Source organism: Stegostoma tigrinum, chromosome 1 (assembly GCF_030684315.1).
Source record: "Stegostoma tigrinum isolate sSteTig4 chromosome 1, sSteTig4.hap1, whole genome shotgun sequence".
Taxonomy (NCBI): Eukaryota; Metazoa; Chordata; class Chondrichthyes; order Orectolobiformes; family Stegostomatidae; genus Stegostoma; species Stegostoma tigrinum.
In genome coordinates this window covers 115,191,184-115,335,362 of record NC_081354.1, presented here as the reverse complement: position 1 = coordinate 115,335,362, position 144,179 = coordinate 115,191,184, and the positions used below count along the sequence as shown (strand labels likewise).

General features: G+C 41.3%; 3 protein-coding genes and 1 pseudogene across 3 annotated transcripts in view; all 4 read left to right on the top strand.

The window, feature by feature from the left end:
* The first annotated feature begins 18,971 nt into the window (after window positions 1-18,971).
* On the top strand, window positions 18,972-25,400 carry LOC132210911 (high mobility group protein B3-like; annotated as a pseudogene).
* A 34,623-nt stretch (window positions 25,401-60,023) lies between these two features.
* On the top strand, window positions 60,024-83,602 carry frg1 (FSHD region gene 1). Its single transcript, XM_059648048.1, has 9 exons — window positions 60,024-60,133; window positions 64,572-64,639; window positions 67,633-67,755; window positions 68,980-69,040; window positions 71,170-71,284; window positions 74,512-74,616; window positions 79,531-79,622; window positions 81,321-81,431; window positions 83,045-83,602. The coding sequence occupies exons 1-9, from the start codon at window positions 60,078-60,080 to the stop codon at window positions 83,079-83,081; spliced, it is 768 nt and encodes a 255-aa protein (XP_059504031.1). The 5' UTR covers window positions 60,024-60,077; the 3' UTR covers window positions 83,082-83,602.
* Window positions 83,603-88,322: 4,720 nt separating this feature from the next.
* asah1b (N-acylsphingosine amidohydrolase (acid ceramidase) 1b) lies at window positions 88,323-117,364 on the top strand. The gene is made up of 14 exons (XM_048545122.2): window positions 88,323-88,520; window positions 95,041-95,087; window positions 95,947-96,037; window positions 99,005-99,091; window positions 100,123-100,201; window positions 102,342-102,416; window positions 102,772-102,817; window positions 106,612-106,756; window positions 109,078-109,132; window positions 109,829-109,910; window positions 110,234-110,365; window positions 110,477-110,600; window positions 115,877-115,933; window positions 116,667-117,364. The coding sequence occupies exons 1-14, from the start codon at window positions 88,323-88,325 to the stop codon at window positions 116,754-116,756; spliced, it is 1,308 nt and encodes a 435-aa protein (XP_048401079.2). The 3' UTR covers window positions 116,757-117,364.
* A 26,207-nt stretch (window positions 117,365-143,571) lies between these two features.
* Window positions 143,572-144,179, top strand: part of LOC125452079 (general transcription factor IIE subunit 1-like) — a 42,387-nt gene continuing 41,779 nt past the window's right edge. The window contains exon 1 of the mRNA XM_059653505.1: window positions 143,572-143,592. The gene's annotated coding sequence lies outside the window, so the exon portion shown is untranslated. The remainder of the gene's footprint in view (window positions 143,593-144,179) is intronic.

Below are 144,179 nucleotides of genomic sequence, written 5' to 3'. Positions count from 1 at the left end.
ATACATTTGTAACAGAAGTGTCAGAAGTCTATGGCCTCCAAGGGCATTTTATGCCTAACAAATGCCTGACTGTCAGATTTTGAAGTTGCACAATTATGAAGGAAGTGTGGCTTTGACTCTGGAGAAATCAGTGAATGTTAGCAATAGCATTAGATCTGCAAGCCCACATGGAACAGATGACCTGGGAGAATTTAAATGTCGGTGAAGGCAGATAGATCCCAGTACGTTGTCGCTTTCTAGCTGGCTAGCTGCTGACAAAAATAACTAAAATTAGTGATGTCCCAGAGATGCCATTTTAAATGCAATCTTTGATTGAAAGATATTGTATCTCTTCAAGGGTGTAGAAGTCAGGTCTTCTGAGGCTGCATCAGCAGCATCATTTTAGCTAGTAGTGTCTACTCTACTAAATGGAATATAACTCACTGACAAGAGTACACAGCTAAGTGACCTAATGACATGCTTTTACAGCCAGGGGAGGAGGGATGAGGAAGAGTTCCTCTGTTATTTACCCTATTACACCACAATTACAGTACAGTGTCTCAGTGGTTAGCACTGCTACCTCACACCACCAGGGACCTGGGTTCAATCCCAACCTTGGATGACTGTCCATGTGGAGTTTGCATGTTCCCTTCATGTCTGTGTCAATTTCTTTCCACAATCCAAAGGTATGCCGGTTAAGTGGCCTGGCTGTACTGAAATTGTGTCGGATAGGTGAATTATAGAGTTATGGGAAATGGTAGGGGTCTGGGTGGGATGCTCTTCAAAGGGTTGGCAGTGCAGACCTGATGGGCAAAGTGGCCTCCTTCCAAATTATAGGGATTCCCTGATTTTATGAAAATGAAGGAGACAATTAATTACAAGTTTTTTTTAGAATTAGGACTTTTTATCTACAAAAATCAGAGCAGCATGGTGGCTCAGTGGTTAGCACAGCACCAGGGACCTGGGTTTGATTCCACCTTTGGCCGACTGTCTGTGTGGAGTTGGCACATTTTCCCTGTGTCTGCGAAGCTTTTCTCTGAGTATTCCAGTTACCTTCCACGGTCCAAAGATGTGCAGGCTGGGTAGATTGGCCATGCTATATTAGCCCATGGTGTTCAGGAATGTATAGATTAGGGAGATGGGTCTGGGTGGAATGCTCTCTGGGTCAGTGTGGACTTGTTGGACCTGTTTCCGCACTGTAGGGATTCTATAAAATAAATCAGAATAATATGTACCTGACATCAAACAAATACAAGTAATAAACTGAAAAAGAAGAGGTGTGGGGAGAGGATGACGACACAAAGAGGACGATAAAGATATCTGCAATTTAAATTTCCTAGAAAGTGGCGAAAATGACCGGAGTCCAAACTGTTTGATGATTTGCAAGTATCCCTGGTTTCTTGGTGAATGGTTATTATTTCAAAGGTGCTTTTTAGTTTGATGAGAAAAAGACAGGCAAAGAGAGTGCCTTCTAATTCTTGCTTACCAATAAATGTTTCCTTGTTGCCCTTTGGCTCAAAGCAGCTATTCATGAAGTTTCACTTTCACATAGGAATATACAGACTGTTTAGTGTTTGTTTCCAAGCTGAATACTCTGCAAACAACATTACATGCCAATGAGTAACTTCCAGAAAGAGGTGAATGAACCAGGAAATACTGATCTGAGTTTCAGTGCCATTTTAGACCATTCATTTCAGCTCAGAGAGATCCTTGTTTACTGACAGTTCCATGAGCTTGTTTCAATCAAGTCAGGTGATCATTGCAGCCATTATAAGATAGCATTTGTCTTTTTGAAACCATTTTTCACACATGAAAAATCATAGGCAAAAGAATCAGATAACGGGTATTGCATATCAATATCCATATTTACCATGATCACAATAATATTCACAAAGTCAAAAGCAAAAACAGCAGTTTACTTCAGACATCAGCTGAGCAAACAGACAAAGGACACAACCTACAAAATAGTATTTCAATTCTATCCAGAATAATATGCATGATTAATCATTTTAGCTCATGAGAATATTATGTTTAAGTGATAGAAACGTGGGAACTTGGGAAATTAAACAGTTATGCCTTGAAAAAAGTTCACATGACAGAAGAGGAGGTGCTGGAAGTGTTAAAGCATGTAATTGCAGATAAGTCCCTGGGACCTGATCAGGTATATATCAGGACATTGTGGGAAGCTAGGGAAGAAATTGCAGGACCCCCTAGCAGACATATTCGTATCACCTACAGCCACGGGTGAGGTGCCAGAAGACTGACAGTAGCTAATGTTGTGCCTTTGTTTAAGGAAAACTGCAAGAAAAAGCCTGGGAACAATAGACTGGTGAGTCTGACGTCAATGGTAAGTTTTTGGAGGAGATGCAGAGGGATAGGATTTACATGCATTTTGAAAGGCAAGGAATGATTAGGGATAATCACTCTGGCTTGAGCATGGGAAATTGTGCCCCACAAGCTTGATTGAATTTTTTGAGCACATGACCAATGGATGGATGAGGGCAGAATGATTGACGTTGACTACTTGGACTTTAGCAAGGATTTTGACAAGGTTCCACATCGTAGATTGGTTAGTAAAGTTAGATCATGTGGGATTCAGAGAGAACTAGCCAAATGGAGACAAAATTGGCTTGAAGGTAGGAAACTGAATGTTGTAGTAGGGGGTAACACAGTGTGGAGCTGGAAGAACACAGCAGGCCAGGCCAGAAGGACGGGTCCTAACCCGAAACATCAACTTTCCTGTTTTTCTAATGCTGCATGGCCTGCTGTGTTCCTCCAGCTCCACACTGTGTTATCTCCAACTCCAGCATCATTAGTTCTTATTATGTCCGTTGTGGTAGGAGGGGGTTGTTTTGTCGGACTGGTGGCCTATGACCAGCAGTGTTCCACAGGGATTGGTACTGAGTCTACTTTTGTTTGTAATTTGTATAAACAATATGAATGAGAATATAGGAAACTTGTGCAGGAGGGTTCCCTGACTCAGTATGTTGAAGGGCTGACAAGAGGGGAGGCCACACTGGATCTGGTACTTGGTAATGAACCAGGCCAGGTGTTTGATTTAGTGGTAGGTGAGCACTTTGGACAGAGTGACCATAATTCGGTTATGTTTACTTTAGCGATGGAAAGGGATAGGAACATGCCACAGGGCAAGAGTTATAGATTGGGGAAGGGCAATTATAATGTGATTAGGCAAAACTTAGGAGGCATAGAATGGGTTAGCAAAATGCAGGGGTTGGGGACAATCGAAATGTGGAGCTGGTTTAAGGAACAGATATTGCATGCCCTTGATAGGTATGTCCCTGTCAGGCAGGGTTTAAGTGATAAGGTAAGGGAACCGTGGTTTACTGAAGAAATTGTATCTCTTGTTAAGTGGAAGAGGGAGGCTTATGTGACGATGAGACGAGATGGTTAAGATGAGGCGATGGAGAGTTACGGATTAGCTGGGAAGGATTTAAAGAGAGAGTTAAGAAGAGCAAGGAGGGAACATGAGCAGACGTTAGCAGGTAGAATAAAGGAGAACCCTAAAGCTTTCTATAGGTATGTGAGGAATAAGAGGGTGACTAGGGTAGGAATAGGGCCAGTCAAAGACAGAAGTAGGAAGTTGTATGTGGACCCTGTGGAGATCGGAGAAGTGCTAACTGATTATTTCTCATCTGTTTTCACTGAGGAACAGGAGAATATTGTACAGGAGATGGCTGAGTTACGGGCTACTAGAATTGAAAGGATTGAGGTTAGTAAGGAGGAGGTGTTATCAATTCTAGAAGGTGTGAAGGTAGATAAACCCCCAAGGGCCGAAGGACCTGTTCTGCGCTGTATTGTTCTATGTTCTATGTTAATAAGTTTGCTGATTGCACCAAAAATAGTGGTATAGTGGATAATGAAGAAGGTTATCTAAGAATACAACAGGACCTAAAAGGATTCGGTAAGTGATCGACACAGAGTGGATTTCTAGCCCCAAAAATAGGAGATATCACCAAGTGCCCAGAGTCAGAGCGCCATCCTCTTTAGGAGGCATTGCTCATCAGGGAGCTGTCTTATTCAAATGGAATATGGACTGGAAGATCAGGGAAGAGCTTTCTCACTCTTCAGCTAAACATCAGGATGCTACCTTCACAATTTTAACAACATTAACATACTCCGTTAATCCTCTTGTATCTGTGATACAGAGGTCTATGTTGTTTATCTATTTTTGCATAATTAATTAATGTATCATATCTATCACTGTTCCTTCTTAATAATTTTATCAAACTGAAAATCTTTTCCGAAGGTCAACTGTCTACTTAAGGTAACTGTGGTCCCAAACTCCCATAATCTAACATATGAATGCAACTTTGTTATAGCACAAACATTAACTCAAAATGATGCTGTCCACAAAGTGTTGATTGGGGTAGTCAGCATAGATTTATTAAAAAGAGATCCTGTCTAAATAAATCAACTGATTTCTTTTTCAAAAGATGGCTAAATATATTGATGAGAATAGTGCAATTGATGTGGTTTACATGGACTTGAGTAAGACCTTTGACAAGATCCCACATGGAAGGTTGGCACAAAAGGTAAGAACCCAAGGGATCCAAGGCAATTTGGCAAACTGCTTCCAAAGCTGGCTTACAAAGAGGAGGCAAAGAGTGATGGTGGAGGGTTTATTTTTCAATTAGAAACATGAAACCAATGGTGCACAACAGGGATTAGTCCTTGCACCTTTGCTGTTTGTTATTTACATTAATGACTTGGAAGTGAATGTGGAAAGTAAAGATGGTAAGTCTGCAGATGACACAAAAAATTAGGGTGTTGTTGATAGTGAGGAGAATGGTCTCAGGCTAGTCTGATATTGATCAACTGGTAAATTGGGCCAATGAAACTTAATCCCTGTAAGTGTGAGGTGATGCATTTTGGGAGGTCTAATAAGGGAAGTGTATACAAAATGAATGGGAGTATGGAGGAACAAATGGACTTCATTGTACAAGTCCATAGATCCCTGAAGGTGTCAGCACATATATACAGGAAGGCATATGGGATGTTTGCCTTCATTAGGTGCTGCATAGAAAATAAGAGCAAGGAAATCTTGTCATAACTTTGTAGAAATTTGAGTAGGCCACAGATGGAATAGTGTGTGCAGTTCTGTTCACTACACTATCGGAAGGATATGATTGCAATGTAGAGTGTGCAGAGGAGATTCACCAGAATGTTGCCTGGGATGAAAGGTCTCAGTTATGAGGAGAGACTGAATAGGCTGGGTTTGTTTTCCTTGGAGCAGAGGAGGATGACAGAGGATTAGATTGAGGTTTATAAAATTGTGAGCAGCATAGCCAGAGAAGATTGTGAGAATCTCTTCCCCCATGGCAGACATATCTAAATCCAGAGGGCATAAGTTGAAGGTGAGGAGCAAGTAGTTTAGAGGAGATATGAGAAAAAAGGGAGGTAGAAATATAAATGTGCAGCCTGAAAGGGTAGTGAAGGCAGTATTTAATAAGCACCTGGATAAGTGCTTAAAATGCCAAGTCAAAATAGCCTAGGGTCAAGCGTAGGCAAATGGCAGTCGTGCAGTTTGTTGTCTGTTCGTCAGTGTGGACATGATGGGCCAAATGGCCTGTTTCTATGCTGTGTGACTTTATGACTCTCCACATTACCACAATGATAGAGCAACCCCAAACTCGTCGAGATCCAAAAGGACATATATGCTCCAAGTCTCAGAATGGTTTCACACAGACATGGATTTCCAGTCAACCAATCCATTACTGCCCTCTCCCTACATTGTCTTCTGCCAAAACAGTCAGAACAATCCTTCTTTTCAAACAACAAAAAAAGTGTAAATATCTGAAGGGAAAACAGCATCCACTTAAAGCATTGTTGGGTTATAATATCATTTGGAAAAGGGCCAAAATCCATGGCTTGAAAACACTGCTACCAAATACAGAATTGCTTAATTTTATCTTAATAAAAGCACAATCACTTTTGGGATTAAATGTAAGTTTAGAAAGAAAGAATTCAGTTATGGTTTACTGAAAGTTCAAAAACAAAGCAGAAATGTGATACCTAAAAAAGCAAAAATAAAAGTGATTTGTCGTTGTGAACCTATAGACTTGATATAAGATGGCTTACACAAGGCAGAACCTAACTAGCTTTGCCTTCCGTATTTGGGAGCTCCTGGAGCTAACTACAGCAGACCCTGATTAACAACAGTTAGCAGCAATAGCAGAACCTCTGATGTGCCATGGTCTTTTGGACTTAGTTGCAAACTGCGTTGCCAGAAATCACTCAAAAAGAGAACACCATAAGTTGCAGCAAAAAAAGCTATAATTACAGTACAAATTCGGTATCTTATGCAAAAGATAAGTAAAAACACCATTTCTCTAAGGGCTTCTGATGGATTTTTTTTAAAGGAAATTGGACAATTCTTGCTAAAAAAAATACATTCTGACCCACAGAAATGTTAGCAATTCTATTGCTAAGAAAGCAATTGTAGCACTAAAATGTCTGAGCTGCAGGGATCTCTCAGGTGTGAACAGAAGATATGTATCAGGTTGTTTTCCATGTTCTGGTACAGCATGGAAATGAGAGCTAATTAAGTCAAATTGTCAGATAAACATATTAGATTTTTTATGATTTCCAGCAGCAACAGTAGGAAATGTAAGCTGACATTTAAGGAGCTGAATTCCAAGAGCCTAAGTCCCAAGGTCACAATGAAAGTTCTTCAAAGGCATCTTCAAATCAGCAGCTCAGAAATAATAGCATGAATAATCTTGTGAATTTGTCTCCAACAACATCTTTTACCTGATGTAACAGTATTTATGCTACCTCCCATTATGTAACAAACATGACATGGATACCATGGTATTATAGATGACAAAACACAACAATTTTATACCAACATTAAATTCCCTCTTGGACTTAATCGTCAAAAACATCAACAAAAAAAACATCATGAGAAATATCTAGGCCTCTATGCATTCAGGCACACAAAATAAGGCTTTGACCAGGAGGGAGGACCCAGACAGTATGAAAGAGTAATGCATCATTGATCCTGAGGAGCCCTAAGGAAGTTAAATTGAAACCCACTTTCAGGATGAATGAGCCAGATTTGGAGTTCCTTTAACTGTCTAACAATTTGTTTTTAATATGGCAAGAATTCACCGCTTTGTGCAACGATCCCTGGGAGCTTGCTACTTTTGCAGTCCTTGACATTTTATATTGCTGACTAAGTGCCTCGTTATCCATCCCCTTGTACTCTTGGTATCTTCAGATGATGCCATTTTCAAGTACCTACACATCACATTCCTTCTGACCATGAGCAAAAAAGTGTCAGTGGTAAAGTGCACTAAGGTAGAAACATAGTAACAAGAGTAAGCTGTTAATTCATGAAGCTTGTCCCACCATTTAATAAATTCACGGCTAATTGAACACTTCAATTCCTTTTACCACCCTATCCCCATAACATAGCACACTGTTAGTCATCAGAAGTCTATCAATCTCTTTTCTTAAACATACTCAAAGACTTAGCTTCCACACCCGTCTGTGGTAGAGAATTCCAAAGATTCACAATCGTCTAAATAAAAAAAAACCTTCTCAACTTGGACCAAAATGGCTTCCCCTTATTTTTAATTTTTGCCCCCAGATCCAAACTCCCCATTCACAAGAAGTATCTTATTTGTCTGCCCCTTTAAATATTTTGTAAGTCTCAATGAGACCGCCTTTCATTCTTCACAGCTCTAGAGGGTACAGGTCCAGTTTGTCCAACATAATAAAGCCCCTTACTACAGACAACAGAGGCATCCTAAGGAATCTCACATTGATCCCTCTATCTTTGGCAACACTTCAATGTTTCTGAGTACATGTGGCCTGTTAAGTTGCACCAAAGTGCGTGACCTTCTCTAAGACATCATTGAACAAGTGAGTCGCAGCACTTTGTGCAGGGGACAACTACACAATGAGGGAGAGTGGACATGTGAGCTGCCCATTTCTCATCTCCCACCCTTGAGTGTCAGTGTGTTCCCCTGACTCGCTGACAGATAGAATGAACCTTTCTCTGCAGAAATGGGCAGGATAAACACTGTTCAGTGTTCAGACTTCAGTGTTCTGAAAAAGGGTGACTGGATCTGAAGCATTAACTTGAATTTCTCTCCACAGATGCTGTCAGGCCTGCTGAGTTTTTCTTGCAATTTCTGTTTTTTTTAAGGTTGCCAGCTTCTGCAGTTCTTCAGGTTTTTTTTTAAAAGTCCAACACCTTGGTTGTAAACTTCAATTTGACATTTTAAGGATCCTTGATTCCTAAGGTTATCTTCAGTCAGGTAGTAAGCTTGGTGAGAGAGATGGGCAATATTTCGCCTTCACAACTTCCATCGTCCTTAGAATGTATCAAGGAGCTGTTCATTTCTCAAATGGGTGTGAGTTAACCAAGGCTGACAACAAAATTTAACCACCAGCAGACATTTTATTAAAGCAAGTGAATATTTATTTACAAAAGGGAAAGGTTATTTATAATTCCTGCTTTCTGTCTTCCTCCCTTCTTAAACAGGAGTGTCACATTAGCATTTGTAATCTGCAGGAACCCTGCTTCAATCCAGCAAGTTGTGAAATATTTTGATCAATGCCCTAACTGGCACTGAAGTCAGTTCTTTTAGAAATCTTGGATGCAGGCCATTAAGGGCTCGTGACTTCTCTTCCCTTTGTCCCGTTAGTTTCTCAAATGCTTTGTACCTAGTGATAAAGACTGTTGCAAGATCTTAGTTCCCATTAATTAATTACTTTACTGGACATCAACACCCATATTAATAATAATAAACCTGCTCCTGTTCCCATTTCTTGGGGCCTTATGGTCTCATGTTTTGTTGTACATCCACTTATGACTCCTGATGTCTGCACTTGCTGGATCCTGGGTGAGCAGCCATGGCGATGGCAGGGACGGAATGGTGAACCAATGGGAGTGAGTTGGCATTGAATGGATAATAGCTGCATATGTTTAAGGGGTAAGGGTTAAAGGTCTAACAGCTTCTGTTACAATTGAGATATAGTCTGAGAAAGCAAGGTGAGCCTTCTAACTAGTTCACCTGCCCTGTGGCCCCCTCCTAACTGCTTCCAGATTTGAGAGACATGGAGTAAAGGGTTAACTGTATTAATACTCTAATAACATCTACTGAGCATGCTCAAAAGGAGCTGCTTTGTACTGATGTCAGATCACGTGGGATTAAGACCCAATGGAAGGAGGGTCTATTAAAGCACAGCTCCACCATCTGTATGTACGCAGTCATTAGGCAATAAATGATAACTGTTTGCATTGGCTTTGGGATGTGCCTTAGTATGTCCTGACCTCCTTGAAGCTCCTTATTCAGGTTGATCCTACAAGTTGAGAAAAATACAAACTCGTCTCACTCAGTTCGGTTGTGAAAATTCAGCCCTTAATTTGTGAGCAGCTGAACATACTAGTAACCAAGTTCCACCACAACAAGCTACCAAATGGTTTACTTCTTCAGTAGTCTTGCAGATTCCAGACATTCTGGTGCCATCAATAATAGACCTTTAACTCGTTTATTAGCTCCTTTGTGGATTTCAGGAATTCTGTTTTGACTGAGCAACGTGCATAATATGCTTCCTCAAAACCTAATCTTTAAAATTTCTTTTAGTAAATGATTTAATAAGCTTCAATATTTGAAGGTTTAAAAGATGCCAGAAGCCAACTTATTGTGCACAATATACCACAAATTACAGTACCACAAATAAATTGGCTAATTTTTCACCTCTCGATCAGCCAGCAGGAGTCAGGAGATGGAGATGGGGATAAGACTGGTGTTAGACTGCATAATAGGGTTAAAACAGAGCAGAATCACACCTCTCACAGTTTGTGCTGGGAATTGTTGTTCCACTCCACACCCTCGAGCACCGTTTGTTATGCCCTATTTCATATTGGCGGACCAGCAGGGTACAACAATTGACAACAACAGCTCTCCTGTAGTTATATTTAAATTGCAAGTCTACACTTCAAAATCAGCACGAGTCTGGACTAAAGCTGGGAGACAGGAAGACAGAGTGAGATTTAACCATTACAGCACCACAGAGTGGAATATGACAATATATCTCCAAAGTACGGTAAATGCCACTAATCTGAAATGAAAACTGGTAAACCTGAAATTAATCTGGTACCTGTAAGAAGACAAAGCAAGTTTGTGAGCAGAATCATTTGCCACATCAGGTGTCTTCTCTTAGAGAGGCATTGAAAAGCCTACACTCTGTCATCATGTGGGTGGTTCTCCAGCTGGAAGAGGGGGGCAGGGCAGCCTTTAGAAAAAACAGGAGGTTTAGGTTCATGTGGGTCTTCCCTGCTGGTGTCCAATCAGGTATTGATTGCCTTTGATTGAGAGAACTCCCCCACCAAACCCACCCACTCCCCGAACTCCCGCAACTGCCTCATCCATCCTGAGTTAAAAGCTACCCAGGACAGCAGCTGTCAGGAATACTGCATGACAACAGGCCTGTATGTAGCTGGGTAAATCCTAATGATGGCAGGTCATAAACTGGCCATTAAGTGGGCCTGAGTGATAATGGGAACTGCAGATGCTGGAGAATCCAAGATAATAAAGTGTGAAGCTGGATGAACACAGCAGGCCAAGCAGCATCTCAGGAGCACAAAAGCTGACGTTTCGGGCCTAGACCCTTCATCGGAGAGGGGGATGGGGTGAGGGTTCTGGAATAAATAGCGAGAGAGGGGGAGGCGGACCGAAGATGGAGAGAAAAGAAGATAGGTGGAGAGGAGAGTATAAGTGGGGAGGTGGGGAGGTGGGGAGGTGGGGAGGGGATAGGTCAGTCCAGGGAAGACGGACAGGTCTAGGAGGTGAGATGAGGTTAGTAGGTAGGCGATGGAGATGCGGCTTGGGGTAGGAGGAAGAGATGGGTGAGAGGAAGAACAGGTTAGGGAGGCAGAGACAGGCTGGACTGGTTTTGGGATGCAGTGGGTGGAGGGGAAGAGCTGGGCTGGTTGTGTGGTGCAGTGGGGGGAGGGGACGAACTGGGCAGGTTTTGGGATGCGGTGGGGGAAGGGGAGATTTTGAAGCTGGTGAAGTCCACATTGATACCATTGGGCTGCAGGGTTCCCAAGCGGAATATGAGTTGCTGTTCCTGCAACCTTCGGGTGGCATCATTGTGGCACTGCAGGAGGCCCATGATGGACATGTCATCTAAAGAATGGGAAGGGTAGTGGAAATGGTTTGCGACTGGGAGGTGCAGTTGTTTATTGCGAACCGAGTGGAGGTGTTCTGCAAAGCAGTCCCCAAGCCTCCGCTTGGTTTCTCCAATGTAGACGAAGCCACACCGGGTACAATGGATGCAGTATACCACATTGGCAATGTGCAGGTGAACCTCTGCTTAATATGGAAAGTCATCTTGGGGCCTGGGATAGGGGTGAGGGAGGAGGTGTGGGGGCAAGTGTAGCATTTCCTGCGGTTGCAGGGGAAGGTGCCGGGTGTGGTGGGGTTGGAGGGGAGTGTGGAGCGGACAAAGGAGTCATGGAGAGAGTGGTCTCTCCAGAAGGCAGACAAGGGTGGGGATGGAAAAATGCCTTGGGTGGTGGGGTCGGATTGTAGATGGCGGAAGTGTCAGAGGATGATGCATTGTATCCGGAGGTTGGTGGGGTGGTGTGTGAGAACGAGGGGGATCCTCTTTGGGCAGTTGTGGCGGGGGTGGGGTGTGAGGATTGTGTTGCGGGAAATGCGGGAGACGCAGTCAAGGGCGTTTCCAACCACTGTGGGGGGAAAGTTGCGGTCCTTGAAGAACTTGGACATCTGGGATGTGTGGGAGTGGATTGCCTCATCCTGGGAGCAGATGCAGCGGAGGTGGAGGAATTGGGAATAGGGGATGGAATTTTTGCAGGAGGGTGGGTGGGAGGAGGTGTATTCTAGGTAGCTGTGGGAGTCGGTGGGCTTGAAATGGACATCAGTTACAAGCTGGTTGCCTGAGATGGAGACTGAGAGGTCCAGGAAGGTGAGGGATGTACTGGAGATGGCCCAGGTGAACTGAAGGTTGGGGTGGAAGTTATTGGTGAAGTGGCTGAACTGTTCAAGCTCCTCTGGGGAGCAAGAGGCGGCGCCGATACAGTCATCAATGTAACGGAGGAAGAGGTGGGGTTTGGGGCCTGTGTAGGTGCGGAAGAGGGACTGTTCCACGTAACCTGCAAAGAGGCAGGCATAGCTGGGGCCCATGCGGGTGCCCATGGCCACCCCCTTTGTCTGTAGGAAGTGGGAGGAATTGAAAGAGAAGTTGTTGAGGGTGAGGACGAGTTCGGCTAGGCGGACGAGGGTGTCGGTGGAGGGGGACTGGTCGGTCCTGCGGGACAGGAAGAAGCGGAGTGCCTTGAGGCCATCTGCATGCGGAATACAGGTGTAGAGGGACTGGACGTCCATGGTGAAAATGAGGTGTTGGGGGCCAGGGAATTGGAAGTCCTGGAGGAGGTGGAGGGCGTGGGTGGTGTCACGGACCTAGGTAGGCAGTTCCTGGACCAAAGGGGAGAAAATGGAGTCCAGATAGGTGGAGATGAGTTCGGTGGGGCAGGAACACGCTGAGACAATGGGTCGACCAGGGCAGGCAGGTTTGTGGATTTTGGGAAGGAGATAGAAAGGGGCCGTGCGGGTTTGGGGAACAATGAGGTTGGAGGCTGTGGGCGGGAGGTCCCCTGAGGTGATGAGATCATGAAGTGGGCTTCATGTGGCAGTGGGGCAGCAAGGTTAACCATGGACCCTCACTCTCAAAACTTAATTCAAGCAAAGACAAGAAGGTGGTAGGGTTTGGGTACCCTACCACCTGACCTGACTAAGTGCCCTTCCCACCTCCAAGACAAGATTCGACCTACTATTTAAATTTGATGGTTTTCATCAGGACTGGAGAGTTAGCAATGTAACTGTTTGAAGGACAGAAGCATAGAAGGAGAGTGGGAAGGAACAAAAAGGACAGTCTATGATTAAAGGTATTGCACAACAAAAGGTGAGATGCAAAGATGGTAAATGGACAATTAAGGCAACAGGGGTTTGGAAATGATAGAAATGGGAAAAATAGAACACTTTTCGATCCTTTTGAAAATCAAGAAGGTCACTATATCATATGATTGAGATAAAAATGCCAAGCCATCTTCAAAATAAGGTAGGGAGAAATCTAATAATAATCTGAAATCTAAACCCATCTGCTGTTATAGCTTTTCATTCGTAGAAACAATCCTTAATATGCCAACCAGTGATGAGGGAGCTAAAGATGGTTGGACCTGGGACACTATCCTGAAGAACTCCTGCAAAGATTTCCTACAGCTGAAATGACTGACCTCCAACAACAACAACCATCCTCCTATGTGTCAGGTATGACTCCAAACACCAGACAGTTGCCCCCTGATTCTCACTGATTTCAATTTTGTCAGGGTACCTTGATGCAACAATCAGTTAGTACAGATTTGATATCAAGGGCTATCACTCTCACCACTTGGCTGAAATTCAGCTCTTTTGTCCATGTTTGAGCCAAAGCTATAATGAGGGCATGAGCTGAGTAGCCCTGGTGGCACCTATACTGGGCACCACTGAACTCAATAGCACCATTGAAGACACCTTCCATCACTTTACTGATGATCAAGGATAGACTGATGGAGCGGTAATTGGCTGGGTTGGATCGGTCCACTGATTTGTGTACAGCACATACTTGGGCAGTTTTCCACATTGTTGGGTGGATGCCAGCATGGTAACTGTACTGGTAAAGCTTGGCAATTGGAGCAGCAAGTTCTGGAGTACAGTCTTAAGTTCTACTCATTGAGCTGTAGACTCATACAGCATATCTTTTGCATTGTATTGGGCTCTTCCAGCATTGAGGATGGGGGTATTTTTGCAGTCTGATCCTCTGGTGAATTGTTTAATCATCCACCACCATACAAGACTAGATGTGGCAGGACTGCAGGGCTTGGATCTGATCTGTTGGCTGTGGGATTGCTTAGATCTCTCGTAACTTGTTTCTTATGCTGTTTGGCATGCGAACAGTCTGTTTGGTGGCTTTATCTCATTTTTAGGTATAGCTGGTCCTGTTCCTATCATGTCCTCCTGCACTCTCCATTGAACTAGAGTTGATCACTTGGCTTGAAAATAATGGTTGAGTGGCCGAAAGGCTGGATCATGAGTAAATAGCTTGTGCTAGAGTACAATTTTGCTGTCAACACTGTGGAGCTAGAGGAACAAAGCAGGTCAAGCAGCTGCTATTAATGGCCACAGTGCCTCATGAATGCTAGTTTTGAGTTGCTATATTTGTTCAAAATCTGTCCCTTTCACCACTGTTCCCAATATGATGGAAGTTTATTCTCAATTTGAAGGAGGGAATTCATCTCCACAAGCACTGTGCAATGGTCACACTTACTGATACTATCATGGACAGATGCATTTACAGCCGGCAGATTGTTAAGGTCAGGTATGCTTACCTTCTTGTTGGTTCTGTCACTGCCTGTCCTTTAGGATCCAAACAGCTCAATCAGTAGTGCTGATGTCAAGTCACTCTTGGTGGTAGGCATTGAAAGACCCCATCAAAAGTACATTTAGCACCCTTGCCATCCTCAGTGTTTCCTCCATCTGCAGTTCATCATGGAGGAGCACTGATTCATCAGCTGAGGGAGGACGGTATGTGGTAAACAGCATGAGGTTTCCTTGCCCATGCTTAACCTAAAACCTCGAGATTTCATGGAGTCCAGAGTCAATGTTGAGGACTCCCAAGGCAACTCCCTCCTGACTGTATACCACTGTGCTGCCACCTCTGCCAGGTCTGAACTGCCAGTGAGACAGGACTTATCAGGGATGGTGATGGTGGTGTCTGGGATATTGTCAGTAAGGTAGGGTTCTGTGAGTATGACTATGTCGGGCTGTTGCATGTCTAGCCCGTGAGACAGCTGCCCAAATTTGGCACTAACCTCCAGATGTTGATACAGAGGACTTTGCGCCGTTACTATGGCTGTTTCTACCTTTTATCTTTTCCGGTGCCTAGGTCGGTGCCAACAGATCTGTCCAGTTTTATTTCTTATTTGAGACTTCACGGTGATTGATACTACTGAATGGCTTGCTAGGCCATTTCAGAAGGCAGTAGAGAGTCAACCACATTGCTGTGGATCTGGAGTCACATGTAGTCCAGACCAAAAGAAGATGGCAGATTTCCTTCCATGAAGAAAAGGACTTTAGTGGTGGCTTTTTCTCCTTCAACAATTGGCAATACTTTCATGGTCACCAGTAGATTCCAGATATCATGTACTAAATTGAACTTTTACTATTTGCCATGATGGGATTCGAACCCATGTCCCAGAACATCAGCTGAGTTTCTTGATTAATAAACTAGCAAGATGACCACTAGCCCATCGCCTCCCCACAAATAAAGTATCTAACAAAATCAGTCAAAATATTTCACGCTGAAAAATTAGAAAATCGGGCGCTTGTCAAAATTATGTCACCAAAATTGCAATTAAATAATATAAAACACCATTTGTTTTTGAAAGAGCCTCCTGAACTTGTTTTTGTTCAACTCATATGTGTTATACAAAGTTGGAAAAGATCCAGCATTAAAGATCACCCAAGTGTTTCAACATGTTTGCTGATTTATGCTCATTCCTAATTCTGTGTATTACTTGAAGGTACACTTTGCTTGTCTGGCATGCCAAAAGCACTACAAAGGGAGTGAGTTGTCTTTATCTAGGTGCACTGTTTAACAATTACAAGTTACCAAATTCACAGTGGTGTTAAAAACAGATACGATTGATAACTTAGCTTCAAAAAATGGGCTGGAGTTAATCATTTGCCAGTGGGGGAGGAGGCTCGGCTTACGTTTTGAAGATTTGCTTCCCTTTATTGTTTTTCCTGTTATAATAATCAGACTTTCCTGTCATACTATTCTGAAATGGACAGCATGCATACACAGTTGAGTGTAAAAATCCAGCAGTCGCTGTCAGTCATTCTCCACACATTGCATTGTTGAAACACTATAAATAATGCAAATGTTGCCTTTTTATACAAAAACTCTTTAAAAGCCAATCGTTGTTGAATGAGGTGTGAGTGAATTCTAAAACCACACCAAGTTCATAATTACAACTGAAATTCCTAATGTCCTGCATGGCCTCTACATCTCCTATCACTCACTCAGGACAAATCACCACCTCTTCCCAGCTGTGCCAGCACTAATAGCTATACCAGACACTTTCATCTCTCCCAGCTCCACACTTCCCTTTTGTTCCAGAAGAAAATGGCCCATATCAAAGCAGGAAGAGGCAAGTCATGTGGTGGGTTGCCTGACATTCAGCTTTCCTCACCCCCTAAGAGGACAGGATGCTAACCATGGCAATGCCCTGGATTGATAGGGTCCTGACTGTGCTAGGACCCTGTAACTCATATGAGCCATGGTCAAATGGCAAAGCAGATTCAATGGCTGAATAGCTTAATTCTTATCATCATATGTTCTTATGGTCAGATATCTGGATCTGACTAAGGACCACTATCCTTCAATTTTTAGAGATGGCCACTTGGTTGATGCATATGCAGTGTGTTTGCTTCCTAGGCTGCTGATACATGCTATAAATGTGACACTAAGACAAGACAGCTCCATGCAGCAAACTTTCCACCCCTTGGCTGATGACAGACTGCCTGGCTTGCTGTCTGTACTGAATGGTAAGGCAGGACAAGAATACTGTTACCCTGTAAGGTCTGACTGAGAGGGAAAAGTGCAAAAAAGGCAAGGCAGCCATGCCATATGCATCCAGATAGGCACAAAGCGAGTGGATGCTGAGAGAGCAAGTGAACAGCCCTGAGTCTAGGCCCAAAACAACAGCTTTTGTGATCCTAAGGTGCTGCTTGGCCCGCTGTGTTCTTCCAGCTCTACACCTTGTTATCTTAGCCCTGAGATGCTATCTGGTCCAAGTGATGAGCTGGGTGCCTATGTTTGCTTGCAATGTGTCTGCAGCAGCATTGCAATGGAGGATGTTGTACATTTCAATGTGCAACTGCTTAGTCTCAGTAGTGAGAGTGGCCTCCCTCAATATTTCATGTGACTCTCCCAAATGTCTCACCATTGTCCCCCATCATTCAACACCCATTAAGATTCTGCCAGAAAAGTTCACTTTTATGATTTTCCAATTAATGTGTAAACCAATTGACAAAAATAAAGCTTCAACAAGGTTATCTTCTGTGAAATGATGTAATTCATTGCTAAAGTACGGGTGAGTAATCAAATGTTTTTATCATAAACCAATGAAATTTTCTATGTTTTTCTTGCTCTTGATAAATGGTGCATTTCTATTAAGGCTGATTGGAATTTTTGTTATTTATCAAACTCTGTCAAGGGTTTGGATTTGGTAAACGGTGAATGGTTCAGCATTGTAGCAACCCTCCTGCCTTACCAGCAAACTCCTTGGTAGCTCAGTTTCTAAGTGCACCGTGTACCTGTCGTGTGTTTTTAAAGTTTTGATTATCATTAAGGCCAGACAAAAGTTGGCCTTGGCTACTTTATCATTGAAAGCACAGTTGAACCATAATTACAGTCTAGCATCTGGTGCCCGTTTTATTAAGTTCTGATTAAAAAGCAATTGGCAGCAGTTGGGGAAAGGTCTGCGAATTGATAAGTTGGCAGTAATACCAATCTGCTGAATGATTTTGCTTCTCCTCCTCCAGTCGTGCAGCCCTTTGATTGTGTGAATAGCAACAGAGATTAGATTAGTGGAGCCGGTCTGATCGCCAGCACGTCATTTTGGCTCCCAATTAAAGCACCTCTCGCATTTTATACAATCTCCATATCAGAGCAGAACAGCCACCTTGTCTTTAGATAATGGCATGTGCTATAAAAATTAAAAAAAGAGAAAGATAGTCAATGCCCTCATTTTTGCTCCTGTGACTCCTGTTGGATTTGCAAAGAGTTTATAAGAGGAGTGGAGAAGAAATTATTGACTAAGAAAATTGCAATATTGTTGTGTATTTGTGGAAGAATATTGGACTGTACCTTTAAGAGTCCAATCACATGACATCATTGGCTGTTTTGGAGGGAAACAGATTATTCCACCTTACTGCCTTGGAGGGTGAACACGTACTATAATAAAAAACAAATCATGCTGGAAATCTAAGCAAGTCAGGCAGCATCCGTGGAGAGACAGCAAGCGAACATTTTGAGATAACAAAGTGTGGAGCTGGATGAACACAGCAGGCCAAGCAGCATCCTAGGAGCACAAAAGCTGACGTTTTGGGCCCAGACCCTTTATCTCTGATACAAGCTAACATTTTGAGTTTAGATGACTCTTCCTCATAGTTGAGCCATCCAGACTTGAAATGTTCGTTTGCTTTCTCTCCATTTTTTGTTTCCACTACAGATTCCAGCATCTGCAGTAATTTGCTCCTAACTACTATAACAAATTTTGTTGTTTTAAATGCTGTGGCCTCCTAGTCCTTCTTGAAATGTAACAAGAGAAAAAAACTGGCGACGAGGATAAAATTCTATCTTGAAGTCCAATGTGGCAATCCATTGATTCACCAGAGGAAAAAAAAACATTGTCCTCACTACGGACTTTGGAGGCTCCTTGATTTAAAAAAAAGAGGAAATAAATAAAAAAATGCCATGGCTGCACTGAAGCAAGTACAGCCAGTAAAAAAAAAGGAATTCACCCCAGGGGAGAGGTGGACAGTACAGAAAAAGATCATCATTTGCCCCTCGTTGAAGGCACACTGTGTGTAATACACAGGGGGAGTCCTGGGGAAGAGTCGCCAGACCCGAACATCTTGTTTAAAACATGAAGAAGTGAAATAGTGTTAAAATTATTGAGGTACATCATGCTATTGCAGGTCTTTCCATTTTAAAAAGTAAATAAAAAAGGAAGGGGACATTTTGGCACAGTAGGGCCATATTTTGAAAATACAGGGAACTGGAGAGAGAATTTCCATGGAATAGTTAGGCTGTGTCATTGATGCTAAGACACTGAGGTACCAGCAGTCAATTGCTAGAAAAACATGACTGCAAGATGCCAAGGCAAGATGTCTTCTTATGTTTATTTTGTTCCGGCTTGTTATGAAGAAAGAAATCTCTGATATTTAGGAGGACTGCAGTGGTTCAAGAAGGCAGCTCACCACCACCTTCTCAAGGATAACTAAAGAAGGGCAAGAAATGCTGGCCAGCCAGCGATACCCACATCCCACAAATGAATAGGAAAAAAAATGCAGACGTCTCTGAGTTCTCTAAAAGATGCTCTGAAAGATGAAAAACAATGTCTAGCAAAGAGATGGTCAAATTTGAAGTGGCTAAAGTAGATAACGCACACTATGACCGAAAAATGAAAAATGATGTGTCAGCTGTGGGTAGCAAAACGAAGTAGGAGCCAAATGTGCCAAAAAGACCTCACACTGGGCTTTTCATGTTTTTTTTTCTTGGAACATCAATGAAAAATCAAAGCTGTAAGTCATGGCTTGTGTATCAGTGATGTAGCAGGCAAGTTTGATGAGCTGCAGAATGTGTGCAGTGACAAAGGGAAGAAGTTTTTCATCAGCATAGCTTAGAAATTGAAGGAAAAGCATCAGGATGTTGCTGGTTATTGTGCCAAAGGCAAGGTGGATATTGAAAGGAAGCCCCCTGCCAAGAAGGGGACATATTGTGTGAGTAAAGCGTGGTTAATACAAGCGGTCTAGTAAAACGGTAGTCACCTCCGGGTAGTGATCAGTTAATTTAGACATGTTGGATTGAAAAGAAGGTAAACATCATTCAATGCTGACTTCCACTGCCTGAGTACATCATCCTATCATGCTCCAAGAAATATCGGAAAGCAGGAATCAAATCCGAAGGACTATAAAATGGTAAATTATTCCCTCTGTTCCTGTGAACTGTTGCATACAGTTGTAAACACTTTCATTGCAGGAACCTCCGATGTAAAGGGGGGAGGAATGTTGTGACTTTGTGTCTTTGGGCTGTCACTTGAAGAGTCTGCTCACATGTTGTCACAATGACATAATTGGCCATTTTGGAGGAAACAGCTCAGTGTAACTTGTTGCCTTGTAGAATGAGCACCTTATATAATAAAAAAAAAACAAAAGAACTGGGGTTCTAGAAATCTGAAACAAAAACAGAATTTGGGGGAAATTCTTAACAGGTCTTGCTAGGCCTGCTGAGATTTTCAAGCAATTTCTATTTTGCCTCGTATAATGAAACTCTTGTTGTTTTATGTGCTGTGGCCTCCTAGTCCCTCTTGAAATGTAACAAGTCTAACTATTTTTTACAAACGGTATAAATTCTTCATGTGATTCAAGGGAAAACACAAAAGGATGGAAATGGGGAGTCATGTGTGCAAGATTAGCCCTTTAGTTAAACCCAGGTCTATTCGGTTTCTGCTATACCTGCTCTATGATGAGTATCCAAAGTCACTAATTTTTCATCTATCCCTCCCCCCACAATCCAGCAGTGGTTTCTGATAAGGCCCTTTGTCATGTCCTCCTTACAGTAAATGGGTGCTATTCCAATGTTCCATCAGCTCTAGGGAAGTTGGCGCAAATGTTGGATCACTGCTGACATAAGCACCCACTGGAATGTGTGAATGTTAACCCCACTCTCAGGGCTTGGATGATCTCCTTTCTTACAGGTAGTGCCAGTCAGCAGGAAAGTCAATACCAAGTAGCCATTAAGTAGTGCATTTCTTGCTTCCCAACACATACGCCCTTTCCCAACACACAAAATTAAACCCCACTTTTGTCTGAACTATCACAGGCAGTGACTAAATAAAAGTAAACATCTGACCATGAGTTGATTCTGAATACTTTACATTTAATGTTGACTATTTTAAAATGGCAAACCGACTTATGTCCACTTCTGGATTTGACGGAGGCAAGCTTAGAAACAGTAAATTAGCCTATTCTCTAGAAGCAGTTTCATCCTTAAATATAACAAATGCAGATGACATGAAGATTGGTGGAGTTGCTGATTGTGCCAATGATATTGATAGAATGGCGACTTGGGCACGGAAATGGCAGATGGAATTTAATGCAGACAGATGCAAGGTGATGGATTTTGAATAATCAAATTTAGGTGTGAATTATACTGGAAATGACAGAACCCTTAGGAACATTAACATTCATTCGGATCTGGGCTTGCAGGTCCACAGTTCCTTTAAGGTGGCAACATAAGTGGCCAAGGTGATTAAGAAGTCATATGGTCTGCTTGCCTTCATCAGACAGGGCACGGAGTTCAAGAGTTGGCGAACCATGTTGCAGCAATATAAAACCCTTGTTAGGCTGCATTTGAAGTACTGTGTGCAGTTTTAGTCACCACATTACCAGAAGGAAGCTTTGGAGACAGTACAGAGGAGGTTCACCGGGATGTTGCATGGTCTCAAGGGTGTTGGCTATACAGAAAGGTTAAAAAAACTTTCACTGGAAAGATGGTGGCTGAGAGGAGATCGGATAGAGGTGTACAAAATTATGAGAGGCATAGATAGGATGGATAGTCAGAGGCTTTTTCTCAGGGTTGAAGTTTCAAATACAAGGGCGCACAGGCTCAAGGTGAGAGGGTGAAAGTTTAGGGAAGATGTGTGCGGGAAGTGAGAGTGGTAGGAGCCTGGAACATACTACCAGAAGAGGTAATGGAAGCAGGCACACTGGTGACATTTAAGAGGCAACTAGCTGGTTCATGAATAGGGAGGGAATAGAAGGATATGGACCAAATAAGGGCAGAAGATTTGTTTTTTAGTTTAGTCAGGGCATGATGATTGGCACAGGCTTGGAGGGCCGGAGGGCCTGTTCCTGTGTTATACTTCCCTTTTATTCATTTTGGTTCTATGTTTTAATAAGGTTACTTGACTTAAATATTTCACATTTAATTTGAAGAGAGCCGAAAGCATCTGGGGGTAACAAGTAAGTTGTTTTTAAGCACTGCTTGAGGGCCAGGAGATGCACAAATGTTTATCTTCCTATTCACAAGGTATGACACCATCAAATGACTCCATCACACAGCCAACCCTCTTTTCATCGCTACATTATTTGACCCTATTTGTCTGATTTATCTGCTATCAATGTTCGGCCCTGCACTCTCCACCTGACTCTCCAACCTCCAATGTCCAATTTCCCTCTCTCCCATATCACATGTGTTTCTTGCTCCTGACTGCTTTCCTGCTCAATAACCAGCTAATTTGTAAATCTGAAACAAAAATAAACTGCTGGAGAAACTCAACAGGTGTTGGAAGGAAGCAGAGTTAATGTTTTCAGCCTGGTGACTCTTCATCAGAACTTTAGCAGCTAGAGGTATTTATGCTGAAGTCAAAATATGGGGGAGGTGGGCGTTAGGAAGGGGTGATGTGACGAACAGGTGGACATGGAGCCCAGATACAAAGAGATATGAAAGGAGTAGGTAAATGAGGAGATGATGGATAACAGGCCAGGACAGAGAAAAAGTTGAATAAATGGTAATTAGTGCTAAGAGGAGGAGAAAATGGCTGAGCTGTACTGAATACAACTCACATAACATCATCATGGGCCTAGGAGTGCAGGACTGGCTGTGGGGTGGGTGAAAAATATGGAAGGAAGGACGGATTCAGGTTCCAAAGTTATCGAAGTCAATGTTGTGTCCTGGAGGCTGCAGCATCCCCAAGTGGAAAACGAGATGTTGTTCTTCAAGCTTGTGCTGAGGTTCGCTGGAATACTATACCAGGCTTGTGATAGAAATGTTGGTGCGGGAACACTGGAATATATCGAAGTGGCAGGCAACACAAAGCTCAGGGTCATTTTTGTGGACAGAACATAGGTGTTCTGCAGAGTGGTCACCCAGACTGCATTTCATCTCCCCACTGTAGAGGAGACCATATTGTGAGCTATGAGTGCAGCAGATTAGATTGACTGAAGTGCAGGTAAATCGTTGCTTCACCTGGAGGGTGTGGCTGGGGCCTTGGATAGTGAGGAGGGAGGAAGTAAACAGGTCGATATTGTACCTTCTGCAATTATGTGGCAAGGTGTTGATCAATTCAATTCAACCGAAAAGTTAATCTCAGCCCTACCTGCTCAATCCCTTAGTACACACACACACACACACACACACACACACACACACACACACACACACACACACACACACACACACACACACACACACACACACACACACACACACACACACAGCGTTAGCTGGATGGTCACCTACGTCTAGCTGTTTTACATTTCACCTCCTCAGCCAGAAGTTAAAAGTTCTCAGTATTTCTGTCTTGCCTAGCTGTTTACGCACATACAAAGCCTGGCAGCTTGTCAGCACTGATCACTCAAAGGGGTGGACACGTTACTGTACAGCACCATATTATGTCAATCTCACAACGACAATGTCTGTCAGCAGCCTACACAGCAAACACACAGCATGTATCGTGCGAAGCATTGCTTTGTGGCTGTTGTGACACGGCTTTGACAGTGAAAGTTACTTCAGGGCTGCCAGTGCTTGACAGGTTGCAGAGATGGCAACTGGATGCCAGGAAATCATTGAGATAACATGGCAGGGCAAATATTTCCACCTGCAGCAAGTGGGAAATCGAGGTAGCATCTTAACCAATTTCCGGTAAAATAAAACTCATTTTTTTATTCACTCATGGGACATGGGCATCGCCGGCTGGTCCAGGATTTATTACTCATTCTTAGTTGCCCTTGAGAGGGTGGTAGTGAACTGTCTTTTTGAACTGCTGCATTCCACCTGCTGTAGGTGGACCCCAAAACTCTTAGGAGGGAATTCCAGATTTTCACTTATCCCCTCTCTACTCACTAGCCTCCATATGCTTTTCGTCGCTCAGAGTATCAAATTTCATTCTCTCATTCCTCTGTTTAAATCTTTCCTTGGTTCCCTCCATAGTTCCATAACATCTGACAGCCCTCCCCTATCCCAAACTGTCTGCTTTGAATGCAGTTAGGTGAAGTGATTGTGTATTGCTGATGAAAGTCTACATTTTAATGAAGCGCTTCAAAAACTCACTTCATCTCCACAGTTAAACAACAATATAATTATATTCAGAGATGGCATGAATGCAGATGCTGGAGTCCAAGATAACAAAGTGTGGAGCTGGAGGAACACAGCAGGCCAGGCAGCATCAGAGAAGCAGGAAAGTTGATGTTTTGGGTCGGGATGCTAAGTCCATTATATGACTGCAGTGTTAACAATAATGTCCAACTGTGGCAGTAACAGCTGGCAAAATCTATGTCCCTTTTATCAGGTTAACTGTTTGTAGAAAGTGAGTTTGCACACAGTTGACAAGTAAACAGAACAGACATCTAATAATACAGCAAAAGCATGCATTTGTTTTTATCTATATGGCTGTACCAAAGATTTTCGAGTTCTTTTATCTGGGTCGGCTGCTTCTTTGAGGCCAAGCGGGGCCTAGCATAAAGAGGCCGCTTGTGACAAAACTGTCCTGGGAGCACAGGAATTTCAAGACATCCAAATGCAAGCTGCTGCGTAGGGGATAAAAACAACCACATAAATCTTTTGCTTTCGTGCTATTTTCTGCTGAAACATGTTTATTAAAAGACTGAGATAATGGGAACTGCAGATGCTGGAGATTCCAAGATAATAAAATGTGAGGCTGGATGAACACAGCAGGCCAAGCAGCATCTTAAAAGACTGCTTGCCATAGGCACATCACTGAATGAGTTAGTCTTTAATTGAAAATCAGGTGGAACAAACACAACACCACTCCTGCCTCATTAGCACAGGGTTTCCTTGCATGTGGATGCTGTTGGCAAGGGCCCATGTGATCAGTATACAACACAACAGGAATGAAGAAATTATTGTTCCCTTGGCACACAGAAAAGAAAAATCAGCCTCCTTTTCTTCTTGGCAGCTTCATTCTGCTTTTTTGGTAATAAACTAGAGCGTTCATCTCCATTCATAATACATCAGAAAATGTGCTCCCGAGATGCTGCTTGGCCTGCTGAGTTCATCCAGCTCCACACTTTGTTATCTCGGATTCTCCAGCATCTGCAGTTCCCATTATCTCAGATAATGAAGCAGTTTGTGTTACGTCCAGCCTTTGTAGCTACCGGGGAGAAATTTTTACCATAGTGCGCAGAAAGTCATGGGGTATTGTGCTCAAGTTTAATGTTCAAACAGCTGGCATGTGGATCTCTGTGCCAAAGTGCTGACAGTGAAACTCTAGCTCCTGCTGAGTAGTACAAACAAAGAGCATGACGATATGTTATGGAATAAAATCTATAATTGACACTTGTTCCCCGAGTATTCAGGTTGTTGTTTTTCAGAAGAAAATAAAGAGCATTTTCACCTCAGTATGAATTTTCAAAGAAGTTTAAGCATGGAAATATATGTCTTGCATCATGTTATCCTTCTCTTTTTGACCCATTCTCCATTGCGCTATTGTGTTTCAGATACATCCGCTTTACAACCATTTTGAGAACAAACGTTTGAATGGCCACCTTGGATTTTATGCAAGTGAAGCTTAAACAATAAGTGTATGATATGCTCTGAAGAAAGGTCAATGGACTCGAAACATTAGCTCTGATTTCTCTCCACAGTCCTGCTGAGCTTTTCCAGGTATTTCTGTTTTTGTTTTTGATTTTCACCACACTATTTTTCTCTGTGCAAGTGCATTAAAAGACAAAATGAGGAGCTTTATGAAGATTGGTTACTTGCATTTTTCACTCTCAATAGATCAATGACAGCACAACAAAGTCACTAGGGGACCACACCTGGGATAACGTGCATGTTGCAGAATAATTCAAGTAATAGTGTTATCTTTGTATAACAACATAGATCACATGGTTCAATATTATAAAAGTTAATCTTCAAACTGTATTACGCTTCCCACATTGGAGAAATAGGAATTCAGTTCTCTGTTTTATATGCTGATTTAGCCTTTACATGAAAACGTGCACCTAATTAACATTCAAATGATGCACAAGTGGCTCAATGCTCTCTACCATTTTCATTATTAAGAATTTTCAAAATGTATGTCACAGTTTATTGACCAAAAAACTCGTCATGACTCAGACATGCTCAGTGAACACCTGAAATGAAGACATTTAAAAGTCTTAATTCCGTCTGAATTATTCTTAAAAGCTTGTCTGTAAGTTTGTAACTGACTGACTGAAACTGAGCATGAAGTAGAAAAGAAGGGTCGCAAAGATGTTATAGCTTTCAGCAAATTTAAAGGCCAGACATCATCTCAGTTATTACCTGCAGAAAATAAAAAACTCCAGAAATGTTCAGGAGATCTATTACTCCCCAACACTATTCTATCCCTCTACCCTGCCAACCCACGCAACTATCCCAACTCAATAAGTTCTACTGAGGAAAAAATGTTATAAGAAATTAGTTGCAAGAGGGAGAGCATCATTAGAACAGCAACAAAAACAGAAATAGCTGGAAAGACTCAGCATGTTTTCAGCATCTGTGAAGTAATTGCAGGGCTAACAATCTGGGTCCAGTGTATCTTCTCCAGACCCGATTGTAGATTAGGAAAAGTTTGGTATAAATACTGAAGCTAGGGTGGTGGAGGGGTGGAGGTGGGAACGATTGGTGGAGATGGAGCCCAGAGAGAGGACTCTGATGAAGGGTCTAGGCCTGAAATGTCAGCTTTTGTGCTCCTGAGATGCTGCTTGGCCTGCTGTGTTCATCCAGCCTCACATTTTATTATCTTGGATCCTCCAGCATCTGCAGTTCCCATTATCTCTGATACAATGGTGGGACAGTTGGGAAGACGAAGGAATGGGTTAAGGTTAGCCTTGGAGAATCAATATCTGTTATTGGTGACTGTTAATGGCTGAAAATATGTTGTTTGTGATGTCAATACACATGATGACAAGGCCTGGTGTGTGGGAGGTCAGAGTAAGGATATGGAAGAAGTTGCACAGGTCCTAAAATTATTCAATACAATATTGACTCCTGAGTGATACGATGTTCTCCCCCTTGCAACTAATTAGATCTTAGAAAACTAATTTTTGTAGATTGAATATATGAAAGATAATGAAGTATGGCAGTTTAAATATCTGAGTTACATGAGGAAATATCAGAATGATTTTATAAGAACAAAGTGACATTTATACAAATGACAATTTAATAAAGATGAATCTTTAACCAAACTGTGGCTGTTTTTATATGTATGAAGTAAACTGTTGGTTCAACAACCAGGAACATGGCTGACAGGCTCCTCATTAATAATCTTACCAAAGAGTGTAAGTCAACATCATCACAAAATTAATCAATCATTGTTGCTGATTCCTTATATTTTGTCAGGAAAGGATTTTTTGTAACTGCATTGATACTTGTCCAAGTAGCTAGGCTGAAATATTTGAAAAATATCTTAATTTTATCTTAATGTGCTCCCTCCGTGTTTTTTTCAATTGAATTGGAGCTGTTTGCCAACAACCTCTGATGAATTTATTCTACATCATAATAACAGTGAACTAACATTGAATCAATTTTATGTCTGTGCCAGCTTTCCAGTTTCATGAAGCCTTTAAGACGCCTAGGAGTTACAGTGCTCTCAGCTGATCTTATACTCACTGGTTTTGTTAGTTTACATGAATATTATATGTCTGTTTCACAGATATTTTATTAAAAATCTGAAGCTAATTTCTCTGCTGGGCTTCATTGCCATGGGTGCCAACCCACTGCTGGTGACAAAAATTGAGATGATAACACCAATCGTTGGTGCAGATGAAAACTGTCAATTCATCAGCAACAAACAGGGATGAAAGGTCACTGTCCGTGCCCAAATTGATTTTAGGAGACTGGAAGGAGAATTTTTATTTTGCACCAATCCCTGCAAGTTAAGGCCAACTTTGTAGTTATTTTATTGAGAGTATAGGTTGGCACTCGGCGCAGTCCTACAGGCCACCTCACATCAATAAGTGAGCAGGAGCATGCAAGTGAATGATTTTCTTTCCATCTCGGTCCACAGTAGCATCATTAACCATAGGCTCGCAAGGCAGTCACCCAGGAAGCGTCCATCATGTCCGCTTCATCATTAAAATAATGATGAAGATCATAGCAAAATGAAAATATAATGTCTGCTTCCTGGCACCACCTGCATGATTCTGTGCCAATGGCAACAAATTACTCACAAGCTATTCTTTAAGACCTCAGAATTGCTGGTAAGTATCTAAAAAGCCTCATGGGATTGACTGATGCAGCCAACTATTCTTTGGAAGCATAACTCCCCTGAAGAAGTGTAGTGAAATCTCCTGCTGTTGATGACCTTACAAAAGGAATAGTATCATTTGGCCTGATGAATGCTGCGGTGCACTGCAGGCTGGCTGATGTGACACTTTACCAGAGGCATGTTGAAATTAGCCCATTAAAGAGTGCACTGCTGTAGCCACTTTTATCACCACACCTTAACTTGACAGGTAGAATCTGGCAGAAGGATTTTTCAAATATTCTGTTCTGAATGAAACACCAGCAGAAATGACAAATCCTCTGTGACATTTCTATCTAGTTTTGAAAATGTCGGTAAAACCATACATTGGTTTAACAGTGGTCCGCTCAATCCATCTTGAAATTTGCTCTGCTTGTCACATGAAAGTTTGTCTTTCTTCCCAAGCTTACTAATAATGAGGAATTTTCTATGCATCCAAAGAATTGCAAATGTCGTCAGCCAGGCTGTTGAGTCTATTTAGATATGTACAAGCATCTCCGTGCTCTTCATGAACATCTTCCAAATGATTTAATCTAATAACGAAACAAAACCTCACAAATTTAAGAAGAAATGTCAATTTCACAATTTGTTGCCCCAAAAGTGAATTTTAATTGCCCTGACAAAATGGGGTGAGCCAACAAGTAAACTAAAATGTTTGTTTTTAATTTTAGAACGCGAGCAAAAAAAGCAAAATAAACTCCAAAGTATCAAACTCTACCACAGACTAATTTTTCAGGTTTCCTTGCAAAGGCCACTATAAGACAGAATTTCAAATGGATCACTCAGACCTCTGTGCTGCCATTTCTAACTTGTGTCCACATGTGTGAAGTTCTTCCCAGGGTTACAAATTAATTAACCATACAATAACTGCTGAAGTTCAGGAAATCAAAGAATTCATTTTACAGAGAGCAAAAGTGATACCCGTACACTTCAAAAATACTCCTCAGGAAATCACATGCAACATCTAAACCATAGATAATGGGAACTGCAGATGCTGGAGAATTCCAAGATAATAAAATGTGAGGCTGGATGAACACAGCAGGCCAAGCAGCATCTCAGGAGCACAAAAGCTGACGTTTCGGGCCTAGACCCTTCATCAGAGAGCTCTCTGATGAAGGGTCTAGGCCCGAAACGTCAGCTTTTGTGCTCCTGAGATGCTGCTTGGCCTGCTGTGTTCATCCAGCCTCACATTTTAACATCTAAACCATATTTTCTTTTCACTGAACCTTCATTAACGCCTACAATTTTTGAGGGTTTTGATAGCAAATTGCCAGCATCCCCCTTAGTTGAAGGATCATAATGAGGGGGCATAGTTTTTGGGTGAAAAGCAGCAGGGTTTAAGACGATTTGAAGAAAACATTTTTGATGGAGAGCGTGGTGGGAATCTGGACTGCACTACCTGGAAGGGTAGCTGAGGCAGTTCAAGAAGGCAGCCCATTACCATGTTCTCAAGAGCAACTAGGGACGTGCAATAAATGCTGGCCAGCCAAAGGTGTCCACATCCCTTGAGTGAATAAAAAAAACTCACAACTTTTGAAAAGAACTTGGATGAACATTTAAAATGTCATAACATTTACAAACATGGGGTAAGTGCTGGCACGTGGGAGTGGTGTAGATTTAAAGTTGTTTTGCCAGTGCAGACTCAATAGGCTGAAGGGCCACTTCTGTACTATGATTGTACGCTTCACCATCAATACCCTTCTGATTTTGACCATAAAGTGAGGATTTAGCTCAAGTGAAGATTCGCATGTCTGATGTTGCTGCCTGCCATTCATTGTTTCACCGCAGGTTATACTATGTAACATCCCTATCTCACCCTGTCGGCCATCAGCAAGATCAATTTGTTTCTGTGAGCAACAGTTCCACTAAATAAATTTAAAACTTGTATGATTGAGTTTTTAACAGAGGTCTAAAGAATCGTCATTGTTTCAAATGGATCTCATCCTGAAAAATGGCTTATACTGGCAGAGTTAGATTTCTCAATTATTATTTCTGACTAGATTTATGTCTCAAATGCAAGAATAATATTAAGCCAAATTTTCCAGTATCTGGATCACTGGAGACTAGAATTAAGACCAGAGATGTATGGCGGTGCCCTGAGGCAGGCCTTCATGGAAATTGCCCAGAAAGTTTACAATTTCAATGGGCAATTCCCCTGTGCCCAGGACTCACAGTGAACATCTCCAACTCTGAACTACAATCGGACATTTTGGACAATTCCATGGTACTTAGCTAGATCATTACACAGGAAGTATTCTTAGACAGAATTCAACCTCATCTAATACCTAGTACATACTGATCACCCAGTTATCCCCAAGACTACCCTACTATCCACCTCAGAGCAGCCCCCAAACCACTTGACTGCCTCCAACAACCCGACCGCCCAACCAATTTAGTCAAGCTTAAATAGAAACACCAAATTTATTTTTGCATACATGAATAAGTGAAGATGCAATGAATAATGAATGATCTAACAAAAACATACGTTTTGCAAAATGCCTGTATTCATTATTGAACACTTTCAAATGAAAATACTTTATGATTTCTTAATTAGCATATGTGGTATAATTAACATATTTCCTAATTTTCATACACTTCTCATCAACAGGAACAGAAGAGCAGTGACACTAATCAGACTTCTAAATAGAAGCAGCCTGAATGAACACAACCTGCATCAAACTGAAAACATTTACTTTCGTGATGTTTGGAGAAAACGTTCACTGATGACATCAGCAATGGAATGATTCACTTCAGAAATTGTAACAGTATTCAAAATCCAAATGAAATATTGCTAAAGATTCTCGGATTTAGAGCTGGAAAAAGATACAAAAAAGGAGCAAGAGTACTAGAAGTAATTGTTTGAATGTGTTATTGTGTTTGTGTACACAAGAGCAGAAAGTGCACCAGCTTTTGCAGGAGAAAATAACAAATTAGCTTGCTATATAACTGGATCAATCTTAGCTTAATAAAACCTATTTCCTGCCAATCACATAAAAAATATACAGCATTGTGTTGGTAAGCAGCACTGAAGCTGCACTTACATACTATATTATTGACCTGAATGAGGAAATTGCATTAATGGCTAACTTTGCGAATGACAAAATATAGGTGGGAAGGTAAGTAGTGAGGATGGCACAAAGACTCTGCAGGGGGATATAAATGGGTTATGTGAGTGGGCAAAAACATAGTAGATGGAATATAATGTGGAGAAATGTGAGGTTATGCATTTGGCAGAAAGAAAAGAGGGCGTAAATATTATTTAATAAAGAAAGACTGTAGAAAGCTACCAAAGCAGGATTTGGGAGTTGTCACCTATGAATCACAAAAGGTAACACTAACATCCTAGTTCAGCAAGTCATAGGGAAGGCATTGTAGAAAGTTATGGCTGCTCATCTTCCCACTGAAGACAGTCAAATGAATGAAACAAGGATAGAAACAAGCACTCTTCAGGAGAAAATGGAAGAATTAGAGTTTGGGTTCATGTGAGAATTGTTGAAATGTTTGTTAGATAATTTCCACTAAACCAGCCAGGATCAACAGATGCATAGATATCCTTTTAGGTTACATCACTGTCTTGTTTCTTGAAAGAAGCCCAAAAATTTTACTTAAGGAAGATTCAAAATGAAAGGAAACACACCTGATAGACTGCAGTTGTGTGAAGAAAAAGGAAAAAAAAGTTCAAAAAGTAAATGATGGTGATGCATCCAATACTGATGAAATATTTCATCTGAGAGACAAGTTTTGAATAAAATACTTTATTCCTCTGATGTTTGCATTTGAAACTAACTTGATGACCAGAGCGAACATACACAAATATATTGCAAACTTTTCCTTTTCGTTTTGGTCAATTTCAATGTCTCAGTAAAACAGTTGTGCGAAAGTATAAAGTTTCTGATGAAAGACTATGTTGACAATGCTAATGTTAACATTGCTTGAGGAATAGAGTACTTCCAAGCTTCTACCAAAGAAAATGCTTCAGATAAAGAACATATAGGCCATCAGGATGTGTAATAAGTCATCATCCAAGATAAGATTTAATTGTCTATCCCTAATGTAGAAGCAGTTTTTTTTTATTCAACTATTTTTCTAATCACCCCGTTCAGAATTGCTATTATACACGTCTGGAGCAAGTGGGACTTAAACCTGGGCCCTTGGTTTGGGATAGGGATACTATCACCACACCACCCCCTTTATTTCAGTCTAATGGTAACAAACTGCTCAGGATAGAGGTTAATTTTGCAGATGGAAGGCATTAAGAATGAACAATGGGCAACAATCCAGCAAACAAAAAAACCACCTGCAAAAGAAAAGCTTCTACACTAAGCATTATGTACATTGTAAGTACTAAACTTTGTAGTTTATCATTTGAGTGACTCCTCTGTCCAAAAATCACAACAGAAAATGGTTTACATTTTATGCAAGTTTTATTATTGCTTCCATATGGTAAGTGCTGATCTGTGTAACTACTCGTGTTGCTGTAGATTATATGCTTGTTAAGAAATTGCGAAGTATTTTCATTTGAAAACATTTCATAATGAAAATGGATTTATTTCAAGACATATGTGCAGCTCTGTCCCCTTGCTCTGCAGTTCTGCTCCCCTTGTCTTATTAATGATATTATTGCCACAAAGGGAGCAGACGTTGGGACAGCATCATGGCTCAGTGGTTAGCCCTGCTAACTCACAGCACCAGGGATTTGGGTTCAATTTCACCCTCAGGCAACTGTTTGTGTGGAGTTTGCATGTCCTCCCCGTGTCTGCGTGGGTTTCCTTCGGGTGCTCTGGTTTCCTCCCACAGTCCAAAGATGTGCAGGTGGATTGGCTGTACTAAATTGCCTGTAGTGTCCACGGATGTTTAGGTTAGGTTAGGTGGGTTAGACCTGGGGAAATGCAGGGGTAGGGGGATGAGTCACGGTGGGATGCTCTTCAGAGTGGCAGTGTGGAGTTGTTGGACCAAATGGCCTGTTTCCACACTGTCAGGCTTGTATGATTCTGTTCTATGAATTTCACCAGACTGAATCCTGGGATGGTGGGATTGTGCTACGCAATGTCATTAAAGAGACTAGACCTACATTCTCTGGAGTTCGGAAGAATGAAAGCCAACCTCATAGATACTCATGAAGTTCACAGAGTGATGGACAGAGTAGATGTTGAGGGGACCTTTCCCCTGGCTGTGGAGTCAAGAATACATAGTCTTAGATTAAAACGAAACTCATTTAGGGCCCAGATGAAGAGGAACTTCTTCAGTCAGTCAATAATATTTCTTCCAAATTCTGTACTGTGATATAAATTAAATGATATATACATTAATATCACTTATTTTAGAGTCTGGAATTTGAACAAGAGCCATGTGGACTTTGGTCTGTGTATATGAGAGAATTTAATACCCATCTCTTGTCAGTTTTTCTGGAACCATAATTTTTTGTTTAAAACAGTTTGGGAGAGAGAGAGCTCCTGGAGTAACAAGAGGAATTTGACTGTATGTAGAATGCTTTATTATTAGACAGACCAAACATTGAAAAGGATTAACGTCTTTCAGTTCAGAGAAATCAGGGGGTTTTTTTTTGTATGTTTAGGTGGAGAGCCACTAGGTTGGCATTGCAGTTGGTTTCAGAGGCCCTGGCTGAAGTTAAGTGCAGGAACATTTTCTCCTCGATAAAGGAGTTCATTCTGAACAGTTGGGGTTTTACTTTGAAACTTCCAGACCAAAGTATTTGGTTAGAATCTCAAAAGTTCACTAATGTCTTTTAGACAAGGAAACTGCCAGCCTTACCTGATCTGGCCTACATGTGACTCCAGACCAATAGGATTGACTCTTAATTTAGCAATCGGCAATAAATCCAGGCCTAAACAGTGATGCCTTCATCTTTTGAATGAATATTAAAAAAAAGGGCATATTTGAAGGGATTTGTGAAGTTATTGTATTGAAGCAGATGGGAATGCATTTTTAACATGTATTTCAGCATCTTTCAAGTTGTGTTATATGCATAGAGTGATTTATTCTATTTTATCTTCATTTCTTCTGCATAATAAATTTCTTGTAGTGTGTTGGTTGGCTCGCTGAGCTGGTTCATTGCCGTGCCGCAGACGTTTCATTACCCTGCTGGGTAACGTCATCAGTGCAGCCTCCGATGAAGCGCTGTTGGGTTTTCCCACCTGTTGCTTAAACTCTGGAGTCCGTTGAGCTGGATTACCTCACTTCCAGTTTTCCTTCGCAGTGGACTGTATATGGGGCTGAGTTCTTTGTGTCTGTTGATGGCTTTCTTCGTGGAGCACCACACTTCTAGGAACTCCTGTACCTGTCTCTGCTTTGCTTCTCCCAGGGCCTTGGTGTTATCCCAGTTGAATTGGTGGCTCTCCTTAGCCATGTGGATAGGATAAAGAGAACCACAAATTCAACTGGGACAACCCCATGATCCTGGGAGAAGCAAAGCAGAAACAGGCACGGGAGATCCTAGAAGTGTGGTGCTCCACGAAGACAGTCATCAACAGACACATTGAACTCGACCCCATACACACTTCACTGCGAAGGAAAACCGGAAGTGAGGTAATCCAGCTTAATGGATTCCAGAGTTTAAAAACCAGGCGGGAAAACACAACAGTGCTTCATCGGAGGCTGCACTGATGATGTTACCCAGCAGGGTAATGAAACGTCTGCGGCACAGCAATAAACCAGCTCAGCGAGCCAACCAACCACAATACCCACAACCCAAGCTACAAATCTACTGCAAAACCTTCGAAATTTCTTTTACTGTTAAAACCAAATCTGCAGCATTACATGCTTATGTTTCAGCAAAAGAAAATCTTGCCAAATAAAAAACAAGATATGATCTATCAAGCCGGATTTCAGTCTGGAATCTGACATGTCCAGGAATATTATCAGCTAGGTTCATAACAGTATGCCAAAGGGCTATGGAAGTTTTGTTATTAAAGAAGTCATGGTGGCCTTGTACAACAGGAAAATTCCCATTTGCCTACAGAAAATTGAATGCAAAACTGAAAAGCACCAGCAAAACCAAACTGAAAATCCTCAATTAGAAGTGAATAAATAATAAATTTATCTCTAATTATTTGTGAAAATACCACCAAAATGTATAGAGCATCAGGAGATTAGGAGTAGGAATAATTAAGAAGCATTAGCTTTCCCTAGGTACTGAAGGAATTAGTGATACAATCTTTAAGCAGCACAATTTACTAACTACTTACAGTGTTGACATTTGAATTGGTAAATTATTTTATAACTGAAACTTAGCCTTGATAATTTTATGCAAACAAGCATTTCCAAATATTTGTGATTCCCATGTGCTAAACTGATCATGATGGAAAACTCTTCTTTCAGAATCCCGTTGTGCAGCTTCAAATAGGAAATGGAATTAGGAGGAAGATAAGGATTATCTGAATTGTGAGAAACTGCAGAGTTGGAAAACTCTGAGATTCAAAGGGATGAGTGCCCTTGTGATGGATTGCAATGGTTAGTATACAAGCACTGCAAATAATTAGAAAGCTAATACGGTACTATTGTTTATTATTGGGAGAGTTGAATACAAAAGTGAGAGGATCTGTTTCAGTTATATAGGCCACCAGTGAGATCACAACTGGAGTATCGCTCACAGTAATGATAACCTTATTCATGGAAGGATGCAAATACAGTGGAGGCAGTTCAGAGAATTTTATTAGGCCACAGCATGGCATGGCCAGGTAGATTATGAAGAAAGATTGGATAGGCTTGTTTTCTTAGATTCTTGGTAATTCTTGTGACAAAGAACAAAGAACAAAGAAAATTGCAGCATAGGAACAGGCCCTTCAGCCCTCCAAGCCTGCACCGATCCAGATCTTCTATCTAAACCCATCACCTATTTTCCAAGGCTCTGTATCTCTCTGCTCCCTGCTCATTCATGTATCTGTCTAGGTACATATTAAATTATGCTATCGTGCCCACCTCCACCACCTCCGCTGGCAACACGTTCCAGGCACCCACCACCCTCTGTGTAAAGAACTTTCCACGCATAGCTCCCTTAAACTTTCCTCCTCTCACTTTGAACTCATGACCCCTAGTAATTGAGTCCCCCACTCTGGAAAAAGCTTTTTGTTATCCACCCTGTCTATACCCCTCATGATTTTGTAGACCTCAATCAGGTCCAACCTCAACCTCCGTCTTTATAATGTAAATAATCCTAATCTACTCAACCTCTCTTCATAGCTAGCACCCTCCATACCAGGCAACATCCTGGTGAACCTCCTCTGCACCCTCTCCAAAGCTTCCACGTCCTTTTGGTAATGTTGCGACCAGAGCTGTACACAGTATTCCAAATGTGGTCGAACCAAAGTCTTTTACAACTGTAACATGACCTGCTATCTCTTGTGCTCAATACCCCGTCCGATGAATGAAAGCATGCCATATGCCTTCTTGGCCACTCTATCGACCTGCTTTGCCACCTGCAGGGTATAATGGACCTGAACACCCAGACCTCTCTGTGCATCAGTTTTCCCCAGGGCTTTTCCATTTACTGTATCGTTTGCTCATTTCTTGTTTTTTTTTGTCTTTATTTACCAGAAATTTGGAAAGCTCATTACTGTTGTAGCAGAAAACACTAGAAAAATTCAGTTTTAAAGGGATCCCAATTTCCAACAATTGAGTCTAAAGCACTTTCAGAGAGAGAGAGATCACATAACCTAGTTTGGGTTTGAACAATGTTAGTTTGGAACACAGTCGGAGAGAATTTAACATGGGATGGGAGGGAAACAGTCTTTGCTCTCTTTCCTCTCTGAAAGAGCACCTGATGCCTTGACACTTTAGATAGTGTGGGCCTTCAGTTTGAAAGATGCTGCCTAAGAAGCATGGACTGAAGAAGACCTTGGTGACTAAATGCTAATTGTGTTAGAGAGATAGTAGGAACTGCCGGTGCTGGAGAATCTGAGATAACACAGTGTGAAACTGGATGAATACAGCAGGCCAAGCAGCATCAGAGGAGCAGTAAAGCTGACATTTCGGGTCGGGACCCTTTTTCAGAAAAATTTGCTAATTGTGTTGTCTGGTTACCACCCTCAACAACATTTATTGCTCAGCACAAAAAGGATTAGAGTCAAATCTGTATCAACTAACAATCAACTTTATTAGTTTAGTTAAAACAGCCATACAATTTAAACCATTTGGTTAAGAAAGGGTTAACAGTGGGCATGCAATTCGTATAAGGCTAAAATCTATGTGCACACCTATTAGGTTCCTCTGACATTCTTTGAACAGTCACAGAAAATATCAGCTAATACCCGAGAACAGGACCTCACACTGACCAGGCGATCCCCCAGATTCTTGGTGTAAACTCCTCAACTTCCAAGCATGGGGTTCTCAACTTCGATGAAGGTTGATCTCCAAAGTTTTCGCACCTCAAATCCTTCATTTTTATCCTTTTTCCTTATCTTCCCAAATTGTGGTGTCGTACGGCTCATTGGTTCTGGCTCATCTGGCAAATCTGTGTCTTTCCACTGCAGGCTTGCCCCAAGAATACCACTAGGCCATTGCCTCCCCATATTATCATTTATCATCAGGAGAATTGAATACAAAAGTAAAAGGATATGTTTCAGTTATACAGGGCACTAGTGAGATCACAACTGGAGTGTCACTCACAGATAACAAAGTGTGAAGCTGGATGAACACAGCAGGCCAAGCAGCATCTTAGGAGCACAAAAGCTGATGTTTCGAGCCTAGACCATTATCTCTGATACCACTCACAGAATTGCCTCATTACTCTTCCAGCATATTTTCTGACGAAGGGTCTTGGCCCAAAACATCAGTTTTTGTGCTCCTGAGATGCTGCTTGGCCTGCTGTGTCCATCCCCACACTTTATTATCTTGGATTCTCCAGCATCTGCAGTTCCCATTATCCCTTCTCCAGCAGTTTCTGTTTTCTGTTTTTGTTTCGGATTTTCAGCATCCTTTAGTTCTTTGAGGCTTTTTTGTGTCTATCTGTATCTGTGTGTGGGTGAGTTCTATAAGCAGGTTAGAGTTTTGACTAGTAGAGTCATATGACAATGATTCATGAATGTCTGTGGCTAGAATGAAATAAGTAGTCATTCCTGTTAAGTACAGATACTTGGTACGTGTTTTCTATCAAGTCGGGTCAAAAAGTCACGTAAATTGGAAAACATTGGGGGCTTTTAAAAATTTTTAACTTATATGACAACATGTTCCTTAAGCTAATTTATAAAAAGTTAGTTTTCTTTCTAAAATGCAGAAATTACTAAAACATTTAAATATAAAAATCAAGTACAACTACACATTAATGCAAACAAAACTATCCAAGCATACAAAATAAATGATATTGAGATTCTGCAGAGTATCGAATCTAAATATTCAATCAAGTAACAAGTCAGAAAGAAAAGTATTCATGGATTGACCAGAGGCTAGCTGACTGCTGAAAATCTATTTTCCATCTTAGTTGCTGGTTCTGCAGGTTTCTCACTAAAGCAGTCACTCTGCAGCCACAGCTTGTTCTTTTGGAGACATTGGTGTTGATTCAGAATTTTCCCTTAAGGTGCCTCGGAGATATATAGATTAAATAAATCTTCCAGTAGGCCTTAAAATCCCAAATAGCTCAGCTTTGATCCAAACGACTTTTAGTAAAAAGAGAGGAGTAAATTTTGAGCCCCTTCTCTCCTGGGGCAGTTTATTTCTTTGTTAGTACAAATCTAGTGTATTCTGTCTCTGAGAACTTCATGCACTCTGCATTTCCTAAAAAACAGTTTGTGTCCTTTACAAATACAACATTTTAGCTGCTATAGCCCACTGACTTTTGTTTTGAAAGGAATCCTTTCCAAAAATTTCAAGATATGCATCTATAATACACAAATACATCAAGCTGATTACATTATAAATTGATATTTTTCAACTAATGGGCTAACAAATTAATATTTTAGATGATGCATGTTTAGAACAAAATTAAAATAGGTACCTACCGCTAGCTGTCTCAGGTACTTAATCTGCCATCAACCTCAACCTTAATCCCACCACCAGGAACTTGGCATTTCAGTTCCTAACACAATTAAATATGCTTACTCACCACATTTCCCACTATTGGCAGCAGGACAAGATTCTGGTTAATATTTCGGGTTAATGCTCTTCCATCAGATTAAATGGCAAAAATCTAAATAATGCAGGGACCAAAGGACCTGGGAAGTGCATGTGCATAAACTTTTGAAAGTGCTAGGACCAATTGAATGAGTAGCTTGAAAACAATTTGGCTTCTTGGGCTTCATTATCAGAGATAGTGAATGCAAAAACAGGACGGTTAAGCCGAACATTTAATGAAACTCAGGTTAAGCCACGGCTAAAGTTTTGCATCCGATTCTGGCCAGCGCACTACGGGAGGGATGTGAATGTCCTTGAGAAGGTACAGGGGGAATTTGCCGGAATTAGTCCACATATGAGGATAGATAACCATAATGTTTGGTTGGCAGAGCTAGACTTGTTCTTGGAGCAAAGGAGATTGAAAGGAGATGTTATAGAGGTGTAGGAGGCTATGACAGATTTCGATAAGATAGACAAAAAGAGGGACTGTTCCAGTAGCTGAAAACTAGTGTAACTTAGGAAATATGGTCAGCATGGATACTATGACTCTATGACGAAGGAATTCAGATTTAAGTTTTAGGCAGAATACTCAAAGGGGAATATGAGAGGTTTATGCTGCTTATGAGGGGGGAGAAAACAGAGGCATTTAATGATTTCAAAAGGAAACTGAATGGACGCATGAGGAAAATAAATTTTCAGAACTATGGGATAGAGGTGGGGAATGAGATGGACTGGATATTCTACAAAGGGCCCATGTAAACATGATGGGCAAAATGACCTCCATTGCGCCATTATAACCCTGATTCCTTTCTGATTGGTTATGGAAGGACTAAAAAAAATGCCTCTGGTCTATGGGAAGTTTAGTTCCACCTCTAGACTGCTGTTTTTCATGCTTTTTTATAGAACCATGGATCATAGGCAGGATACAGTTGCAAGTGAGTAAGTAGGATGGAAATTAGATTATACTCTTTTATTTTATCTGAATACCTTTCAGAATCAGGGAGAAATTTCACAGCAACTAATCTTCTTGAGAATTTACCTACCTGTATGGCTTGTGTCTCTTGAGAGATTACACAGTTTGTCTAGGATCTATGATTCGTTTTATGAGGAAAATGGGTTGACAGTCCAAAAACTGCTTTTCACTCCATATGTTTGTACATTCTAATTGAATGTGAATGCCTACAAATTAGCTCAATTCACCTTTGAACTATTCATTTTATTACCATACAATTCAATCACAGCCTTGGCAAACAGCAAGTAAAATATAAAAATTTCACATACTACATGTGTACTGAATATGACTCTCAGCATCACGCAAAGCTTTGTTTGGTGTTCAATTAATATGTTCCAGTTGATGATTGGCTATCTCAAAGCTTCTTTACATATCAATAGCTTTCAAGAGAGTATATTCCTCCTCTTTCAGCAGGTGTGCTTCCACTGAAAGATCTCCTGTACCACAGACATTCAGTTCTTCAAATTCACAGTATCCAGCTTGATGTATCAGTGTCGTCACATATTTATCAAGTCTCCACCTCCCCTTGAGCACTGATGTTGAATGTATACCATTCTTAAGTAACAATAATTATGGGCTTCAAAGCATGTCTTCAAATTCTGGCTTTCCTGTTCCCTTCAGAGAGATAAAGGCTACAATACAGCTTGTAACGCCCGTATACAAACTCTGATGGCTGTTTGCAACTCTCAGCGTAAGGCCTATCATATGGTAAGTTATGAATGTAGCTCAATCATGAGTTCATATTGCATTCCCAAGGAAGAGATCAGAATTGCAATGATTTACAAATGTAATCTGAGCCCAGTTATTGAATTGCAGTTGTTTGCTTGCTCACTTTCTATGATTAAGAATGACTATGAAATAATCGTGGTCAGTTACTGATGCTAATTTTATTATGTAACTTCAACCTAGAAATTCGTGTGAACTCTCTTATCATACAACTACTGACAAATCTTACTTCCAAGTTCCTCTGGCCTCTATTCAGACTCTTTATCAAGTATTTTTTTCTTCCTAACTTATTTCATCTCTTCTTCCTCAATGTGAAAATATTCAGTAACAAGGACATTGGATGTTCATTTTGGTTTCAGGCTGGTTTAGTTTGATCAGCTGAATGGTTCATTTGCAAAGCAGTATGATGCCAACAGTGTTCAATCCTCTCACTAGCTAAGGTTACAATGAAGGACTCTCCTTCCTAACTTCTCCCCTCACCCCACTGAGGTATGGTGGCCCTCAGGATAACCAGATGGGTTTTTCCTGACAGTCAACAATGGTTTCATGGTCATCATTGGACTCTTCTTTCCATATTATTATTGAGTTCACATTCCACAATCTGCTCTGCTGGGATTTGAACCCAGGGCCCCAGAACATTACCTGGATTAATAGTCTAGCAATAATACCACAGCACCATCACTTTCCTCTTCTTCTGAAGATGAGGAAAAATAGAAATTAAATAGAGCAGGAGTATGACAAATAGTGTTAGGCAAAACCAGGCTAGAGCAACCACCAGCCAGTTCTCTCTAATTAGATAGCAGCCCCATGGTCTGTTAAGACTATAGTGACATACATGTGAATCCTCCGTTTCACATTTTACTAGCTATTGGATGGAATACAGGAAAATTTGGCTGCACCACTTTTTGGTCAAGCATTAGAAGTTCAGAAAAGCTTCAGAAGAGAAGAGAATCAAAACTGCTTTAAAAATAATAGCTGTTTTGGAGTCATTTGGGTTAATTAGGCATTCTAGCTGCTCGGTTCATTTTAGAGATGCTACCTGGTTATACTGAAATCTTGTAAAATACTCAGTACCCCCAGTCCTAAGGCATTGCATCTACGTATTTTGTTATATTCCTGATTAGTTTCTTTAACAGAGATGGCCACCCTGCAGGGATGGCTTCCACTTTCTCCTGATTTATTTCTCAATGTGCCAATCATCTCTTTCTTTATGACAAATTCTCCCTCTTCTCTCACTAACATCGTAAATCTTGCAAAGCTAATGTGGCACAGCAGATTAATGTTTGAGACCACGTAGGTGTTTCCCCTGGGTGAATTAATATCGTCACAGATGTCTAACTGATTCATCCAAGTAGTCTCCAAAATGTATCAATCTCTTTTAGTGAAAAGAAACACTGGAACAAGTTAACTAAAGTCACTTTCAAAAGACCATACTTGGTTTTATTTTCTTCTCGAAAAGAATTAAACATCATTTTACCAAGAATCAAATCCTATCACCATACTAAGTTAACAAAATGCCATTGCAAGATACAGCAAATAAATAGATGCTATAGATATATCACAGCAAAATGATAAAACCTCAAAACATACGCAAAACTAATTTACACAGACGTGTTGTACACTTTAAGCTATGAAACTAAAATGGTTTAAAACACAGCTGTGCCTTGGGTTTTATCTCAAAATAAGTTCACATTTGTTAGCCTAAGTTTACGTTATCTTGAGCCATAAAACCATCCATAAAATCATAACCCCATGATCATTCTTTTGACCTGGTCCATGTGGCTATTCTTCCCTAAATAAAGCATTTTACAACTAACTGCAATTAAATGGAATATAACTTAATCATTCCCTTCTAACAAATAAAAGCAGAATGTGTGAAGAAACTCAGCAAGTCTGGCAGTAACTGTGGAGAGAGAAACAAGTTAACATTTCAAACCTGACATTACTTCTTCCAAAGACGAGGGATAAATTAATAAATTTGGGGTGGCACGGTGGCTCGATGGTTAGCACTGCTGCCTCACAGCGCCAGGGACCCAGGTTCAATTTCACCCTTGGGCTGCTGTCTGTGTGGGGTCTGCACATTCTCCATGCATCTGCGTGGGTTTCCTCCAGGTGCTCCGGTTTTCTCCCACAGTCCAAAGATGTGCAGTTTAGGTGGATTGGCCATGCTATAATTGCCCATAAGGATGCGTAGATTAGGTGGGTTATAAGGGAATGAGTCTGGGTGGGATGCTCTGAGGTTCAGTGTGGACTTGTAGGGCCAAAGGGCCTGTTTCCACACTGTAGGGATTCTATGACACTTGATCAAATAGAAATTAAACCAATCAGGAGAACAACAAATAGTGTTAGGCAGAACCAGGCTAGAGTAAGATTAAGCAGCCCCTTGCTTGGGTGATGAAGATGTGCATTTAGGACGGGAGACATTTGTTTATTGCATGATCATGTACTGAGAAGACTGAAATCTGAATAATAGAATGTGTGTACATGAAAAGGTGTATAAAGGAGATTAATTTCAGTAAGGGTTCTAACCCTAACTGGTTAGGACTAATGCTCTCTGAGTAAAGTTGAATAAACTATTATAAACCCATCTTCAAGCCTCCTGTGACTGATCATTCGGAATAACCACAGTATTATCTCATAGTACAAATCCACCATATGCTCCACATAAAAATGTTATTGCACAAGACGGTAGTCACATGGTATTGGGGTTAATGTAATAGCATGGATTCAGGACTGTTTGACACACAGAAGATACAGAGTCAGGATTAATGGGTCATTGAAAGATGTAACAAGTGGAGTAACACAAATATCAGTCTGAGTCTACAAAAGGGACTTGGAGGAGAGTCAGACTGTAATGTATCCAAATTTGCTGCTGATACAAGAATAGGCAGGAGGGAATGCTGCCCTGCCATGAGGATACAAGAGATCTGCAAGGGAATATAGAGATAACAAGGTGTAGAGCTGGAGGAACACAGTAGGCCAAGCAGCATCAGAGGAGCAGGAAAGCTGATGTTTTGGGTTTGGAACCTTTTTCAGAAAAAGAAGGGCCCAAACCCGAGACGTCAGCTTTCCTACTCCTCTGATGCTACCTGGCCCTGCTGTGTTTATCCAGCCCTACACCTTGTTATCTCAGATTCTCCATCAACAGCAGTTCTTGCCGTCTCTGCAAGGGAATATATAGATAGTTTGTGTGAGTGGGCAAAAACTTGATGGTGGAATTTATCATAACTATGTGTGAAGTGATGCACATTGGAAGGAAGAATCAAATGACAGACTATTATTAGATAGAAAGAGAGTCCAAAAAAAAACAAAAACAGATAGGGATAAGGGTGTTTTTATGTATGAAACAAAAAAGGCTAATATGTTGGTACAGAAAGTAATTGAGAAGGCAAATGGAATTTTGACCTTTTTAAGAATTTTTTTTAAAGAATCCCTACAGTGTAGAAACAAGCCCTTTGGCCCAACAAGTCCACAGTGATACTCAGAGCATCCCACCCAGACCCATCCCCCTCATCTACACATTCCTGAACACTACGGGCGAATTAGCATGGTCAATCCACCTAACCTGCACATCTTTGGATCATGGGAGGAAACCGGAGTATGTGTAGGAAACCCACACAGATGTGATGAGAATGTGCAAACTCCACACAGACAGTTGCCTGAAGCTGGAATTGAACCCAGGTCCCTGGTGCTGTGAGGCTGCAGTGCTAACCACTGAGCCACCGTGCCACCCTTTTTTGCTTGAGGATTGAGTTTAAAAATAGGGTAGTCTTGTTCCAATGGTACATGATGTCAGTGTGCCAGTCTGAGACCTACGTTGCCTTCTCTAGGGAGATCTGCCAGCATTACACAGCAATCAGGCAGGGGACAGGTCATTAGTGGGCCTTCTCCACGTACGGGGCCGTAGGGGCGGAAGATCCACCATTCTGGCTTCTGATCAGAAGCCACGAACTCTTTTAAATACTGGAGGAGGAAGGGTCACTAGACCCGAAAAGTTAACGCTGATTTTTTTTTTTCCCCACAGTTGCTGCCAGGCTTGCTGAGCTTTACTAACGACTTCTGTTTTTGTCTCACCAGCTCTTTTATTTCACAACTCTACCAGTAGCTGCTGCTGTACCACAAAGGCTCAGTATCACAGAATGACCTGGGCAGGCTGTGTGTGTGTGTGTGTGTGGTGTGTGGTGTGTGGTGTGTGGTGTGTGGTGTGTGGTGTGTGGTGTGTGGTGTGTGGTGTGTGTGTGTGTGTGTGTGTGTGTGTACGTGTACGTGTGTTGTGTGGTGTGTGGTGTGTGGTGTGTGGTGTGTGTGTGTGTGTGTGGTGTGTGTGGGTGTACGTGTACGTGTGTGTGTGTGCGTGGGTGTGTGTGTGGTGTGTGTATGCGTATGCGTATACGTGTGTGTGTGTGTGTGTGTGTTGGTGTGTGTACGTGTGTGTGTATACGTGTGTGTGTGTGTGTGTACGTGTACGTGTGTGTGTGTGTGTGTGTATGCGTATACGTGTGTGTGTGTGTGTATATGTGTATACATGTGTGTGTGTGTGTGTGTGTGTGTGTATATGTGTATACGTGTGTGTGTGTGTGTTGGTGTGTGTACATGTGTGTGTGTGCGCACGTGTGTGTGTACGTGTGTGTGTGTATACGTGTGTGTGTGTATACGTGTGTGTGTATACGTGTGTGTGTGTGTGTGTGTGTGTCAGAGGGTGGCAGGTTCCCCAGCCCAATTAAATGTCCTCCCTGCCCTCAAATTCACACTGGGGCCAAGCAGCAGTCCAGAAAATGGTGTGCAATATTTCCTGCTGCTGAGAGGAAGAAATTAATCTGAAGTACCCAAAGACTGGTGAGAATTTTTATTCATTAAAAGGATGAGGGTGTGGCTGACTGGGCAGCATTTATTGCCCATCCCTAATTGCCCTGAGCGCAATTAAGTGTCAACCACATTGGCTATGGGTCTGGAGTCACATTTAGGCCAGATGGCAGCTTCCTTCCTTAAAGGACATTAGTGACCAGAGGGGTTTTTCCCTAACAATTGACAGTGGATTTTTATGGTCATCATTAGACTCTTAATTCCGGATATCTAGAGAATTCAATTTCCACCATCTGCCATAGCTGGATTTGAACCCAAGTCCCCAAAACCTTATCTGGGTCTCTGAATTAACAGTCCAGTGATAATACCACTAGGCTATCGCCTCCAAGCTTGCAACCAAAGGGACTGAATATTAAGCATGAAGACGTACGTCAGAAGTCACATGACACCAGGTTATAGTCCAATAGATTAATTTCGAAACACAAGCTTTCGGAGTACTGCTCCTTTATTAAGTGAATTGAAGGAAAGCACAGAAGTGCAGAATTTGTAGGTGGAGAGATCATGGTGAGATAATTCCAGATTATTAAGACTGTCAAAAGATAGTACAAATGGTATGAGTACAGTGTCAACAGGCTGAATAACAAGACTTACTGTTCTGTTTTGACACCATCACTCATTATGAGCTCTCTACATTAATTAGTTTGTACAGTTTTGGATTACTTGTGGCTTTGGTTATACCCTTGTCACGTGACTCTTATACATATCATGTTATTCCAGTCATTTGATTTGTCTCTAGCACCATCTTATTTTGGATATTTTGTAATTATCTTTCTGTCTTGGTTAATCTAATCATAGGTCATCCCGTCACTTGCTATTCAGCTATTGACACTTTACTCACACTGCCCGACATTTTTGATCACCTGCAATGGCTTGTTACTCAGCCTGTCAACTCACCACTCACACCAATTATACTATCTTTTGACTTCTAATTACCTGGAAGTATCTTGCAATGATCTCTCCACCTATAAATTCTATGCCTGTGCACATCCCTCCACTTCACCTGATGAAGAAGCAGTGCTCTAAAAGCTTGTGTTTTCAAATAAATCTGTTGGACTATAGCCTGGTGTTGTGTGAGTTCTGACATTGTCCACCCCAGTCCAACGCCGACACCTCCAAGTCATGAAGAAGAATGGAATAGAGGGTTAAGATGGTGGATTTAGATGAGAAAATAAAGGGCAATAGAGACTGGCATTGTGTGATTAGACTCAATGGCCTGTTTCTGTGTCGTTTTCCTGTGTAATTCTATGAATCTAACTTTTAATTTAGATTTATTATTGATTATTGAAATACTTTTGATAAATGTTACAACATCTCAAAGTCTCATAATAACGGTAATGTTAAGTTGATTATATAATTCTAGCAATGGGATGTTTTCATCAGCCTTTGAACGTAAGAACATGAGAACATAAGAGCTAGGAGCAGGAGTAGGCCATCTGGCCCATCGAGCCTGTTCTGCCATTTAATAAGATCATGGCTGATCTTTTCGTGGCCTCAGATCCACTTACCCACCCCGTCACCATAACCCTTACTTCCTTTACTGTTCAAAAATTATCTTAGCTTTAAAAACATTCAATGAGGAAGCCTCAACTACTTCATGGGCAGGGAATTTCACAGATTAACAACCCTTTGGGTGAAGACGTTTCTCCTTCAATTCAGTCCTAAATCTGGGCCTTTAATTTTGAGGCTATGCCCCCTTGTTCTAGTTTCATCCACCAGTAGAAACAACCTCCCTGCTTCTATCTTATCTGTTCCCTTCATAATTTTCTATGTTTCTATAAGATTCTGTATAAATTCCAATGAATATAATCCCAGTCTATTCAGCCTCTCCTCATAAGCCAACCCTCTTAACTCTGGAATCAAACTAATGAATCTCCTCTGCTCCCGCTCAAATGCCAGTACACCCTTTCTCAAGACCAAAACTGCAAGCAGTACTTCAGGTGTGGCCTCCCCAGTACCCTATACAGCTACAACTTAACCTCCCTGCTTTTAAACTCAGTCTCTCGAGCAATGAGAGACTAAATTCCATTTGCCTTCTTAACTACCTGTCATACCTGCGATTCAAGCACAAGGACACCCAGGTCCCTCTGCACAACAATGTGCTGCAATTTTTTACTATTCAAGCAACAGTCCATTTTGCTGTTATTCCCACAAAAATGGATAATTTCACATTTATCAACACTGAATTCCATCTGCCAGTGTTTTGCTCACTCACTGGCCTCAATGCATCATCTGCAAACCTTAACACACTACATGGAGTCCCCAATTCCAAATCATCTGTGTAAATTATAAACAATTGCGGCCCCAGAACTGATCCCAGAGGCACACCACTGGTCACGGTTTTCAACCAGGAAAACACTTATATGTCCCCACTCTTTGCGTCCAGTTAGTTAACCAGTTCTCAATAGATGCCAATACATTGCCTGTAGCACCATGCCCCTTTATCTTACGCAGCAGCCTTTTACGCAGCACCTTGTCGAATGCCTTTTGGAAATCCAGGTACACCACATCTACTGGGTCGCTGTTGTCCCTCATAATGTCTTCATAGAATTCCAGCGAATCAGTCAAGCATGACCTGCCTTTCCTGAACCTGTGCTGCGTGCACCCGAAGGGACAATTTCTCTCCACGTGTCTTGCTATTTCTTCCTTGATGATAGATTCAAGCATTTTCCCCACTACAGACGGTAAGCTAACTGGCCTACAATAACCCTTTTTTTGTCTACCTCCTTCTTTGAACAGTGGCATCACATTGGCTGTTTTCCAATCTGCTGGAACTGCCCCAAAGCCCAGCAAAGTTTGGAAAATTGAATAAAATATCATGTAAATTATATAGCTCAGACACACATAACCACATTTATAGAAAACATTGGACAAGTTTCAATTGCGCTTTTGATTATAAAGCCACAATATGCAGTATCTCAACCCTAGCAAACATTTAATTTTTGCTACATTTCTCCTTTAAAATTCTCCTCAAAAACATGTCCTGTCTCCACTTCCACTGTTATAGTAAAAGCATAGTACCATGGAAGCTGGAAATATGAAATAAAACTAGAAAGTGCCAGAGATGCTCAGCAGATCTGACAGTATCTATGGAGAGAGATGAAAAGATAAAATTCCGAGTTCAATTTGACTTCTTCAGACTCAAAATGTAATTCCATTTCTCTCTTCTCAGATGGTACCAGGTCTGTTGAGTTTCTCCAGCATGTTCTGTTTTTCTATTCCTTCTCAGCTGTTGCTTGATACGTAGTTACTTGGTCTCTTTGAGGCACTTTGGGATTTTTTTTCTATTAACGGCATTATATAAGTTGTTGGTGTCAACTTCAAAGTAATGTCACTGGGTTTTCCAGCCTCTCATTCTCACTAACACAGTAACTGGTAACACCTACACTTCACCGACAGTTGGCAAATTGGAAATCAATTCTTTGTTTCAACAGGCACACTGCAGTTGAGAAGAATGAGGGTGACCTTCTGAACTTTACTAGATTCTTGGGAGATTTGACAGGATAGACGCAGAACGGTTTGCTCTCCTTGTGGGAGAGTCCAGAACCAGAGGACCAAAATTACTCCATAATCTCATAATAAGGGGTCACCCATTTAAATCAGTGACGAGGACAATTTTCTTTGCTCAGAGAGTAGCAAATCTGTGAAATTCTTCACTGCAGAGAGCTATAGATGCTGGTTCATTAAGTATATTTAAGGTTGAGGTAGATAGAATCAAAGGTTACAGGGAAAAGGCAGGAAAGTGATCTTGAGGACTATCAGATCAGCCATGATTTCATTGACTGGGGGAGCAAACTCGATGGGCTGAACAGCCAACTGCTGGTCTTATCGTTTGTTTATTTTTGTCTGAAGGTTAAAGGAAGCAATAACTTTGTTTATATTTCGGTTGAATTGTATGGGGCGTTTTTCTGGTCTCCCTGACCTCACCTCTCTCCAGTAATTCAGTGAGAAACCAATGGGGAGATATAACGAGAAGTAACGATGAGACACGTGAACATTCAGTAAAACTGTGATTTTTTTTAGATTTTTGAGGAGGCAAATTAACTTGGAATTACTTTGCATTTATAGTGCGCATTCCCTTTCAGACAGAATTGGAAGGCTGCAGAATTTGTACAATGAGAGACATAAAGCATCACACATTTACGCTAGAAATCGCTGAGGATTCTGTTATCTAATATTTGTTAACTTGTACAATGTGTACATCAATTTAATTTCCTGTTCGAAAATGCATTACTGTACATTTATCTGCACTCACATCCATCTGCTTAATTAGTCTGAATATTTCTGAATGCTACTTATCTGTTTTGTATTCATTACATGGCAACACATATTTGTGTCACATTTGATGTGACAGTGTTCCTGTCAAGAGCCTTGGGACATTTAATTACATGACGGGCAATATGTAAATGTGATCTTTTATTTTCATTATCATCAAATTATTTGATATTATTACAAATAATATTCCTCCAAATCGTTTATGAACACTTTGGCCTCTTAGGAGCACATCTTTGTATATCTCCTTTTAATTGCATGCTGGTGGCTGGGCTTCATTTCTTATTATCATTGTCTATTTTTCATTGCTAGGACAGTTTTCAATATATAACATGTCAATTAAATTTTCAGTTTAACTTTGCCATTAATTCCAAGAGCCTTAAGCTACTTTTAGAAACCTAACAAGCAAAACTTTAACAAGTGCCTTCAGCATGTACAATCTATAATCTACTAGTTTAACCAAACCTGATATAATTGCAGTATATTAGTGAGACATATTAGTGACTATATATTATGGTCTATTTGTTGATATTTTGAATGACGTTTCCATTCCCACCAGGAGCCTGTGTTTGGGGAAGGGAAGGCAGGTAACTTATACATGAACCTCAAAATGAGTGATGCACCCAGGGAGGTGGAGGTTGGAGAATGTGTTGACTAGGCCTCGTTTCTATCAAGTCTTTCACTCAATGTTTGAAACCAGTTGGATCCACGACCTGGCCAGCAGGCAAGAGCAGGAATTCAATGGTAGCTGTGACAATGGGAACTGCAGATGCTGGAGAATCCAAGATAATGAAATGTGAGGCTGGATGAACACAGCAGGCCCAGCAGCATCTCAGGAGCACAAAAGCTGATGTTTCGGGCCTAGACCCTTCATCAGAGAGCAGATGACTTGTGAGGATGACCCCAAAAAGATAAGTGCAGGTCTGAAAGTAACTGGAGAACATGGAGTAAGAAAGATTCAAAGCTTCCTTGTGAGGTATGGAATCACACTCCTGCTAATCTCACTTACACTTACTATAAGGAAGTTAATTACCCTAAACCTATGTCTCCATCACTTTAACACAGAGACACCACAGTTCCTAAGCAACTACTTAATCGTATGAGAAAGAGTAGCACAGCACAGCACTTCAGAGCCCACCATTCAGTGCCATGTGTTAAACGTGATCTAATAATTTACATGGCCAGAAATTTTAACAATGAACAAACAGTGAAAAAGATAGATGTTTCTCAACCACTTCTGCAAAAGATCAGAGAAGAGGTTATTTTTGAAATGAAATGTTACTGCTGCCCTCTCTGGGCCAACATGGGAATGAACAGTTAATTCATTCACTCCACGGAGGTGACTAAGATTTGTGCTTTGGTTTCCTCTTGATCACTAACTCACGGAGCAGAGAAGACAATGTGTTTTGTTGACAGCATCTGCTGTCAGGTATCATATTGAAGTGCGGCCTTCTCAATATTCAGTGGAAACTGTGTTTCAGAAGAACAACAGTAATGGTTTTATTTCTTTTTGATTGCAAATATTTTCCCTTCTCCCAAAGGTTACCTTACAATGCCAAGGATAACTGTCATCCTCCAGCATCTTGCCAAAGTAGCCATTCTTCAGCTGGAAGATTACTCATGAAAGTGCCGAACCCCTCTTTGGGACATCATTAGGTGAGAGAATGATTGGGATTTGTCCCATCATGTTCACGTCTGATGTCAACGAGTGAACGTTTTCCAGCTGAGCCAATCAGAAGCAAGATATTAGGTTGATATTGTCTTCTGATCCAATCATGTTCTCAGCTGATCCTCCATGGCCAATGGATAGTGATCAGAACTCTGAGGGATAGTTTTCTCCTCCATCGTGAGACATTTGAGCCAACCGGAATAGTTCCACCATTTTGCTAACTGGGATCGAAAAAACCCCATCCAGCTGACGGGTCAAACCAAGGACCTTTGTGACCTGACAGTTTACCAGGAGTGAGCTATTACTTAGGCAGCCTTTGATATTATTTGACTTCACTTGGATAATTCCACATCAGGGAAATGCAGCTCTTCCTGGTTGCTACAAGCCAATGCTGATCTCCATTCCAGCTGGAAATAAAAGCAACCATCCACTCAATGCAGTCACTGGCAGCTGCTGTGCAAATGATATAGTCATGATGCAATCGCACCAACACACATTAGATTTGGTTTGTTTTTCTATCCTTACTTTGATCCACTGAGGTGATGAATGTTTTCTTGCTTTGGTATAACAAAGTAGAAACATAATGATTGAGAATATCTGTTCTTACTTCAAATCACAAGAGTACAGGGACCTCTAAGGAGCAGATATAAATACGAAATGGTCAGTATTAAGATTGAAAATGAGATCAATACATTATTTCCTAAGGATAGGGTGCTGAGTACCTTATTCTTCATCGTTTGCAATGTGTTGACTTATTTACTTCTTACTACCAATTTGATATCACTTACTTGAGGCCAGTCAGCTTCTTAGAACTTCAATGAAAATCACTGAGGCGTGTTTGGCATCATATTTGAAATGGGTATGTGGAGACAGAGTGTGAAATTTGCAACATTTATAGCTGTTCCTGTCAATGTAGCATCCTGCTTTTAGAATGGTTTTGAAACAACCAATATGTTTTTCTTCATTTATGCAATGTAGATGTCACTGGCTAGGCCTGTATTTATCATCCATCCTTGGATGATTATGAGGAGGTACTGCTGAGCTGCCGTCTTTAACCACTGCATTCTATTTATCCATTTTTAGGTACAGGCACAATGCTGTTAGGGAGGGATATAGTTCTTCATTCAGAAACAGGTTTATTTATCATTTGCAATGTAGTGCAACGTTGCTTTTAAGGATAGAATTTGCCCGACTTAGTGCAATGTAAACAACAATAAGAATGTTTTTTTTTATTCATTCACGGGATGAGGGCATCACTGGCCAGGCAGCACTTATTGCCCATCCCTAATTGCCCAGAGGGCAGCTAAGAGTCAACCACATTGCTGTGGGTCTGGAGTCACATGTAGGCCAGACCAGGTAAGGATGGCAGTTTCCTTCCCTAAAGGACACTAGTGAGCCAGATGGGTTTTCCTGATTGTGGGAAAGACAGGAAAATCTGGAGAAAGTGAAAAAAATTAGAACCTCAACATGAAGAAAACTACTTGCAATTTTTTCCTCAAGCTTTAAGCGGCAACTTCAAAATCTTGACATTGAATAGCAACTACCTTATTCCCATGCATTTGTAGCTCATTAAAGCTCCAACTTGCCTAATGTTATACCATTTCCAATTTTCCTCTTCTTCCCCAACAAATAAGATTTTCAACATGTAAATCAGAACAGCTGCCTGCTGGCTGCAGCTCACCGTCCCAGCCACCATCCTCTTCTATAATACAAGTCAGGATCAGCAGACAACCAGTTTGACCACATCATCATGCCCCTCTTGGCACAACTCACACACCACTTCATTCCTTCAACACTTTATTATGGAGCTCGAGGGACATCTATGACTTTCATGAATTTGCCAAGTCACTCTGCTCACAGGTACACACAGACATCTCATGCATCGATACAGAACATGTTTTCAGATTCTTACTTTACTTTCTCAGCATTAACTAAATTTTGCACTTACTTGGAATCGGTCAGCCTCTGTCTATTTCACAAGGCTTTCTTAGCATATAGTCACTACTTTTAGCACTGACTTACAGGCTTCGAGCCTTTGAGTGGTCATGTTTCTTTCTTAGCATATGGCCTTTAGTGCTTCATTATAGTCTGCCAGCATCTTCGACCTACAATACTTTTTAGTACAGAGGGTGAGGCAGACAGTTTGTCACTAAGTAGCAGATGGAGTTTAATTTAGCTAAATGCAAGGTGTTGCATTTTAGGCAGACAAACCAGGGTGTGACTTGTACAGTTAATGGTAGGGCCCTGGGGCGTGCTGTCAAACAGACAGACCTTTGGATTCAGGTACGTAGTTCCTTGAAAATTGTATCACAGGTAGACAGTTAAAAGACATTTAGCACACTCACCTTCATTGCTCAGACCACTGAGTATGAGAGTTGGGACATCATGTTGCAGTTGTACAGGATATTGGTGAGACCACTTTGAAGTACTGCACACAGTTCTGGACACTCTGCTACAGAAAGGATGTTAGGTGCAGAAAATATTTACAAGGCTGTTACCAGGAGTAGAGGATTTGAGTTATAAAAATAAGCTGAGACTTTTTTTCACCGGAACATAGGAGGTTGAGGATTAACCTTACAGAGGTTTATAAAATCATGAGGGACATAAGTAAAATGAACCGCAATTTTTTTTTGTGGAATAAACTGTCAGTGGATGTGTTGGACTCAGGTTCAGTTACAAATTTAAGAGACATTAGGACAGGTACATGAACAGGAATGGTTTAGAGAGATATGGGTCAAACGCAGGCAAGTGGCACTAATTTAGTTTGGGAAACTTAGTCGGCATGGATGATTTGAACTCAAGGTTCTGTTTCCGTGCTGTATGACTTGATAAGTGGGTGGATACATCATTGTGCAGCATCGTGCTATGTCAATGTCAGAACTGTAGCATGCGCTGGCAGTTTATGCAGCAAACACACTGCTTCAAGCAAATGGCTATTTGTGAAAATCAAAGGGGAGCAATCCTTATTGGGGTCAAAGGAGACTACAGTCAGTCAAGAAACTCATCCTTTTCCACTCTAAGTGGTTAGCCATTATCAGTCAAGCACTTGGTTTTACCAGAGTCCATGGATCCATGTCGTTTCACTTGACCTACAGGACTGACTATGACCAGTTCTACAGGTCAGGTGCAACCACTCTAGGGATTACAGGCTCTTGATTCAGATCTCTGCATCATGGTAACTCCTGGGAACTTGGTCAATCAGGTTCAGGAGGTTATCGAGGGGCAGTCCATTGGGTTCTGGGCAAGCAATGGAGATGGGCTTCATTCTACTGAGATGCTGAAGTAATGATGACAATGATGTAGGGCAATTGGAGACAGTGAGTCGAGATCTCATAGTGAATAGGAAGAAAGTTGTCACCTAGGTCATGGCAATTCAGGCATTTGAAGAGGATTAAGGGCCTACATGTAGGAATTTCCAAAATCATAGCTTTGGGATTAAAATGGCAGGGAAGCTAAATAATTATGTTGTTTCTATTTTTACTATGGAAAATACAAGAAAATTCCCAGATCTTGGAGATCCAGATGGCGAGGCAGAATAAAGGTTGAAGCAATTTAGTATTCGTAAGAAGGTTGCTCTGGAAAAATAAACGGTGCTGAACATTGTTAAATCCCCAGGATCTGGTAGTCTATATCCCAGAGTGTTGAAGGGCATGGTTGGAGATATAATCAAGAGCCTCATAACTGCTGTTCAATTGCAATGGACGAGGCTCCTCAAATGCTAACCCCTGGGTCCCCACACCTTACTCATTGCACTCATATTCTGATCACAGACCAACAGTGTATAACCTAATCTGAGGGATGTGACTATCCGTGTGAGCAAAGTGTTGAGTTAACTTTCCTGCTGATGTGGCGCAATGTTTGCAGCACAGGACCCTGCTCCTCAACTCGGATCCAATGGTTCCTCAGGCCACAAACACCTACTACAGACATGATAACAAAATGTGAAGGTGGATGAACACAGCAGGCCAAGCAGCATCTCAGGAGCACAAAAGCTAACATCAGCTTAGGGCTTGGATCGGTACCTGGAAGCATGATGTTATTGCTATTACTGAGACTTGGTTGAGGGAAGGGCATGATTGGCAACTAGTTGTCCCAGGACATCGCTGCTTCAGACAGGATAGAGAGGGAGGTAAAAGGGGTGGAGGAGTTGCAGTAATGGTCAAAGATGATATCATAGCCGTACTGAAGGAGGGCCCCATGGAGGACTCAAGCAGTGAGGCAATATGGGTAGAACTCAGAAATAGGAAGGATGCAGTAACCATGCTGGGGCTGTACTACAGGCCTCCCAACAGCGAGCATGAGATAGAGGTACAAATATGTAAACAGATAATGGAAAGGTGTTGGAGAAACAGGGTGGTGGTGATGGGAGATTTTAATTTTCCCAACATTGACTGGGATTCACTCAGTGTTAGGGGTCAAGACAGAGCAGAATTTGTAAGGTGTGTCCAGGAGGGTTTTCTAGAGCAGTATGTATGTAGTACAACTCGGGAAAGGGCCATACTGGACCTGGTGCTGGGGAATGAACCTGGCCAGGTGGTTGACATTACAGTAGGGGACTACTTTGGAAATAGCGACCACAATTCAGTAAGTTTTACAATACTTATGGACAAGGATACGAGTGGTCCTAAAGGAAGAGTTCTAAACTGGGGGAAGGCCGGCTATACCAGGATTCGGCAGGATCTGAGGAATGTAGATTGGGAGAAACTGTTTGAAGGTAAATCCACATTTGATATGTGGGAGGCTTTTAAAGAGAGGTTGATAAGCGTGCAGGAGAGACATGTTCCTGTGAAAATGAGGAATAGAAATGGCAAGATTATGGAGCCATGGATGACAACAGGTGAAATTGTGAGACTAGCCAAGAGAAAAAAGGAAGTATACATGAGGTCTAGGCGACTGAAGACAGACGAAGCTTTGCAAGAATATCGGGAATGTAGAGCGAATCTGAAAAAAGGGATTAAGAGGGCTAAGAGAGGACATGAGATATTGCTGGCAAACATGGTTAAGGAAAATCCCAAAGCCTTTTATTCATATATAAAGAGCAAGAGGGTAACTAGAGAAAGGATTGGCCCACTTAAGGACAAAGAAGGAAAGTTATGCTCTGAGTCAGAGAAAATGGGTGACATTCTTAACGAGTACTTTGCATCGGTATTCACCAAGGAGAGGGAAATGACGGATGTTGAGGTTAGGGACAGATGTTTGCTTAGTCTTGGTCAAGTTGACATACGGAAGGAGGAAGTGTTGGGTATCCTAAAAGACATTAAGGTGGACAAGTCTCCAGGTCCGGATGGGATCTATCCCAGGTTACTGAGGGAAGCGAGAGAGGAAAGAGCCGGGGCCCTAACAGATATCTTTGCAGCGTCCTTAGACACGGGCAAGGTCCCAGAGGACTGGAGACTTGCTAATGTTGTCCCCTTGTTTAAAAAGGCCAGCAAGGATAATCCCGGTAATTATCGACCTGTGAGCCTGACGTCAGTGGCAAGGGAAGCTACTGGAGGAGATACTGAAGGATAGGATCTATTCCCATTTGGAAGAAAATGGGCTTATCAGTGATAGGCAGCATGGTTTTGTACAGGGAAAGTCATGTCTTACCAACTTAATAGAATTCTTTGAGGATGTGACAAAGTTGATTGATGAGGGAAAGGCTATAGATGTCATATACATGGACTTCAGTAAGGCATTTGATAAGGTTCCCCATGGCAGGCTGATGGAGAAAGTGAAGTCACATGGGGTCCAGGGTGTGCTAGCTAGATGGATAAAAAACTGTCTGGGCAACAGGAGACAGAGGGTAGTAGTAGAAGGGAGTTTCTCAAATTGGAGACCTGTAACCAGTGGTGTTCCACAGGGATCTGTGCTGGGACCACTGTTGTTTGTGTTATATGTAAATGATCTGGAGGAAGGTGTAGGTGGTCTGATCAGCAAGTTTGCTGATGACACTAAGCTTGGTGGAGTAGCTGATAGTGAAGGGGACTGTCAGAAATTACAGCAGAATATAGATACACTGGAGAGTTGGGCAGATGAATGGCAGATGGAGTTCAATCCGGGAAAATGCGAGGTGATGCATTTTGGAAGATCAAACTCAAGGGCGAACTATATAGTAAATGGAAAAGTCCTAGGGAAAATTGATGAACAGAGAGATCTGGGTGTTCAGGTCCTTTGTTCCCTGAAGGTGACAACGCAGGTCAATAGGGTGGTCAAGAAGGCATATGGCATGCTTTCCTTCATTAGGCAGGGTATTGAGTACAAGAGTTGGCAGGTCATGTTGCAGTTGTATAGGACTTTGGTTCGGCCACATTTGGAGTACTGTGTACAGTTCTGGTCGCAACATTACCAAAAGGATGTGGATGCTTTGGAGAGGGTGCAGAGGAGGTTCACCAGGATGTTGCCTGGTATGGAGGGTGCTAGCTATGAAGAAAGGTTGAATAGATTAGGATTATTTTCATTAGAAAGACGGAGATTGAGGGGGGACCTGATTGAGGTCTACAAAATCATGAGGGGTATATACAGGGTGGATAGCAAAAAGCTTTTTCCCCAGAGTGGGGGAGTCAATTACTAGGGGTCGTGAGTTCAAAGTGAGAGGAGGAAAGTTTAAGGGAGATATGCGTGGAAAGTTCTTTACGCAGAGGCTGGTGGGCACCTGGAACGCGTTGCCAGCGGAGGTGGTAGACGCAAACACGTTAGCGTCTTTTAAGATATATTTGGACAGGTACATGGATGGGCAGGGAGCAAATGGACACAGACCGTTAGAAAATAGATGACAGGTTAGACAGAGGATCTTGATCGGTGCAGGCTTGGAGGGCCGAAGGGCCTGTTCCTGTGCTGTAGGTTTTTTTGTTTCTTTGTTATTTTGGGCCTAATCTCTCACCTACTACAGACATGTTCACTTTGGATCATCCTGGCATCCAACAGCTCCAAGGTGCTGCAGCAGTAATTCATCACCCATCTTGCAATCCTTACTGCATTTAATTTAACTCATTTATTCCTTTAGAATTCCCAATCTTTACTTATTGTGATTATTTAAAAAAACACCAAAATCAATCTTATACTTAACAATACATTTTCAGAAGAGAGAACAGAAAGACTTAAACACAAACTATTCCTTTAAAGGTGGGGAATATTCACCAATGAGCTGCTTTTCCTGCACTTGTGTCCTGTTGTGGTCTGTATCTCTCACAGCAGGTTGCACTGTCAACCTGACCCTTTTATCATTTTCCACTCAGCTGTCACACTAGACACTTTACTTCTTCCAGTAAACCTGACTTAAAGCACCTCTGCACCAAATTCCCAGACATACTTACTCAGCCTTTGTCTCAGTCAGGGTAAGTCTCCACTCGCACTGACCGTGTAATGGAAAAAAATCCCTTTCTTTTCGATGTTTAGAGCCACTACTTAACTAGTGATCAGCACCTCATTTAGACAAGGGATTTCAAATGCTTGTCTGATAATTGCCTCTCTGTTGCAGTTGCCTCATTTAATTAAGTTACTTTAACTTTCTTAAAGGCTATTGTCTGAATCAGACTTTATCTTTAAAATTGAATTTGAAAAAAGATATTCCAGTCTATTTCCCATTTTGAACCAAATTCCCAGATGCACTTATTTGCTCTTTATTACACTCAACTGCAGGCTCCACACACACACTGACCATCTTTACTGACTTACGGATGAAGGTTGGTCGTTGTACGCTGGGAATTAGTTCACTTTGTGGGTGAGATAGAGGTTTCATTTCAGGAATCAGACCATTGAAAGGTACTGAGTCTATAGACAGGTACTGAGCTGAACTTCAAGTTAACAAAGTGTGGAGCTGGATGAACACAGCAGGCCAAGCAGCATCTCAGGAGCACAAAAGCTGACGTTTCAGGTCTCCCATGTTCCTGAGTTAATATTTTGAGCCCACTATGACCCGTCCTCACAACTGGTGTGAGCCCAGAACAAAAAAACTGCAGACGCTGTAATCCAACGTAGACAATCAGGATGCTACAAGCTCTGATGAAGGGTCTAGGCCCGAAACGTCAGCTTTTGTGCTCCTGAGATGCTGCTTGGCCTGTGGTGTTCATCCAGCCTCACATTTTGTTTTGCTGGAAGCACAGAGCAGGCTCGGCAACATCTGGAGAAAATGAGCAGTCAACGTTTCTATCCACTGGGTGCCGCTATACTAAGTCCTTTTGTCTGCTGGAGGCGCTCTAACTGTGAGTCCTCCAGTCCACTGTGTGCCGCTCTAACTGTATGGGTCCTCCAATCCACTGTGTGCCGCTCTAACTGTATGGGTCCTCCAGTCCACTGTGCGCCGCTCTAACTGTGAGTCCTCCAGTCCACTGTGTGCCGCTCGAACTGCATTAGTCCTCCAGTCCACTGGAGGCGCTGTTTCCGGTAACATCTCCAAGATGGCGGAATATGCCTGTGTGAAGAGTACGAAGCTGGTGCTGAAAGGGATGAAAAGGTTTGAGTTTTACTTCCACAGCAGAATAATAACAGCTTTGGGATGGGGAAGAGTTTAGAGCTGATATACAGGAAGATATTAGAGGTCGATGTTATCGAAGAGGCAGCTAGAGATTGATAGAGGGAACTGAACTGAAGCAGGTCGTAACTCGGGGTGGACATGATGTGAAATTTATTATTAGAGAGAGGAAAATACAGTCATAACAAAAAGAATTGAATAAACATCTGAAGGCAGAAATTTGCAGGGTTAGGGTCAAAAGAAGGGAGTGGGACTCACTGGTTAATTGTTGCATGCAAATGATGGGCCGAATGACCTGTCTGAGGAAGGAACTAAAACAAAGTTGCTGGAAAAGCTGAGCAGGTCTAGCAGCATCTGTGAAGAAATAAAAAGAGTTAATGCCACGGGTCCGGTGACCCTTTCTCTCTGAGGAAGGCTCGTATTTACTGGGAAATATTGAGAGCTGCTGAATGGGTGGTGACATGAATTCTCTTCAGTGAACACAGTTATGCGAATATATTTATCAGGGGGAGAAGAGTGCCGTCTCCCCAAATATCAGCTCAAGGAGTGTTCCCTGTCATGGGCTTGGATTTTTCAATACCCAGGTTAGGAGATGTTTCTGCAGCTTGGATGGGAGTTGAGCTGTGTTTCTCAAGCATTTTCTAGTTTTATCTCAAATTTTCAGTACTCATTGCATTTTGTTTTCATCAGATGGAATTATCTAGGAACCTAAATGTTCTTAGCAATTTCCCAAGCCTGGAACCCTCCAAAAGGATTCAATTAAATAGGGGGATGCAGAGACTTCTGCTGCAATTATGTTAGGTAAAGGGGAAGCACAACGAGATCTAGGTGTTCTTGTACATCAGTCAATGAAAGCAAGCATGCAGGTACAGCAGGTAGTGAAGAAAGCTGGCCTTCATCACAAGAGGAATTGAGTATAGGAGCAGAGGTCCTTCTGCAGCTATACAGGGCCCTGGTGAGACCGCACCTGGAGTATTGTGTGCAGTTTTGGTCTCCCAATTTGAGGAAGGACATTCTTGCTATTGAGGGAGTGCAGCGTAGGTTCACGAGGTCAATTCCCGGAATGGCGGGACTATCATATGTTGAAAGATTGGAGCGACTGGGCTTGTATACTCTTGATTTTAGAAGGATGAGAGGGGATCTGATTGAGACGTATAAGATTATTAAGGGATTGGATACTGTGGAGGCAGGAAGCATGTTTCCGCTGATGGGTGAGTCCAGGACCAGAGGACACAGTTTAAAAATAACGGGTAGGCCATTTAGAACAGACTTGAGGAGAAACTTCTTCACCCAGAGAGTGGTGGATATACGGAATGCTCTGCCCCAGAAGGCAGTGGAGGCCAACTCTCTGGATGCTTTCAAAAAAGAGATAGACAGAGCTCTTAAAGATAGTGGAATCAAGGGTTATGGGGATAAGGCAGGAACAGGATACTGATTGTGGATGACCAGCCATGATCATAATGAATGGTGGTGCTGGCTCGAAGGGCCGAATGGCCTACTCAAGCATCTGTTGTCTATTGATTGGCTTTATTGTTTTCACATGTACCAAGATACAGTGAAAAGAGTTGTTTTGCATGCTGTACAAGCAGAACACACCATACAACATGCATTAAAGTAGCAGAACAGAACAGCGTGCAGGATACAATGTTACAGGCACAGAGTAGGCGTGGAGAAAAACATTAACATTTGAGAGGTCTATTCAAAATTCTGATAACAGCGGGGAAGGAGTTGTTGTTGAACCTGTTCGTAAATGTATTCAAATCTTATATCTTCTGCCCAGCAGAAGAGGGTGGAGGAGAGTGTGACCGGGTGGGAGAGGCTTTTGATTGTGTTGGTTGTTTTTCTGAGGCAGTATAAAGTATAGATGGAGGCAAAGGATGGAAGGCTGGTTTGCAGGATGGACTGAGCTGTGTTCATAATTCTGTGGTTTTTACAGTTTTTGGAAGAGCACTTGCTATACCACGCTGCGATGCGTCCAGATATAGATGCACCATAGAAAGCATCCTAGAAATTGGTAAGAGTCCTTATGGACATGCCAAATTTCTTTAATCTCCTGAGGAAGTAGAGGCATTGTTATGATAGTTAGCGAGGAATATTTAGACAGTTAAATACTTAATCTAATTCTAGGGTATCTATTTAACTGATCCCCAAACTATCACACTCACCACCCTCACTGTACTTGTTCTAATCCCTTACAACTTCTGAACACTGATCATTTTCTGTCCCCCTCCTGACCCGATAACCTTTACCCACTTAAACTCTTAGCTGTTACCTGGCCCTTTCCCACTTTGTGGCCTGGAGTCATAAAGCTTTGAAAAGTAGAAAGAGGCCCTTTGGCCTATCATGTATTTGCTTGTCATCGAGCATCCAACTATCCTAATCCCATTTTCCAGTACTTGGCCTGTGATGTTGTGTACTGTAATGTTTCAAGTGCTTATCTAAATAATTCTTAAATGTCTTGGGGGTTCCCACTCCATCACCTTCTCAGGCAGGGAGGTCTAGATGCCCACAATACTCTGGAAGAAAACATTTTATTAAGTCCCCTGTAAACTTCCTCTCCTTAACTTAAAACTGTGTCGCCTGCTTATTAACTGCTCCGGGGCAAAACCTTCTCCCTGTCGATGTCCGTCAGAACATGCACATCAAGGTCCCTGTGATACTGTGTACTTCCTAGGATCCTACCTTTCAATGTGTACTCCCTTGTCTTGATAGTCCTCTCAAAATGCATCACCTCACGCTTTTCTGGCTTAAAATACATTTGCCACTGTTCAGTCCATCTATATTGTCCTTTCTTCTTTTCACTGTTTACCACAAAGGTGTCTGAACTTACTGACCATACATTCTCCTCCCTCCTGCATTCATGTCTTGGTCATTAATTTACACAACAATCAGCAAGAAGCCCAGCACAAAACTCTGTGGTACATTCTGCCATTAAACAATCTTTTGATCCAGTTTTTCAAATTGCCCTGGATCCCATGGGCTCTTAGCTTCTTAATCAGTCTGTCATTACTGAAGGCAATATAGACTACATCAACTGCACTACCCTCATTTACACACTTAGTCATCTCCTTTAAAAGTTCAAATTTGTTAGACATGATCTCCCCTTTTCAAAACCAAAGTCAAAAATCACACAGCACCAGGTTAGAGTCCAAAAGTTTTATTTGAAATCACAATCGTAAACCTGTTGGGCTATAACCTGGAGATGTGATTTTTGACTTTATCCACCCCAGTCAACACCCGCTCCTCCATATCAAGCCTTGCAAAGCCATGCTGACTATCCTTGATTTGTCGTTGCTACTCCACATGCAGATTAATTCTGTCCCTCAGAAATTTTTTCCAATAATTTCCGTACAATCAAAGACTCACTGGCCTGTAGTTTTCTGGTTTATCCCTCTACTCCTTTCAAATAATGTTACGACATTTTCTAGCCCTCTGGCTCCCCTGTGGTCAGGGAAAATTTAAAAATTAATGTCAGAGCCCTTGCAATCTCCTACCACCTTTGAATGTTTCTCATCTGATGTTGGGATTTATTCATTTTCCAGCCTGTTAAAACTACTAATACCCCCTTTTTAATATTGCATACATCCTTCCTGATTTTTAGACCTACATCATTCTTTTCTATTGTAAATACAGATACAATGTGAGCTAGAATCCTATACTCTTCCCAGCTGACACTGTATTCTCCCCGCACCATAGTCTCTCCATGACCTTACATACATAATCCTTACATGGGATATCCAAGATGTTCGCTGAGATACTGGACATCTAAAGCACAGAATATGGCAACTACTCCTGTGAAAAATGGAATATGGTTTGATTGCTCCACTGCCACACCCCCAAACTACCCTCCATTGCAAGGATCCAATCAGATTTAGAGGATGTTCTGCATTTCTGAGGAGCCCAGGTCATAATCTCCTGTCAGAAATGCAGACCTCTTTCTCAACATAAAAAAGAAATTGAATAGCAATCTGACTGTGATATACAGCATGCAAAATCTAGCACATTTTTAATTTTTTTTAACAGTGAATGAGAGTCAACAGTATTTGTTGTTCAGCCTTAATTTCTTTTAATAAAGGATAGTCACTGTCTTAAGCCACTGCTGACCGTGTGGTATACCCCAGTGACATTAGGAGGTGGAATCAAGAGGTACGTTACCCGTTGGAGAATTCTAAATCTCTGACCTGATCTTCTAGCCAGAGTATCTGTATAGCTGACTCAGTTCAATAATAACCCTCAGGATGTTGGTAATGAGAGATTCAGCAATGATAAAGCTCTTCAATGTCAGGGGGAAATGATCTGTTACAACTCATGTTATCTGTCACTTTACATTTGCTTGATTGAAACTTATGAGATAAATGTCATAGCTCTCAACTTCTGTATAAGGATTATGAGTTCAAGTCAGTCATGTGTTTTTCTTTAGTGAGAAGAAAAAGAAAAAGAAAGGGAAAAGAAAACTAGAGGAAGAGGAACAGGTGTTTGATATTGTTGGTAAGTGAGGCTGGTAATAAAGTGTCCTCATGCTGTTTTAGTTTTTCCGCATATTATCCACCAGCAAGGTTTAAGTCTGAGAAAACTTCACACTGCTCTGTGAATGAGTTCTTGGCTAGGTTTCAGTTCATGTCTGCCTCAACAGTGTAAATACCTGCCAACTTAGCAAATGTTCACTAAATTGCATATTACAGAAGCTTAATAAACAGTTACCGACATTGCACTGATTTTCTGTTATTATTTTCTAATGCACTAGTGTATTCCAATATAAATATTTCTAAAAGTAGTTAAAATTTACTTTTTTTCCTGAAACAAATAAATAACAATTATTTCTTGACTCCTTTGTTTGAATCATCGGTTGGACTTGGGCCTGTGTAGTACTATCATGATCATTTACCAATTTGTGGGTCTTGGTACCTCTGCCCTCGCTGATAAATAATACTAATTTCCCTGCCTCTCCCACCCTTCCTTCCTTGGTACATATTTTCCTTTTCTGGGGCTGTCTTCTTCTCATTTTTGCCAAATATTGTTTAATATGTGCTTGCTATATCCCAGAGTGTCTCGGTGTGAAATGTAGTTCACTGACTCCCACAGTTACCCTTCAATGGTGGTTATCCTATAATCAATTGTAGTTATCCTACAGTGAGTCAGACTTGTGAACATTGTTATAAAACCATGAAGCTTAGCATTTTTAAAATAGAATTCAATTCAAATGGAATAAAGAATAATAAAATAAACTCTAATGCTCATAATTTATACAGCTAACATATTCATGTTCAATTGAACTTTTTAATGCAAAATTTCTCACCTTCTGTAGGTTGAACTTCAACTTTGTCTCAATTTGCTTTTCCAAGATCCTATCATCAGTAGGCTATCAACTTGATTCATCTGGCAGCACTCTCACCTCTGGGTCAAAATATTGTGGATTCAGGCTTCTCTTGAGAGACTTCAGCACATTTTCCACACTGACACTTAAGTGAGTTACTGAGAGGTAGCCGCTCTTGAATGGGTATATTATTTTTGATGCATTATTAAACCAAGGTTTTATCTGCTCATTCAGGTAGATGTAGCAGATCCCATGTTGCTTTTCAAAGTTCAGTGATGTTGTCCCTGAACCCAACTTCACCATTTCAGATAAACTGGCATTTAACCCTATTTGCATTTTTGAGAGACCCTACGATATACAAATTGGCTGCATTTAATTACAATCAGAACAGAAGTGGATACAGATCAAATTCATGATAATAAAGTGTGAAGCTGGATGAACACAGCAGGCCAAGCAGCATCTCAGGAACACAAAAGCTGACGTTTCAGGCCTAGACCCTTCATCAGAGAGGGGGATGGGGTGGGGGTTCTGGAATAAATAGCGAGAGAGGGGGAGGCGTACCGAAGATGGAGAGAAAAGAAGATAGGTGGAGAGTACAAGAGAGTTGCAGTGGGAGAGAGATTCCCTGAGGTTGGTCCGGAGGGAGGAGGGTAACTTCTTCAGGTTAGGCATCCCTGGAAGAGGCTTCGCAGTGAGGTTAAAATTGTATCAGTGATAATGGGAACTGCAGATGCTGCTTGGCCTGCTGTATTCATCCAGCTTCACACTTTATTATCTTGGATTCTCCAGCTCCAAGATAATAAAGTGTGAAGCTGGATGAATACAGCAGGCCAAGCAGCATCTGCAGTTCCCATTATCACTGATACAATTTTAACCTCACTGCGAAGCCTCTTCCAGGGATGCCTAACCTGAAGAAGTTACCCTCCTCCCTCCGGACCAACCTCAGGGAATCTCTCTCCCACTGCAACTCTCTTGTACTCTCCACCTATCTTCTTTTCTCTCCATCTTCGGTCCGCCTCCCCCTCTCTTGCTATTTATTCCAGAACCCTCACCCCATCCCCTTCTCTGATGAAGGGCCTAGGCCCAAAACGTCAGCTTTTGTGCTCCTGAGATGCTGCTTGGCCTGCTGTGTTCATCCAGCTTCACACTTTGTTATCTTGGATTCTCCGGCATCTGCAGTTCCCATTATCACAGATCAAATTCATTATTGCTTGTGGAATACTTTTGGTTGTTGTGAAGCCATGCACGGAACTAAGCAAATTCAAGCTTTTTTCATTTGTTGCTGATTTAGAAACCTGTCTTGATATGTTCTTGTGATCTGAGATGATGGTAATACTGGACAAATCAGGTCTAAGTGATATAAGGCTTGATAAACCATAAGTATTATTTTCTCTTTTCGTTTAGCGAGGCAGTCAGTCATTGAATAAATTTATTAGAGGCTGCTAATCTAATATCGGAATGAAAGATTCAAACTTTTTAATCCAACGTAACTTTACAGGTACTCAAACCTCAATGAAGGGCCCCCTTTCTCTCAACACTAAAACCCCTTATTCAGCTTACACGACTGTGATCAGTTTACTATTTGGCAAAGTTCTGTGCATTCATTCAGTGCTGTTTTCTTCAATTACTACTTCTTCCATAAGACTTCTAATCAAGTTACTAACTCAGCTCACTACTAATGCTGAAATTGGCTTCCTTAAGCTCATGTCTTCAAAACTTTCTGGGGTGTCTTCCTGTCTGACATATCCACAATCTTCTGTTTCTGGAGTTTTCTTCTAAACAAGTCAGAATTTCTCCCTTTCTGCTTTGTCTGCCTTTGGAGAATGCTAAACTAGCAGCGCATTTGAGTAAACATGTCTGGGTATTTAACTTTATGGCTGCATCTCTCTGTTAGATTTAAAACTCAAGTCTGCAAACATCTTAGCAGTTAACTGCAGAGACAAGAGACTTGCAAGTCGGTTAACTAAAATAATATGATTTCTTGGAAATGCTTCATTAGCTCACTATTCAACATTATTTTTTTTTTAAAGACAACAGAACAGACCTTCACAGAACAGAACAGACCTTCACAGAACAGAACACCAAATCACTGTTGCCTCCCCTTTAGAATGCAAGCTTCCAAATTATAATATATTCCGAGTCTCATCAGATTTTTTAAATATTTTAGGAGGATGGTGGGCAGTTCGGAACTTTGGAGAAATCACAGGCACTGTGGCAATAGAGATGGGAACAGGCACCTACATCTCTGCTCTGGATAATGGTCTATTTACTCTTGGAGCACCGCATAAAGGTTTGATGGCATGATTTGAGATGTCATATTCTGGGTTAATCTTTTCTCACAAATCTGATGTTTTATGGTTTTAGAAACTGGAAATTCAATATTTGTGATTTGCAGGATTAGGTTTATAAAAAATGTCCTTGTGTTTGCTGAAACTCTCATCAATCTGATTACATTTTAAGATCTTTTTATTTGTAAAGCATTCTGCTAAAAGCTAGAGCCAGAGATATTCCATCAATAAACAAAGCTGTCTTGAAGAATGAACAAAAATAATTGTAGCTCAACTGGTAGGTTTGTATGATTCTATCTATGTTGATGCCTGGAATTGATATTTTAAAAGATATTTAGGGGTACATTTTCAACTTGCCATGTTGAATATAAAACTAATGTTGCACACATCATTAGATTTTCATCCTTTACGCACAACCAATCCACAATGTCAAATAAATTGAAAATGTACTTTTTGGCTCATACATTTTTCTGCAATATACACCAAATGTAGCCACCAAATTAGCAAATATTGACTCACTTTCATTGGTGATGCTTTGAATTCAGTCATCTGAAGTTGCATGTTAGATTGAAGATTTTCCTCTGCCTCCAGAACTGAACGCAGTTTTTGATTGTTGCAGCTAAATTTGGAAACCGATGGAACAAGGATCAGAAGGGCCATTGTCCATATTCTGACACCTCATATAAATGAGATTATGTCTTAAAGAATCTTCGGTTAATTCTGAGTGTCTTGAAAAAATTCTTAAATGGTTTAAAGGATATGTTGATCAATGCATTTAAACTGTAACTATTTAGTATGTATTAGTTTAGCCTAATTGGAGTCTTCCATCTCAGAGGATTGTAGATTCAAGCCACGCTTCAGGATTTGAGCACTTAATCTAGGCACAGTTCAACAGCACAGTATAGCCTACTACACTTTAAAAGTAACTAGTCTGATATACAGTAGTTTTAGGTGTTTTCAGGATGTAAAAGGTGCCACATGAAATCTGTTGATTCATATCTTTTATAAAAAGCAACCACTTCAACCAGAAGATCTGGATTTGAGCCCCCTCTGTCCCAAATGTATGCCACAACATGTCTGAAACTTTAGTAATTAAAATAAATAACCAAACATAGTTATATCATTGTAACTACTTCTTTCAGCAATATTTGGTGCATGGTAAAAACGAACAATTGTCTTTCTTATTGTGAAATACAGTTTGCGTTGATATTTTCTCACTTCCACAGAGGATAATGAAAGTCCTGATCCCCCAGAGCAGTTAACAGCTATCAAATTATCTGAGACCAGGTGAGCAATCCAAGTTGCATTTCTTTTCTGTTTGTTTGAAGGGAAAGAAGTCTGTGCACCTCATTTACTCGTAATTGAACAACTGTCGGCAGATAACCAAGAGTTCCATTAGGGTTGAAAACTAATTCATTAACGTTGCTAAAATTAATTATATTAGCTCAATCAATCCATTGCTGAAATATATGTGCAAAACTACTTGCTGCAGCGAAATCTGATTGTGATCGAATAAGTTCCTCTTGGTGTTTTACCAACAAAATTATGCTAGCAGATGTTCCTCCTAAAAAGTAATCCAAATTGTGATGTCAAGAATTTCTGGATTTCAGCTCATTGGTGCGTTAATTTTGTAATTCTATAAGATGTTTTAACTTATCCAGAAGGAAATAATATTTTATAATTTACATTTACTAATGTTGCTTGTGAATTACACATTGTAAATTGGTCTTTGTTCAGTGTTTTCACGTCCTTCATTAGGACTTACTTTCCTACTGATTTGAGCATAGATACAAATATACCTTCCTGTTTGTTCCTGCACAGTCATGTCCAGACACCCTGGGAAAAAGTAGCAGTAATTTTAAAACCATATCAAAAGTGAAAATAATATTACTGATTCCATCTGCTCTCCTTCTCTGCTTTGACTGCTGCAGCCCAGAATTTTTTGTGGATACTCGTCTCTTATGAACCAGCTAATCAGGGTCAAAGTGAATCTTGGATGCTGATACCATTTCAGAAATCATGACTACTGGCATTAAAAAGACTATTGTAGATTTAATCAGGGTTTGAGTACTTCTTTACCCTAATCTGCAAATGTGAAAAATGTTAATAATTGCAGGGCGCCGTAAAAGTATAATTTGTGCTCTTACTCATAAACTAAAATCTATTACATTCACAGAAATGTAGCTTTATGTGTGTATGTATTTAGAAATGCACAATAAAAGATAGGTATTTGTGATATATTTACATCAGAATTAACTGTTTTATGGCAAGTTAAGAACAAATTGTAGCTAATTTGTATAATTTTGTTAAAACATTTTTGTAGTATCCCCATTGCGCAATTCTCAGAGTATTAAATTCAAATAGCCATTTTGATGATGAGAAGGTTCAGTATCAAACAAAATTATTTTGATCCATATGCCAGGCTGCAAAGTGCAGAGTTGGATGTACTATGCACTGCCTCTATCACCTTATTTTAATTGCCTTGTTTCACCTTATAATTTCTGAGGTCATGAGTGTAGATTGCCCATTGGGCAATCTGTTCTATACACTTACCAACTTCTTTCAAATTTGAACCGTTGATTGCTGTTCATGCTTCAGGATTTCATCCATTGCTTTAACAACCACACCTTCCTCCCACATTTAAAATGTCATTCTCCATGCCATAGTAAATATTTCTCATACTCAGTACATTGATGTCCTTAAGGAATTTCTATCATATGTTCTTTAAGCTCTTTCAGATAGCCTGCAGTTTGTTACTACCATTTCTAATCCCATAATATTCTTACATGTAGCAGGACAGAAAGAGCTGTGTGCAGTATTCCAGTAGGGAAGGATCTTATCAACTCTTTATCACTGACTTACATTTTATTATCCCATGTATTTGCCTCATTTACAACTGTTCCATGCTATGTATCAACAAGTTGGATCTCTATAATGCCTTTATTCCAGTAAAATATTCTATTGTACCCTACAGAAGTGTTTCCAACAAAATGTGATGACACATGATCTCAACAATCTGCTAAGAGTAACGGTTATCAACAATCAATCCTTTTGTATTGCTTTATAAATGCATCATAGATTGTTCTATGGTGTGCACATGTTTTGTATAGATACTACTTTGAATCAAAATTTGTGACAAATTGGCAGATTTGTAATTTCTGTTAGGAAATATAGGAATGTAAATATATTGTGTTGCTGAGGAGTAAAAGTATTTATTGTTACTATGGTCTGCTATTGTGCATTGAGAGCAATGCAAATAAACCAGTTTGACAGATGGTAATGAGACAATTATGCAGTTATAATTTCTGTATGCCGCTGATTAACATTTTTGCAATAACTGTATGAATTGAAATGATGTCAAAATTCAAATTAATTTTGCAGAATATATTTTCATTATCCATTGTTATTAACTATAGAATAGCACTGAAGTCTGGCTATGGCAAATATATGGGCATAAATTCTGATGGTGTTGTTACTGGGCGATCGGATGCAATTGGATCAAGGGAACAGTGGGAGCCAATTTTCCAAGATGTAAGTTTCTTTTGCATACTCATTGCATTTTGACAGTGTTCTCCCACAACCATATATATTCTGTCTCCTTCTTTCCCTTCTCCCAAGTACAAAGAAGTAATCAGGAAAGCCAATGCAAAAGATCAGTTGGGCAATAGCTGGAGTATAGTGTTATGTTTTGGGTACTTTGTTTTAGGAAAAGGTTTACTAGAGTGGTAGCAGGGATGTACAATGTTGACTATGTGGAAGACTAGAGACACTGTCGTTCTCTTGAGGCCAGAGAATTTTGAAAACTATGATATAAATCATGAACTGTTCGGTCAGAGTAAAATAGGCTTCTAGTTAAGTATGAGAGATAATGGGAACTGCAGATGCTGGAGATTCCAAGATAATAAAATGTGAGGCTGGATGAACACAGCAGGCCAAGCAGCATCTCAGGAGCACAAAAGCTGACGTTTCGGGCCTAGACCCTTCATCAGAGAGCTCCAAGATAATAAAATGTGAGGCTGGATGAACACAGCAGGCCAAGCAGCATCTCAGGAGCACAAAAGCTGACGTTTCGGGCCTAGACCCTTCATCAGAGAGGCTAGTTAAGTATGCCTTGATTTTAAATTTATTGTCTTTGTTTTCAAATCCTCCCAGGCCTCACTATTCCCTATATCTGTGACCATCTCCAGTTCGTAACCCCTAGGATATCTGCAGTCCCTCAGTTTAGGCCTCTTGTATATCCTTGATTTTAATCATTCCCACAACTGACAGACATAGCTTCATTTGCCAAGTCCTTAGCTCTGGAGTTTGTTCCCTCTGTTTTGTACTTTCAATGTCTTCAAAAGCAGAGTAGTTTGAACAACCTATGGGAAGCTGTCTTAATACCTTTTTTATATAGATCAGGATTAAAAATAACACCCTGTGGAGCACCTTGTAACATTTAATTTTTGTTAGAGGCGCCATATAAATGCAAATTGTTGTTCTGATGGAGGGGTCTGTAGCTTGGGGGAATGGATTTAAGGGAATTGACATGAGATAGCAATTTTTTCATATGGTAACTTGGTGTGATCTAGAATTCAGTGCCTGAAGCAGAATTAGGAGTCACTTTCACTGTTATAATTGCAAAATATGTTTGAAGGGAAGGAAAGAAAGACCCGTAAGGAAAAAGCAGGAGAGTTGAAATAACTGGATTGTTCTACAAAGGACTGGCATTGGCATGATGCACTCAATTACCTTCTCCACTGTATCATGTTTGATTCCGTAAATAATAAATACTCCAAACAGAGTACACATAAAAGGAATTTGAAATCAAGTTCTAAAGCACTGTGGTCAGACCACAATATAGTATCCAGCGCTAGTTAACAGAAACAGTTCACAGAAAGAAAGGGAAAGAAACTTACACTGAAAGCAGTGCCAAGAAGTGCCAAAATGTTGATCGTTGTTTTAGAGGCTTAGGTTACACAAAAAAACTGGAGAAGGTTTTACTTTTCAGCCTTAAGAAAGCTTATGAGATGTTATCTAATGGGGTCATATAAAATAATAGATATGTGGAAACTCTACATTAGAACAACTACTTGAAATTAATTTGAGAGATGACATGGAATCACTGGTTCAATGAACTAAAAGCCAAATCTAAAACTGACACCATATGTTTTGCACAGACTAATTAATTACCATATTAGTGAGCCTCTTTATGGGGAACTGCAGCAGGAGACATCCTTAATGGATAATCTAAAATGTGCCAAGTTGCTCCTCTCATCCAAAAATTTATGTTTTCTGTTTATGAATGACCAGATAATCTGGAATTTTAGTAATATGAAGTAACATTTCTTCAAGGAAAAACTACAGACTCATGCTCAGGTCATACCATGGATGTTTTGATTGAGCTGGAATCACTACAACAGGCAAACAGGTTTCAGTTTACCATCTCAAAAGGAGGATGTCCCCAGCAATACAGCACACTCTCACTGTTGCACTGAGCATTCAGTCATTATGATGTGCAGCAGAAAGCTTTTGTCAGTGAGCAACAATGAGACATCATCCATACAGTCAATATTCTGTCTTCCTCTCATCAAAAATCTTGCGTCAGACACCCCAGTTTAAAAATGGATGTAATGTGTTATACTTCAAAAGAAATCCGGACATTTTCTGATTGTCTTAAATCACATACTTATTAATTTAATATCGCTGCTCAACAATAACCCTGTGTCCAAACAACCAAAACATAGTCAATTGTTTCATACAAATTACTGAAAATTCCTTAGATAAAGTATAAATGCATAAAATTTAAGCAATTCTGGAAAAGGACACTGAATTTATACTTAAAGATACCCATTCCATGTTCTAATGCTTGTTTCCTAGACACAGGCCTGCCACTTTTTCTGGTACCTGGAAAGCGTGCACTGCTTAATTCTCCAAACATGTTTTGCATTTGAATGATGATACTCAGCCAGGCAATAGATCAAAATTCCAGACGTTTGCCTGTGTCATGCTGTGTATTTCACAACGACTACATCATCCAAATTGCAGCCCTTATTGGTTTTAATACTAAACAGGCAGAGTAGGATATATAAACAAATATTTATAATGTTCTGTGTGACTGACATTTCTTTCATGAAATTATGGTGCTTTAGTGAAGTAAAATGTGGTGGTTAGACAAAAAAACAATTTCCTGCTTTCCTGTGATGCATTATTATAACTCTAAAAATAAGTCCTCCTTTTTGCACCATTCCTTTGTATGGCTGCCTCATCCCTTTACATACATTGAGTTTTCCATTTCACAGATTTCATGTTAGATTGAAAATGTCAAGAGACTTTGGCAGTCCATGGTGGTGTTTAGGTAGAGTTACTTGTTGCAGATATTTGGAAATTGACAATAGTTTGTCAAAAATAACAAGAGTATGAAACATTGAATAAAATCAGCAAAACTTAGTGACTATTTATTTACAACTGTAACAACTTGCATAATTATGGCAGCTCGTAACTATCCAAATGCTGTGGCCTAGGTTTATCAGTTCAGTGTATAAATTGCAAGATATCTCCCCACTGTTATCCAGGATGGTGAGGTAATTTGTACATTGTGTTTAGGCTAAGTTAAAGAGAAACGTACTAAAAGAAATCTGAAGAATTGTGGCAAAGCAATTTCAAGAAGTTATTCAGTGGATGGCTTAGCAAACAGGTTTTTATTGTATGTGTAAAATATAAATATTTTTATAATTAAAAAACAATTCACATGTAATCACTAGCTTTTCTGTTTCCAGGGGAAGCTGGCACTGATGGCATCAAACAGCTGCTTTATCTCTTGTAACGATGAAGGTGATATTATTGCAAAGCACAAAACAGCAGGAGAAGAGGAAATGATAAAGGTATCTATGTGGGATAACAAAGTGTTGAGCTGGATGAACACAGCAGGCCAAGCAGCATCTTAGGAGCACAAAAGCTGACGTTTCGGGCCTAGACCCTTCATCAGAAAAGGATGATGGGGAGAGGGTTCTGAAATAAATAGGGAGAGAGGGGGAGGTGGATCGAAGATGGATAGAGGAAAAGATAGGTGGAAAGGAGAGCATAGGTGGGGAGATAGGGAGGGGATAGGTCAGTCATGGGAGGACGGACAGGTCAAGGGGGTGGGATGACGTTAGTTGGTAGGAAATGTAGGTGTGGCTTGAGGTGGGAGGAGGGGATAGGTGAGAGGAAGAACAGGTTAGGGAGGTGGGAACGAGCTAGGCTGGTTTTGGGATGCAGTGGGGGGAGAGGATAATTTGAAGCTTGTGAAATCCACATTGATACCATTGGGCTGCAGGGTTCCCAAGCGGAATATATGTTGCTGTTCCTGTAACCTTCGGGTGGCATCATCGTGGCACTGCAGGAGGCCCAGGATGGACATGTCGTCTATGGAATGGGAGGGGGAGTTGAAATGGTTCACGACTGGGAGGTGCAGTTGTTTATTGCGAACCGAGCATAGGGGTTCCGCAAAGCGGTCCCCAAGCCTCCACTTGGTTTCCCCAATGTAGAGGAAGCCACAACGGGTACAGTGGATGCAGTATACCACATTGGTAGATGTGCAGGTGAACATCTGCTTGATGTGGAAAGTCATCCTGGGGCCTGGAATGGAGGTGGGGGAGGAGGTGTGGGGGCAAGTGTAGCGCTTCCTGCGGTTGCAGGGGAAAGTGCTGGGTGTGGTGAGGTTGGAGGGGAGTGTGGAGTGGACAAGGGAGTCACGGAGAGAGTGGTCTGTCCTGGAGGCAGACAAGGGTGGGGATGGAAAAATGTCTTTGGTGGTGGGGTCGGATTGTAGATGGCGGAAGTGCCGGAAGATGATGCGTTGTATCCGGAGGTTGGTGGGGAGGTATGTGAGGACGAGGGGGATTCTCTTTGGCGATTATTGCGGGGGTGGGGTGTGAGGGATGAGCTGCGGGAAATGCGGGAGACACTGTCGAGCGCATTCTCAACCACTGCGGGGGGGATGTTGCGGTCCTTGAAGAAGGAGGACATCTGGGATGTATGAGAGTGGAATGCCTCATCCTGGGAGCAGATGCGGCAGAGGCGAAGGAATTGGGATTAGGGGATGGAATTTTTGCAGGAAGGTTGGTGGGAGGAGGTGTATTCCAGGTAGCTGTGGGAGCCAGTGGGCTTGAAATGGACATCAGTTTCTAAGTCGTTGCCTGAGATGGAGACTGAGAGGTCCAGGAAGGTGAGGGATGTGCTGGAGATGGCCCAGGTGAACTGAATGTTGGGGTGGAAGGTGTTGGTGAAGTGGATGAACTGTTCGAGCTCCTCTTGGGAGCACAAGGTGGTGCCAATCCAGCCATCGATGTAATGGAGGAAGAGGGTGGGGTTTAGGGCCAGTGTAAGTACGGAAGAGGGACTGTTCCACATAACCTCCAAAGAGGCAGGCATAGCTTGGGTATCCATGTGCGTTGCTTTGGTTAAAATTGTCTTAGTTCAACCATAACCGGCTGACTGAAACTCAGTTTGGATTCTGCCAGGCCCACTCAACTGCAGACCTCAATGTGCAGAGAAAAACTGAACTCAAGAAGGGTAGAAAGGATGACTGCCTTTGACATCACGGCAACATTTGACTGAAAGTGGCGTCAAAAAGCAGCAACAAAACTGGTGTCAGTGGCAATCAGGAGGAAATCTTTCCACTAGTTGGAGAGGCAATGGCCTAGTATATTGTCCCTAGACTAATAACCCAGAGACCTAGGTAATGTTCTGGAGACCTGGGTTGAATCCCATTGTGGCAGATTTGAATTCAGTTAGAAAATGTGGAATAAAGAATTTAATGATGAGCATCAGACATGGTCTTAGTAAATGGCGAGGCAGGCTGGAGGGGCCAGATGGCCTACTCCTGCTCCGAGTTCTTATGTTCTTATGAAACTGTTGTCAAATGTCGGAAAACCTCATCTGGTTCATTAATATCCTCTAGGGAAGGAAACTGTCAATCTTACCCCTGTGCCACTTGTGATTGAGTCTTAACTGCCCTCTGGGCAATTAGGGGTGAGCAATAAATGCTGGCCTAGCCAGCAACTAGTGATAATGTATAAAAGTAGGTCATACCTAGCACAAAGGAACAAAGGTCTGCATTCCACAGAATTTTACCACTATTCCTTGTGTTTGTGCATTTTAGATCCTTCTTAAGGCAGGTGCCTAAAGCCACCTTATTATCTATTGTTTGTTGGTATTGCCCCGCAATGTGTTCCTTTTCCTGACTTGTCCAGATGTAGTTGTTTCCAATGTGGTATATAATAAAATCGGAAAATAATAGAAATAGTCCAAAGATAAGGGACGATACAAGAAGAAAGGAAGAGAATAAACTTTACAAAACTTTTACTTTTCATCAAAACTGGAAAACAGTGGCAGTAACTTTCCTTTTGTAATGTTAGATATCAACAGAACTGGAAAATTTAAAGCCATGAATCTGTTGTAATTGATGTACTGTGCCCCGTGATTAGCCACTAGTATTTTTGATTATTCAGTTCTGTTAGGATGCTTTGCACATTCAGAAACATACCACTTAATCCTGACTCTCATTCCTTGCTTAAGAAGCCTGCCTAATTTTCTTGACAGTTTCATTTAATTTTTTATTATTATCCTTTTCTCCGTCCAGATTTGCTACTCCTTTTTTCTATGGCAACAATTTCTCAGCATTTATCTTCTTATGATTCCATAGAGACCAATAATTGTTTAAAAGAATATAAATGTCTAGTGACCAATACAGAAATCGCATAGCAAAACTTGGAGACGTTTACTGTCACAAATAAATTAAAATCAGCATCAATTAAGCATTACATAGTAGGCAACTAATGTAATAAACTGAGGAAAAGGTATCCTCCCCTTAAATTTAAAGATGATCAGAAAAACCCGCACAGCATTTAAGCACTCTCCATCGACATGTAGTCTGGAGTTAAACCCCAAATCTCCTCCCATCTCTTAACACGATCTTTTCTTACTGAATCTTCCAGTGCCCTTTTAAACCAAGTCATTTTTATTCCACTCATTGAGCACAGTCAAATGGACTTCTGTTACAGGTTCTGTCTAGTGATTCTATGGCCATAACATTTGCAGGCCGCCTTTTCTCAAACATGAATTGCAAATTCACTCGCCCTCCACTTGGTGGTTATCCCAAAATCTCTCCTTTTCTTCTGCATACTGTAACAGCAATGTCTTTTTTTCTATTCATTCGTGGAATGTAGGTGTTGTTGGCTGGCTAGTATTTCTTGCCAATCCTTAGTTGCCCTTGAGAAGGTGATGGTGAGCTGCCTTCTTGCACCGCTGCAGTCCACCTGCTGCAGGTTGATCCACAATGCCATTAGAGGGGGAATTCTAGGATTTTGACCCAGCAATAGTAAAGGAACAGTGATAGATTTCCAGGTCAGGATGGTGAGTGGCTTGGAGAGGAACTTGGAGGTGATAGTGTTCCCATATATCTGCTGACCGTATCCTTTTAGATGGAAGTGGTTGTGCTGTCTGAGGATCTTTGTTAAATTTCTGCAGTGCATCTTGTGGAGGGTACACACTGTTGCTACTGAGCGTCAGTGGTGAAGGGAATGGATGCTTGTGGATGTAGTGCCAATCAAGTGGGCTGCTTTGTCCTGGTGGTGTCAAGCTCCTATAGTGTTGTTGCGGCTGTACTCAACCAGGAAAGTGGGAGTATTCTGTCACACTCCTAACTAGTGCCTTGTAGACGGTGGACAGGCTTTGAGGAGTCAGGAGATGAGTTACTCGCTGCAGTATTCCTAGTTTCTGGCCTGCTCTTGTAGCCACTATGTTTATGTGTCTGAGTCCAGTTGAGTTTCTGGTCAATGATAACCTCCAGGATATTGATAGCAGGGGATTCAGTGATGGTAACACCATTGAATGTCAAGGGGTAGTGGTTAGATTTATTTCTTATTGGTGATGGTCATAGCCCAGCATTTGTGTGGTGCAAATGTCACTTGCCACTTGTCAGCCCAAGCCTAGATATTGTCCAGATCTTGTTGCATTTGAACATCGATCATTTTCCACAAAACCTGTTCATCTAATTGCTTTTGAGAATCTGTGATTTTGCAAGCAGCAAGAGTAGCTGTCTTCTCCTTTGTGTTAGAAGTCTCACCTGACTTTCAGTCAGTCAAGACAGGGGCCTGTTGGTCCCTATTGCCAACCAGATCGCAGGGTAAAGCCCTATACACACTTACATCATCCTGCATTCCAGTGCATTTCATTTTGCTTTCAACTAGAAAAGACCATTTAAACACAACCATCGCTGGAGTTTTAAATAATGTGCAAAGATGGAAGGGTGATGTAATACACTGCACGTTATTATGGTAAGGAGTGCACTGCCTGGAAATGTGGTGGAGGCAGGTTCAGTGAGCTATTTGAGGGCATTGGATAATTATTTGGATAAAAATAGCACTCAGGGTTATGGGTAAAAGGCAGGAAATTGAAATGAGGTGATGTTACTCATTTGCTAAGGTGGTAGAGGCACAATGGGTAAATGTACTCCTTCTGCACCATAACATTTCCGTGATAGCAGTTATCACTTGGTAGTACAGAATTTGGTTTTCCCCTTGACTTGCTTTTCTTGCAAAATGTCCTAATGAGCATAAGATGTAAAACTTCAATAAAATGTGTCTTTTTTCAGCAATACTCAAACTACAACAATCGTGGTTAAGCTCTCTCCTTTTATTTCAATAGCTGTACTAATATTGATGACCCTTGCGGTTCTTAATGCATACAGATAACTCGGTCCAGCTAGTACATTTTTATACTTTATCCACATTTTGCATTTTTGTTTAAAACAGATTCGTTCCTCTGCTGATATTGTTGTAAAGGAAAAAGATGAGCTTTTAGATGAAGACAAGGGGAATGTGAAACAGTGTGAAATCAATTATGTGTAAGTATACCAAAGATTGTGAGCACAATTGGTGTGGTCCACAAAATAAAATGCATCTATTTATACTTCCTTTTAAATTGCTGAGCGTAGAAGAGAATGGGGACCTGCAACATATTGCCATCTTCTCATTGGCAGATCTAGGTTTTTATCCTTCCCAGAAAGATTTCTTCATTTCCTTGGTGGCAGGTACCCAATGTAACTTAGTTTGAATAGTTTTTTGTAAGTTTCTGAAGGAACAGTCTTGCAGTGTAACACTGTTGAGGCAATCTTTCTGTGTCAGAGCTGGTGAATCTTAAAGGACTATCGCACAACTGCAGCAGAAAGAGTTATCCGCTGCTCTTAAGTTTGGAACAGCACTTATGTGTGCCTGGTGTAATTATGCTTGGTATAATGTTGAAGAAAGAAAGAATGTTTGTTTTTCAAATATTTGTCTGGATTTTCGATAATGTTCCCATGCCAAATCATCATCTTTGTCACAAAATCTAGAAATTCTGAATATTCAGGAGTTTCTGAAGTTGAGAGAATCCTGGTATTCCAGATTTTCACTGCTGTTTGTGTGAAGTACTTCCAAACATCATCACTCGCTCTTATTTTAAGCTGATACTGCTTGTCCTGGACTTTACTCTGAGATGACGTTGCGGTCTAACTATACTTTCAAATCCTTTATTCATCTGAAACAGCTGACATAGTTCAACCTTAACTCTCATATACTGAAGGAAACTCAGAACTAGTACGTGAAACTTCATCTTTAACTGTTAGCCACAGTATCATTCTGGTAAATCTACACTAGGGTCTCCAAGATCAATGCTTTCTTCCAAAGGTGTGGAGCCTATATTTAACTTGAGAGTTAGGGATATGGAGATAGGGCAGGAAAGTGGTGTTGATGTTGAATTTCAGCCTTAATTTTACTGATGACTGGAACAGGCTCAAAAGCTATATGTCCAGTTCCTGCTTGTGTTTCTTCTCATCCTATGCACCTGTTTATTAGCTTTCAGTGATTTCTTGACAAGGACTCCTAAGTATCTGCACTTCCTCTGTTCCTAGTTGTTGTCCATTTTGAAAATATTTGATATATCTTTCCAAAGCCGATGACCTTGTCAGTGCCAGTTTGTAACTCTCCATTGACAACTGCATTATTTATAGTGCAGACTAATGTCATATATTGACTCTGTATAAAAAAAGACATGCTACTGAGCACCTAATCTAATTCTATGCTTTTGCAAGTTATGCTGATGGTAGTACTCTTTTGCCTAACTTGCTTTGATAGCAAAGTCATTTGGATAATATCTAAACTCTTCTTAATTTTCAAGACATTTATATATCTCCAGAGGCATAGTCATTAACATCACCATAGCCCTATAAATTTATTCCTTCAAGTGTCCAACTGGCTTCCTTTTGAAATCCTTGTTTATGTTTGCTTTGCTTTTCTAAAGTAAGCATTTCCATTCTCTAAGCATGTCCTGATAAATTGATTTAATGATGATTGTGTATGGACAGTTATCAAATTTGGCTTCTCACAAAATTAGAGCAGTTTGCAAGAAAAAATTGAGGTGCAAAAATTACAACAACCCAGAGATGTAAGTTCTGAGAAAATGGGTGATAAGGAACTTTAAATACATTGTGGTGTTGTGCTGTTTTGTGTTTGATTATTGCGTTAGAGGCTTACTTCAGGTATCTAACGTAATTCTTCTGCTGCAGAAAGAAATTCCAGAGTTTTCAAGACCATAAACTTCGAGTAAATGTGGAGGACAGTAAACTGCTGAAAAAAGCCAGGAAAGAAGGTACTTTTCACGAGGCCTTGTTGGACAGGTATGCCTTTAAGTTTTATTTAGCAACTAGGAAGAAGTCTTCCCGTATAGTCTCTTAGTATCATGGAATGGTTACAACAGAGAAAGAGGCCATTTGGCTCATTGTGCCCTCATTATATGCCTGCAGTAGCAACTCAGTTATTTCCACTCACCTGCCTTTCTTCATTGCCTTGCAAATGTTGATTCTTCAGACAATTAAACAGTTCTATTTTGAAAGGTGCAATTGAATTTGCCTCTTTTCTAATCCAAATTCTTGTTGTGAAAAATGTTTTCCCTCATGTCACCACTTGTTCTGTTGTCTTACATTGGCGTCCTTTTTGAGAGGGGACAGTTTCCCCCTATCTACTATGTACAGACCCATTATGATTTTGACACCTCTATCAAATCTCCTCACAGCCTTCTCTGAGAAGAGCAGCCCCAGCTTCAACAGCATATTGTATAAGTGAAGACTCTCATCACCAGAGCCATTGACGTAAATCTTTTCTGCATTCTCTTGTCATGCCTTCACATCTTTCCTAAAGTGCATTGAACCTGAATTGGACATAATGCTCCAGTTGAGGCCAGAACATTGTTTTGTGTGGATTCACCATAACTTGCTTTTGTATCTTATGTCTTTATTTGTAAAACTAAAATCCTAAATGTCTTTTTAACACTTGCTCTACTGCCTACTGTTTCATCTTCAATGAATTATGTATGTATACCCCAGGGTTTAGACCAGTATCTTTTGTTTTGGACTTGCATCTTTTGTTTCACTCCACGCTTCTTGGCATTAAATTTTACCTGTGAAATGTTCACCCATGCCATGAGCCTATCTGTCCTCTCCAAGCCCATTGCTCTCCTTCTGTAGATTTACATTAATTGCAAACATCAAAATTGTTCCCTGCTACCTAAATCTAGAGTAGTATAGACCATAAAAGTAGTAATCCTAATACTGCTCCCTAAAGAACCCCATTATAAGTCTTTCTTTAATCTGAAAAGCAACCATTCATCACAACTTTCTGCTCTCTGTCACTTGGCCAACTTTATGCTGTCATTGTTCCTTGTATTCTTTGTCTTAAATCTTGTTCAAAAGTTCTGTTATGTAGCACTTTATCAAATGACTTTTGTAAGTCCTCATTAAGCCGCTAATCAATTAAATTAGCCAAAGTGCTTTGTATTTCTTAGCTTTCCTCAGTTGACTTTGTCACAGATTAGCATTCATAAAATCTGTCTCCACCGCCGAGTTTAAACTGCCTGGCTTATTTTCGCTGAGCTTGTTCTTGCACCCTTTTTGAACAAGAGTGTAACATTTTTACAATTCTCCAGTCCACTGTCATCACCCTTAACCAGGGAGAATTAAAAAGTTATGACCAGTGCCTTCACAATCCCTCATTAAAATTGGATGCATCTTATCCAAACACTTGGTAATTTATCAACTTTAGTATAACCTACTTTTCTAGAGCTTCCTGTTTTTCTTGAATTTTATCTCAACCATTTTCTCAGCCATTGCCTCTTTCACTATGATTTTGGATGCATCATCCTCATTAGTAAAGGCGTATTCAAGATACATTACACATTCTTGTTACTTTTTACCTTTACATATACATAATGAAATTTCTCTTTTTTGCTTTGCAGGCGATCCAAGATGAAAGCTGATCGATATTGCAAATGAAGCAATTTTACTGGATGTATTTTTTTTAATCTCCAAGGCTTCTTTTGTGCTCATACAAAACCAGCAGTGCTGTTCAACAAGCAGCAATATTTGTAATGTAAACCTGCCATTTTCAATTTCTCTTTCACTTTTGAAAGGTGTATTATGTGTATAGCCTTGAGTGGTTATTGTTGTAGATTAATTACATTTTAAGAATGAACAGTATATATGTTACACTGAATTCATTGTAGTTAGAGTATGCTACATTCCCACTAAATCTTTACCCTAAGTGTACATCCAAGAATGTGAGGAATGAAAGGCAAGCTCAAAGAATATTGTCAGAGTTGTATTGAGTATATTGTTCTTTGCAACATTTATAATGCCTTAATTGGCCGTTATTGGTTTATTTGTATTTACTAATTCACAATCCATGCTGTGATCCTGTTGAGGATTCAAGTCTTAAATTTGGGATGTAGGCAAATGGCAAAATGTCAAAGTCTCTGTATTAAACATTTATAAAATTAAATTATGTATAAAACTAAGCTTCCTGTTTTTATTTATTTCTAATTTAGGTGGCAGTATGAGAGGTGAGAACAACCCATCAGGAGTTTCTCTCTAGTTAAAGAAATTAACAATCATGATTTGATCTATTCTCTTCTTAAAATATTACATCATTATTTCTTTCATTTATTTAATATAGAATAGCACACATAGTTGCATTCCTATTGTATTTGTTCACTGACAATAGAGCACTTACTATAAAATAAATTAAACCAGTCACCAAATGAACCCTATCCAATCCATTTTACAATACTAAAGTAAATTTTTAACACATTAAAGTTTGAGTTCAAATCTTTATCATTAGAAATGGGTGGAATTGGCATGACACTGATGAGCTAAGTTGAACAGCGAGATAAACTAGAACAGTTTGGCACAAAGATTGATGAATATTTTGAGTGGACTATACAGGGTGATGATACAAGCCAATAAGACCAGTGACCTGGAATATGGACAGACGAAATCATCACTTTAACATCTAGGGGTTCCAATTAACCAGAAACTGAACTGGGCAGCCTTAACAGCCCATTTCACTAAGTTTATGGTCGTTCAATAGCAGTTCATTTGGTGTCAGAGATAGCAGGAAGTGCAGCTGCTGGAGAATCTGAGATAACAAGGTGTAGAGCTGGATGAACACAGTAGGCCAAGCAGCATCAGAGGAGCAGGAAAGCTGATGTTTCGGGCCTACACTCTTCTTCAGAAATGGGAGAGGGGAAGGGGGCTCTGAAATAAATAGGGAGAGAGGTGGAGGTGGATAGAAGATAGATAAAGAACAAGATAGGTGGAGAGGAAACACAGGCCAAAGAGGCGAGGATGGTGCCAGTAAAGGTGAGTGCAGGTGGAGAGTTAGGGAGTGGATAGGTCAGTCCAGGGAGGATGGGACAGGTCAAGGGGGTGGGATGAGGTTAGTAGGTAGGAGAAGGGGGTAGGGCTTGACGTGGGAGGAGGGGATAGGTGGGAGGAAAGACAGGTTAGGGAGGCAGGGACGAGCTGCGCTGGTTTTAGGGTGCAGTTGGGGAAGGGGAGATTTTGAAGCTTGTAAAGTCCACATTGATACTATTGGGCTGCAGGGTTCCCAAGTGAAATATGAGATGCTGTTCCTGCAGCCTTCGGGTAGCATCATTGTGGCACTGCAGTGGGTCCAGGATGGACATGTCGTCTGAGGAATGGGAAGGGGAGTTGAAATGGTTCACAACTCGGAGGTGCAGTTGTTTAGTACAAACCAAGCACAGGTGTTCCGCAAAGCGGTCCCCAAGCCTCCGCTTGGTTTCCCCAATGTAAAGGCCACAATGGGAACAGCGGATACAGTATACCACATTAGCAGATGTGTAGGTGAACATCTGCTTGATGTGCAAAGTCTTCCTGCTGCCTTTGATCGGGGTGAGGGGGGAGGTATAGGGGCAGGTGTAATACTTCCTGCAGTTACAGGGAAAAATGGTGGTGGGGCTGGAGGGGAGTGTGGAGCGGACAAGGTAGTCACAGAGAGAGTGGTCCCTCCAGAAAGCAGATAAGGGTGGGGAGGGAAAAATGTCTTTGGTGGTGGGGTCACATCACAGATGGAGGAAGTGTCGGAGGATGATGTGTAGGATCCGGAGGTTGGTGGGGTGGTATGTGAGGACAATGGGGATCCTGTTTTGGTTCATTTGGTGTTTCAGGATATGTCTGGGAATAGCCTATAGACCACAGAGTCCTTGTTATTGAACTGCTCAGGTTGAGGCCGAACAAAAATCTTCACATCTCTTTCCATACCTCCCTTGCCAACAATCTGCTGAAAAAGAGGGATGACTGTCTCTTCTTTGCTGCAGCCACTGTGTGGGTGTTTGGTGAGACTTTGGGTATGGAGGAGGATCTGATAGAGAGACCTTCTCATCACCAACCAAGCTGCATCTAGATACTTCAGAGATAATGGGAACTGCAGATGCTGGAGAATTCCAAGATAATAAAATGTGAGGCTGGATGAACACAGCAGGCCAAGCAGCATCTCAGGAGCACAAAAGCTGACGTTTCGGGCCTAGACCCTTCAATCAGCATCTAGATACTTGTTTATCATCACTGCTTTCTGGTAGTGCTGAATTGACAATCAAAAGAAACACTAGCAATTGTAACCCAGGAGGCAGAAGATATACTTTAAAGGGAGACTAAGTGGAACAAAAGGGTGAAAGCAAACCAGCTTCTTTTCCACCTCAGTCCATGCTTATACTCTATTTCTGTCCGCAGTCCATGATGGTATTATGTCTTTCTGAGTAGCTTCCTCTCCAGTAAGTCCTAGTTCAATCTATCCTTTCAAAACCTTTGACACAACCCAAGTCATGTGTTTATCCTGAATGAGTGAATAACTTGGATAATGTGTGCAGTAAATTCAGATCTCAAGAATTCCTCCCACAGTCTATTTGTATTTCCAGCCTTTTGGGATAGTAATAAGGTGCCAGTCATGGCCAGGCCTTCCATTTCAATGCCATCTGCCTCCCTCAGCCCTGTGGGATATGAAGCTGAGAAGATAGCAACCAGGACTGAGCATGTCTGAGCCCTCCAGCCTCAAGTGTTCCTTGGGTGAACAAAAACTCCAGTGGCAACAGGTACTACTGCAGGTAGGCTACCTCCACCCCAGCTACAAAACATGTCACTATTGAGATATAGAGGGAGGGAAAGAAAGGTGACTGAACAAGGACACACCCCAGACCATAGAGATACAGACTCCCTGTCGACAGACTGTACCCCAGCCCCTGAACTGTTATTGGAGGCCACCCCTATTGTGCTGGGAGACCCTGAGTGAAGTGTGTTTCCATAGACTAAGGACTACTTTGCGACATGGCCATTCAGTTGATGCACATGTAGTGTAGGTATGAGATTGACATAGCACATTGCTATACAGCAACATGATTGCCACTTAACTGCTGACAACCGTGACAAGCTGCTTGACTTTGTGTCTATACCTAAATAGTAGTAATACTGAAGGCATAACAGAAGTATTATGATCCTCCAAGCTCTAGCTGAGTAATAAAGTCAAGCAAGGCAAGGCAGAGTTGCCGTCAGCATTGAAGCCAGCACAAAGTGAGTGAGTGAATGCTAAGAGGGCCTGCAAGGAGCCCTGAGATGCTCCCTGTCCAATCCATGAATTGGGTGCCCACCAAGCATTTCAATGAGACAAGCTGGTGCAAACTATATTGCAGCATTGAAGTGTAGGAACTATTGTAAGTAGATCAGAGATGGGCCAAGTTGATGCAGTGAGGCTGGCATATGTTGGATTCTAATGACCATGAACACAGGGTGCGTGCAACCATTGCCGGTGGAGTATGTCCTGAGATTTTGGTGCCAGGTGTCCATGATGGATGTCTGCAGGATCTGTCACCAGGTCTCAGCTCTGATTTTATCAACAGGAATTCTTAGCATCTAGTTTCTATCCAGTGGGTGGGAGAAAAGGAAACTGCATATTAATAAAGGTGACAGTGAGTGATAATCCACGTTCGTAGGCCTCTCACCACTCAGTAGTAAGAATCTCACCAGCCATCCAATACTTGGTTGGAAAATGGAACTTCTTAATCTCAATGTCAAGAAGGTCCTCACTGGACATCTCATCCAATTTATGCAGCTTTCATACCATGGCTCACTTTCTCAGCAACTGGGAAGATTCCACCCTACAGTGATGAAGGGTCTAGGCCCGAAACGTCAGCTTTTGTGCTCCTGAGATGCTGCTTGGCCTGCTGTGTTCATCCAGCTTCACATTTTGTTATCTTGGATTCTCGTACATCTGCAGTTCCCATTATCACTGATACAATTTAGCCTCCTTATTTGAAAAAATGTATAATTTCAATAGAAGTTCAGTTTAAAATTCATTCAGTTCATTCCTAGGATGATGTCCTTATCTCATGAAGAAAGGTTGAATAAGCTGGCCTCTATCAATTAAAGTTTCAAATGTGGTCAAATCTTATTTAAACTTAATTTGATTCTAAGGGAATTTGATAAGTAAATGCTAGAGAGATGTTCTTGTGGGAGAGGCTTGAATTAGGGACACAGTTTAGAATAAGGGACTTTTTCATTAATGACTAACGATGAGAAGTTCTTTTCTCTCAGTTTGTTAGTCCATGGAATTCTGTTCCTACTAAAGTATTGGCTGGGTCATTGAATTTATTTTTTGGCTGAGTTAGATTTATTTTTGTCAGCCAAGAAAGACAAGGGCTATGCGTATCAGACAGGAAAGTGGATTCACAACACAACCAGATCAGGCATGATATGACTGTATGGTGGAGCAGGATAAAAGAGCCCAATGGTGTGCTCCTGCTGCTAAGTTCTGTGGTGCTTTGCAATCAGAAGCTCAGGTGATGATCAGTGGTGTTCCACAAAGTAGTCACCTGATTTTCGTTTGGTCTCCCCTTTGTAGAGTCTGCATTGAATACTGTATACTGATTGGTCAGAAAGACTTAAACCTAGACTTTCAGCCAGGTAAGGACTCTACCACAAGAGTCCATCAACCAAATGTTTTTTATACTAGTGCAAGCCCCTCAATGGGGAATGGAGGAAAGAGGTTAAATGCTGACAATCAATATTAAGAGTTCAGTGAATGAGCAAAATGGGTATCAACACATATCAGAGCTTAATTTATAGGACTTAATCAATTTGGGTTGCGGTTGGGTCTTTTCTGTCTCCATGTGTTGACACTCAGATTTCTAAATGAAAACGAGAGCTCATCCGAGGTTTGGGACTAATATGAATCAGATAACACAGAGCGCTGCCGCTTTATGTCCCAGTCCGCATCCCCTTTCTTCCTGTCTCCGCCCTCAGAGGCTGTCAGGAGCTCCTGGGGCCGGGATCACAAAGAAAGAGAGAAAGAAGATGCGGACAGGGTGTTGTTACTTGCTGCTAGCTGCTCTCTCGCTTTCTGCACTAGCACAGTTCGTGCCGCCGGTGAGTGAATGCATTCGCTGTTAATAAGTCACGGCCTTCCAGACTTGGCAACGCGGTTTCCGGGTTTTCACAGTAGTCCGGGGACCGACCAGATACTAACTGCGGAAGGTTCCTGTGTTACTGCAGAAAGGATTCTGATGTTTTTAACGTGTGTTATGAACTTTTATACTTTTTCACATGCATGCAGGAGCTGCGAGTGTCCTTTTGTGTACCTTTTGAGATTTTTTAAAATTTAATTATCTTCAATTTCACAGTTGTCAATATTTCAAGGAGGAAACGGTAATAATATTTAGAAACTGAGATCTTGTACATCCAAGATAACAAAGTGTGGAGGTGGATGAACACAGCAGGCCAAGCAGCATCTCAGGAGCACAAAAACTGACGTTTCGGGCCTAGACCCTTCATCAGAGAGGGTCTAGGCCCGAAACGTCAGCTTTTGTGCTCCTGAGATGCTGCTTGGCCTGCTGTGTTCATCCAGCCTCACATTTTATTATCTTGGAATTCTCCAGCATCTGCAGTTCCCATTATCTCTGATACTATCTTGTACATCCATGCCAGTTTTTCCGACTTGAATAGGGATGAAGATGGCGTTTTACCATCCACCACCCTTACCCATAACCTCATCGCATGCTTCTACAAAAATATTCTAAGTTTCATAAAATATAGTTGTTGGCCACGCCTTTGTCGACTGACTTCTTGCGCAGCTGGTCTCTCAGCTTTCGTAATTTTAAACTTCTCCAAAATTCACCATCCCATGACTGAACTGGATTGCTAATCGTGGTTGGAAATTCGTGGTTTTTGATCATGTGAATTGTTCTTGTGATATTTGATCCGGACGCTTAATCACATTGCGCTCTCCTGTGCTGCAGACACCTTACGTTGTCAGTCAGTGCACCATCACACAGCTCTAAATATTTGGTTTGCTTTGTTTACTGGTGAGTTAGCTGGCACAAATTTTAAATCAATGAACAAACAAGGAAATAAGCATTTTAAGGAAAAGTAATATTTAAATTAAAACTACTTCAATGGCGTTTCTTTGGTACTGAGCATGGTGAGAAACATCAGGTTTCATTTTTTTTAACTTCATCGTTAATGGGATGAGGGCGTCGGTGGCCAGGCAGCATTTATTGCCCATCCCTAATTGTCCTGGGGGCAGTTCAGAGTCAACCACATTGCTGGGAGTGTGGAGCCAGACCGGTAAGGATGGCAGTTTCCTTCCCTAAAGGACACTAGTGAACCAGATGGTTTTTTCCTGACAGTCGGCAATGGATTCATGCGCATCACTAGATTCTTGATTCCAGATTTTCATTGAATTCAAATTCCAACATCTGTTGCGGCAGGATTTGAACCTGTGTCCCCAGAATATAATGCTGGTCTCTGGATTAACAGTGCAGTGACAATACCATTAGACCCTTGCCTCCCCTTTGAGTCAGCACAAACATCTTTAGTATGTGACTGCTAACTAAAGTTTTCAGCAATCAAATTTGTAGCTTTTACTAGAAAATTAACAAAACTAAAACCAAACATAATTTAATTCATTAATTTCTGCAATCCATGACTCAAGCCCAGCTTTCAGAAGATGAAATGTAGTCTTTGAAGAAGAACCAAAGCTGTTTAATTTCCATAATTAAATAATTTTTTGGTTGTGAACATTTGGTCTTTTAACTCTCAGCTCTGTGCCCTGTTGACTATTGTTTAATTGATGCTTGAGTGTGCATCACTGTGTAGCTAATGCCACTGTCAGAGCAATGTAGATGGAAATACAGAATCACACCTGTGACTGACTCACTGAATGGCACAGCATTCCATCACTGCCAGGCTGTTGAAACAGCAACACTATATCCCTACTGGAAGGCTGGGAATGCCTGTGGAATTGCACAATGTTAAGAAATCTAAATCTTCAGGAGGGTAAGTAACTCAAGGAGGTAAAAAGATATCCCTAGCACGCACAACCTCCTCTGGTGAAAAACAAGTTTTTGTGTTTACGGTGCTAGTAATTCCTTTATAACAATGTATTGAAGCCTTCGGGCACCAACATTCTAAACAACACTTTTTGTCACAGTTGCAGGATTATAAAATGACCTCCCAATGCAGAGACTTGGCACTTATGAAAGCTGCATGCTACTGTATCACATTGCAAGACATTAGCAAACATTCTAATCTCAATGGGCAAATATTGTGCATGGAATATATAACAGGTTTCATTTTCAGCATAGGAGTAAAGACTATTCTTTAATTCTCAGTATAGTTCTCTCAACATAAATAAGCTTACTGGAAAAAAATTCATTATGTGCATCTACCTAACTACCTCACTGTTATTTTGCTGGAGTGCATTAGAGTTTATTTCAGTCCTGTGAAAATGTGGTGTCTGATAGTTTTATGGCAATCGATGATGATTTCATGGTCACTATAGAACTGGTTTTGTATTCCAGATTTATTAAATGATATTAAGTTCCATCAATGTGATTTGAACCCATGTCTCCAAAGCATTAGTATGGATTACACGTTCACTGACATTACCACTGCACTACCATCTTCCACATTCTTTGGGTTTCTCCTTTTTTTTTAGGATAATCCTGATCTAATGTCTTAAACTGGATTTACAAACATCGGAAATTATTTTTGACTGCACTTGTTCTTAAAACCTTTTTCATAAACATTTTGATCCAAATCCAAAAGAAAAGGGGGTAGTTGAAGTTCAACACAGAAATGTGAGATGATATACTTTAATAGGAAGAATGTGCATGGACAATATAAAGTGAGGGGATCAATTCTAAGTTGAGTGCAGAATCAGAGAAATCCTGATGCACGTGTACACATCATTGGAAGAACAACTGGAAAGAGCAGTTAATAAAGTACACAGTATCTTAGATTTTATTAATGGTTGCACAAGAGCAGAGAACTCATAAAACACCTGTTAGATCCCAGCTGGAGTCTTGTGTACAGTTCTACGTGTCACGCTGTAGGAAGGATGTGAACACGTTTTGAGAATAGTTGCACGGATGAGAAACATATATCTACAATGATAGATTGGAGAATTTAGCAGTGTTCCCATGGAGAGAATATGGTTAAGAGGAGATCTCGTAGAAGTTTTCAGCATCCTGGCAGGGTGCAACTGCGTAGAATAAATAGGAGAAATTGCTCCTGCTCGTAAAATACAAAATTGGCTTTAAGTTAGGAAACAGGGTAGTGCCAGAGGGCTGCATTTTAGGCTGGAGGCCTGTGACCAGCAGTTTGCTGCAAGGATCGGTCTTGGGTGTACTGCTTTTTGTCATTTCACATCCAAATCGTTTATGTAATATAGGAGGAATGGTGAGTAAGTTTGCAGATGACATCAAACTAGGTGGTGTAGTGGACAGTCAAGAGGTTATCTCAGAGTAAAACAGGATCTTGATCAGATGGGCCAATGGGCCAAGGAGTGAGAGATGGAGTTTACTTTAGATAAATGTGAGGTGATGCATTTTGGTAAAGCAAACCATAGCAGGACTTATACAGATAATGGAAGAGCCCTGGGGAGTTTTGCCAAACAAAGAATCATAGGGGCGCAGGTGCACAGTTCCTTGAAAGTGGAGTCGGAAGTAGACAGGGTGGTGAAGAAGGTGATTGACATGCTTGACCTCATTGGCCAGAACATTGAGTATAAAATAGTATGGAATCATGTTGCGGTCATACATTGGTGCCACTTTTGGAATATTAAAAACAATTCTGGTTGCACTTCTATTGGAAGGAATTTGTTAAATTTGAGCAAGTGCAGAAAAGATTCACAAGGATGTTGCAGGGACCTGGAGGGTTTGAGTTATAGAGGTAGGCTGAATAGAGTTATTTTACCTGGAGCGTCGGAGGTTGAGGGGTAACTTTAGAGGTTTATAAAATCATAAGGCACATGGATAGGGTGAATAGACCAGGTCTTTTTTTCCCTAGGGTAAGGGAGTCCAAAACTAGACAGCATAGGTGTAAGGCGAGAGGGGAAATATTTAAAAAGGACCTAAGGAATAACTTTGTCACACAGAGAGTGATGTGTGTATGAAACAAGCTGCCAAAGTGATGGAGGTAGGTAAAATGGCAACATTTAAAAGGCATCTGGATGGGTGCATGAATAGGAAGGGTTTAGAGCGATATCGGCCAAATATTGACAAATGGGACTAGGTCAGATTGGGATGCCTGGTCAACAAGGGCAAATTGGATCAAAGATTCTGTTTCCATGCTGTGTGACTCTATAAATCAAGAACAGGAGGGTGCAGGTGTAAAGTAATTTGCAGAAGATACAATGAAATGCGAGAAAAGCTTTTTCACACAATGAGTAGATAGGGTATGGAATGCACTGTGTGGAATTATGGTGGAAGCAGGGTCTATGGAGGCATTCAAGACAACATTGTTTATTTAAATAATCATCTAATGTGCAGGTGTAAGGGGAAGAGGCAGTTCAATGACACTAAGTTTATAATGGTCATTTGATGAGCTGGTGCAGACTTGATGGACTGAATGGCCTCCTTCTGCACCATAATGACACTGTGGTATCATGCTAGCCAATCTGCGTAGTGAATTTCAGTGGCTGAATGGATGAAGTTAAGGATTAAGGGATTAAATGAGGAAGAGTCTCAGTCCAGATTTAGCCAATTTAGCTGATAGTGATGGACACTGACGTAAAAGATTCGGGGCAAAACCCTCAAGCTGCTGTTGGATTTTTAAGCATTTCACAGTCATTTCAATATTGACTTTGTGGCATGGGATTTTTTTGTACAGTCAGATGTTTCCACTTGTCTAGCATCTTTTAAACGGATCCAGATCACTCCAGAATTGGGAGCAGGTGCTTTTTGCATAGATGTGACCATTGAGTATGACATTCTTGATGTAAAATTGAACTGGTTCTGGCTCTATTACACCCAGGTCTTGTACTTTGCAGAAATGCTTTCCAGACCTGCGACCAAAAATGCATGAAATGCCGGTTTCCTAATGTCAGTTGTGAATTTCAGAATCTTCTGTTTATATTTTCTGAGCAACTGTCTCTGGTTCCTAGAGCTTGTGGTAACATGGAACTGCACGATTACTGATAGACCATTCTTCATTTGGAAGTCACTTTGACTTCAAGTCCCTGGCTATAAGTGAAGTGGAGTTCTTTTTATTGTGCTTTATCATTCCGTCACTTGCTTCCTAATTTTCTCTCCCGTGTATTGGTCATGTCAAAATACATCAGGCTGCCCTTGGAGTGATTCAGGAATGAATGAATTTCTATCAGCTCCTGTATCACCTCCTGTTATATTTACTGCAAGAATAACCAAGAGCACAGATTTGTGCTTAAGAAGGTCAAACGGTTAGTTTATTGTGACTGCTCCAGTTATTTAAGTCAAAATGATTGGTATTTTAGCAAATAACTTCCATAAAAATTAAAATTAGAATGAAGGACCGATATCATTTCCAGCTTCATAAGATTGCTGGAGATCTGTTACTTGTGTAAAGCTTCTCTTTCTAGAGTTGAAAAAGCTGCACAGAAAATCTAGAGTCTGTTATAAAATGTTTAGTAGCAGAGCACTTGGAAAACAGGATCAGGCAGAGTCATGGTATAGAACACAGCAGGCTAAGCAGCGTCAGAGGAGCAGGAAGGCTGACGTTTCGAGTTGAGACCCTTCTTCAGAAATGGGGGAAGGGGAGGGAGCTTCTGAAATAAATAGGGAGAGGTGGAGGCAGATAGAAACCAAGCGGAGGCTTAGGGACCGCTTTGCAAAATACCAACACTCTGTTTGCACTAAACAACCGCACCTTCCGGTCACGAACCATTTCAACTCCCCCTCCCATTCTGCAGACAACATGTCCATCCTGGGCCTCCTGCAGTGCCACAATGATGCCACCCGAAGGTTGCAGGAACAGCAACTCATATTCTGCTTGGGAACCCTGAGCCCAATGGTATCAATGTGGACTTCAGCTTCAAAATCTCCCCTCCCCCTTCTGCATCCCAAAGCCATCCCAGCTCGGCCCCGCCTCTCTAACCTGTCCTTCCTCCCACCTCAAGCCCCACCCCCATCTCCCACCTCATCCCACCCCCTTGACCTGTCCATCCTCCCTGACTGACCTAACTCCCCACCTACACTCACCTTTACTGGCTCCATCCCCACCACTTTGACCAGTCTGACCCATCTCCACCTATCTTCTCCACTATCCATCTTCTATCCACCTCCCCCTCTCTCCCTATTTATTTCAGATCTCCGCCCCCCCCCCTCCCCTCCCCATTTCTGAAGAAGGGTCTAGGCCCAGAACGTCAGCCTTCCTGCTCCTCTAATGCTGCTTGGCCTGCTGTGTTCATCCAGCTGTACACAAAATTATAATCATCTAGTTGTGACAGGTTACATAAGCTACAGCATTATTCTGACAATCTACATACAGAGCAAATTAGTTTTCTGCACATTGACATGTCTTGTATTGGTGTATTTTTAAAATATTAAACAGTTTTACGGAAGTTAATTTTTTTTGATATTATGTGAAAAGAAGGCTGAGCATTTTTTAACACCTTACTTTCTTCAAGCAGTATACTGAAGATTGCAGAAGAGGCACGTATCCACCATCTGGTCCCACGTAAGTCTGAAAAAGTTTTTGTACCAACTTTTCACTGAGCCAAACTTCTCATTCATTAAGTTGCACTTCCTTTATTTCACAAGCAATGAACCTACAGGTGTAATTTTACTGATGTGATGAGTATTCCATCTTAATTACTTTTCCTGACATAAGGCCGATGGATATGTCAGCAAACAAGAAATTAAATATTTTGTTCTGTACAGCTGCCTGAGAGTGATGGGTGCTGCTGGAGTTTGAAATTACTATTTATTTTGTGTATGCTGTTCTAAGCCTTAAAGTTATTTGTGAAATATATACCCGCAAATTTTTCAATAGATGACAGCCGCCCGTGCAAACAATATTTGTAACGTGTCCTCTCTCCAGAGGTTTAAGGTCACTGAAATGCATCTAGTATTTGAATCCAAGCTGCGAGTGGAAGTTTGGCAAAAATCACCCATTGGTGGTCTCAGATGAAGTTTCTTCACTGATTTCAACCAAACATTTTTAAACAGATACCATGGTTGGAGAATGATGTGTTAATTTTACCATCAGAAAGATTAATATTGCTTACTTGACACATTCACTGTTCAAAATCTATGCATTATAAAACTATTTTGCGCACATTTTGCCATTTTTTATGAAGACTAAAGAATTCAAATCTTCTTTATTTTGAATAAACAACTTGTATTCCTCATCTCAGTATGTATTCCTTTTAATTAAAGGAATGACTGAAACATACAATATATTTTTAAATATTACTATTACCTTGTATATTTGCTTAAAACGTATCTATTGTAATATCAGTATCAATACCATGGATTAACCTTTTCTCCGTTTAATATAACATTGTAATAAAAGTAGATACTGTGTATGTTTACAGGTTTAAAGGCATTGTTCCTTGGTACAAGATAAATCTTGACTTAGCTCCACGCGTGAGGTGGAACCAGTTGATTAATGAGAAGAAAGTGGAGGTATGAAGCTGTCATTTTGTATTCTTACTACTGCATAGCAAAATGTAACAGTTGACTTATGTTGATAGTTTTGAGTTTGTGCGTCCACTACAGCTGTGTTACGTAAATCAGGGACACCCAGGTTTGAATGTTGCCAGTAGAAAGTGGACCTTTCTTCCTAATGTTGGCGATACAGGCATTGAAATGGATCTCCACTACTACCAGGCAGCCTGTCCCTCGCATCCAGATTCAAAATAAGCTTAGATGTTACATGAGGACAAAGTGATTCCTCATAAACAAGCTAAACACTCATTATCGAAGCTTATATGGGAATAAAGCCTTTGAACAACTGAAGAAGCTGTACCGCGGAGGTAGGGAAAAAGAAGATACGAGTTTTGCAGAAAAGAGTGGATGAGAAAGAGGAACAATATTTTACTAAAATGTGTTGAGTGGATTTAATAGCTTTAAGTAATAGCTGGCAGCATGGATCAATTTAAGTAGTTGCGTTTGGAATAGTGGTACTAAATTTTATTACAACCTTTACAATGTTTAATTATAGTTAACTTTAACTGTTTTCAAATCACAAAGTTTTTACTAATGCTGGATTCTGCATTAACTTTGAGTCATTTGCTAACACTCCATAACAAGTGCAAAAGTCAAGGTTGAGATACTAACTTATGAATGAGATGTTAAACCAAGACTTTGGTATGCTCCCTTGTGTACAAATGAAAGGTCTCATGGTACTATTCCAAAGTAAGGTGAGAGTATTATCTCTCAATCAATATCACAAGAGATGGATTTTCACTTTATTATCACCACTTGTCTTCTGCATTTCTTACATTACAGTAGCAACTACACTTTCAATGTGCTTCATAGACTGTGAAGTGGCTTGAGGTACATGGAACATTACAGCACAGTACAGGCCCTTCGGCCCTCTGTTGTGCCGACCTGTCGTACCGATCTCAAGCCCATCTAACCTACACTATTCCATGCACATCTATATGCTTGTCCAATGACGACTTAAACGTACCTAAAGTTGGCGAATCTACTACCATTGCAGGCAAAGCATTCCATTCCCTTACTACTCTCTGAGTAAAGAAACTACCTCTGACATCTGTCCAATATCTTTCACCCCTCAATTTAAAGCTATGCCCCCTCATGCTCGCCGTCACCATCCTAGGAAAAAGGCTCTCCCTATCCACCCTATCTAACCTTCTGATTATTTTATATGTTTCAATTAAGTCACCTCTCAACCTTCTTCTCTCTAATGAAAACAGCCTCAAGTCCCTCAGCCTTTCCTCGTAAGGCCTTCCCTCCATACCAGGCAACATCCTAGTAAATCTCCTCTGCACCCTTTCCAAAGCTTCCACATCCTTCTTATAATGCGATGACCAGAACTGTACACAATACTCCAAGTGCGGCCGCACCAGGGTTTTGTACAGCTTCACCATAACCTCTTGGTTCCGGAACTTGATCCCGCTATTAATAAAAGCTAAAACACCGTATGCCTTCTCAACAGCCCTGTCAACCTGGGTGGCAACTTTCAAGGATCTGTGTACATGGACACCGAGATCTCTCTGCTCATCTACACTAATAAGAATCTTACCATTAGCCCTGTACTTTGCCTTTCGGTTACTCCTACCAAAGTGCATCACCTCACACTTGTCTGCATTAAACTCCATTTGCCACCTCTCAGCCCCGCTCTGCAGCTTATCTATGACTCTCTGCAACCTACAGCATCCTTCGTCACGATCCACAACTCCACCGACCTTAGTATCATCTGCAAATTTACTAATCCATCCTTCTACGCCCTCATCTAGGTCATTTATAAAAATGACAAACAGCAGTGGACCCAACACCGACCCTTGCGGTACACCACTAGTAACTGGTCTCCAGGATGAACATATCCCATCAACTACCATCCTCTGTCTTCTTTCAGCAAGCCAATTTCCGATCCAAACTGCTATATCTCCCACAATTCCATTCCTCCGCATTTTGTACTATAGCCTATTGTGGGGAACCTTATCGAACGCCTTGCCGAAACCCATATACACCACATCAACCCTTTCTCTCATCTACCTGTTTGGTTACCTTCTCAAAGAACTCAATAAGGTTTGTGAGGCACGACCTTCCCTTCACAAAACCGTGCTAACTATCCTGAATCAATTTATTCTTTTCTGGATGATTATAAATCCTATCCCTTATAACCTTTTCCAACACTTTACCAACAACTGAGGTAAGGCTCACTGGTCTATAATTACCAGGGTTGTCTCTACTCCCCTTCTTGAACAGGGGAACCACATTTGCTATCCTCCAGTCATCTGGCACTATTCCTGTAGACAATGATGAGTTAAAGATCAATGCCAAAGGCTAGGCAATCTCCTCCCTGGCTTCCCAGAGAATCCGAGGATAAATCCCATCCGGCCCAGGGGACTTATCTATCTTCACCTTCTGAAGGATTTCTAATACCTCTTCTGTGTGAACCTCAATCCCACCTAGTCTAGTAGCCTGTATCTCAGTATTCTCCTCGACAACATTGTCGTGGGACATGCTGTATGAATACAAATTATTTTTCACAGTTCCATTCCAGAGTGACCTCTGACATTTGCTTTTCTTGTTTTTTTTTGAAAAATTGATGTAATAGGCCAGTACCTGAGCATTAGCATCAAAGTGCATACCTAACATTTTGTGTATATTAATTCATCTTTGGGAGTATAGAAATGCAATTTTGAAACTTTTTTTTAAAGAAAAAAGTGAACTGTGTCATTTTGAAAATGCTGGATTCAAGAAGCCTGTGTGCGCCTCTTTCTCTCCTCCACCCCTAGTCTCTCCCCAGTCTCTCCTAGTTATGTTATCATTTTGAAAAATGAACCTTTGATACAGAATTGTGTATACCGTTGGTGCTGCATACAGTTAAACTAGCTTGTAATTTTATTGTTCATTCAAATAACCTGTGACCTTACAATGCAACTTTTTGATGAATTTCAGCTGACCAGTTTAATCCAGGTGATCAAGGAATTGGCAAATGATTTCTTTCCAAGTGGAAAACTAATAGAAATAGTGGATAACAATTTGGTAAGGATATGTTTGTGGTATTGGTTCCATGATTTATATTATTTGAATGTGATGTGGGAAAGTTATGTAAATGGCTGTTGAATTACCTGAGCCTAGAGTTTTTATTTTCAATGGATTTTTCAGAAATTCTGTCTATTCCATCATCTCCCCCGCCGATATATTCTGTCAACCAGTGCAAAGGCTGTCAATTGGAACCATTGCCAAGTAAATATTGGTGAACTTTTTCCACTAGTTTTCAAAATACTGTGCCAGAAGCAGACCCCATCCCTTTAGGATTTGTGCTAATTGTGCTCATTTGCAAGTGACGAGTCTCCAAAAATTCAGCTTTTGACTCCAAGGCCACCAATTATGTTTTGAGTAGAATTTAGTTTTAAATTTAACATTACACCCCAAACCAACTATGAAATAGTTTTATCAATAAATTTTATAGCCTGTGACGTGGGTGGTGGGTTCATACTGAATTAAATTCTTAATTATTTTGTGAAAATCAATTTTCAACTAATTTTGCCAAGCTTACCACTGTTAAATATACCAAGGAATGTGATTAAAGCATTTTTAAAATTACTTTTCAAATGCAGCTCCATCATTCAATTCCACAGTAAATTTCTATCTGTTAAAGAACTACATTTGAGTGCAAATTCATGCTGTGATTTGTTAATTCTTCCTGAAACAGATTCTCTGCTCCATGTCCTAGAGCAATCCTGAGGTTTTGAATTTCATACGGTTGGTTGTTTGTCAGATCTGACTACATTGCTTTTATAGGCATGTCCTTTTCCCTTTCCACCAACTAGACATGAGACAATATAAGAACGTCAGCTAGTATCTACTGTTTACACTACCTCCCATTATAATTTTTCCTAACTTGTATTCCAGCATTGCCTCTTCACTTAGCTAATTTTAAGTGGAGTTAAATTGTTCCTGAATTCTCAACTTGAACGGCAAATGCATAGATTAGATCTGACAAAATGATGCTCTACATTTTCAGATTTTGGTATATGTAGAACAAGTTTTAAATGCAGTTTTTCTTTCAGGGTCCACTGGTGGACACACTTCCTTCACCATTTAATGAAGAACTAAAAGGAATTGCAGATGTGTCAGGAGTGCCGCTAGGTATGATACAGACTTGTAAAATAGATGCGATTTCACATAGGAACTTCATTATGTGGTGTAATCTATTAATGTGAATGTTGTTACTTAATAAATGTTGCTTCATTTATATTAAACCACTGTATTTCTCCTCCCAGCTATTATGTCTCTTAACTGCTCAAAGAATTAAGGTTTGGTAAATAATTGTATCTTTCAGGCCAATTCTAATTGGTTTCTCTTGGCATTTTCATTATTAGGTCCTCTGCACTTTTACTTGATTTCTAGGCCCTATCACAGCATCTTGAAACGACTTACCAATGTCATTCCCTTCGTTTCAGCTCTATTTTCGTCTTATTGATACTTCTGAATTTTATTTGGTCGCACAGTGAGTCATCCCGTGATGACGCTAGAGCTTCAAACCTGAGAATATAAATTTGCACTGGGCCAATATTTTTAACCTTCCTTTCATACCATTCCCTATCTCTTAGTCATCCATTGTTCCTCCCTTACTGCTTGTTCACCACTTCACAGTTGTAACTGTACACTGAAACACGTATTCCAGAAATATATCTTCATCTCTGATCTATCTGGTTGAATCCTTTTAAAGTTCTGAAACTTTAACCTTGCAAAGTGACACTTACTGCAATGTTGGCCCAAGTGCTACATTTGAGATGCTTTCTTTTTAATGTTTAGATATTACTGAAAAACAAAACTTTAAATATATACATAAATGTCAGACTTGGGAGCTGGATCAGGTCATTAAAACCTTTTCAGCCTGCTTCAACATTGAATAAAGTCGTGACTGATATGAATTTCTCAACTCCACTTACCTGTCTGTTCACCACAACCCTCAACTCCCTTTTCTGTCAAAAATTCTATTAAAGCCTGGAATAAATCTAATGGCCTATCCTCTCTCGCTTTCTAGCGAAAAGAATTCCACATACTATGAACTGACCTGCTGTTGCGTAGTTTAAGATGCAGAACTCGAATGTCAATACACCTGCTATCAGTTGCTTGCACAGTGTCCATCTTTTGTCATCGTATCCCATTTGAGGCTTTGTTCATGAAGATGACCATGATAAACCACTGTAGAGGTTGGCTGTTACAGTTTGATGTGTGCATCATTCCGTAAGATTAACAGCAGTGTTAATTATAATGACGCTTGCCTTAATCAGTAATTTTCTCTCTGAATTCCCTTGGCTTCAAACTGGATTGGTTTTACAAAAATGAATTGAATTTGAAGTAGCATGAGTGCTATTCATACTTCTAAATTGCTTATAAATAGGCTCTGTATCCCTAATATTCTGAATGAAGGAAATCTTACCACTGACCAGATATTCAGTGAAATATTCTGAAGTATATGCAGCTATAACCAGGTTTCTGTAAGTAATTGTTCACTGTTTAACCATTTCTATTTTTAGTAAACTTTTACTATATTTTAGCCAAGCAACAGCAACCAACAATGCTTACAGTTAATTCTTTCACGAACTCGACAAGAAATCACACTCACGTCATACATTGTGATCCCTTTTCAGATGAGTGACTTTACAGTAGCTACTGAACTGGATAATTGTGCCAAAGGAATGATTAGTATTTCATGTTGTTATATTGTCTCCTCTAGAGCGCATTAGATCATGAAGTAACTCTTGTTTATCCTGGAGCTTTTGAATCAACCTTGCGTTGGCTGAAATAAATTTGGGAATCAATTATTAATTTACTTTGTAGTAGAAGCAACCCTTCTAGCTCAAACTGTACATTCATCTTCTTGTCCAATCTTGGTTTCAAAAGATTATACCATAAACGTGGTATAGAAAACACTACTTCACAGACATACTTTGACGTTAGGCTTTTACCCATTGTTGGGATTATATGAAGAGAGGTAGTGAAGTTACTCTGCTTTCCGTTCATGATTATGGACTTTTTGATGGTGACACATGGTGCCCAAAGTGGGCATGTTTTTATTTTTCACAAACCATATCATTCTTCCTTTGATCATTAAAAAAAATCAAGACAAAAAGGAGGAGAAACTTTAGTCCGGCTTTTACGTTAAAATATGTGCAGGTGTGATTTGCAGAAATTGGGGGCAGCGTTTAAACTGAAATGTTAAACTTACAGATTTGCTTTTATTCCTTAACCTTATTCCTAACATTTTTTCGCTCTATAGGAGAAGTTATGCTGTTTAATATCTTCTATGAAGTATTCACGGTGTGCACGTCCCTTGTAGCTGAAGATAATGCAGGTACGTCATTAACTTTCTCAGCAACATCTGTCGGGTCACATTATATTGGAAGTGATAATTAACTGAATCCTTTACATTCCTTGACGGCAAGATATATACCAATCTTTGAGATCTTTGTTTAGTCACAGTTTGGCTTATTAGACAAAATATTGCCCATGCATCAGATCACCATCCCGATTTACATCATCTGTTAACTACTTCATTCCTTAATTTGTACATCCCTCCATGTTCCTGCCAGACATAGTGGATTTTTTTTTCAAGGCTGCTTCTTCCTCACCCAGTTGTTTCAAATATTACTTGCATCGTTCAGGCTGATGTAGCAGAAGAACTGAATATATTTATCTTTGACTTTTAGGGAGGCTGTACCATGCTAGAAATCTGGATTTTGGATTATTCCTTGGGTAAGAAACTGAGCTGATTTTATATTTAGGGACCAGAGCCGCCTTATCTTTTTAAGATTAACATTTTCTTCACTTTTCACGGCGGAAGACACTAGTAGCATACCAGACCTTTAAGAGGGTCAGGAGGCAGAGGTGAGTGCATTATTCATTCATAATCTGGGGGACAAAGGAACTGACGGAAGTGTTGCTAAGTTTGCAGATGACACTAAAGTAGGTGCATCACCTAAGGAGAAGGTGCTGGGGAAGTTGAAAGCTCTGAAGTTGGATAAATCACCTGGACCAGACGGACTACACCCCAGATTTCTAAGAAGATAGCTGAGGACACTATACAGGCATTGTTGGTGAGCTTTCAGGAATTACTGGAGTCAGGGAAGGTTCTAGAAAATGGTTAATGTAACAGCCCTGTTTAGGAAGGGAGGGAGACACAAGACAGGAAATTATAGGCTGGTTAGCCTAACCTCAGTCACTGGTAAGATTATTAAGGAAGAGATTATGGAGTACTTGGAAGTGCTTAGTAAAATACAGCAGTGACAGCATGGCTTTGTCAAGGGGAAATCATGATGCGTATATCTGCTAGAATTCTTTGAGGAAGTAATGATCAAGTTAGACAAAGGAGAGCTAATGGACATGCCTTCTGGAAATCCAGACTGATCCTTTGACAAGATGCTGCATAAGAAGCTGCTAAATAAAACAAGCCCATGGCATTAGGGGCAAGATACTGGCATGGATAGAAGATTGGCTGACTGGAAGAAGACAGTGAGGGGACAAATGGTTATTTTTTTTTCCAGGATAGCAGCTGGTGACTAGTGGAGTTCCACAGAGGTGCATATTGGGACCACAATTAATCACATTATACGTTGATAATCTTGAGAGGTGAAGGAACTGAGGGAAGTGTTGCTAAGTTTGCAGATGTCACAAAAATATGTGGAGGGACAGGTTGTGCTGAGGAAGGAGGGTGCCTGCAGACAGACTTGGACAATCTCGGAGAGTGGGTAAAAAAGTATTAGGTGGAATACAATGTAGGAAAGTGAGATTATGCACTTTAGTAGGAAGAATAAAGGCATATAACCCCTGAGTTACTATGGAAAATTAGTTAATCACTAATCAGCATCAGTATACACGTGCAAACCGGATGAGCAGTTACCGTGAATTACCCAGTATCAACATCCTGGGGGTTACGATTGACCAGAAATTGAATGAGGCCAGTCATATGAGTATTGTGACCACAAGAGCAGAAGGGAGACTATGAATCGTGGAGTGAAGAACTCCCCTTCTGACTCCCCAAAGCCTGTCTATTATCTGTAAGACACAAGTCAAGAGTGTGGTAGAATACTCCCCACTTGCCTGGATGAGTACAGCTCCAACAAGTCATTGAGTGTCTTTAAGACAGAGAGAGTTTTAAGATCAGCAAGGGGATCAAGGGTTACAGGGAGAAGGGAGAAGAATGGCTTAAGAAACAGATCAGCATGGCGGAGTAGATGCAAAGTAGGGTGAGTGGCCTAATTCTGCTCCTCTATCTAAAGATTTTATGGTCTAATTTCCTGACAGACAGTGTGCACACAGAACTACACTGGTCGCAAAAGGGTGACCATGAGACAACAGTGTCCTGTGGATAGCAAGAGTTAGAATGGTACCTTGACATAGCATGATTGGCATCTTGCCTGATATTGTACAGTAAATAGTTTACATTTATATAGCACCATTTATTAAGCACTTCCAAAAAGATCATGTCCAGTAGCAAAGTCCCATGATTGTTGTTGGATAGGCAGTTGTGGCAGACAGTTTGCACAGAGCAGGTCCACGAAGGGATGTAGAGATAATGGTCATTGACTCTGTTTATGATGTTGAGGCCAACTGTTTTATCCATGGTGAAGTGGGATCTTCCTGTGCTCTACCTGATCTGATAAAGTTTGCAGACAAGCACTTTGCAGCTCAAAGAAGCTCCCAGCAGCTGCATTTGCTCAGTTCTGGCTATGAAGTATCATCCAGTGAATGGCAGTGTGTGCTGCAAAATGCTTCCGTTGACTCTCCCGGATGTGGTGGGTCTAAATCTCGAAAGTGAAGTCATGAGGAAAGGGCAGCAGGATCAGATCCTGTTGTTCTGTCATCTGGATGTTGTGAGGAAATTAAAGGAGAGAATGCACTAATTCGTGTTTCTCAGCATGAGAAGAATATTCTTTTTTAGGGTAAAAAAGGAGATCTACATTCATATCGCACCTACCATGACATCCCAAACAGCCATTGAAGTATTTTTTTCTTTAACATGCAGTGACTGCGGCAATGTAGGAAGCGCTGTGGCCCATTTTGCACTCAGCAAGCTCCCACTTGTGACAGTGACCAGATAACCAGCCTTTGAGTCATAGGTTAAAGGGGGCAAATGTTGAGCAGGACACTTGAGAGAGTACCCCTACTCCTCTCTTATAAAATGGTACTTCTGGGATATTCCCCCGTTTTGGTCAGCAAGGTGTAGGAACGTTGTGGGGGAAGTGAGCAGGATTCCAGCAGCAGACTTGTCGATGGGCTGAAGATTATGGAAAATGAAGGTTGAGAGTTTGGCCTTTGAAATGGCCCTATCATGCAATAGTGAAGTCAGGCTGAATATTATTACCAACAGATAGGGGAGGTGATGACCTAGTGGTATTATTGCTGGACTGTTAATCCAGAGATTCAAATAATGGTCTCGGGACCTGGGTTGGAATCCCAGCACAGGAAATGGTGGAAATTAAATTCAATAATGGGTATATGTATAAGAATGGTTTAGAACAATATGGGGCAAATGCTGGTAAATGGGACTAAATTAATTTAAGATACCTGGTTGGCATGGACGCGTTGGACCAAAGGGCCTGTTTCCATGCTGTACATCTCTATGATCCTGTGAACACTCAGGAAACTTGACATCACCTGGGGCAAAAGTGGCCCATTTGCCTGGCACCACATCCACAAACATGCTCTCTCTCCAATACCAATATTTAGCAACAGTGTACACTATCTACAAGAAGCACTGCAGAAATTCACTAAGGCTCCTAAGATAGCACCTTCCAAACCCATGACCGCTATAATCTAAACAGACAAGGACAGCAGGTATGTGGGAATACTACCACCTGCAAGTTGCTATTCCAAGACACTCACTGTCCTACCTTGGAAATACCTCCGTTTCTCATGTGCTACTGGAACAAAATACTGGAATTCCCATTGTGGGTCTTCTCCAGCATATTGACTGTGATGGTTCAAGAAGGCAGCCCACCACTGCCGCCTTGAGAGCAATTAGAGGTGGGAAGTAAATGCTGGTCCAGCCAGCAATGTCCATGCCTCCTGAATGAATTTTTTTTTTAACACACGGAATGGTTATCAGGTAGCAGCTAACCTGGTGGAACTACACACCCAGAAAGGAATCCTGTTTCAGTTGAGAGGAGTAAATAACAGCTTCCTTGAAGTCTATTTGCAACTGATTCATTGTGTTGGCTCACCTACATACGCTAAACAACTTCATAATACTTTAAAGACATGATGTGAGGTTCTTGTTTAATCTTGACCTGTTAACAAATGTATTTTGTGTGAATATTATTCTTCTACAGCTAATACCTCATAGCTTTTGGGAAAATTGGTATGGCATTGTAGAAGATGTTAAATGTGTTCTGCTAAACATATCCAAACACTTTACTGACTCAAAAGATATAACGTGAGGCATTTTTCAGTGGTGTGGGAAGCTGGTTTTAGTTGTTGCCAATACTCTGCCGATATTTGTGGTAAACGGTATTATTTCCTTTGATCATGCTTCTGTCTTCTCCCTGCAGTTGGGATATCAAAAATAGTAGCTGGAAAATTCCAGAATACCTTCGGCCTCTAACAGTTAATCTGAATTTCCAGAGGAACAACAGAACTGTATTTAAATCCACTAATTTTGCAGGATATGTTGGAATGCTGACTGGCATGAGACCAGTAAGTTGTTTAGAAATTCTAAAACTGTCTTTGCCTTCTAATCTATATTAGCTCCAAAAACTGATGTGTTGCTCCAATGCTTGTTGTAGGTCAAAATGTAATGCTGTGTTTGTCAATAATATTCAGTGCCATCCAAGGAAAAGGAATCTTCTGTTCATGTATTTATCTGAGAGGCATAAGACACCACTGTGCAGAAGTGTGCCTGTCTATTGGTTAAACATTTGAAGCCCTTAGCCCGTGGAACCTGAAGAGTATACACAATGCGTGCCTCTTGATAAATGATCTTTTTCCTCCCTTATTCCTCATCAACTTATGCACAGCAGATTCCAAACTTTAGCCAGCCAATCCCTCCTGATGATCTAAAACTCACCAGCCGTCCTGTGGCCTTGGAGGTGTCAAACGGTGCTAGAAAACTGTTGTTTCTTTTTTTTTTAAAAAAATGCCATGAGCAGAAATAGCTGATCTGGGAATACAACCATAAAATAGTGACTGGGACTCTCCATAGAATGGACAAGTACACCTCCCCTCCCAGCCGTGCCGTCATATGGATGAGGGACTAAAAATGGCAAATGCTTACACTGATAACAGCAGTTTTTCTGATAAAGGATAAAAATAGCCAAGAAGCAGATGATGCTGATACATGAAAGATTCTACATTTTTTTTGAGGCAGGATTTTCTTGAGGGGAGCTGGAGTGGGTAGTGGGTGAGGGGAGGCACCCTGTTGCCAAGAACAGCAGTTAGATTAAGTGAGTGCGTGTCCAAGAAAACACTGCTATTCCATTCCCCTGTACTGCAACAGCAATCCCTGATGATGCTCAACTTAACTTCCGTTTAAATTTATTTTCTTCTTTATTTAGTACCTGTTTCTATTCAGGGAACAAGGATTGGCAATCAGTATGTGGGAATAGTAGTTAGTTACATTTGGCAAGACTACGTTGAAGCCAATCAAATGCCTCATCTTTGCAAGGTGCTTATATTTGCTAAATAGATTATGGGAACAGGAGTAAAATTCCAGTAGAATTCCACTTCAGAGAAGGTCACAGCAAGATTTTGAGGAGTGTCTTGGAAGAGAGCATGCATGAGAAAGGGAAGGAATTGCAGAGGATGAAGCCAAGTTAGCTGAAGATGCAGCTATTAATCATAAAATCCCTACAGTGTGGAAGCAGTCCATTCAGCCCATCGGGTCCACTCAACCCTCAGAGCATCCCATCCAGACCCAAGTAGGCTGTTTCATCCTGGATGGTGTCAAGCTTCTTCGGTGTTGGAGCTGCACCCGTGCAAGCAAGTGGGGAGTATTCCATCACACTCCTGACTTGTGCCTTGTAGATGGTGGACAGGCTTTGGAGAGTCAAGAGCTGAGTTACTCAGTATTCCCAGCCTCTGACCTGCTCTTATTGTCACTGAGTTTATAGATATTTGCTAATCAATCCATTCAGAGGTACTATAACATACTTTTGGGGCAGGTGGGACATGAACCCAGGCCTCCTGGCTCAGAGTTGAGGATATTACCACTGTGCCACAAGAATGCATTATTTGTATGGCTAATATAATACTCAAGTAAATTACAACACAGCAATGCTTTTCTTCCCTGACCTTCATTTGTTATACATGTTTTAACAAACATGTAAAGATGTGGTTGTCGTGATACCCTGAGGCCTGTGGTTTTGTGATTCTTAAGAAAAGAATTCTACAGACTAGTGTCAACCTACATAGAATTACCCGGAATAGACAGCATGGAAATTGGTCGTTTCTATTTTGGTTCTTTCGTGTGTTTTATGTAGCTGTTCTTAAATCCATCTCGACTATCTGCCTCTGTGTCTCCTTGTGACTGTGAATTCCACGTTCTAACCTCACTGTGAAACTTCTCCTGAATTCCTCGTAGTTTCATTAGCAATCATCTTCTGATCTCTGTTCCTAGGCATTTCCACAAACAGTATCATTTACTTCATGTTCATGTCACCAAACCTTTTAGTAGATTTTAGGCCTCTCTCCTGGAGATGTAAGTTCCAGCCCATTTAAATTTTTCATGTTGTGTATAACTCTTGATATTTTTATCGTCTTCTAAATCTGAGTTCCTAAAGCAGCTACAATTTGCCTTTTTTGTAACCTGAGGTAACTGTCTCCTCCCTATTGGATCGTTGAAAGTTTTCTGTTTCTCACAGCTTGAATAAGATTACAAGTTAAGGCATTGTATCTAACTGACCATTGAAAAATAATTATTAATAAGCAATGCATTCAATGTTTAAAAGTAGTCACATGTCAATGCACTTTGAAATTGAGGACTCTTCTGCAATGTATAATCCAAACTGTTGTCTTTACAGGGGATGTTTACACTTACGATGAATGAGCGTTTCAGCATTGATGGAGGATATATCGGTAATTAACACTGATTATCATTTCAGGCTTGCATTATTTTACCAAAACATGGTGTTCTAGCTCTCTCTCTTTTCCCCTCGTCTTTAAGGTGACTAACATTCTACATGAGCCTGTACTATTATATGAAATGCCTGTAGAAATTTTAATTTATTTAAATACCCTCCTCATGTTAAGCAGATTCTTGATTAAGGGGGATTTGCTTCCTCTTCAAATTAATTGGTTTTGAAATTACTAAGGTCAATGCATAATTGGCAGACTGTGCCATACGTGGAGAGGTGGGCCACTTGAGAGGTTCAGTAGATGGGATGTTTAGATGTTTGTGAACTCCATGCCTTACCTCTGTGTATTCCTAGTAAAGCTGGAGTTGGTGCCTTCCTAGGTTGACCTTTTCAACTTCGATCAGCCACAAGCCAGAGTCATCCATAAGTTGGCAGGTGTGTTTAACCTCCTTGAAGGATGCATTTCTGATTGCTTTATAGGAGTCTTCTGCCATGACTGAGTTCCAAGTAGAATCTAAGAATCACAGCTAGCATAAGTGGTGAAGTGATGTGTCATGTCACATAATTCGTTTTTTCTTTTCTGAAATGTTTCGAAACAAGGTTTCATATGTTAGATCCAAATTTTGGGTTTTGTTTTGTAAGTTCGGTGTATTCACAAACTTCCAACATTTTTAAGATTATGCTACTTGATTTGCAGGCATTATTGAATGGATATTGGGTAAAAGACATGGTATATGGATGGGTTTCCTCACCCGATCTGTGTTGGAAAATGCAACCAGGTACTGTGTCTGTCTTAAATTCTATTGTATTTTTAAGATAGCTGTTTCTCTTCCTAATTTAGATATTCTGTTCAACTCTAAACTCTTTCAGAATTTGGACATCTGGTTTCTATGTTATAGATCTTTCAGCCCAAAATAATCCTTCAAAGATGTGTTGTGGCCCAAATATTAGTGGCAATCTGTGTCTCCATTAGTGATGTGCAATAATTTTTTTTTCTCTTTTTCTGTATGCCAGATCTTTATTCCAGCTAGAATCTGTAAACAGTCTTTGAATCTGATGGAATGGATTTACCCACCAAAACATTTCTGACTCTATCTTGCAGTTATGCACAAGCTAAGGACAAATTAGCCAATACGGAAATGCTGGCACCAGCCTATTATATACTTGGGGGAAACCAGTCTGGTGAAGGTTGTGTAATCACCCGGTCAAGGACAGCGACTCTGGATATCTGGGAGTAAGTAAATCAAAATGACATGTTATAATTTCTGCATTATAAACACAGTGGAACATTGGTTCAGAGAGACTTGTTTTTCTTGTGTGTGTGTGTGTGTGTACACAAACCTAGGCTTGACATTAAACATGGCACCTGGTACGTTCTAGAAACAAACTATGATCACTGGAAGGACCCACTGTTTTTGGATAATCGTAGAATTCCTGCGATGAAGTGCATGAATCAAACAACACAAGCTGTAAGTCCTTCTTTGCTATTGTACACCAATGTAATCATGGCTTGGAATCTATTTCACATCTGTGAAGGTCTCTTTCGAAACAGGACAATGTGTATATCCTAAGAGTGTTCTAGCAGATACAGCTACAAGTTGTGAAAGTAGTAAAAAGACAATTTAAAGGCTCTGTATCTGAATGTGCATAGCATTTATAACAAAGTCCTGAGAGCAAGGTAGTAATGGTTGATTTTAACCTGTGCATAAATTTGATGAATCAGATTTGCAAAGGTAGTTTGGAAGGTGAGTTCATTGGGTTTCCAGGCCCTTTTCTTAGAGCAGCATGTTCTACAGCCAATAACGGAAGGCTATTCTAGATGGGGTAATATACAGTGGGACAGGATTAATGACTTCTCAATGAAGGCATAGTGAGGTAGCAATGATTGAATTTCACATTCATTTTAAGTGAGATAACAGTTGATTGAGGAGTATTGTTTTAAACTTAATTCGGGGAATTATGAATTTATTAAAAAAGGGCAGAGCTTACCTAAGTGAACTGAGAAATTAGGTTAAGAGATAAGTCCTAAGAGATGAAGTAGCCAGCATTTAAAGAGTTATTTCAGAACACTCGGCTAAGATATGTACTCCAGTGGAAAAAGACACTCTGGGGGAAGAGTACACCATCCGTGGCAAACTGAGGAAGTTAAAGATAGACGCGTATACTTCTACAAAGCTGATGAGGGGGTCAGAAAATTGGACTGTATTTTCTTAGAAGAGCGAAGGATGACTCAAAGAATACTGAAGGAATTGGAGTAGAGAAAAAGGAATTTAGAACATAGAACAGTACAGCACAGAACAGGCCCTTCAGCCCACAATGTTGTGCCGACCATTGATCCTCATGTATGCACCCTCAAACTTCTATGACCATATGCATGTCCAGTAGTCTCTTAAATGACCCCAATGACCTTGCATCCACAACTGCTGCTGGCAACGCATTCCATGCTCTCTCAACTCTCTGTGTAAAGAACCGGCCTCTGACATCCCCTCTATACTTTCCACCAACCAGCTTAAAACTATGACCCCTCGTGCTAGCCATTTCTGCCCTGGGAAATAGTCTCTGGCTATCAACTCTATCTATGCCTCTCATTTAGAATAGAAAAATAGTTTTTTTACAGGTATTTAAGCAGGGGCGAGTAAGGACTGATCCTTTAAAGCAAATCTCAAGTTTAATGGAAAATAAGGAGACGGCAGGTGATTTGCAGATTTTTTTATCTTTATCTTCACTGTAGCAGATTCAAATCCCAGAAATACTTGTAATTCAAGATGTGAAGGTGAGAGAGGAATTTAAAACAATTATTCTCACTGGGAAAAGAGCACTGAGGAAAACTGACAAGACACCAGGCCTTGATAGACTTCATCCTGTATACTTAAAGGAAGTGATTCCTGAGATAGTATGTGTATTCATTTTAAATTTTCTAAAATTCTCTAGATTCTAAAACAGTCTTGTCAGATTGGGAAAAAATAAAGAATCTCCTCTGTTCAAAAAAAAGGGGAATGAAAAGCAGGAAACTGCAGGCAGTTAGCTTAACATTTGACATAAGGAAAAATGTTAAATCTGTTATTGAGGAGTTTTCAGCAGGGCAGTTAAAATCTCAATGCCATCAAGCAGGGTCAACATGGTTTTGTGAAAAGGAAAACAGACTTTAGCATTTCATGTTAATTACTTGAAGAACTCAAAGTGGATAATGGAACTGGTGGAAGCGGTGAACTTAAATTTCAAGAAAGGCATTTGACAAAGGTAACATAGAAGCATAGATGATGTTGTTATTCATAAGAATGACTCGGTTATGGGGAAATATTTGCATGATTAGAAGATTGGTTAGCTAACAGGAAATAGGCATAAATGAGTCACTTTCAGTTTGCTAAGCTATAACTAGTGAAGTACAATTAGGATCAATACTAGGGATTCCACTATTTTCAACCTAAATCAATGAATTGGACTGAATGTATGGCTGTTGAATTTGCTGGTGAGACACACAGTTAGGACAGTTAAGTATTTTTTTACAGAGGACTTGAGGTGCAAAAAACATAGAGGATGGGCAAACAATTGGCAAATGGAGTATGATGTGGCAAGTGTCAATTTGTTCATCTTGGCAGGATGATTGAAGAGCAGCATAGTATGTAAGAGGGGAGAGATTGTAAAACTGAGGTAGAGAAAGGTCACAGAATCCTGGTACACTGTCAACCAAAAGGACAGTATGTAGATTTGGCAGCTCCAATTTATTGTATGGGGCTGGAATTTTAAAAATAGCTATATATATTGTTCTTTGAAGGACACAATAGCATTAAAACAGTTCAGAGCAGATTCACTCAACAGATTTCTTAGACAAGGTGCTCGTCTTATGAGGAAAGGTTGGCCAGGCTGGGCCATATCCTTTACAGTTTAGAAGAATGAGAGGCGATCTTCTTGAAACATTGATTCTGAGGAAATTTGAGAAGATGGATTCTAAGAAGATGCTTCCCCTTGTTGGAGAGAATAGATGTAATCGACAATTCTGAAAAATGTGGTGTTTAAGATGGAGATGAGGATTTTTATTTTCTGAGGGTTGTGTGTCTTTGCAACTCTATGTTCCCAAGAGAATGGTGAAGGCGGGATAATTAAAAATTATTCAAGCAGGCAGATTGACTTCCTTGTTAGTGCAGCATCTAAGGGCAGGAACGTGGGGTTAGGGCTACAGTCAGAACAGCCACGATGTTATCAACTGGTGAAGCAGGCTCATGGAGCTGAATGGTCTGAGTAGGTCAACTCATTTTATCAAATGTAAGTGCAAATATGAATCATTGAGCTTCAGGCACTTTGGTTAGAGACAAAAAATTGCAGATGCTGGAATCTGAGGTAGACAAACAGGAGGCTGGAAGAACACAGCAGGTCAGGCAGCATCTGAAGGAAAGAAACAGTCAATGTATCAGGCATTACCCTTCTTCCGGACAGGTCTTTGAAGATGTGGCAAATGTAGATATATATAAGTTGGAGAGCTTTGTATCAGTGCAATTTGCTTAGGAAAGTGTAATGAGATGTATTTCTTATTTAATAAAATGTGTGGGGCTGGATGAACACAGCAGGCCCAGCAGCATCTCAGGAGCACAAAAGCTGACGTTTCGGGCCTAGACCCTTCATCAGAGAGGGGGATGGGGAGAGGGTTCTGGAATAAATAGGGAGAGAGGGGGAGGCGGACCGAAGATGGAGAGAAAAGAAGTTAGGTGGAGAGGAGAGTATAGCTGGGGAGGTAGGGAGGGGATAGGTCAGTCCAGGGAAGGCGGAAAGGTCAAGGAGGTGGGATAAGGTTGGTAGGTAAGAGATGTAGGTGCGGCTTGGGGAGGGAGAAAGGGATGGGTGAGAGGAAGAACAGGTTAGGGAGACAGAGACAGGTTGGACTGGTTTTGGAATGCAGTGGGTGGAGGGGAAGAGCTGGGCTGGTTGTGTGGTGCAGTGGTGGGGAGGGGATGAACTGGGCTGGTTTAGGGATGCAGTAGGGGAAGGGGAGATTTTGAAGCTGGTGAAGTCCACATTGATACCATTGGGCTGCAGGGTTCCCAAGTGGAATATGAGTTGCTGTTCCTGCGACCTGCAGGTGGCATCATTGTGGCACTGCAGGAGGCCCAGGCATGTCATCTAAAGAATGGGAGGGGGAGTGGAAATGGTTTGCGACTGGGAGGTGCAGTTGTTTATTGCGAACCGAGCGGAGGTGTTCCACAAAGCGGTCCCCAAGCCTCCGCTTGGTTTCCCCAATGTAGAGGAAGCCGCACCGGGTACAGTGGATGCAGTATACCACATTGGCAGATGTGCAGGTGAACCTCTGCTTAATGTGGAAAGTCATCTTGGGGCCTGGGATGGGGTGAGGGAGGAGGTGTGGGGACAAGTGTAGCATTTCCTGCGGTTGCAGAGGAAGGTGCCGGGTGTGGTGGGGTTGGAGGGCAGTGTGGAGTGAACAAGGGAGTCACGGAGAGAGTGGTCTCTCCGGAAAGCTGACAGGGGAGGGGATGGAAAAATGTCTTGGGTGGTGGGGTCGGATTGTAGATGGCGGAAGTGTCGGAGGATAATGCGTTGTATCCGGAGGTTGGTGGGGTGGTGTGTGAGAACGAGGGGGATCCTCTTGGGGCGGTTGTGGCGGGGCGGGGTGTGAGGGATGTGTTGCGGGAAATACGGGAGACGCGGTCAAGGGCGTTCTCAATCACTGTGGGGGCAAAGTTGCGGTCATTGAAGAACTTGGACATCTGGGATGTGCGGGAGTGGAATGTTTTATCGTGGGAGCAGATGCGGCGGAGGCGGAGGAATTAGGAATAGGGGATGGAATTTTTGCAGGAGGGTGGGTGGGAGGAGGTGTACACCAACACTTCACCAACACCTTCCACCCCAACCTTCAGTTCACCTGGGCCATCTCCAGCACATCCCTCACCTTCCTGGACCTCTCAGTCTCCATCTCAGGCAACCAGCTTGTAACTGATGTCCATTTCAAGCCCACCGACTCCCACAGCTACCTAGAATACACCTCCTCCCACCCACCCTCCTGCAAAAATTCCATCCCCTATTCCCAATTCCTCCGCCTCCGCCGCATCTGCTCCCATGATAAGACATTCCACTCCCGCACATCCCAGATGTCCAAGTTCTTCAAGGACCGCAACTTTCCCCCCACAGTGGTGGCACAATGATGCCACCCGAAGGTTGCAGGAACAGCAACTCATATTCCACCTGGGAACCCTGCAGCCATATGGTATCAATGTGGATTTCACCAGTTTCAAAATCTCCCCTTCCCCCACCGCATCCCTAAACCAGCCCAGTTCATCCCCTCCCCCCACTGCACCACACAACCAGCCCAGCTCTTCCCCCCCCACCCACTGCATCCCAAAACCAGTCCAACCTGTCTCTGCCTCCCTAACCTGTTCTTCCTCCCACCCCAAGCCGCACCTCCATTTCCTACCTACTAACCTCATCCCACCTCCTTCACCTGTCCGTCTTCCCTGGACTGACCTATCCCCTCCCTACCTCCCCACCTATACTCTCCTCTCCACCTATCTTCTTTTCTCTCCATCTTCGGTCCGCCTCCCCCTCTGACCCTATTTATTCCAGTTCCCTCTCCCCATCCCCCTCTCTGATGAAAGGTCTAGGCCCAAAACGTCAGCTTTTGTGCTCCTGAGATGCTGCTTGGCCTGCTGTGTTCATCCAGCCTCACATTTTATTATCTTGGATTCTCCAGCATCTGCCGTTCCCATTATCACTGTATTTCTTATTTCTTGTCTTTCAGAATATTTCCATAGAAACTATTTATGATGTTTTGACCACAAAGCCTGTCCTCAATAAGGTGAGTGTAAATTGAATTGTCTCATTTTAGATGGTTCTTCTTTCAATTTTAGCGCAGAGGTACAATGAGCACAGCCATTGTCGGAATTACATGATCAATATTGGCAGGCTGCAGTGATTTTGTTAATCTCCAGTCGTTTTTAGATTTTCTTTGTCCTGAAATTTATTGCTGTCTATACTGTGCTCCAAATTGATTCAAGGAATAAGTCTGAGATTCCCATATTAGTACTCCCTTAATTCCATTTTTACTTAACAAGAAATATTTCACCAGTACACAATCTTTCAATTGACTAAAAAGTTTAATTTATTTATATACGTAAATCAGTAAGACAAACTTCGCAGCTTAGAATTGGTTCAAAAGAACATCTGAATGAATTCTGGTGTTAAAAGCCTAAACAGTGATGAAGAGAGAATGCAGATTCACATTGGTCAAAGACAAAATTCTCCACTCTGATCAATACCCAAAACAAACTTCTGAATAAAACTCTGGACTGTTTTTAAATGGATAAATAGGGCTGCAGTAAATCAGACTTTGTGTAAAGAACAGGGATATCTGATATATTTCAAATGCAAGGAAGAATTTGTTTGTACGATTTGAATCTGGGGACTTTGAATTTGAGTTGACTGATTTTTTTTTTGTAATGAGCTTGAGTTTATATTATATACCAATTATGGGTATCTGGATTGAACCTAGGAAATCCAAGTGATTTTCTAATAATGTTTGCATTTCACAGTTGACTACATATACTACCCTGATGGAAATCTCTGAAGGAACATTTGAATCATATCTACGTGATTGTCCAAACCCATGTATGCCATGGTAGACATCTGTGCCAGGTTGTGTTGTGGAATTTTTGAGCTGGATCTGAAAATGAACAAGCAGTTCAAACTGCATAAATGCTGCTGAGTATATTAATTGCTGATGGCACTGACATTCTGTAACGTGCGAAAGGTTTTAGGCTTTCAATATAGGCTCTTGTTATATAGATTCTCATGCTTAGCTAAATATTTGAAATTTAAATGTGTGGACTAAATGTAAAGAATACTTGTATAATTGAGTAGGTCAGTAATTTCAAACTTAGTGAAATGCGCTGTAGAGATGATGCTGAGCAGAAACTTCTATCAATTTGAATCCTTTTCTTACTAATCAGCAATTAATGTGGCATTGCTTATTAAAATTTGTTTTTAAAATTGTGGTGTCAGTTGTGTTAATTTTATGTAGTTGACACCAAAAGGATGCATATTTTTGTTCTTCTCTGACTGTAAGAGTGTGCACATCAGTGAATGTTTGGCATTGTCGTTTTGCTAAATAAGCTACTTGGATTCCAGTTTGTAAACAAAACTTGTTATGTGCAAAATCAATATTTGTGTTGTATCTGACCACTAAACCTAATGAATAAATCTATTGATTAAAACTAAGTTTTTAAATTTACTGTTTAAATGTGTTTTTATAATGCAGATCACACAATAGTTCCTAACTGTGTCTGCCTATTTTTGCCAACAGCACCTAATTTCATCCTTGTCTCAACTCAGTTGTCAAAACCCTCAATTATGTTTTTGCTTCCCCAACCCACTCCTAACCACACTCATACATTGATTCCAGTTTGTTTCCTCCATACATAACGCTAAACTCCATCATTCAAAATTCTATCCAAACTCAATATAAGTCTCATTCCCCCATTGCCTCTCTGCTCACTAGCCAACATCAACTGCTACCTATGTGGATTTGCACGTTGTTTAATCTGGGTATTTGTGATCCTTTTAAATATGGTCCATGAGGCATCCCCCCCGTTTTAGTTGCTGTGTATTCATTTGTGTCACCCTGAACTCTAGAATACCCTGCTAACATCTCTCTGCCTCTCAACCTTGTTTCTTACTTTGAAGTGCCTTAAAACCTACATGGTGGACCAAAGCTTTGGTCATTTGTGCTTCTTTGAGACAAAGTGTTGTACTTTGTCTTAGCAATGTCTGGTGATGCATTGGACCATAAGTTATTGTAATGGTCCTGAGGTTATTCTCAAGGTGGTTTGGTACTTGGTACAAAGTTGAAGTTTGGCCAGACAAATTAATACGTTAGTATTAATGTAAAAATAGGGTACCACTATCCTTCCTTCATAAACCAGTTTGTGATTACCTTTGCCTTGAATATAACAAGAATCTTTTTGTTCCAAGCTGTTTTAGTCAGCAATTTCAACTATTCCACATGTCAAAACAGGCTGCTGTGTGGCATATAAATATTTATTAATGTATATGTTCCTGGACATCTCAGTGGTAGATATTGAAGGGATGGGAGGTTCTGTTGTTGACCTAGAATTCTTACAGTCTACCTCTAATAACCTGAATCTTTCTTTGAATATAATTTCCCCTTTCCAATTAAGATTCGGCAAAAGACTGCTCATATTTATGGAGGAGGTTTCCAGTTACATCTTCGGGTTAGGAGCCTTGCCAGTCACAGTAGCGAAGGTTGGTTCAAAAATTCATGTAGATAGCAGAGTAAATTGGCACAGAAAATACTCTTAATATCCTGGCATCGACCTAGCCCAGTCTTGTGGTTCCTAAGTCACTCCACGACCAACAGATCAGATCTACTCCACAGCCCTGTCACGTCTAGTCATGAATGGTGGTGGCCGAATAAACAATTCACTGGGGTGGGGAATCTTCATAAATGCCTCCATCTTCAATGATGGAGGAGTCCAGAAAGTGCGAAAGGACATGGCTAAATTACCTCAGCCATCAGTGCTATAAGGATGATCCACCTTGCCTTATCTCAAGGGGACCCAACATCACGGATGGAGTCTTCAATCAAATTGATATGCTACCCTGATATCTCTCAATGGCTGAAGGCTCTGGGTACTGCAGATGCTAAGAGATCTGCCAACATTCTAGACATAAAGCTACAAGCAATAGGAATAGGCTGCCCTTCGAGACTGCTCTACAACTCAATAGGATCATAGCTGATCAAACATTGGTCACTTCCACTTGCCCGCCCTGACCCCCCCCCCCACCAGCCCTCAATTTTTCCAAGTGTTCAAGTATCTATCTCAGCCTTAAATATATGCAAGGACTCTGACCTCACAATTCAGTGAAAAGGAATTCTAAAGACTCAACTCTGCGAGAAGAAATTCTCTTCATCTCAGTCTTACATTGGCACCCCTTTATTCTGAAGTCTCTGGTCCTAGAATCTCCCATGAAAGGAAACATGATCTTAGCATTTACTCTGTCAAGCCCCTTAAAAATCTTGATATTTCAATGAGATCACCTCTCATTTTCCTAAACTCCAGTGAGAAGATATGCAACCTGTTCAGCCATAGCACACAAGGTAATCCCTCTATAACAGGTAGCAACAAAGTGAGCCTTCTCTGAACTGTCTCTAATGAAATTACATCTTTCCTTAAATAGTACTTGAAGGCATAAGCTCCAGAACTAGCAATGCCATTGCACAAACTGATCCAAAGCTACAATACTGACATGTAATTGACAATTACCCAGTTATATCCCATGCACAAGAAGCAAGACAAATCCAACATGCCAATTTACTGCTCATCATTCTACACTGCATCATCAACATGATGGCTGGGGTAGGCAGCTATTCAGCAGCGCTTGGAAATGAATAATTTGCTCACTGGCACCCAGTTTGCATTCCTCCAGGGCCACTTGGCTCCTGCACTCACTACATGGAGGAAAGAACTGACCAGAGGAGAGACCAAGGAACGGCTTGACAACAAGGCTGCATTTGACCAGGGATGGCACGAAGGAATCCTAAGGAAATTGGAGTCAATAGGGATCAGAGAAAAAACATCTCAGTCGGCTAGAGTTATTCCTGGCACACGCATTTTTTAATTCATTTGTGGGAAGGTGGATGTCACCTGCTGCAGATGTACCCACAATAGCCTCAGGGAGAGAGTTCCAGGATTTTGACCTAGTGACAGTGAGGGAACAGTAATATATTTCCATGATGTGGATGTGCCGGTGTTGGATGGAGATGGACAAAGTCAGAAGTTACATGAGATCAGTTTATAGTGCAACAGGTTTATTTGAAATCACAAGCTTTCAGAGCATGACCCCTTTGTCAGGTGAAGTGAGAGAGAAGCATACAGATACAGAATTTATAAGCAGAGAGATCAGAAGATCATAGAAATGATGTGATTGGAAGTGTGAGTAAAGTGTCAAGGGCTGAACAATAAGCAAAGGGATGACCTATAATCCAATTAAATGAGGCAGAGAGATAATTACAAAATAATAAAAATAAGGTGGTGCTGGAGACAAACCAAATGATTGGAATAACATGATAGGCATAAGAGGGACTTTTTATTCAACTCTCCAATCAGATCATTTGTATAACCTGGTGTCATGTGACTTCTGACTGATATATTTTCAAGTCAGGATGGTGAGTGGCTTCGAGGTGAACTTGGAGGTGGTGGTGGCGTTCCCAAATGTCTGCTAGCCCTTGCCCTTCTAGATGGAACTGGTTGTGGGTTTGGAAGGTGTTGTCAAAGGATCTTTGGTGAATTTCTGCAGTGCATCTTGTAGATAGTACACACTGCTGCTACAGAGCAATGGTGATGGAGGGAGTGAATGTTCGTGGATGTAGTGCCAATCAAGTAGGCTGCTTTGTCCTGGATGGTGTCAACCTTCTTGAGAATTGTTGGGGCTGCCTCATCGAGGCAAGTGGGGAGTATTCCATCACACTCCTGACCTGTACCTTCTAGGCGGTGGACAGGCTTTGAGGAGTCAGGAGGTGAGTTACTTGCCACAGTATTCCTAGCCTCTGACCTGCTCTTATAGTTTATGTGAAGGTCCAGTTGAGTTTCTGGTCAATGGTATCTCCAAGGATGTTTCTAGTGGGCGTTTCAGTGATGATAATGCCATTGAATGTCAATAGGCTGTGATTAGATTATTTCTTGTTGGAAATGGCCATTGCCAGTTGTCAGCCCAAGCCTGGATATTGTTGCATTTGAACATGAAGTACAATTCTGCTGCTGTTGATGGCCTACAGCGGTTACTTGATCCATTCCAAGGCTGTCTTATTGAGCACGGTAATAATGCCGCACAACACCATGGAAGGTAATCCTAATATGAAGGTGGGAATTTGTCTCCACAACGACTGTGCAATGATCACTCTTATCAATGCTTTCGTTGACAGATGCATCAGCAGCTGGCAGATTGGTAGGGATGAGGTTGAGGATATTTTTCCTTCTTGTTTCCCTCACCACCCGCTGCCGACCCAGTCGAGCAGCTATGTCCTTTAGAACCTGACCAGCTTGATCAGTAGTACTGGTGCTGAGCCGCCCACCCAAGTACATTTTGTACCTTTGCCATCATCAGTGCTTCCTCCAGGTGTTGTTCAACATTGAGGAGTACCAATTCATCATCTGAGGGAGGATGGTATGTGGTAGTCAGCAGGAGGTTTCCTTGCCCACGTTCAACCTGAAGCCAAGAGACTTCATGGGGTCCAGAGTCAATATTGAGAACTCTCAGAGCAACTCCCTTCTGACTGTATATCACTGTGCTAGCACCTCTGCAGGACATATCCAGGGATAGTGACGGTGCTGCCGTGGATGGTCTCTGTCAGATATGCTTCCATGTGTATGACTATGTCAAGCTGTTGCTTGAATAGTCTAGGAGACCACTTTCCCAATGTTGGCACTACTGCTACATGTTAGTAAGGCGGACTTTGTAGGCTTGACAGGGCTGTTTGTGCCATTGTCTTTTTGTTTCCCAGGTTGATTCCAGCTGCTCCTTCCCATGTCATTTCATTGTTGAGAATCTGTGATTGATACAACTCAGTGGCTTGTTAGGCCATTCCAGAGGGCAGTTGAGTCTCAACCACTGGGTCTGGATCACATGTATATCAGACCAAGCAAGGATGATAGATTTCCATCCTTGAAGGAGTTTAGTGAGACAAATAGACTTTCCAGCAATCACCAATGGTTTCCTGGCCATCAGTCGATTCTTAATTCCAGACTTTTTTTTAATTGAATTTATATTCCACCATCTGCTGTGACAGGATTTGAACCTGGTTCCCTGAACATTAGATGAGTTTCTCAATTAATAGTCTAGTAATATCATCACTGGGCCATCATCTCTTCCCATGGTTACAAATTGTTGGAGGTCAGTCACCCCAACACCAGGCCATTCTCTGCAGGAGTGTCCTAGGCCCAACCATGTTCAGCTGCTTCATCAATAACCATCATGGCATCAGAAATGACGATGTTCATCAATGATCACACTATGTTCAGCGCCATTCCAAAGCATTAGCTGCTGAAGCAGCCCATGTACATTTGCAGAAATATGTGGACAACATTCAGGCTGGGCCGAAAAATGGCATGTAACGTGCACGCCACACAAATGCCAGACGATGATCATCACCATCAAGAGAAAAGCTAACAGTCAATATCATTACATTTACTGAAACTCTCACTACAATATCTGGTTGTTTATCACTGACCAGATACTGTGGCTAAAAGAGTTGGTCAGAGGCTACAGGTAATTGAACTTCTGCGTCCTCACCATCTAACCACTATCTACAGGTCATCCATCAGTAGTGTGATGGAATAGTCCCCACATGCTCCACAGTTTGATACTATCCAGGACAAAGTTGTCAAAACAGGACAGAGACAAGAATTTGTTTTTCTCTCAGAGAGTTGAGTCACTTTGGAGTTCTCTGCCGAAGATGATACTGGAGGCAAGGTCATTGAATATTTGTAAGACAGGTGGGTACATTCTTACTAGACAGGAATTGAAAGGTGCTGGAAATGTGGAATCCAAAACACAAACAGACAGCCATAACCTTATCAATGGCTGTGAGGTGCACTGCAGTAATTTGCCAACTCTAAACATGGTTCCTAATACCTGGAAGGACAAGGAAATGAACTCACACTGTTGGCCTCAGTCTGCATTGAAAATCAGCCATCCAGCCAAATAAACTAACCAATTCCCAACACCCCCAAGAGCTACTGTGGTTCAAAAACACACTACCTCCAGGGCAATTAGGAATGGGTAATAAATATCCATCTAATGTCAACATCCACAACCCGTAAACTAAAACAAAATTAAATAAATCATCCAACCCAAACTTTGGGTCCGCTATGTGGATGACACCTTTGTCATCACTAAACAAAACAAATTAGAGGAAACCTTCAAGACCATCAATAATACCCTTTACTGGCATAACATTCACAAAAGAGGAGGAAAACAACAACAAACTGCCATTCCTAGATGTCACAGTAGAGCGAACAGCCAATGGGGAACTTCAAACCAGCGTCTACAGGAAAACAACACATACGGACCAAATACTGAACTACAGGAGCAACCATCCCAACACCCACAAACGAAGCTGCATTAGAACATTATTCCAACGAGCCACCACACACTGCAGCACAAAGGAACTACGCAGAGCAGAGGAAAATCACCTATACAGCGTATTCAAAAAGAATGGGTACCCTATGAACACAGTCCGCCGATTCCTCAGCAATAAACCCAAACAAACAGACAAAACGGGCTCAGAAACCATAACCACTCTCCCCTACATCAAAGACATTTCCGAAATGACTGCCAGACTACTCAGACCTCTTGGCATCAGGGTAGCCCACAAACCCACCAACACACTAAAACAGCAGCTAATGAACTTAAAAGACCCTATACAGACAACAAACAAAACAAACATCATCTACAAAATACCTTGCAAGAACTGTGACAAACACTACATTGGACAAACAGGCAGGAAGCTAGCCACCAGGATACATGAACATCAACTAGCCACAAAACGACATGACCCACTATCACTCGTATCCTTACATACAGATGAGGAAGGACACCACTTTGATTGGGACAACACATCCATCCTAGGACAAGCCAAACAGAGACACGCACGAGAATTCCTAGAAGCATGGCATTCCAACCGGAACTCCATCAACAAACACATTGATTTGGAGCCAATCTGCCATCCCCTGAGAAAAAGAACAGGAAATGACATCACCAACGCAGGAAATGGCATCACCAACCCAAGGAAACCTAAACAGATAAATAGAAAGCAGGACATAACACCAGGGCTTCATCGGAGGCTCACTGATGATGTTACCTAGAATGGTGACGAAACGTCTGAAAACTAACCTTCTAGCTCAGCGAGCAATCTCACATCCAAAATTAAATAAAGTCTATAAATACCCTAAGGCCATATAAATCTTATTTGTTACTTCTCCACTCAAACTGAATGTTACTAGATCCTGCTGTGGGCTGGTTAATTATCAGATGAGTCATGATCAGCCTTTTGTAGCAATTGATGCATACATCTCTGTTCCTGTACTTTTTGATAGAAGGAAAGTCACTGGTAATTGTGTTAAAGAGAGATAATGGGAACTGCAGATGCTGGAGAATTCCAAGATGATAAAATGTGAGGCTGGATGAACACAGCAGGCCAAGCAGCATCTCAGGAGCACAAAAGCTGACGTTTCGGGCCTAGACCCTTCATCAGAGAGGGGGATGGGGAGAGGGAACTGGAATAAATAGGGAGAGAGGGGGAGGCGGACCAAACATGGAGAGAAAAGAAGATAGGTGGAGAGAGTATAGGTGAGGAGGTAGGGAGGGGATAGGTCAGTCCAGGGAAGACGGACAGGTCAAGGAGGTGGGATGAGGTTAGTAGGTAGCTGGGGGTGCGGCTTGGGGTGGGAGGAAGGGATGGGTGAGAGGAAGAACAGGTTAGGGAGGCAGAGACAGGTTGGACTGGTTTTGGGATGCAGTGGGTGGGGGGGAAGAGCTGAGCTGGTTGTGTGGTGCAGTGGGGGGAGGGGACGAACTGGGCTGGTTTAGGGATGCAGTTGGGGAAGGGGAGATTTTGAAACTGGTGAAGTCCACATTGATACCATTAGGCTGCAGGGTTCCCAGGCGGAATATGAGTTGCTGTTGAAGTCCACATTGATACCATTAGGCTGCAGGGTTCCCAGGCGGAATAATATTGTGTTAAGGTTGTTTCTCAGAGGGATGCCTGCAGGGATATCCTGGTGTAAAATTTTGGTAATGCTTCTAAGTTTTGAGATTTTACGTTGGTTTGAACTGACATTTTAGGATGGTACCTTCAGCCATATTTTTAAATAGTTTAAGTCTCAACTAGTGAAACAATTAATAGTTAAGGCAACCTGGGAAGAGGAAGGTAGTTGCCTGCAAGAAAAAGATCATGACAGAACAACAGACTTTAAAAATTGTCAAAAACATTGGCTACAACAACTTTTAGTTTATTTAATTATACTGGGAGCTTTCATTGGACAGTTTTAAAATGATAAGTGAAAGACATCAACTCAACAATTTAAAGTTTACTTAAGAACAATCATGTCCCTGAATTGGACTTAAAATTTGCAAATTATATAATGAATTAACAATATTTATTGCACCTGATTTTAATAATTTTTTTTATGATTTCTGTGGAACAATTTTTCCTAATTGAACATAGAACACAGAACATAGAACATTACAGCACAGTACAGGCCCTTCGGCCCTCGATGTTGTGCCGACCTGTCATACCAATCTCAAGCCCATCTAACCTACACTATTCCATGTACGTCCATATGCTTGTCCAATGACGACTTAAATATACATAAAGTTGGCGAATCTACTACCGTTGCAGGCAAAGCGTTCCATACCCTTACTACTCTGAGTAAAGGAACTACCTCTGACATCTGTCCTATATCTTTCACCCCTCAATTTAAAGCTATGCCCCCTCGTGCTCACCGCCACCATCCTAGGAAAAAGGCTCTCCCTATCCACCCTATCTAACCTTCTGATTACCTTATATGTCTCAATTAAGTCACCTCTCAACCTTCTTCTCTCTAATGAAAACAGCCTCAAGTCCCTCAGCCTTTTCTCATAAGACCTACCTTCCCTCCATACCAGGCAACATCCTAGTAAATCTCCTCTGCACCCTTTCCAAAGCTTCCACATCCTTCTTATAATGCGGTGACCAGAACTGTACACAATACTCCAAGTACGGCTGCACCAGAGTTTTGTACAGCTGCAACATAACCTCTTGGTTCCTGAACTCGATCCCTCTATTAATAAAAGCTAAAACACTGCATGCCTTTTTAATAGACCTGTCAACCTGGGTGGCAACTTTCAAGCATCTGTGTGCATGGACACCGAGATCTCTCTGCTCATCTACATTACCAAAAATCTTACCATTAGCCCAGTGCTTTGCCTTCCGGTTACTCCTACCAAAGTGCATCACCTCACACTTGTCCGTAATAAACTCCATTTGCCACCTCTCAGCCCAGCTCTGCAGCTTATCTATGTCTCTCTGTAACCTACAACACCCTTCGTCACTATCCACAACTCCACCGACCTTAGTGTCGTCTGCAAATTTACTAACCCATCCTTCTACGCCCTCATCCAGGTCATTTATAAAAATGACAAACAGCAGTAGACCCAACACTGACCCTTGTGGTACACCACTAGTAACTAGACTCCAGGATGAACATTTCCCATCAACTACCACTCTCTGTCTTCTTTCAGCAAGCCAATTTCCGATCCAAACTGCTATATCTCCCACAATTCCATTCCTCCGCATTTTGTACAATAGCCTATTGTGGGGAACATTATCGAACACCTTGCTGAAATCCATATACACCACATCAACCAGTTTACTCTCATCTACCTGTTTGGTCACCTTCTCAAAGAACTCAATAAGGTTTGTGAGGCACGACCTTCCCTTCACAAAACCGTGCTGACTATCCCTAATCAAATTATTCTTTTCTAGATGATTATAAATCCTATCTCTTCTAACCTTTTCCAGCACTTTACCAACAACTGAAGTAAGGCTCACAAATTGCTTTAACATTGCTGGAAATAACTTGATCTATTACTGTGAATTGTTTACAATAGTTTTTATCAATGATTAGAGGATGTAACATTTTTTAATGCAACTCTTGAGGCTGAAGGCAGTAAGTCTTTGTCTTAGCCCTACATGGCTCTGGTTACAGAGACAGAGGAACACCAATATGACCTTCACCCATAGCTCAGAGCCAGGGGTCATCGTTTGTAAGAGAACAGGGTACACCATTATAAAACTGAGATGTGGAGAAGTTTCTTGACTCAGGGTGTGGTGAGCCTGTGAAATTCTCCGACGCAGAAAGAGCTTGAGGCCAAAACATTGAATGTTTTAAAGTAGGAGTTAGATATACTTCTTAGGTCTAAAGAGATCAGAAGATATGGGGAGAAAGCAGGAACTGGATAATGAGTTGGATGATCAGCCATAGTTGAAATAAATGATGGTGCAGGCTTAAAGGGCCAAATGGCCCTATTTTCTATGTTTCTAGTTTTCTGCAAGTGTTAACTCAGACTCTTTCCAATTAAGGAATGACAATCTATTGGAATTAGGGATTAAAATTGGAAACTCAGTTCTGCTTGGCACAGTTTAACTTCTGTGATGCATTTCTTTTGTGATACAATTTCAGAGATAGAAGAAAGATGCTGCTTGAGCTGGCTGCATGCAAGGAGTCCTGGGGTATTGAAGTATGAGAAATTTTCACATTGTCTTCACTACTACTGTTTCTAGACTTCACAATGTCTTGCTTAAATCAACTTAACTTGATTCACAGAAACTGCTCTATCTTGCCTGGTTAGATCAGGCACAACTGAGAATCTCATTTTTATAAATAAAGAAGAAACTACAGAGATATTTGAATTAAAATGTTTGTTCTACCCTTAGACTGATGCAACAATTGGCTTCTAACAAATACAACCATCATTTTTCAAGTACAGTCACTTTTCTCATACACCAGTCACTGAAGGGCTTTACCTCAAACTGAATGGCCTCAGGCTATTGTTAAGGCTTATTGGTTCAAAACCTGGTCACAGGTGCTTTGCTGCTAAGGACAATACTGTCAGCTCTCCTTTTGTTTCCCTTCTTACTGACTGTTCTGTTTTTTAAACTGAATTTCCTGACATTAAAATACTTCCATCTCTGATTTGATGTATTTTTGGAGGCTTTGACACGTGGCCTGTCACTGTTTGCTCCATTAATTGACAGTTTCATTCCATCCCCAATATTCAGGAGAAACTGGGTGATTTAATTACAAGTATGTCAATGAATGCCAACATGTTACATGCATTTAAGAGGAATCTAGATTAAATGCAACGAGGAGAAAGGAACTGAAAGATATGCTAATTGGGGTTGGAAGAATTGTAACAGACAGAGACTAATAATGAACTATGAACACTGACGCAGAGCCAAAAATTCAATATACACTGTATACTACATTTTTTGATTATTACGTATTACAAATCCACTATGCTACTTTTAAAGCTAATAAAGTACTTTCTCATTTTCTTTGAGCACATTTCCTTTATGTTGTTATAATTGTGGTACTCCTTGGCTGCTTGCAGCAGCTTTGAGAAGATTAATCTTTAATTCCTACAGACTCCAGTCGACCTTGGATGCTTGTCCTCCCAATATGTGAATATGTCATTACTAACATCACAAGTACGCAAGCCAGAAAGAGTGAGGGAAGATGCAAGCTGGGATGTCACAGGTGGTTTACCTTTAGTATACTGAGTCAAAGATTTTGAAAGTTTATTAATTATCCCTAATCCAAAGTTCAGTGAAGAACAAACAAACATAATACTAAGCATTGCAGTCTTTTAAAAATCCCAAACTTAGCTTAACTTTCTAACATAATCAGTACAGTACTGAGTCTATTTCATTCATATATTTCATCTTAAAAATGACAATCAGAAAAGAGTTTATCATTACATTGTGATGAATTGTAAGTTATTATTTGGAATAAAACGTCTTGGATGTGACAAAGTGATAAGCAATATTGGATCTGGTAAAGAGCAATGAGCCTGATTCAATGATCTACTGACCTAGCGAGCATTTGTCAAATGGTGATCATAACATGATTGTCTCTTACAAATACTTTATGAAACTCAAAGATCAGATACTAGAATTTTAAATTTAAGTAAGACAGAATTTAATGAGATATCCAAAGTAAACTGGAAAGCTCTGATAAAAACAGCTGAGGAACAGTGGAATGTGTTCAAAGAAACATTTAATGCCATTCAGAAGCAGTTTGTATCGATGAGAATGAAAAGCTCCACATCACAAAGAAAAAATAGCCATGAACATATGAGGAGGTAAGGGGCAGCAGAGAATTAAAATAAAGTGCTTATAAAGCACAAAGAAAGTGCAGATCTCACAGAATGAGACAAGTACAAAGACGAACAATGGGCCACAAAATGGCTTATAAAAGTGGTTGAAAAGGATTATGAGAAGAAACTTGCAAAGGAGATAAAAGACAATAAGAAGACATTTTATAGTTATAAAGGAAAAGTGGCTGGTTAATAGCCTTTACTGAACCAACAGTACTAAGAGTGGGGATATTGCTAATGACCGGAGGAAATGGCCGACATGCTGAATGATTATTTTGCTTCAGCACTCACACCAGAAAAGGAGTACAACTTTCCAGAAGTCCCAAAGAAATTAACAGAGGACAGAGTCTAAGTAAAACTAAATCATCAACAATGAGGAAATTAACGAAATTGAAGAAAGCTTGAGCCCTACGAGCTGATTGTTTCCATTGATAGGTCTTAAAGGAGGTTGGAGAATACATTACTGATGCCCTAATCATAGTCCTTCAGAGTTTCCTGGGTTCAGGAGTTGTACCTCTGGATTGGAAATTTGCTCATGTCACGCGACTCTTTAATAATGGTAACAGAGCAAATCCAGGGAATTATAGACCAGTTAGCCTAATGCCTAATGTGTGGAAATTGGTGGAGTCGAGAATCAAGGGACTGGACAACTGATCACCTTGAAAATTTTCAGTTAAGCAGGGAGAGTAGCATGGATCATGAATGACAGGTTATGCTTAACAAAACTCGAAGAGGTAATAAGGTGGTGGACAGAGGGAAGTCAACTGATATTGATTATAATGACTTTCAAAGACTTTTGATAAAGTCTTGCCCAAGAAACTGTTAGTTAAGGTGGAAGCCCATGGAATTGATGAAAAATTACTGACATGGATAAGAAATTGGTTGAGTGGCAGGAAACAGAGATTGGAATAATGGGAAGTTCTCAAAATGACTAGTGGTATCTCTCAGGGATCTGTGTTGCAACCTCAATTATTCATAATGTCCATTAATTACCTGGATAATGGCATAAAACATCAAATATTCAAGTTTGGGCTGATGACACAAAATCAGGCAGCCTTGTAGACAATGTCGACAACAACCCAAGATTACAATAGGAAACTGATAGATTAGATGCATGGACAAAGCTGTGGCAGATGAATTTTAAAATAAGCAAGTGTGAGGTTATCCATTTTGGACCAAAACTGGATAAATTGGGGTATTTTTGAGATGGCACAAAGTTAAATAGTAGATGTCCAATGATTTGGGTTTCAGATGCATAGCACTTTAAAATGCCACAAACAGGTGCAGAAAATAGTTAAGAAGGCTAATGGAATGTTGGCCTTCATATCTAAAGGGCTGGAGCAGAAGGATTCAGGCATTATGCTGCAGTTATAGAAAACTCTGTTTAAACTGCACTTCTACATGCAAAAAGTAGAGGACGTTTATAACGCTCTTCCTCAAACAATGGTCAATGCTCATTTAATTGTTAAATTTAAATCTGAGATAGATAACATTTTATTAAGCAAGAGTATTAAGGGATAGAGACCCAAGGCAAGAATATTGGGTTAAGGTACAGATTAACCATAATCTTACTGAATAATAGAGCAGGTTGGAGGGATGGATGGCCTAGTCCTGTTCCTATGCTCCAAACAGTAATATCAGTACAGAGGAAAAGCTTGTCACCAACAGAAAGGCGGTTTAGTTTTGAGAGTCTCCAGATTACCAGAGCTGGAAAAAATTCTTAAGCTGCTTAGCAGTCCAAGTAGTCAGGGCTGGGAAAAGCTCTGAAATTTTCATAGACGTCAATGAGGAAAGGTCAAGCAGTGTGCCTGTGTATTTCAGAGACAGAGAGTATCGGTTAGTGTCATACCTAGTGGAAGTGCAACAATTTGACAAAAGGACACCACTCGCAGTTTATCTTATTGGTCATTTGAGTAAAAAAATTAGAGTGAAGATCGGAATGATCATTCAGTTCGGGGTTGGGGCTCAAAAATGCTACTGCAAAAAATAATTGAATCTTTCTTTTTGTGGCTTATGATAAGACCTTTATGAAAAGGCCTTTCCAAATTGTAAGTACGCACAGTTTTTTCTCCTCCTTGTATTGGATTAACTTATGTTCTTCTGTTAGAAAATAAATTGGAAACAGTATAACCAGCAGCTGAGAGCATAACAACATAAATAAGATCTCCCAACCAACTTGAAGATAGAGTTTCTTCAATAAGGATAATTTATATTTTAGTGCCTTGAGAGTCAAAAATGTCCGAAGGTGCTCCTCAGGAGCATTAGCAGACAAATTTGACAATGAACCCTATCATATTAGGGTAGGTGATCAATAGGCTAGTCAAGAGGTAAGTCTTAAGAAACTACTTAAAGGAGAAAATCACGATGCAGAAAGACAACGAGGTTTGGGTAGGAAATACAAAAGCTTGAAGGCTTGGCAGCTGAAGGCATTGATGCTCATACCTGTTTAGGCTACACACGTTGTATGCTGTGGCCCAAATGATGTGCAGAATTCTGTTCTAAGGCAGCCGGCAGTGATATTTTATAAATACATTCCTCTGGAGCTCTGAAGCCTTCTTCCCTGAAATATTGTATCAGAGATAATGGGAACTGCAGATGCTGGAGAATCCAAGATAACAAAGTGTGAAGCTGGATAAACACAGCAGGCCAAGCAGCATCTCAGGAGCACAAAAGCTGACGTTTCGGGCCTAGACCCTTCATCAGAGAGGGGGATGGGGAGAGGGAACTGGAATAAATAGGGAGAGAGGAGGAGGCGGACCGAAGATGGAGAGAAAAGAAGATAGGTGGAGAGGAGAGTATAGGTGGGGAGGTAGGGAGGGGATAGGTCAGTCCAGGGAAGACGGACAGGTCAAGGAGGTGGGATGAGGTTAGTAGGTAGGAAATGGAGGTGTGGCTTGGGGTGGGAGGAAGGGATGGGTGAGAGGAAGAACAGGTTAGGGAAGCGGAGACAGGCTGGGCTTGTTTTGGGATGCAGTGGGGGGAGGGGAAGAGCTGGGCTGGTTGTATGATGCAGTGGGGGGAGGGGACGAACTGGGCTGGTTTTGGGATGCGGTGGGGGAAGGGGAGATTTTGACGCTGGTGAAGTCCACATTGATACCATTGGACTGCAGGGTTCCCAAGCGGAATATGAGTTGCTATTCCTGCAACCTTCGGGTGGCATCATTGTGGCACTGCAGGAGGCCCATGATGGACATGTCAGGTTAGAACATTGAACATAGAACATTACAGCACAGTACAGGCCCTTCGGCACTTGATGTTGTGCCAACCTGTCATACCGATCTCAAGCCCATCTAACCTACACTATTCCATGTACGTCCATATGCTTGTCCAATGATGACTGAAATGTACATAAAGTTGGCGAATCTACAACCGTTGCAGACAAAGCATTCCATTCCCTTACTACTCTCTGACTAAAGAAACTACCTCTGACATCTGTCCTATATCTTTCACCCCTCAATTTAAAGCTATACCCCCTCGCGCTCGCCGTCACCATCCTAGGAAAAAGGTTCTCCCTATCCACCCTATCTAACCCTCTGATTACTTTATATGTTCAATTAAGTCACCTCTCAACCTTCTTCTCTCTAATGAAAACAGCCTCAAGTCCCTCAGCCTTTCCTCATAAGACCTACCTTCCCTCCATACCAGGCAACATCCTAGTAAATCTCCTCTGCACCCTTTCCAAAGCTTCCACATCCTTCTTATAATGCGGTGACCAATACTGTACACAATACTCCAAGTGCAGCCGCACCAGAGTTTTGTACAGCTTCACCATAACCTCTTGGTTCCGGAACTCGATCCCTCTATTAATAAAAGCTAAAACACTGTATGCCTTCTCAACAGCCCTGTCAACCTGGGTGGCGACTTTCAAGGATCTGTGTACATGGACACTGAGATCTCTCTGCTCATCTACACTAATAAGAATCTTACCATTAGGCCTGTACTTTGCCTTCCGGTTACTCCTACCAAAGTGCATCACCTCACACTTGTCTGCATTGAACTCCATTTGCTACCTCTCAGCCCAGCTCTGCAGCTTATCTATGTCTCTCTGCAACCTACAGCATCCTTCGTCACAATTCACAACTCCACCGACCTTAGTATCGTCTGCAAATTTACTAACCCATCCTTCTATGCCCTCATCCAGGTTATTTATGAAAATGACAAACAACAGTGGACCCAACACCGACCCTTGCGGTACACCACTAGTAACTGGTCTCCAGGATGAACATTTCCCATCAAATACCACCCTCTGTCTTCTTTCAGCAAGCCAATTTCTGATCCAAACTGCTATATCTCCCACAATTCCATTCCTCTGCATTTTGTACAATAGCCTATTGTGGGGAACCTTATCGAACGCCTTGCTGAAATCCATATACACCACATCAACTGGTTTACTCTCATCTACCTGTTTGGTCACCTTCTCAAAGAACTCAATAAGGTTTGTGAGGCACGACCTTCCCTTCACAAAACCGTGCTGACTATCCCTAATCAATTTATTCTTTTCTAGATGATTATAAATCCTATCCCTCATAACCTTTTCCAACACTTTACCAACAACTGAGGTAAGGCTCGCTGGTCTATAATTACCAGGGTTGTCTCTACTCCCCTTCTTGAACAGGGGAACCACATTTGCTATCCTCCAGTCATCTGGCACTATTCCTGTAGACAATGACGAGTTAAAGATCAATGCCAAAGGCTAGGCAATATTTGGAAAGTTGAAGTCCCCCATGACAACTACCCTGTCTCTCTCACTCCTATCGAGAATCATCTTTGCTATCCTTTCCTCTACATCTCTGGAACTATTCGGAGGCCTGTAGAAAACTCCCAACAGGGTGACCTCTCCTTCCCTGTTTCTAACCTCAGCCCATACTACCTCAGTTGACGAGTCCCCAAACATCCTTTCTGCAACTGTAATACTGTCCTTGACCAACAATGCCACACCTCCGCCCCTTTTACCATCTTCTCTGTTCTTACTGAAACATCTAAATCCCAGAACCTGCAACAACCAATCCTGTCCCTGCTCTATCCATGTCTCCGAAATGGCCACAACATCGAAGTCCCAGGTACTAACCCATGCTGCAAGTTCACCCACCTTATTCCGGACGCTCCTGGCATTGAAGTAGACACACTTCAATCCAACTTCTTGCTTGCCGGTGCCATCTTGCGTCGCTGAAACTTTATTTCGGACCACCCTACTCTCAACCTTTTCTATGTCGAACTACAATTTTGGTGCCCATCCCCCTGCTGAATTAGTTTAAACCCACCTGAGTAGCCTTAGCGAATTTCCCCCCCAGAATATCGGTACCCCTCTGGTTCAGGTGAAGACCATCTTGCTTGTAGAGGTCCCACCTACCCCAGAAAGAGCCCCAATTATCCAAGAATCCAAAACCCTCCCTCCTGCACCATCCCTGTAGCCACGTGTTCAACTCCTCTCTCTCCCTATTCCTCGCCTCACTAGCACGTGGCACGGGCAACAAACCAGAGACAACAACTCTGTTCGTCCTAGCTCTCAGCTTCCATCCTAGCTCCCTGATTTTCTGCCTTAAATCCCCATCTCTCTTCCTACCTATGTCGTTGTTGCCAATGTAGACCACGACTTGGCGCTGCTCCCCCTCCCCCTTAGGGATCCCAAAAACACAATCAGAGACATCACGCACCCTGGTACCTGCGAGGCAACACACCAACCGTGAGTCTCTCTTGTCCCCACAGAACCTCCTATTTGTCCCCCTAACTATGGAGTCCCCAATGACTCTTGCTCTGCTCCTCTTCCCCCTTCCCTTCTGAGCAGCAGGGACAGAGTCTGTGCCAGAGACCTGTGCCCCACTGCTTCCCCTGGTAAGTCACCCCCCCCAACAGTATCCAAAATGGTATACATATTGTTGAGGGGAATGGCCACAGGGGATCCCTGCACTGCCTGCCGGTTCCCTTTCCGTCCCCTGACCGTAACCCATCTGCCTTTTTCTTGTACCTGAGGAGTGACCACCTCCCTGTAACTCCTCTCAATAACCCCCTCTGCCTCCCAAATGATCCGAAGTTCATCCAGTTCCAGCTCCAGTTCCCTAACGCGGTTTTTAAGGAGCTGGAGTTGGTTGACTAGGTTGCAGGAACAGCAACTCATATTCCGCTTGGGAACCCTGCAGCCCAATGGTATCAATGTGGACTTCACCAGCGTCAAAATCTCCCCTTCTCCCACTGCATCCCTAAACCAGCCCAGTTCGTCCCCTCCCCCCACTGCATCCCAAAACCAGTCCAACCTGTCTCTGCCTCCCTAACCTGTTCTTCCTCTCACCCATCCCTTCCTCCCACCCCAAGCCGCACCTCCATCTCCTACCTACTAACCTCATCCCACCTCCTTGACCTGTCCGTCTTCCCTGGACTGACCTATCCCCTCCCTACCTCCTCACCTATACTCTCCTCACCACCTATCTTCTTTTCTCTCCATCTTCGGTCTGCCTCCCCCTCTCCCTCTATTTATTCCAGAACCCTCACCCCAGCCCCCTCTCTGATGAAGGGTCTAGGCCCGAAACGTCAGCTTTTGTGCTCCTGAGATGCTGCTTTCCCCGAAATATTGTGGAGTATAGGTTGTGTGAAAATTTCAAATCAGAGACCAATATGTTTTTGCTCAGCAAAGATATCAAGGTTTATGAAATCTAGGCAGGTGTATGGAGCTGTTACAGATTAGCCTGGGTGGCACATGTTAAATTTTTGAGATGCCTTTAGAGGATGGCATTTTTAAATGAACTGATGTGACGGCGGTTAATTGACTAATGATATCAAACACTAAACCCGCCAGATGACACTGCTCCGCTGGGCTCCCTCCTGTCAAATTAAGCTACATCCACCTTTCTGACAATATTATTTCTAACAATAAGGAACACAAAATGTCCAGGGATCAGGCTTTCAAACTGAGTAGCTGTGTACACATGCAGTTCCATGCTGCGTTCTTTCAGTACACTGATTGCTAATTAGTGCCCAGGCTATGCGCCTAATAAGAAAATAGTTGGAGGCTCACAGAGGAGATATTTTTCTGAACATAAGCACATTTGTTCACTTTGTTTTGTTCAGTAAATTTTTTCTCACGTTTAATCATTTTCCCTGCTAATAAGACTGGGAATAGTCTTTTTTTTTTCAGTTTACAGAAAGAGACAAGGGATTAGGATATAATTATGGATACATTTAAATATTGTAACTGACAACCCAGTTGCTTGTGCTGAATGGCAGTTATGCACTGATTTATACATAGAAATTTCTACATGAGAAGGAATATAGTGCCCCCTCCTGAAAGAAGTGTGACCATGCAGTCTGGAAATGTCTAAAAATCTGGGTGACAAACTAGCACAGCATGATTTTAAGCACCAATGTGTGATTCCATAATCTGCCAAGTTCCCTACCTCAAGAATGCTGTCACCGGGAGACACGAAGGAAAAAATGTATTGCTGCATGTGAGGGGGAAAATATTTGTTTTCATTGTTGCACTTCTTTTTCTTTGGATCAATTGACCCTGAGAGTTCACCATTTATCTCACCTTCTCAATAAATGATGGGCTGTCAGCTGCGAAGTTGAGAAATGAGCGGCACCTACTCTTTCTTGGGAGGCAACAAAAATATTTTGAAAAATATTCCTGCGTTGGGAACAAATGGGAAATTTCACCTAAACTCCTCCTGAAATTACACTTATTACATTATAATTCACATTTTAACCAAAAATCATTTAGAGTCATCGTCATAAAGTTACACAGCACAGAAACAGGTTTTCGGTCCAACCAGTTCATGCCAAACATAATCCCAAACTAAACTAGTCCCACCTGATGCTTCCTGGCCCACATTCCTCCAAATATTTTCTAATCTTGTATCTATCCGTACATCTTTTACATGCTGTCATTGTTTCTGCATCCATCAATTTCTCAGAAGTTCATTCCACAGGCGAACCACCTTCTGTGTAAAAAAATTTACCCCATGCTTTTTTTTTAAATCTCTCTCCTTTCACCTGAAAAATGCATCCTCTAGTCTTGAAATGCCCCATCCTAGGGAAAACACAACTGCCATTAACTCCATCTATACCTCTCATCCCATCTAAGGAATGGGAGGGGGAGTTGAAATGAATTACGACTGGGTGGTGCAGTTGTTTAGTGCAAACCAAGCGGAGGTGTTCTGCAAAGCGGTCCCCGCTTGGTCTCCCCGATGCAGAGGAGGCCACAACGGGTACAGCGGATGCAGTATACCACATTGGCGGATGTGCAGGTGAACCTCTGCTTGATGTGGAAAGTCTTCTTGGGGCCTGGGATGGGGGTGAGTGGGGAGGTGTGGGGGCAGGTGTAGCACTTCCTGCGGTTGCTGGTAAAAGTGACAGGTGTGGTGAGGCTGGAGGGGAGAGTGGAGCAGACAAGGGAGTCCCGGAGAGAGTGGTCCCTCTGGAAAGTAGGTAAAGGTGGGGAGGGAAAAATGTCTTTGATGGTGGGGTCGGATTGCAGATGGTGGAAGTGTCAGAGGATGGTACATTGGATCCGGAGGTTGGTGGAGTGGTACGTGAGGATGAGGGAGTTACTGTATCCGCTATTCCCGTTGTGGCCTCCTCTCCATCGGGGGAGCCATCCGGAGGCTTGTGGACTGCTTTGCAGAACACCTATGCTTGGTTCGCACTAAACAACTGTGCCTCCCAGTCATGAACCATTTTAACTCACTGTCCCATTCCTCAGATGGGTCATCCATCTTGGGCCTCCTGCAATGCCACAACAAGGTGCAGGAACCGCAGCTCATATTCCGCTTGGGAACCCTGCAACCCAATAGTATCAATGTGGACTTCGCATGCTTTAAGATCTCCCCTCCCCCCACTGCATCCCAAAACCAGCCCAACTTTGGGTCTAGGCCCAAAATGTCAGCTTTTGTGCTCCTGTATTCATCCAGCTCCACACTTTGTTATCTAGGATGCTCCAGCATCTGCAGTTCCCATTATCTCTCAGCTTTGTCCCTGCCTCCCTGACCTGTCCTTCCTCCCACCTATCCCCTCCTCCCACCTCAAGCTCCAACCCCATCTCCTACCTACTAACCTATCCCGCCCCTTGACCTGTCTGTCGTCCCTGGACTGATCTATCTCCTTCCTCCCTCCCCACCTACACTCACCTTTACTGGCTCCGTCCCAGCCTCTTTGACCTGTCTGTCTCCTCTCCACCTAGCTTCTCCTCTATCCATCTTTGATCCACCTCCCCCTCTCTCCCTATTTATTTCAGAATCCCCTTCCCCTCCCCCATTTCTGGAGAAGGGTCTAGTCCCGAAACATCAGCCTTCCTGCTCCTCTGATGCTGCTTGGCCTGCTGTGTCCATCCAGGTCTACACCTTGTTATCTCTTCTTCACTGTCTACTGTGCCACCAATTTTGGTGTCGTCCACGAACTTACTAACCAAGCCTTCTATATTCTCATCCAAATTATTTATATAAAACGAAAAACAGAAGAAGACCCAGAACTAATTCCTGTGGAACGCCGCTGGTCACAAGCATCCAGTCCAAAAAGCAACCCTTCACCATTACTCTCTGTTTCCTGCAATATCCAATTGGTGACCTCACCCTGAATCCTATGAGACCTCATTTTACTAATTAGTCTACCATGTGGAACCTTGTCAAAGGCTTTACTAAAATCCAAATAAACAGCATCTACTGCTCTACTATCACCCATCTGTTTGGTAACTTGCTCAAAAAGCATAATCAAGTTTGTGAGACACTCTTTTCTTGCTCAAAACAAAGTTGACTATCCCAAATCAATTTTTCCCTCTCTAAATGCCCAGAAATCCTATCTTTTACAATCACCTCCAACAATTTACCCACAACCAAAGTCAGACTCACAGGTCTACAGTTCCTTGGTTTCTCTTTCTACCTTTCTTAAAGGAAGGTACATTGGGCACCCTCCAGTCATCAGGCACATCACCCATAGTTACAGATGATGCAAATATTTCTGCAAGAGGTCTCATAATTTCCTCCCTTACTTCCCACAACATTCTGGGATACACTAGATCAGGTTTGGGAGATTTATCCACCTTTATATTCCCTAAGATCTCCCAAACGGCCTGTTCTGTAATATGAACAATTTTTAAAACTTCAAAGTTCATTTTTCTGTATTCTCCAGGCTCCACTTCTTTCTCCACAGTGAAACCTGAGCAAAATATTCATTTAGTATCACTTCCATCTCCTGGGGTTCAACACAAAGATGACCTCCTTGATCTTTAAGAGGCCCTACCCTCTCTCTAGTTACCTTCTTGCTCTTAAAGTATTTGTAGGATCTCTACAGATAATCCTTAGCCTTATCTGCCAATGCTGACTCCTCTCTGCTTTCCCAATTTTTCTCAAGAATGCCCCTGCACTCTTTATATTGATTAAGAGATTTAATTGAACTAAATTGTCTATATCTGAAATAAGATCCTCTTTTACTATTGAGTGGAATCTCAATATCTTTATTTACCCATTGTGCCTTAATCTTACCAGCCTTACCCCTCACTCTCACAGGAACAAAATGCCTCCAAACGTGTCATCACACGCTTGAACACCTCCAACTTGTCAGACGTCCTTTTACCTGTGGACAATCTACTCCAGTCAACTTTCAAAAATTCTTGTCTCATACCATTAAGATTTGCCTTACTCCAATTAAAAGCTTTAACTTTTATGGAAGGCTTATCCTTTTTCATACCATTTTGAAATTAATAGAACTATGATCGCTAGACCCAAGTGTTCCCACTCTTTTGCTTCAGAAACCTGCCCTGCCTTATTGCCGTAAAGAAGGTCTAATTTTGTTCCTTTTCTAGTGGGAGTATCCACATATTGACAAGGAAAATGTTCTTGACAAATTTGACAGATTATTCAGCATCCAAACCTTTAACACTATGGTAGCCCCAGTCAATGCCTGGTAAATTAAAATCCCCCATTATTAAAGCCTTATTGTGCTTACATATATCTGAGATCTCCCTACATATTGGTTTCTCAATTCCCCTCTTACCATTGCAGGGCATATACTAGAATTCCATCAAAGTGATCTTTCCTTTCTTATTTGTAATTTCTACCATATATTTTCACTGGATGATTTTTCAGAAATATCTTCCCTAGTTATAGCAGTAATGTATTATTTAATCAAAAATGCCGTCGTGTTCCCGTCCACAACCACCCCCCGCCCCGACCACCCGCAACTCCTTTCTTGCCTCTTCTTCTATCCTTCCTATTGCATCTAAAACTTGGATCATTGAGCTGCCAGTCTTGTCCATCTTCCAGTCAAGTTTCTGTAATAGCTATGATGTCCCAATCTGAATGTAATATCTTACATAGGCCAGCACAACCAAGAGCTGGAGTATAATAGAAAATACTCTTTTGTGTGTTAAAATGTAGAAACATGATGAAGTTTTACGATTGCAACAACCATTTATAAAGGGCTGCAATTACAGCCTCCTGCCATCAAATTCCCACCTCTGGGTGTTGGTCAGATAATGGAAATAATCGAATAACTTCCCACTGGCTGCCCCCTTGTCACAGGTAAATAGACTCTCTTGCTCCAAGTATTGGAGCCAGCAAACCGGCCAGAAGGAAACAAGACAAGAAGGGCTTTCTCATTCAGAGTGCTACCCTCCAACCTCCAGGTTAGTCTTGTACTCTTTGGAGTTCAGAAGAATGACAGAGACTTTATTGTTTTACAAGATTCTCAGGGGGCTTGACAGGATTGACATGGAGAGGTTTTCTCCCCTTCTGGGATCAACTAATAGCAGAAGCATAATCTCAGCGTAAGGAGTTGCCCATTTAGGACACTGATGAGGAGTAATATTTTCTCAGAAAGGAGTAAATCTCTGGAGTTCTTTACCACAGAGGGCTGTGAACGTTGAGTCATTAAGTGTATTGAATGCTGAGATAAACAGATTTTTAATTTGTGAAGGAATGAAGGGTTAAGAGGAAAAGAGGAAAGTGCAGCTGAGTGGACAGATTATTAGATCGCCCACAATCTCATTGAATAGCAGGGTAGATCCACTGACCTGAATGCTCTACTTCTTCTCCCATATATTATAGTCTTATCATCTCCTCAAAGATTATCTAATCTCTCATTGTCTAATGTAACATCTCTGTTTGAAAAGGGAGGAAGACGACAGGAAAACATTAAGCTGATTAGCATGACCTCAGTTGTTGGTAAGATTTTAGAGACCATTATTAAGAGTGAGATTGCGGAGAACTTGGAAGTGCACGTAAAGCAGTACTCAGTCAGTATGGCTTCATCAAGGGGAGGTAATGCCTGATAAATCATTTAGTAATTCTCTGAGTAAGTTAGACAAAAGGACAATCAGTGGATGTCATCTATTTACACTTCCAGGAGACCTTTGACAAGGTGCTGCACAGGAGGCTGCTAAATAAGATAACAGCACATGGTGTCAGGGCAAGGTACTGGCATGGATAGGGCATTGGCTGACTGTCAGGAGGCAAAGAGTAGGGATAAAGGAGTCTTTTTCAGAATGACAGCCAGTGACTGGAGGAGTTCTGTACAGGTCAGTGTTGGAACCACACTATTCATGTAATACATCAACGATCAATGGACAAAAACAAAAGGCCATTTTGCTAAGTTTACAGACAACACAAAAATAGGTGGAGGAACACTTAGTGTTAAGGAAGTGGAGGGGTGTGCAAAGGGGGCTACAGAAGGACATCGACAGGCTAAGAGAGTGGGAAAATAAATAGCAGGATACAATGTGGGAATGTATGACGTTATGCACCTTGGTAGGAAAAATAGAGGTGTAAACTATTTCTTAAACAGGGAAAGGCTTTGGAAATCTGAAGCACAAATGGATTTGGGGGGTGTCTTCTTCAGGATTCTCTTAAGGTTAACATGCATGTTCAGTTGGCAGTTAGGAAAGAAAATGCAATGATAGCATTCATTTTAAAGAGGTCTAGAATACAAGAGCAGAGAAGTTTATTAAGGCTCTGAATAGATCATGATTGGAACATTATGAGCAGATTTGGGCACCTTATCTGAGGAAGGATACATGGTGTTGGAAGGGATCCAGAGGAGCTTTACGAAAATGATACCGGCGACAAAGGGCCTGTCACATGTGAAGCAGTTGAGGACTCTGACTCTACTTTGTGGCATTTAGAAGGGTGAAGGGGGACATCACTGAATCTTACAGAATACTGTAGGGCCTGGATAGAGTAGACATGGGGAAATGTTTCCACGAGTAGGAGCGACTAGTACCAGCCTCAGAGTAAACAGATGACCCCTTACAACTGAGATGAGGAGGGTGGTTATTCTCATTGCTGCAGAAGGCTGTGGAGGTTAAGTCATTGAGTATATTTAAGACATGGTGCAGAGGTGCCAGAGTTGGTCTGGGATGGACAAGGTTAAAAACCACACGACACCAGGTTATCACCCAACAAGTTCATTTGAAAACACAAGCTTTCAAATTAACCTGGTGGACTATAAATTGGTGTCATGTGGTATGTAAGACAGATATGGATTTTTTTTTAAATTAGTAAGAAGATAAAGGGTTATGGGTAGAGGTAGGAGAATGGGGGTTGAGAAACATAACAGACATGATCAAATTGGCCAAATAGCCTAATTCTACTTGTTTTTCTTACAGTTTCCCCTTCCCACTGAAATTCATCATTCACACAGCCAATGAAAAGGTTTTGACATCATTTCTAAAGTGCTGTTCTCAGAATTGGGCACAATATCCAGGTAAAAATATTGACATAATGTTTAGCAGGACTTCTTTGCTTTTGAACTCCATACCCCTGCTTATGAAGGCCAAACTCAAAGATCAGCTGTGCTGTTCAAAAAGAGCCTTAAATCAACACCTCCTGGTACCTTCAAAGATTTTATTATGTGAAATTCCACTTTCTTACCGTCCTCTTTCCATTAAAGTTATATCATTTTGTAAAAAGTGTTCTACCTCCTGATGTCTTTTGTCAGTTTTCTTAACTTCCATGCAAGATAGAAATTACAACTTAATTTTATTTCTAATTTGTGTCAATTTTAAGACTGAATCTAAGATTTCCCACCTTCTGCATGCTATGCAATATTTGGGTGAGCTCCCCTACCACATCTTTCAGCAAACTATTCTCTCTAAACTCAAGAAGAAAACTAAATGTTTTTTCTTTTAAAAGGAAATCAAGAACATTTTATCTTTCCTCAACATAGCTTTAATGTGGGATGAAAAACAACTTACTCACTACCTGCGAAACAGTTCTCTGCTTTGTGTTACTATCACTTGTCAGTTTTAATAGTTTCTGGTAGGCTTTTTGTAGAGTTTAATTGGATCTAGGCTTTTGCTGAGAAGTTCAGCTATCATCATTCACACCCAACTTTGCTTTGGTTGGCATACCCTTCCTCAACTACAAATTAGCAGCCCCAGGGATTGCAGTAATATTTCAGTAATTCATTTAGGAGAGGCTGCTTTTGCATGTAATTGCACAATTTAGTTGTGATTTCATTTGCTTGATTTGTGTCACTTGTGATTCAATTATCTACTTGCTCCTCCCTTAATCAGCTGTTTCCATTAAACTACTGATGCAGCAGGTAATGATTGTGTTAAGAGATTGCTGGTGGGTTGGAGTTTTACAACTTATGTTGCTTGTGAATTTTCCTTCTTGTCTAGTTCTTTTATCTCAGATTGTAGTTGGAAATAATTTATCTTAGTTTGTAGCTCTTTTGGCTTTCTGTGTTGTACAAATTGTTTAGGATTTTTCTTGGCATTTGACTTCTACTTGATTTATGAGACAATGCTAGACTATTGTTCTTGCCTTAGATTTGATTCCTCTTTAATGAAGCTTAGTAATAGATTGTTGTTTGTGACCAACCTGCTAAACGATACAAGATGTTACTTTTGTAAAGAAACATGAGACTTGATATATTCTTACTGACGTATGGGACCCCGTTAACACATCTTAACTCCTTTTTGTAGTATGAAAATGGAGCTTATACTACCATAATATTTATGGTCATTTAGGCATAAAATTGGAAAATAAGAATGTGACTTCACAATACTCCAACTTCTGCTTTTTAGAATATGCATTACTTGCACCTTGAGATTCATTTTTGAAGTTTGAAAATGGGAGGGGAAGGAAATCTGAGATTCAAGCAGTTCAGCTCTTTGATGCTAAGGT

What these genes read in the sequence shown, in the direction of transcription:
- frg1 (XM_059648048.1), top strand. Translation starts at nt 60,078, where the DNA reads ATGGCGGAATATGCCTGTGTGAAGAGTACGAAGCTGGTGCTGAAAGGG. An exon ending in ATCAAATTATCTGAGACCAG is followed by an intron (nt 69,041 to 71,169) that starts GTGAGCAATCCA and finishes TATTAACTATAG; the next exon opens with AATAGCACTGAAGTCTGGCT. An exon ending in GGGAGCCAATTTTCCAAGAT is followed by an intron (nt 71,285 to 74,511) that starts GTAAGTTTCTTT and finishes TTCTGTTTCCAG; the next exon opens with GGGAAGCTGGCACTGATGGC.
- asah1b (XM_048545122.2), top strand. Translation starts at nt 88,323, where the DNA reads ATGAATCAGATAACACAGAGCGCTGCCGCTTTATGTCCCAGTCCGCAT. An exon ending in CATTGATGGAGGATATATCG is followed by an intron (nt 109,133 to 109,828) that starts GTAATTAACACT and finishes CTTGATTTGCAG; the next exon opens with GCATTATTGAATGGATATTG. An exon ending in TGAATCAAACAACACAAGCT is followed by an intron (nt 110,601 to 115,876) that starts GTAAGTCCTTCT and finishes CTTGTCTTTCAG; the next exon opens with AATATTTCCATAGAAACTAT.